This window comes from Quercus lobata, chromosome 9 (assembly GCF_001633185.2).
Source record: "Quercus lobata isolate SW786 chromosome 9, ValleyOak3.0 Primary Assembly, whole genome shotgun sequence".
NCBI classification, from domain to species: Eukaryota; Viridiplantae; Streptophyta; class Magnoliopsida; order Fagales; family Fagaceae; genus Quercus; species Quercus lobata.
In genome coordinates, this window is record NC_044912.1 from 14008256 (window position 1) to 14152434 (window position 144179).

Sequence of the window (144179 nt, forward strand, 5' to 3'; positions counted from 1 at the left end):
TTCCTAATGACCTTCATAGCCTTAGCCTTTTCTGGTATTTGGTCCGAGGATTGAGCGACTTAGAATTCTCCTTAAGTAGCTGACCTTTCCATAGGTTTGAGTCCGAGGACCATGCAATACCTTGGTTCTGTCAAAAACTTGATCTTTTAAGTAGTTGGTTTCCCCATAGGTTTGAGTTCGAGGACCATGCAAAACCTTGGTTTTGTCTAAAACTTGATTTTTTAAGTAGTTGGTTTCCCCATAGGTTTGAGTCCGAGGACCATGCAAGAACTTGATTCTATCCAAAACTTGATTTTTTAAGTAGTTGGTTTCTCCATAGGTTTGAGTCCGAAGACCATGCAATACCTTGGTTCTGTCCAAAACTTGATTTTTTAAGTAGTTGGTTTCTCCATAGGTTTGAGTTCGAGGACCATGCAATACCTTGGTTCTGTCCAAAACTTGATTTTTTAAGTAATTGGTAGAATTAACCCCTCGGCTATGGCGTGGGACCTTGGTTTAGGGGGATTAGCTCCTCGGCCAAGCTCCTAGAACCATCCATGCTGTTGACGCTACGAAGCACAGCCCTTAGTGAAGAAACGTAGCCCCTAGTGAAGAAACGTATATCCTAGTGGAACTTTACGCTAGAACACTACATCCGGCTGTTGAAAATGATGTGAGGGACTGTTTCAACCCACCACCTATGCCAAGACACAAGCCTTTCCCACAGACGACGCCAATTGTAGGGACTCGATTCGTAACGACCCCAAGATAATGTTGGGCCCGTACGTAAAGAGGGCCCAAACAATATCATTTGTAGAGAGTGGGTTTGAAAGGCTAGGTCTTGGTCACCGGACGGTAGTTCGGGTTAGCTCCGGTCAGCAAATCTTGTCCGAGGAGTCTGGGAAGCTCTATGCTTTTCTTATTCTCCTTGTTTCTAGGACACCATGGCTGGGAGGACGGGTCGTCCCCCCCTCCCCCTTCTCACCCTGCCTCTCTTATCTTTTTATACAGGCATTTATCCTCTTACCAGTGTCCACGTGTAAGCTCAATTTCCTAAGACTTAAGACTTGTCCTGTCAACCCATACCTAGAGTGGTTGGGTTAGTTGTAAAAACTGAAGAGCATGGCTCTGTCAGGTGCAGAGTATTGAATGGCAGTAATGACAGCTTTCCCTTTGTCCTTGGTCGTTATACTATCCAGCGTCTCCTTCTCTATTGACATATATATTTTATATTTTTTCCCAAACTGTTCCTATACCATTTTTGTCCTTTCTTCTAGGGGGATCTCGGATATGCCGAGGACAGAATCATCCTTGGCTATGTTTCAAGATTATTTGGACTTTTATTACACATCCTCAGCTATACTCTTTCTCGGCTCGGGCCTTGGGCCCCAATGTAAAAATGGTCCAGGGCCATAAATTATCGGACCCCACAAGTCCGATTCTTTATTCTATCGACATTATAAATTATAAAAAATTATGTATTCTTTTCACATAATTCTATAACTAATAACTTCATAATGCTATATATATATATAGTTAGTTAAAAGATTCTTAAAAAAAAAATACAAAAAACTATATATATATATATATATATTTTTATACAAGATAGAATTCTACTCTAACCTAATCTAAGTGTATATGTATGTGAAACTCCCTCCTGTAGCACATTGGCAATTCTTGACAAAAAACTATATTTAAAAGTTCAAATCTATGTCAAGAATTATATTAATAATACAACTAAAATAATGGTTAATAAATATCATGCATTAATATTCTGCGAAAAAAAGGGTAAGACAATTATTGGTGTCTTGATAAGGTTGAGATTTGTTCCTTTTAAAAATGAGAAATGATATGTCCATAACATTTTTACAACAAATCATAAGTAGTAGATTGTTACTGGTTGTTATTATTTGGGCAAAAAAGTAATCTTAGTGTTAGGTTCAAATTTGAACTAGTAATAACTAACCACCTATGATTTGTTGTGAAAAATGTTGTGGACGTAATAGCTCTTTTTAAAAATTGCAAGTTTGAAAAAATAGTAAAAAGAGATCTGTAAGGACACAATTTGTAACAACCCATAATGATATTGGGTTTGCACGTAAAAAGGCCCAAACAATATCACTTATAGAGCGTGGGTTTAAAAGGCTAGGCCTTGGTCACTGGGCGAGGGTTAGTCGCCTTGTTCGTACAGAATTAGGCAGTGTTCGCTCGAGGAGTCTTTCTCCTTGAGGCGGTCTGGGAGGCTTTGGTTCTTGGCCTTTTTTCCCCCCCTTTGGCGCATCAACCTTCACATTATATAGCCCTTCTTGGTTGATCTTAGCCCTCCACTTGTTGATCAGACAGGTGCCTACTTCACTACCCGTCCCATTAGCTGTCCCCCCTTACTTTTTGTTAGTTGCGATAATCGAAGTCACCCTATCCGGGCGTCTTTTCTCATTAATATGGTTAGGACGTTGGCGGATGCATTTAATGCGGAGGGGTCGTATTTACCCTGAACCAGTTTCACACCGTACCCCCACGTGGGTCCCATTCTACTCGCATCTCCTTCAGGAGGCTTTTTGGGGGCAGCCTTCAATGAGATGTTGCTCTTCCCTTTGAAGTCTTGGAGTGCCGAGGGCAGGGTCATCCTCGGTTGTGCCCCCGGCATTTTGGCCTTTCCCCGTTCGTCCTCGACAAATACCCTCCTCGGCACGGGCCCTGGGCCCTAGTAGAGCGTGGGCCGGATCATAAGTTCCCCGGCCCCACAATAGCCCTCAAAATCTTGCTATCTGGCTCCTCGAACGGATAGGAGGGTTTTGATGATATCAGACATCTGTCAATGCCTGTCAATCCTTATCACCTATCGGTTCCTGAGACACGTTCCTGGAGACTTTAGAAGGTGAAGCGTGGCCTCATTAAATGCGGGCGGCTCTGTATTTTTCACGTTCTACGGCATGATAGAGATCTAACGGTGGAGATTCCTTGGCCTTTATGGGCGGGAAAATTCGTGCAGTTACTCTCAATAGGAAGCATAAATGATTTTTTGAACGGATTTGTCTCTTCAGTTTTGCACTTAAGAGTTCTAGCACGTATACCCGAAGTTCATCTGAACTTTTGTCCAAACTCAAGTCTATCTCCAGCACAAAAAGTCTTTCCGAAGCGTCTTTCCTCTTTCCTTTTGGTTACTTGTTAGTTGCCCTCGTCGATATTTACTATTGTTTATGATTTTTGAACTAATTATCTTAACATGTATGAATGGTTGTGCATGCGATATATTTAGAATCATGTTTCGGAACGTTAGCTTACCCGCACCTACAGAGCCTTGAACTCATGTCTGAACCTAATTCAATGGAAATATAGGCATCATCTGAGATGTCACATGTACTGTTAGGTCCCACTTAGTATCCAGATTTCCTTGAAGTAGTTGGCTTCCCCATAGGTTTGAGTCCGAGGACCATGCAACATTTTGGCTCTGTCCAAAACTTGATTTTTTAAGTAGTTGGTTTCCCCATAGGTTTGAGTCTGAGGACCATGCAATATCTTGGTTCTGTCCAAAACTTGATTTTTAAGTAGTTGGTTTCCCCATAGGTTTAAGTCCGAGGACCATGCAACACCTTGGTTCTGTCCACAACTTGATTTTTTAAGTAGTTGGTTTCCCCATAAGTTTGAGTCCGAGGACCATGCAATACCTTGATTCTGTTCAAAACTTGATTTTTAAGTAATTGGGGGAATTAACCCCTTGGCTATGGTGTGGGACCTTGGTTTAGGGGGATTAGCTCCTTGGCCAAGCCCCTAGAACCATCCGTGCTGCTGACGCTACGAAGCGCAGTCCCTAGTGAAGAAACGTAGCTCCTAGTGAAAATTTACGCTAGAACACTACTTCCGGCTGTTGGAAATGATGTGAGGGACTATTTTAACCCACCACCTGTGCCAAGACACAAGCCTCCCCACAGACGGCGCCAATTGTAAGGACACAATTTGTAACGACCCATAATGATGTTGGGTTCGCACGTAAAAAGGCCCAAACAATATCACTTATAGAGCGTGGGTTTGAAAGGGTAGGCCTTGGTCACTGGGTGAGGGTTAGTCGCCTTGTTCGTACAGAATTAGACCGTGTTCGCTCGAGGAGTCTTTCTCCTTGAAGCGGTCTGGGAGGCTCTGATTCTTGGCCTTCTCCCCCCTTTGGCGCATCAACCTTCACATTATATAACCCTTCTTGGTTGATCTTAGCCCTCCACTTGTTGATCAAGTAGGTGCCTACTTCAGTACCCGTCCCATCAACTGTCCCCCCTTGCTTTTTGTTAGTTGCGATGATCGAAGTCACCCTGTCCGGACGTCTTTTCTCATTAATATGGTTAGGACGTTGACGGGTGCATTTAATGCGAAGGGGACGTATTTACCCTGAACCAGTTTCGCACCGTACCCCCACGTGTGTCTCATTCTACTCGCATCTCCTTCAGGGGGCTTTTTGGGGGCAGCCTTCAACGAGATGTTGCTCTTCCCTTTGAAGTCTTGGAGTGTCGAGGACAAGGTCATCCTCGGCTGTGCCCCCGGCATTTCGGCCTTTCCCCGTTCGTCCTCGACAGATACCCTCCTCAGCACGGGCCCTGGGCCCTAGTAGAGCGTGGGCCGGATCATAAGTTCCCCGACCCCACAAGATCTATTAAACAATCACGTGATAATGGATGGTAACTTTGATTGAGTCTTTAACTAAGTAAATAATAAAGTTTTTCCCGTCATTACATTAATTTAGTTAAGTTACAAAATTTATTACCAATAAACTAATCTCACACATACTTTGATGGCAGTTTAGGTAAGGCACAAAACAATAGATTGTTATTGCTTCACACATGTATTACCATTTATGCATGCATGCTAAGTGGGTCCCAAAGTTAATAAAACATTAAAAATTAAAAAAATTCTACCATTCAAAAAATAGATAATTTTTTTCCACTGGTTGAGTTAAAGATACCAATTGATCCAAGCTGTTGGTGATTAACTGGTATGTGGATGGAGCAATCAGCAGTATAAGAGTTGTCTCTGTGGCTATGAGTTTGAGTAATTTGAGAGGGGCATAGAGTTCTCAAATGAGAGAGAGAAATTGGGTAAAAGTTATTGGATTTTTGTGATTTGTTTTGCTAAAATTTATAATTGATTTGTTGTTATTGTTTTTGCTTAGACCAGATTTATGATTTGTCCAAAGATTTTTCTTATTATCCAGATATGTGTGTGTGTTTTTTTTTTTTTTTTTTTTTTTTTTTAAGATTTTTCTTTTTATCTATTTTTGAGATTTATGGGTCAACTTATCAATTTTCTGGGGGAAGGGGCTAAGTATATAAATTTTAGAACTAAAAAGTAATTTTGTGTGTGTGTGTGTGTGTGTGTATAAAGGCAGTTCTGTTAGTTCCATCCTTGGAACCAATAAGTTGTTTGGGTCAAAATATAATCTAACTTGTTGAATTAATCCAATTAAACTCATGCATATGTGATTTAGGGAAAATAAATAAATAAACTTTTCAATGTTAGAACATGTTCTAATTAAGATGATCATGTGTGTTTGATAAAAATTATTTTTGTCAATATATTTTACTATTCAACTTATTTTTTGCTACTATTAGTGGCCCCACTATACTTTTTGGTATTATTTATGGGTCTTATTGTACTATTTCAGCTAATTTTTACATTTATTTACAGTACTTTTAGTAAAAAAAAATTAGTTTCAGCAAAATAAGAGAATCCCAAACAAATCCAATATTTTTTTTTAGCTTTTTCACAAATTTGTATAATTTGTGTTGGACAAATTTTAGTTACAAAATTGGTTGTAACTTAAGCCTATAACCTTACTTAATTTTTTTTATTAGAGGTAAATTTTGACAAACCTACCATTAGATTACATCTTCTTCTTATATCTTTTATGCTTGCAATTTCTTAGAAATTAAAAATTAATAGTTATGTCATCAATAAATTATTTAAATTGCAAGTTTTTATAGTCTAAATTATGCATAAAATAGTAAAATACAAACTTATAGATCATATAATAAATAACATTCGATTAACCCAAAATTGACATGTGTATTAAGAGCGTAAAAAACATGTAATTCAACGGCTAAAATTTCAAAATATGTAATAATATTTATTGGGGTAAATTGCAAATTACACATCTAAAGTTTGGGGGTGATTAGATTTTACACCCTAAAGTTTTAGAATTTAGATTTTACCCTCTAAAATTTGTTGATGTTTGAATTTTACACCTTGATATTTCAAAATTTGGATTTTACCCTCTATATTTTAGGAGTGTTTGGATTTTACTCTCTAAAGTTTTGAAGAGTTTGAATTTTACACCCTAAAGTTTTAGAATTTGGGAGTGTAAAATCCAAACAACTCTAAACTTTAAGGGGTAAAATCCAAGTTCTGAAATATTATGGTGTAAAATCCAAACACCCTAAACTTTAGAGGGTAAAATCCAAATTCTGAAATTTCAGGGTGTAAAATCCAATTAATCCCAAACTTTATGGATATAATTTGCAATTTACCTATGTTTATTTTATTGAGTAAGGTTGTAATCTCAGACTATAATCAATTTTATAGTTAAAATTTGTCCATTTGTGTTTAGGATGTAGACCATACAATTTATTTAAAATTCAGCACACATGTGTTCACGTGTGTATACGCACACACACAACTCGTGTGTGTGGGGGCACTTAACCATGAATTCTAATATTTCATATTTTTAGAAAATAAAACTTAACAAGAAAAATTAATAGGGTAAATTGCAAATTATACCCCTAAAGTTTGGGGGTGATTGAATTTTACACTCTGAAATTTCAGAATTTGGATTTTACCCCATAACATTTGGGAGTGTTTAGATTTTATACTCTAATGTTTCAGAATTTGGATTTTACCCCTTATATTTTAGGGGCATTTGGATTTTACTCTCTAAAATTTGGGAGTGTTTGGATTTTATACCTTAAAGTTTTATAATTCGGGGGTGTAAAATCCAAGTACTCTTAAACTTTAGAGGGTAAAATCTAAAATTTTAAACACACAATACTTTAGGAGGTAAAATCCAAATTCTGAAATTTCAAATTGTAAAATCTCAACACCCTCAAACTTTAAGGGTGCAATTTACAATTTACCCAAAATTAATATTTTGAAGTAACAAAACTTATTGGTGATATAAGGCAATAACAAGAAAAAAAATAGTAGAGAAACCGTTTAAAGTATTTTTGAAAATAATCATAAAGCGAATCTAAAAATTAATTTTTGTAAATATACCCCTTCTGAAAATATCAAAGTTAAAACTAGTTTATCAATGAAAAATACATTTTAAAACATATAAATTTTATACAATTTAACGTTGTAGGGGCAATTTTTGGGGCCCAGGCCCAGCAGGTAAGTGATTCTAGCCCAAAGAGCTCTAGACAATGAATTTGTAGAGAGTGGGTTACAGAACTAGGCCTTAACGAAGTATATGTTAACTAATTTTGGGCCATGCAGCGATTTAAACGTAAGAATACCTCCTTTATATTCACTAGATGTTCGGTCCGAGGAGGCGTATGGGTGCACTTTTGTTCCTGATTAAAGGCTATAGTCTCTCTCTCTCTCTCTCCTTTCTTTCTCCTTTTTTCCGATCCCCTTTTCATGGGAATGCCCTTCTCTTATATAACCTCCTTAAAGTAATAAGAGTTTTACACTTGTTGATCATTTAGCTTAAAGTAATAAGAGCCTTACACTTGTTGATCATCTAGACCTTCACTTGAGTGCCTGTCCCATCAGACATCCACCCTACCTTTCTATGAGTTGCAGTAGTCAAGGTAACACTGTTCGCCTGTCTTCTCCACATTAATGCAGCCAGAAAAGTAGCTTCCTTACATTTAATGCGGCAGTTGTGGTCTCCCCTTGGACATCTTATACTCTCTTCCTTCTCCCGGCTCTGTGAGGCTCATCTTTACTACCAATATTCGTTTGGAGTGATTCCTCATTATGGATAGGGTGCATGTTGGGCCCATATTTGGTATGCCCGAGGAGACATTCCTCCTTGGACGTCTTTTTAAATAAGTTTGGACTTATCAGGATTGGGCTGGAAGTCTTTTTGGTACCCCATTTTCTTCTCGATTGTGGCTGGACTTTGTATGGGGCCTAAGACCCATTGTTTGACTTGAGAATTTTACCCTTACAAACGTAATATTTGAAAGGACCAAAACATTTCGTATTTTCATCATTAAATTTTAAAAAGCTATTTTTTGTGCTTTTATAAAGAATTTTATTTATTTATTTTATTTAAAATAGTCTAGGGATAAAAATAAAACCTTTTTAAAGTTGAATAAAATTTCTCAAAGAAATCCTTCAAACTTATCATATATTTTTATATTGAATGTGAAATTTGAAAATTTAACCGTTGGATTATATGTTCTTATTATATCCTTTATGCTTGCAAAATTTCAAGAAGATCAAAGATCAATTGCTATTTCATCAAATAAATGTTAAAATTTCAAGTTTTTGTAATCTAAAATTGTGTATAAAAAATAAGTTCATTGATTACATAGTAAATAAAATCTAATTTAAACGAAATTTGATATGCATGTTAAGAATATAAGGACATTGATCACATAGTAAATAAAATCTGATTTGAACGAAATTTGATATGCATGTTAAGAATATAAGGAATATAAAATTCAACGGTTAGATTTTCAAAATTCACACTTGAAAAAGAGATATATGATAAGTTTAAATGATTTTTCTTTAAACTAGTTTGAAGAGAAACTTTGTTCTTTAAAGTACAAGATAGAAAGTTTAACATTTATAACACCAAATATTTTTGACTTTGTCCTCTTCAGCCAATAAACCTTCAAAACCAAAGACTTACAATGATCCCGACCATAGCCGATTACTACTCCAGCTTAAACCCTTTCGTTCTATCACAAAATTCACAATTCACAGTCACAGCCTCCTCCCCCCAAAACCTCACCAAATCTTTGCTAAACCCTTCATACGAATACACAGTCTCATCCAAAAATGGTGAGCAAAAGACAGAGACTAGCTAAGAAGAGGTACAGAGAAGAACACCCAGACCAGTTCCCAAAGCCTGAGCCAACGCCCCCTAAAGACCCAGACAAGAAGAAGAAAACGATGAGCAAGTTCAAGCGCAAAAAGTCTGAATCCAGTGCTTCCAAAGACCCAAACAAACCCTTCAGAAAAGGGTTTACGAAACACCCACTAAGAGTCCCTGGGATGAAGCCTGGTGAAAGCTGTTATATTTGCAAAGCTAAAGAACATATTGCCAAGCACTGCCCTGAGAAAGCTCAATGGGAAAAGAACAAGGTCTGTTTTTTTTTTTGCACAATTCTGTTTCATTTTGAGGTTTCTTATTATGGGTGTTTAACTATTTGAAAAAAAAAAGGTGATTATTTTATGATTTCAAAGTTTAGTGGAAGTTATGGACAGGTTAAATTTATTGTGGGTTCTATTTTGTTTGAACTTCCAGGCAGTAAATTAGGAATGGTTACAGTGTTTGGATTTTATATGGGGTTTCAGTTTGGTGGCATTAAGGCATGGATTGTGTGATTGAATAATAAAAGATAAAAAAAAAAGTGGGTATGCTTTGTTCTTTGATAGGATCTATGGTGTAGAGTCAGCTTATGGTGGTTTTTCTGTGTTATATGATGCTTGTAGATATGCTTGCTTTGTCGGCATCGAGGGCATAGTGTCAAGAATTGCCCTAACAAGAATGATGAGACAATGGAGAAGAAGTTCTGCTATAATTGTGGGGAATCCGGGCATTCGCTTGTTCAGTGCTCCCAACCTCTTCAAGAAGGTGAACTACCTTTTGGGTTACTTTATACCGTTTCAAGTTAATCATGCTTTGGATTATGTGTTCACATTGCATTGTCTTAATGTACACAGAATTCAGTTCAAGTTAAAATGAAATTGTTTTTGTATGAATAAATATGGCAAGAGATGAGTTTATAACTTCATGAGGTGTAACTTAGTCAAATTGATAGCTTATCATTTGGCAATTATTGGTAACAGTAAAAATTGTCACTTTTAAATCTATTTATTCATCCTCTTATAAAAATAATAAGAATTGTTTGTGTTTTGGAATTGAGTAATTGACCATGCTATGGATGAAATTCCGTTTATGTTTGGACTTTGGAGTTGGTTGCATGTGGCTTTTTGGAAGAGATGTCATGAAGAAAGAGACTTTTTTAAATAAGTTTTTGGAATGAAAAGTTAACAGGCTGATGACGATTGCATCAGAAATCTTCATGCCAATTTTCACAGTATTTTCGTGATTCTTTGGGGTCAGTTCTTTGGGGTTCAGAAAGTATTACAACAGACTTTTCTACACAAACAATTAAAAATGCTACTTCTTCATATAATATTGGTGCTTTAGTGCAGTGCAGCTTGAGTAATGGACATCAATTGACAAAAAACCAAAACCAGTCCTTGTAATAATTTTTCATCTGTGTGTGGCCTGTCAACCATATAAATACTTTAATTAAAACAGTTGGATAGCATGCATGATTTAGATATTCATCAATTGGATATGTGAATCAAGTGATCGATTATGTATTTTGGGTGTGTGCTAGATGTTCAATAAATTGGCTGGTTTTCTGCTCCTCTGATGGCACAATCACATGTACAGTTGTGTCAATCTGATTGCCAAAAGTTGAAGCCCTCTGAGTCTGTACTTTCTGTCATTTGTTTTTTTATGAAACATAATTGCTTTCTTTGGCATTTCAGGAGGAACTAAGTTTGCCAACTGCTTTATATGTAATGAACGTGGACACTTGAGCAAGGATTGTCCTCAAAATACTCGTGGAATCTATCCAAAGGTTTACTAATTTACCATCCTTATGTTTGAGTTTTCAAAGCATAGAATACCATATTCATGTGAGGGGGACTAACTTTCAAAAATTAGATGTTTTCAAAAATTTAGATGATGTTTTGAGCTGGCCTTGCACTTCCCTTATATGTTTAATCTGACATTTCTCTATATATTTTCCTCCCCTAATTCCTCAGGGTGGTTGTTGTAAAATATGTGGTGGTGTAACACATTTGGCAAAAGATTGTCCTAACAAAGGATACAGAGGTTCTGTAGCTGCTGCTGGAGCTGGTTACACATGTAAGTTTTAAGATCACAAATTCCTACATTGTTTCTTTTCTTGGAGTTTTTAGTATTGGATTATAGAATTGTGTCGTTACTCATATCCAAAAGTAGATATGGTGGTCAACCATTTAATACTATCCACATTACTTCCATAACTCAATCTTACTTATTGTTATTAACTTATTATTATTGGATAAGTAAGAAACAAAATTAATGATTAATTTACTATAATTCTATCTTTGAAATCTTCCAAAAAAAAGAAAAAAGACCCATTACAACTCCTTGTACCAATATTGGCAATAAACAGCAACAATATAGAACTCAGATATTCAAGATAAAAGTGTAATGTGGATGATTCGTTCATTAGAGTAACAACCATGAAGCTTTATGCCACTGGGAGGACCTTAATATTTCTTGCCACTTCTGGCAATCAGAAGCGTTCTTCCTCCTTGGGAATGTGGGGTGTGACCAGATCAGGTAAGGGAGTTTTGGGGGCCGTCTTCCTGTTTGGATCCCAATCAAGCATTATCTTGGCCTTGATACCAAGAACACCCTGTCTTAGAAGAACGTGTCTAACACAAAGTCGATAAATTCATTGACTGGCTGACTGGAAGAAATCATATATCCATCCTTGAATTTCAGGGTCTTCTCATGTAGTGCCCTAAGTTATCCACTGACAATCACCTCACAATCACATCCCTTTGCCCCGCTTTCCATTACAAATCTCAGTACACCATAACAAGCCCTCCTAGAAGCTTGTATCAGAGAGACTTGGCTTGAGAAATAGGGCAAAGCACTTTGTTGTTGACCTTTTCAGCGTAAAGCTCCACACGCTTATCTGGAAATTTGAACCTTTTCTGTACCACTGAGGTAGGCTCTCTGATCCAATATAAAATAACAGGCACGTCTAATTGAATTGCTCATTCTGTGAGTATTCTCATTTCTCAATATTATGCCTTGAAGAGGACTTGAACCTCCATGCTTTTTAGCACGAGAGTTTGAGTCTTGCTTGTCTACCATTTCACCACCGAGGCATCTTGAAGGTGACTCCTGGTACATTGTTAACATTATACCTTCTTTAAAAAAAGAGATAAACTAAATTGAGGCACCCTGAGCTTTGTATGGCTAAGTACTTCTGCTAGGGAAACTGATTTAAAGTAGGGTGAAGAATTACTTAATGTAGATAATCAAGTTGGATCTGCAAAAGATGTTTGGATCTAAATCTAATACAGTTAAATGAATCAGGAAAGTTTGGGATTTTTTAAATACATTTCATAAAACTTACCAGTAGACATGCAAATACATACCCTCTTTTTCCTTTACTCTGTTTTATGTATCTGTTTTGAAATATATAATATTGAGACTTCAGAAATTTTATTTTTTATTATTACTATTATTTTCTTTTCTTTTTTGTTAAAAGCATTCTCTCTGTGTTCTGATATATTTATTTTGCTTTTATTTTTCTTGTGTTCAGCATATGTTAATGAAGAGAGGCCAAGAGGGCAAGTGATCAAATTTGCTAGCGGTGATGATCTTGAGGATGATTTCTTTACTGATGACAAACATGGTGGTAACAAAGATGGGTCCGAGTCAAAAGTTGGTTCGGCTTCTAATTCCAAAGAAAGTTGTGTAAAACCAAAGAAGAAACAGGGGCCCAGTATTGTGAATTTTGTGGATTGATAAATTTTGTTGTATCATGAAATTTTGGCAGGAAAATTGCAACATTCCAGATTATATTGGAGAGTCTTGCAAAAATTTCCCAATTCTTTTTTAGCTGAGGGTTTTTTTTTTGGGGGGTTTGGGGGGGTGGGGGGTGGTGACCCTTTATGATGACCTAACTTTTATCAACATAAATTCGAAGTTGTTTGTAACTCATTAGTTGTAAAATCCTGAGTTTTGTTTTATTTTCAGTATATTTCTGTCCACTCATAGACACGTGCTATACCACAACTAAAAAAAATTGTACTAGTTTTCTGTCTATTTATTTTCTTTGACTGATTATAAAGGAAGCAGCTTATTATTAGTTTCATTATATGTTTGAATATAATTAACATTAGAATTTAATGCAATACTGTCATTGTTGCCTGAACTTTAGATTAATTCATTATTGTACATGATATTTTGGAATTGCAAGAAATGAAATTAATTATGTTTTTATCTTTATATATTTTGTTGCTTGAAGAACATGATTGTAGTGGCAAATTTTTTGGTAAAAATTGTTTATTCATACACAAGTGCCAATGGTATTACACTTGGTTAGGATTTGTTGACGCCACTTAAGATTAGTTAATAGGGCAAGGGTATGGCGGTATGAGAAACTGCCAGCCTAAAAAAGAAAAAGATCATGGTTTAGTAATGACTCTAAACAAAATCATTAAAATCCTAAAGAAGTAAAAAGTTGAATTGTTTAAGAAGTTGAACTATTTAGTGCTCAACCTTTCACCTTTAAAATACTTTAGTTGCATACTTTCAAAATTGTTTCAAAAAGGATATTATTAAGGGTTTGCATGGTTCGGGTTTTGTAAGAAACTAGTCGCAGACCCGCGCATTGCGCGAGATAAATTTTTTTTAGGGTGATCTTATTAAATATATTTGGAGTAATAAGTAATAACACTCTCCCATTATGTTTATATTAATAACAAAATATTTTAACTTTATTTAAGAATCTGTTTATAAATGTTTAACCATGGTTAGTAAAGACATTACTCATAATTTTAGAATTAAAATACAAATTTATAAAATAACAAAACATTTGAAATGACAAATCTCTCCATAACTCATTGGGAAAAGAAAAGGAAAAAAAAAAAAGAAAAAGGAAAAGACATTACTTAATATTTTGAAATACACTTTAATTTAAAATTTTAAAATAAGAGAATTTAATTTTAAAATTAAGGTTAATTTTGGAACCTACCTTAAGCACATGCAAGTTAGTACACAATATTTTAATATTAATTTAACAAAGTTTGGTCAAACAAATGTAAAGGGTGAAAATATTTTTTCCTTTCAAGTTTGAGGTAAAGTGTCATTTCTTCAAACCTCAAGAAAGGGGAATCTAATTACCTCTATATTATTATTGTTGTTGTTGTTGTTGTTGTTACTGTTATTAATAATTGATTTTTCATTTTCTTCTAAGTTAATAAAAACCTTACATATACCTTTTTATTTATTTATAGAATATACATTTTTTTAACCTTTACATATCTTTTTTTTAATGTCAATCTTTACATATACCTTAAGTAAACTCTATATATTCCACTTCTTTAGATGTGCAAAATCATAGACTACTACTTCATAATGATAGTAGCTATTTAGTTTTATCACTTTTTTTTCATAATTTCATTTATAACTTTTTTTTTACTATTATCATAATTTCATTTCTTATGTAATTTCTATTATTACATGAGAACATCTCCTTTTAGTTATGAATTAGAGTTTGATTAGTTTTAAGTTTAAATATATTGCTATGATTGTGTTTAATTATTAATTATTGATTCAATTTTTTAAGTGAATGTAACAGTTGATTTTATTGCACTGTAAAGTTTTTAATGTTCTTCATATTGGTCATATTTATTTTTTATTTTTACTTCTCCTTACAACCTCTTTGTTTTCCAATTAATAGTTACTAATTGACATTTGATTTTTTTTTTCTTTACCATCTCTCTCTCTCTCTCTCTCTCTCTCTCTCCATAGGCAACCTATTGTTTTCCAAAACTTGATGATTATTTCATTGCATTAAATATGCATTGTAGTTTTTTTTTTTTTTTTCCATTTAATTTTGCTACCCTTAAGTTAGTATATCCATAACTATTAGTTTCTTTATATTATATTTGGTTTGATATCCTCATTATTATTATTATTATTAATTTAGTGTTTCCCAATTGGCATTTGTTTTGTATTATATTTTTTCTTTGATGTATTGGGTTTGAGAATGAGTGTGTCCCTAGTATTACTCCACTTTATGAGGACACTTTTATTTATTGAATTTAAGTAAAATTTTAAAATTTTAATTTTTTTAAATAAAAAAAGGAGAGAAATTAAAATATAAATAATTTAATGATATGGAAGATGTGGGGAGACAAATAGTGATATTAAGGTAGAAGGTAGTGGGGAGATGAAAAGATAAAGGTAAGGAAAAAGCTTGGACAAAGTGTAGATGAAAAAAAAAAAAGAAGTACAATTTTTTAAGGATAATTTTATTGATTTAAATTTAAATAAAATATTCCATGTTTAATTATTATTATTATTATATATATATATATATATATAGATGTGATTGAATTTAACTGTTGAATAACATAAGATGAGAAGGAAAAAAAAGTAAAAATAAAATATATAACAATAAATACCAATAAAGAGAACAATTGCACATAAAAGATTTTTATTCTTTCTTATAACTCTAATTAAGATTGATGGTTTTTTTTTTTAATATGTATTTTAGTATTGTGTTTTTTTAATTTCCCATTAGGAAGTATTTTCTTTCCCTTTTATAATTTTCATTGAATTTTGGTTTGGATTAATACTTAGTTGTTTTTGGAAATAGGAATTTGAATATGCCTACCAATTTTTTGACTAATAAATTATTATAAAATCTATTTTTTATTTCTTTAGTTTTATTTTAATTTTGGTTAAGTTAACCTTGTAATTTTGTGATGATTTTTTATTATTATGGTAATTTCCTTATTCCATAAGAGATGAGTTGTATATTAAGCAAATGTAACACACTACAACAAAGTTAGAAGAATATGGTTCACCTTAAAAAATATTAATGAAATACACAAAAAAAAAAAATTTTAAATGATATCCACCCCAAATGTTTTCCTATAATGACAAGCTTTATCTTTTAACCTCTAAGAAATGCAATGCAATGACCAAAGGATATGCCCCTTTAATATATTGTCTCTAATCAAATAAACAAAGGCTCTTGTCCCCTTTAGGTACAGGTTTATATGGAATTCAATTGTTTTCAATTTCTTCTTTCCTCTGTAAGAAAGAACCATCAACCTTAACTAACCAAAGAAAAAAAAAAACCATCAACGTTAATTAGAGTTATAAGAAAGAACAAAAATAGGATAACATTTAACAATTAAAGAGAAAAAAACAATTTAAAAAACAAATCTAAATGGCATTAACCAATGTGGAGTTTTAATGAACTCTTGGTCTACCTAGAATATAATAGAGAAAATAAAAATGAGACTAATACTAATTCTAGGAAACATATATAGAGAAATAGAAATAAGGATGCTAATTAAAGAACATTAGCAATACCATCAATCCCGTTTAAAGCTTAATCATAGCTCCACTAATTTGCTAACTTTCAACTTTTGGCTAGTATATATTTAGGCGTTCTCCAATGTCATAAAATTCCTTATAGTCTGGTTTTACTTGAATTCCGGCAAACTACCCAATCAAATTAAGGAGAAAATAAGAATAATGATTCTAGTGTAGAAAAAAAAATCCCAAAGATTAGTAATTTGGCATAAATAGAAGAATGTATAAAAAAAATTCATCGAAAAATTGAGAGAGAAAGAGAGAGAACCTTTTTTTGAATTCTGGCAAACTACCCGATTAAATTAAGTGAGAAAATGAGCATAATGATTCTAGTGTAGAGAAAAAAAAAAAAAGAAAAGAAAGGATTCCCAAAGATTAGTAATTTGGCATAAATAGAAGAATGTATAAAAAAATTCATCAAAAAATTGAGAGAGAGAGAGAGAACCTCTTTTTTGTGAGAGAAAACCATGCATAGAATGAAATAGATAGTTACAAATTTATAGTAAGAGAATGTGAATAAGAAGAGACAAAATAAAGGAAAATGAAGAGAAAGAAGAAGAAAATATTTATGTAGAGGGTAGTGGGGAGATGAAAAGAAAAAGAATATATTTATGTAGAAGGTAGTGGAGAGATGAAAAGGTAAGGATGGAGAAAGAGTGGAAAAAGTGTAAATATTAAAATAAAATAAAAAGTAAATGTTAAAAACAATTATAGAAAAATTGGAAAGAAAATGATAATGAGGTGGACGATGATGATGTGGCTCAACTGGAGCGTAGCAACAATAAATGCTACGCTTCAGCTTTTAGATATATATAGATATAGATTCATGTCATGTGGCTCTATTTTTAGTTCTCCTACTTTTTGTTTCAAAAAAATCATTATCGTCATTTAATGTATAGAAAATATTGATTTCATAAATGAAATTCATGTCAAGTCATAGGTTCCATGTAAACAAAATGACATTGACTTGAAGAATTCTGTTTACTATGTTTATATTTTTCATCAATCACATGCCGATAGTGAAAATTTTGAAACATTTTAAAATTTAAAGTATAAGGATGATTTTGAAATAAATGTGAAAAGCACTTGTAAGTCGTAACTAATAAATACTCCATCATTTAACCAAAAAAAAAAAAAACTTAGGGCCCCAACAAATATAAGTCCAAGAGCATTTGGGTTTTAATAACAAAAAAAAGAAACCAACTTCTTTTTTCTTTTAAGAGGAATGAAGAAACCATCTATGGTTTGCCCATGCAATCATATCGTGGCGATATGAACTGTTAGTTGTAGACATAATCAGCCATTGAAAGCATTGAAAATTCTCAGCCTCTGTTTTGTCCCTTAAATTTCTCTTCCTCCCGCATTTTTCTCACCTTTTATTTGTCTCACCAAAAAATAAGGATCTCTCTCTCTGTCCCTCTGCTTCCCATCTCTCTGTTTCTTTCTCCTCTTTTCTTCTTGTTTTTTTTCCTTTCTTCATTTCTGGCAAAGCTTTGTCTCTTATTGGAGGACAACATGGTACGTCCCTAATCTCTCTCACCAGAGTCTTCATTTTCAATGGCTTTTTATTTATTTATTTATTTATAATATGTGAGAATAAAATTAGAAAGTACTTAAACTATCAAAAGAAAAGCAAGAATGGTATAACAATTTTATTAACATTTAAACATTGGTTACATATGAATGGTTATATTCCATTACATTGATAGTAAGGCATCTTGAACTTTTGAATCAGATAATAAAAAAAATTTCCACTGTTATATCTTTACATTATTTTATTTTATATTTTTCTTTAATTTCAACACTATTATTTTTTCTTCTTCAATATATGCAACAGCAACAAAGTTTTAATCCAAAAACTTTGGAGTCAGTATAGATCCTCATGATGGATTACATGTATTTTTCTCTGTAATTTATCAATCCAAAAACATTCTCTCTTTTTTATCATGTATATATATGCCTGTCATCATTGTAGAGGTCACCGTTAGAAATTAGGCAAAGTAGATCTAGCACACTATTTATCATTATTGTAATGTACTCTAATTCTCCAAAATGAACATTGCTTGCTGCTTCCTGTTATTTTAATTTTGGACGTATTCTAGACATGTAAACTTTATTGATAGCATCCTGCACAAACTGCATGGGAGAATAAAATTATTTGCATTCCATGGTGCCAACATTTTTACAAAATGGACAGAAGGTAGCTATTTCTATCATCTCTTAATGCCACAATCAAAACAAGTCCACTTGTTTGTGATGCAATCTAGTAATGACAATATGCTATGTCCAATAAATTATGACACAGTATACTAAACCAAGTGCTGTTATGCATTTCTTGATATTTTTTTCATCTGAAACAAATAATTCCTATTATCTTTACCGTATAATATGCATGATGATTTCTGTTAGGCCTTTTGTCATTGATACATATCTTTCTTTCCTTCTTCCAAAATAAAATCTTTGGGTTAGGCGAATGCGGTATCTGGAATGGCTGTGCATGATGAATGCAAACTGAAGTTCGTGGAGTTAAAAGCGAAGAGGAATTACCGGTTCATTATTTTCAAGATTGAGGATCAAGAAGTGGTGGTGGAGAGACTGGGAAACCCAGATGAAACCTATGAGGAGTTTACTGAGTCTCTGCCTGCCAATGAGTGCCGCTATGCTGTCTATGATTTTGATTTCATCACTGATGAGAACTGCCAGAAAAGCAAGATTTTTTTCATTGCATGGTAATTCTACTTTTCCTCAAATAAGTCTATATGCATAAAGATTATTATTTCTCCTTTGGTGTACAGAGCAGCGTGTTGAAATAAAGAATAAGGGTACCATGTGTATTAAATCTTGATTAGCACTCAAAGAACACTCCAGGAAAATTTGCTTCCCATGTAATGAAAGTACTCAAAATGATAGTGACACAATGAAACTAGAAACTGGATTCCAATTTATATTTGGCTTGAGGCCATATCTTTGGAGGCATGCGATTATATTGAAGGCCAAAACAATAAACAATTTAGTATGTAATGGTGCCTAAGAAAGTTCACTTCTCTTGTTTTTCAGGTCACCTGATACATCAAAGGTGAGAAGTAAGATGGTCTATGCTAGCTCCAAGGATAGATTCAAGAGGGAACTGGATGGCATTCAAGTCGAGTTGCAAGCAACAGATCCTAGTGAAATGAGCCTTGACATTATAAAAGGGCGAGCACTTTAATTGTTTGTCATTTCACCCTTTTGATGTTTAGCCCTTCCTATCAACTACAAAAAACAATTACATTCTGTGAGCATTGTTTTTGTCCCTTGAACTGTTTATTCTGTAGTGTTGTATGGGGTTGTACTAAACCTGTAGTATGATGTCACACTATGTATTCACCTATACTGATTAGTACTTTTTAGGCTGTTTGTCAAAAAAGTCATGTTTGCTAGCACATCAACAACTTCACACCCCACACCCCCCTTACCAGGGATTTAGCCATCCCTTGATTGGAAAAAAGGGGAAAAAAGTAGCAGCCCATTTTGAGGAATAGACAAGTAAATCTAGTTGTTTCCAGACTTGCTTTAAATTGGAAAGATATAAACAAATAACCTAATGTTTTACTCTTTTTGGTGCAAAGTGAAATGACTTTCCCCTATGTATATAAATAGTTTGTACAGATCATATGTAGAAATAATAATCCTCAGCAATTTATTCATGCACAGTCTAGAACAAATTCAGGAGGTAATGAGACCTACTACAATTTTAAACTAATCTTTGTGGCCTCTTGGAAAGCATGAACTGGAGCTACCTTCCCAAAGCATGCACAACAAGGTCCTGCAATCATCAAAAGTATTGCCACAGCGTAAGCTTTTAGCTTGTTACATGTGCGTTATAGTACAAAATTGTATGATACAAATGTGAAGAATAACTCCTTATAGTACCTAGCTAGTCTGTTTCCTTCTAGAGCATAGTGTTCTCAAATCATTTTTAAATGAAGGTTGCATTTCAAAATGAACCATATTTCATATGGCAATGGTCAACAAAACTAGACTGAAAATTGAAAACGTTGCCCCCATTTTAGTTTCAGCATATATCTGAAATAAAAACCCACTAGGTAGAAAGTTAGATATGAATTCAATCACATTTTCAGTGCAGTGCCTACAACATCAACAACACCAAAAAATTGTTAAGGACATAATGTTTGGGAGTATATCTCATAGAAGATTTACTATCATTGAGGACAGATCTTTGAAGTCTAGTGTAGAAGATGATGACTTCCACTTAAATACTAGCTCACTCAAAATTTCAAGGAACCAGTTCACTTTTAATCAGGGAATTCCAACAATATCATGTTCTCAACTTTTTCTGGTATCTTTCCCATAAAATGACTTTGAGATGATTTCAAGAAACAAAATCCAGTAAGACCTCAGTAGAAACTAATACAAGAGTTACTTGAAAGGTATACCATATATGCTCCTTACAAACATTGAATAATAAAAGACTCTTAAAAAGTTCTAGAGAAAAGAAGTAAATGTAAGGTTCAAGTTCATTGGAACACCTTGGTAAATGTCTTGAATCTATAATTGGCAAAAATACAATACCAAAAGAGAAGCAAGTAGCCATATTTTTGGACAACTATCATTTCAACCATCCAGCATGGTATAATTCCCTGTGACCCTATTCCAGTCTAGATCAAGGAGCCCACAAGGTGTATTGCAATAAAAAAAATACAATTAAGAAGAAGCTATTGTTGTTAAAGCACAAGGGTTCAAGCTTATATAAGGCAGCCAATGATTCGTGATTGTGAATCACACCTGAAAGGTTATTGTTCCCAATTTAATCGGGTAAAAAATAGCCAATGCATTTGGCAATGATGAAGTTCTCTTGATAGAGATTTATTTGATATGTCAAGAACTATCAGGCAAATTTCTAATAATGTTTTGGCACAAAATGAGGATCTTGGTCTAGAAAAGCAATATTCAAAACTGTAACATTTGGTGATGATTGTTGTAGTTAACCTTTGAAACATTTGGAACTCAATCAACAAGTTTAGAATTTAGCAATACCTTGGATACATTGCCAATTTGCCATCAAGTTTGTTCTCAGGCAAATTGACCAATTTAATGTACATAGCCAAATTCTAGAACCAGTTTAGAACTGTCTGAAATTCCTATTTGGGAGATGTCTAGCTGCATAAGGTTTCTGTGTTGGTAACCATGCAGGAAGTGTGGACTCACTATGATGGCATTGAGTTCAAAAGTAGGAGCCCCATTGGGGCTTACATTCATGAGAATAGAGTGTGAAGATGTAATTTCCACAAGGTTAACAATTTTCCAAGATATTCAGGATGGGACCATAGAAGAACTTATCATATATAGAAAGAAAGATATACAAGATGCCTAAAATGGCCTAAGGAATCTGGGATTTTCTCAGACAGCTAATTGCTGGACAAAAAACGTGTTTAAGGTTGCAAAGATTTAGTTTGGTACTAGGCACTTGGCCTTGTAGATTACTGGAGTCTAAGGACAGGTATGAAAGTTTATTACTAATTGCTATTGTGCCACTAAAATGATTGGCCAAGAGTTTTGTAGCTTAATTGATACCTTATGGTGTTTCCAACGGAGACATTCAGGGTTCAAATCCTCCTCTCTCATTGTCATAACTATTAAGAAAAAAAAAAAAGCAGAAAGATTAAGCTCTTCAAGGGATAGAAAATTGAAATTTTCAGGGACCAATGCATGTTATGAATTTGGCATTGAGATGACCATAATATTAAAATAAAAGGGAGTTGATTTACCTGAAACATTTTTCTTTTTCCCTTTGAAAGTTGACACCACTTGCGTAAAAATAATGTAGGGAAGAAAGATGAGAAACCAAAACTAGAATATCATTTTCCTGTAGATTAATAAAGTAAAGCTGTGATAGATTTCTAAACTCCAAGTAAAAAAAATAGCTTGGAATGCCCTCACAAGTAGAATAATTAACTCAATTTATTTAGTAGTTCTAGCTCTTGTAAAAAAAGGATTAATCTTGCCACCCAATGGTAATCCATATTCATCATCAGAATATTAATTCCTAGGTAGAGTTCAACCCGATTTCCACCAACGTTGTCAAATTAGATTCCAATCCATCTTCAGCAATCTTGAACATACAAAGACTATACCTACTTGAAGGACTTGTAATAGCTTTGAAACTTAGAAGGGCTTGCTTTTTCTTTTTCATTGCAAGTTAGATTGGAGCTCCTTTGCATAGGCTTGAATTGTAGGCTATTACAGAGAAAACTATAGCAAGAGAAGCACAACAATTATGAAAGACACAGATTTGATGAAGCAATAAGGAAGAATTGAATTCAAAGGAACCTTTACATATTTAAAAGCAGGCAACAACACAAGCGTGTGTTTAAATAGGTTTTTAGCCAAAACTAGCCATTGATGGTTAGCTCACAAATAATGTTTATGTCTTTATTCATTTTCTTTAGTAATTAACCAAAGTGATCATTTAAATATCACCTTAAAGAGAAGTGGACTACTGTTTATGATTTGATTTTCTCGACACATGAGAATTTTCATGTATGCTACATTCTTGCAAGTGGGAGAAAAGATTCCACTAGACACTATTGAGCTTGACTTGCAAGTTGCAAGTTTCATGTACATCTTCAATATGATGTTTGAGAAATTTTCCACCTAAATAGAGAACCAAAAATGTGTAAAACTTCCATATGGCCAATCCCAATTAAGTTTTCAAATCCCCCTACAGTACCTTTCAGTATTGGTCCTTCGCAGACATAACCATGACTCTTAAAAAATGAACCATCCAGTTTTAAATATCATAAAACTCAAGGAAAGCACTGCTGAGAGACTTCTTATTGTTTAGGAGAAAGGTATAGTAAATTAACTATCATTTGGGAGACCTAAGTATATAGAAGCAAAGCACTAGACTTACTATTTTATCAAAATATTGTGTACATTTAATTAACATTTCAAGAAAAACAAAAAAGCTGAAAAACCTTAAAATTCGGATTCAAGGTAGTTTTTATCTATTTCTATGAGATTATTTGAAAAAAATCTCCTCTGACATCAAAGGCCAGATTTGGCAGGGGAACGGTAGACTTTACAGAGCCACTATTTTGTAGCCTAGGATTCTTTCTCTGAAACTATTTGGAAGGGATCCAATTGATACCCTTGGAATTTTTTATAAACATGATTAGGTTGTCCAGTTATGCACAATCTTGTTGAGACTTTATAAAGTGATCATTAGGAAATTCGAAAGAGAGTTATCGGGATAGCCGGATGAACACTTAGCTAGTAAGATATCAAAATCCCCCCTTAAAGTAACAGAAATAGTCCTCACCCAAAAAGAAAAAGAAAAAAAAGAGTAACAGTAACACAAACAGGGCATCATTTCAAGATATAGTATACTACATTGCTTTTAAAGAATCAATTGCTTTTACGGACTAAAATTTGATTTTACAAATTGGATTACACTGACATTCATTGGAAGAAACACCATATTCATATATGCTAATGGAGTGAATTAACTAATAACATAAGTACTAACTAGCACAAAGATGATCTAGAAATCATCAAATATTATTGATAAGAAGAAATCATCAAAATATTGATAAACATGACATTTACACAAAATATTAAGAATCTTACAACATTTTACTTACAACAAAACAAGACTCTTAAGCTTGTACCCCATGTGATCCAGGAATTGAAAATACATAATTCTCCATTGTTTGTTCAATAGTAAAGGGCCACATACACCCCAAAACCCAACCACAAAGCCGAGTGCCAAGCTTACAAAGAACCAATCCACTTCAAGTCCACCGTTATGTTTACTCCCTTTGTTTTCATTCTTAGGGTCTACATCATCTATAGTACATTTATTAGAAAGCGGTAGTCCACAAAGTTTGTTTCCAATAAAACCTGATGCATTGAAGCTCTGTAGTTGAGTGCCTAATGGGATTTTCCCAGTCAAATTGTTGTTTGATAAGTTCAAATGATTTAAAATGTCAAACTTGACATGCTTGAGGGAATTTGACTTGAAAGTTGGTTCACAGAGAAATCAATAGATTCTAGTGATCCCATAGTACCTATATTCTCTGGAATACTTCCAATCAAGAGATTATATGAAAAATTTAATGATTGTAATCCTTGGAGAGTGGTCACTTCTATGGGTATCTCTCCTGATAAACCGTTCATTGAAAGGTCTATACTTTTTACCAATCGGAGAATGGTACTATACTCAAGAATCTGCCCTTTTATCACAAGCAATGCACTTTCAAGAGGGAATGATTCACCATAATAAAACGTTGAGGGATAAAAAACCATGGCGTCATTTGAAGTATCTTTTGTGGCCATGGCACTAAAATTTTTAACAAATCTCGGTACGCTTCCAGATAGCTTATTACATGAAAGGTCCATGATTTGGAGTGAAGTTAAAGCACAAAGTTCTGCCGGTATGTGACCAAGAAAATTATTTGAGCGAAGGCTAAGAATCATCAAGTTTGAACATTTATGGCCTATCCATGAAGGTATGCTTCCAACAAACTCATTTTCAGCAACATCAATGGTCATCAAATTGTCACAATTTTGCAAAGATGATGGTAATTTTCCAGACAATTTGTTTTTGTGTAGGTGCAAAGAATTAAGAAGAGTCAAAGATCCAAGGGATGTTGGAATGTTGCCAGTGAAATTGTTGATTCCTAAATTTAGGAGCATCAAGTTGTTCCACTTCATCCAACAATTAGGTATTTTTCCAGATAAATGATTTTTTCCAAGATTGAGAAGTTGCATTTGTTTGGGCTCATTCATCTTGTAACACAAAAAGTGAGAAATAGATCTAGAAAATGAATTGTTAGAAAGATCTAGCACAGTCACATTAGAGGATACATAAGGTAACGAACCATTGAAATGGTTCGAACTCAGATCAATCACAGAATTAGAAGACAAATTCATGAGACTGTTTACTATCTCTCCATAGAGTAGATTTTGGGACAGATTTAGAAAGACAAATTGAGAAGACAAGTTTCAAAAAGGAGGAGGAACAACACCAAAAATCCTTGCATTGGATATGTCCAAACGCTGAAGATGTCTTTGTGAACAAAGCCATGCGGGAAAATTTGGTCCCAAATTCCATGATTGAAAGCTTAAAGACACAAGCTGAAAAGGAGGATTCCAATTGTAACTTACTTCTAAAGTCAGTTTGTTTCTAGATGCATAAAGATTGATCAAACTTGTTAAATTGGAAAAATGAACTTCGGACACAACACCTTCCAACATATTTGATTCAATAAGTAAAGTCTCTAGTTTGGAAAGCTGCCCAAAATTTTGAGGGAGAGTTTCATTAAATTGATTATACAAAAGATCCAGGTATGTCAAAGATGATAGGATTCCTAAAGAAACTGGAATTGGACCAGATATTGAATTAGACCCAGTAAAAAGTTCGACTAGATTTTTAAATACCCCAAGTTCATCCGTCAAATGACCATGAAGTTGAGAATGACTTAAGTCTAAGATCTCTAGTCCATCTGAAAGACACCCTGATAAACTTTCTAAGATTTCAAATATCTCTTGACTCCATTTGTTGTATGACAAACTGATTTCCCTTAAGTTATAGAGATTACCCAACGATCTTGACAACTTTCCTCCAAGTTCATTGGATGATAAGTCAATACTAATGGCAGATGTTAGGTTTCCAATGGCACTGGAGATTGTACCCTGCAAATTATTGTAGCCAAGGTTGAGAAACTCAAGACGACTAAAACTATACAACCAATTGGGAATTGAAGAGTTGAAATTGTTTCCAAATAGATCGAGGTGCCTAAGAGAAGTCATGTTGTGGACATCAACAAGAAGAGATGAAAAGTTAACAGTGGGTGTTGGTGGAATGAGAGGAAGCTGGCAATTATATGACAACCGCAACTCTAACAAAGAAGGGAGTGTGTATGTGAGTTGAAGCCAATCAGAGGCTTTGCTAAGATTAACAGAACTCTTATCGAGATGTTGTAGCAAAGGAAGACCAGAAAGCCATTCAAGGTTATTCACATGTAAATAATAGCCTTCAAGATTGAGATAGTGCAAATTGGAGAGATTTCCAAGTTGATGAGGAATGAGTCCCACAAATCTCGCATTAGAGAGATTAAGAGATGTTAAATTCTTCACTGAACCGAGAAAGGAGGGAATAGGAGAAGCAAAGAAATTATTGAAGCTAAGGTCAAAGTAATTCAAATGTTTCAAATCAAGCAGAGAAGGATTTAGCTTACCACCAAACATTGACCGCCGATAAGCGTCATATTGTTTGTTAGTTGCAAAACCACCTGAAGGATAAAAGGTTCCAAGATGGAGTTGGTGGACGTGAGCAGTGAGATTGTGGCAGACAACACCAAGCCAGTGATAGCAATCCCCATCAACAGTCCAAGAGGAGAGTCAATTTAATGGATCAATAAGGTCTTGCTTGAAGGTGAGAAGGGTGTGTCGCTTGGTATCGATGCAACGAAGCTGAGAGGGAGAGTGAGAGTGTCCGGTGCAGAAAATGAAGAAATTAGGAAAGCACTAGTTTTAAATATGCATAACCATGACTCTTAAAAAATGAATCATCTAGTTTTAAATATCCTAAAACTCAAGGAAAGCATTACTGAGAGACTTCTCGTTGTTTATAAGAAAGGTATAGTAAATTAACCGTCATTTGGAAGACCTGAGTAGATAGAAGCATAGCACTAGACTTACTACTTTATCAAAATATTGTGTACATTTAATTAACATTTCAAGAAAAACAAAAAAGCTGAAAACCTTAAAATCCATATTCAAGGTAGTTTTTATCTATTACTTTGAGATTATCAGGAAAAAATCTCCTCCGACATCAAAGGCCAGATTTCGCAGGGGAACGGTAGACTTTATAGAGCCACTATTTTGTAGCCTAGGATTCCTTCTCTGAAATTGTTTGGAAGGGATCCAACTGATACCCTTGGAATTTGTTATAAACATGATTAGGTTGTCTAGTTATGCACAATCTTGTTGAGACTTTACAAAGTGATCACTAGAAAATTCTAAAGAGAGTTATCAGGATAGCCAAATGAACACTTAGCTAGTAAGATACCAAAATTCCCCTTAAAGTAATAGAAATAATCCTCACCCAAAAAAAAAAAAAGAGTAACAGTAACACAAATAGGGCATCATTTCAAGATATAGTATACTACATTGCTTTTACAGACTAAAATTTGATTTTCCATATTGCATTACATTGACATTCATAGGAAGTAACACCATATTCATATATGCTAATGGAGTGAATTAACTAATAACATAAGTACTAACCAGCACAAAGATGCTCTAGAAATCATCAAAATATTGATAAACATGACATTTGCACAAAATATTAAGAATCTTACAACAAAACAAGACTCTTAAGCTTGTACCCCATGTGATCTAGGAATTTAAAATACATAATTCTCCATTGCTTGTTCAATAGTAAAGGGCCACATACACCCCAAAACCCAACCACAAAGCCGAGCGCCATGCTTACAAAGAACCAATCCACTTCAAGTCCACCATTATGTTTACTCCCTTTGTTTTCGTTGTCAGGGTTTACATCATCAATAGTACATTTATTAGAAAGTGGTAGTCCACAAAGTTTGTTTCCAATAAAACCTGATGCATTGAAGCTCTGTAGTTGAGTACTTAAAGGGATTTTCCCAGTCAAATTATTGTTTGACAAGTTTAAATGATTTAAAAATGTCAAACTTGACATGCTTGAGGGAATTTGACCAAAAAGTTGGTTCATAGAGAAATCAATTGATTCCAATGATCCCATAGCACCTATATTCTCAGGAATACTTCCAATCAAGAGATTATATGATAAATTCAATGATTGTAATCCTTGAAGACTGGTCATTTCTTTAGGGATCTCTCCTGATAAACTGTTCTTAGAAAAGTCTATACATTTTACTATGTGGAGAATGGTGCTATACTCTAGAGTTTTGCCCTTTATCACAAGCAATTCACTTTCAAGAGGGAAAGTTTCATCGTAATAATCATTTGAGTGATTAAAACTCATGTCAAGATTTGAATTATTTTTTGTGGCCATGGCACTAAAATTTTTTACACATCTAGGAATACCTCCAGATAGCTTATTATGAGAAAGGTCCAAGATCTGGAGTGAGGTAAGAGCACAAAGTTCCTTTGGTATGTGACCATGGAAATTATTTGAGCGAAGGTTGAGAATCATCAAGCTTGAAAATCTATGTCCTATCCATGAAGGTATGCTTCCAACAAACTCATTTTCAGCAACATCAATAGTCACCAAATTTTCACAATTTCTCAGAGATAATGGTAAGTTTCCTGAGAATTTATTGTTGTATAGGTGCAAAGACTTAAGACGTGTCAAAGATCCAATGGATGCTGGAAAGTTGCCACTAAAATTGTTGTTTGCCAAATTTAGGACTACCAAGCTATTCCACTTCATCCAACAATCAGGAATTTTTCCTGATAAATTATTTTTTTCAAGATTGAGATATCCTATGCTTTTGGAGTCATTTGACTTGAAACACAAAAATGATGAAATTGACTTGGAGAATGAATTGTGAGAAAGATCTAGCACAATCACACTAGAGGATATATAAGGCAATGAACCTTTGAATTGGTTTGAACTTAAATCAATCACTGAAGAAGTAGACAAAATTGAAGGATTGTTTGGAATCTCACCATTGATTTGATTGTGGGAAAGATTTAGATAATTGAATTGAGAGGGCAAGTTCCAAATTGAAGGAGGAATCACATCTGAAATCTGTGTGTTGGATATGTCCAAATACTGAAGATTCCTTTGTGAACAAAGCCATGGAGGAAATTTTGGCCCTAAATTCCATGATCGCAAGCTTAAATCCTCCAATTGAAAAGGAGGAATCCAATCGTGACTTACATTTAAAGTCAGCCGGTTTCCACATGCATGAAATGTTTTCAAACTTGTGAAATTGGAAAAATGAGATTTGGACACAATACCTTCCAACATATTTGAGTCAATATACAAACTATCTAGCTTGGAAAGTTGCCCAAAATTTTGAGGAACTGTCCCGTTGAATAGATTATTTGAAAGATCCAGGTCTGTTAGAGATGAAAGACTTCCTAAAGACAGTGGGAGTGGACCAGAGATTGAATTATTCCAAAAAGAAAGGCTGACTAGATTTTTTAATTGCCCAAAATTTTGAGAAAGAGTTCTGCTAAACAGATTCTGTGAAAAGTCCAGGTTTGTCAAAGATGAAAGATTTTCTAAAGACATTGGAATTGGACCTGAAATTGAATTAGACTGAAAATAAAGTATGACTAGATTTTTTAATTGTCCAAAATTTTGAGGGAGAGTTCCATTGAATTGGTTATATGAAAAATCCAGGTTTGTCAAAGATGAAAGATTTTCTAAAGACACCGGAAGTGGACCTGAAATTGAATTTTCCTTAAATGAAAGATGTACTAGGTTTTTAAATTGCCCAAGTACATCCGTCAAATGACCATGAAGTTGAGAATTGGTTAAGTCTAAGATCTCTAGTCTATCTGAAAGACACCTTGATAAACTTTCTAAGATTTCAGATATCTCTTGACTCCATTTGTTGGATGACAATCTGATTTCCCTTAAGTTACAGAGATTACCCAACGATCTTGGCAACTTTCCTCCAAGTTCATTGTATGACAAGTCAATACTAATGGCATATGTTAGGTTTCCAATGGCACTGGAGATCGTACCCTGCAAATTATTGTCGGCAAGGTTGAGAAACTCAAAACGGCTAAAACTATACAACCAATTGGGAATTGAAGAGTTGAATTGGTTTTCAAATAGATCGAGGTGACTAAGAGAAGTCATGTTTTGGAGATCAACAGGGATTGGACCTTGAAAGATATTGGAAGATAGATCAAGAGAAACAAGATTACGAAGACCAAAGATCCATGATGGGATCAAAGTGTTTTCAAAATAGTTCTGTGAAAGATCGAGGGTGAGGAGAGATGAAAAGTTAACACTGGGTGTCGGTGGAATGGAACGAAGTTGGCAATATGACAACCGCAACTCAAACAAGGAAGGGAGTGTGTTTGTGAGTTGAACCCAATCAGAGGCTTTGCTAAGATTAACATAACTCATATCGAGATGTTGTAGCAAAGGAAGACCAGAAAGCCATTCAAGGTTATTCACATATAAATCCTCAAGCCAATAATCATGGAGATTGAGATAGTGCAAATTGGAGAGATTTCCAAGTTGATGAGGAATGAGTCCCACAAATCTCGCATTAGAGAGATTAAGAGATGTTAAACTCTTCATTGAACCGAGAAATGAGGGAATAGGAGAAGCAGAGAAATTATTGAAGCTGAGGTCAAAATAATTCAAATGCTTCAAATCAAGCAGAGAAGGATTTAGCTTACCACCAAACATTGACCGCCGATAAGCGTCATATTGTTTGTTAGTTACAAAACCACCTGAAGGATAAAAGGTTCCAAGATGGAGTTGGTGGACGTGAGCAGTGAGGTTGTGGCAAACAACACCAAGCCAGTGACAGCAATCCCCATCAACAGTCCAAGAGGAGAGTCAATTTAATGGATCAATAAGGTCTTGCTTGAAGGTGAGAAGGGCGTGTCGCTCAGTATCGATGCAACGAAGCTGAGAGGGAGAGTGAGAGTGTCCGGTGCAGAAAATGAAGAAATTAGGAAGAGGAATAATTAGAAAAGCCAGGAAAAGGAATCCTAAGGAACCCTCCATTGTCAGATTATGAGAGGTAAGGGTTTTTTGTGAAGACGATACTAATTGGATGGTAATTTATAGGAGCACTTCTGTTTGATTTTGTTTTGTTTTACACTAAAAAATTCTACACTCTCTCTGCAACCGGTCTATGCTTTAAGCATTGACTGAAGTCTTGTAAGTAGGACCCTTCATTTTTTTTTCTTCAATAAAAAAAAAAAAAAAAAGTTACAATAAGAGGCTCTTGCTTAAAATAATGATATTCAATTTAATACCTTTTTTTTTTTAAAAAAAATTACAAATTCATATTCTAAAAGACTTTGAACTTCTAATGTCTTCAAAGAGAGTTACGGAAAGTTTGTTTTTCTTGCCAAAGTCTTTTAGAGTCGCTCTTGTATACACTAGGCACAACTTTCCCATTTAGAAAAATTGTTTGTTAGTACTTAAGTATCAGATTATTATTATGTAAATAGCAGTAAGGTTTTTAGTAACGAAAATGATACTAATTGGACGATAATTTATAGGAGACTAATGAGAGTCTTGTGCTTGATCAGTTTTTAATCTGAATGCTTTTTGTTTTACCCTTAAGATTCTACAACACATTATCTTCATTTTCTGGGCTTTTATATAATAACTTTAAAGGAAAATTTTTTGTTGGTGGGAACAATGGATTTTAATTGATTTTTTTAAGAAGAATTTTACTTGATTTATACTAGAAAATACATTGAGAAACCTATATTAATATACAATTCCTATAAATAAATAAAAAAAGCATTTTGAGTTTCTTATTAATAATAATAGAGTGAAGTTTAATTAGATTTTTGAAAAAAAAAGAAAAGAAAAGATGATAACAGTTCTAATGATATTTTATTTTTATGCAAATAATCCTTACTAGAATTACAAAAATTAGGTTGGATTGAATTAATTCTGGAGTTCTAAAGGAATATTAATACCAATTGATTTATAATTTTTTCTCAAATGTACATATCAATTGGTCCATTTTATTTGTTTTTTGTATTCTTAGCAAATAAAAGCTTGTCTCTTAGCATATAAAATTTGTCAAGTGAAAAACATTCAAATATTGCAATAAATTCCTGTTCCATGATATCGTAGAGTATACTTCATAAAATGCAATAAGCATTTTCTCCGCAACACATCAACCAAAGAGTAAGACTGATCTTTTGCGTGCTGTATGTCCCTCTCAGTTTCCACACACCTACCGTGAAGAGAATAGAGCCAAGGCTTAGTAGATGGCCAACAAGTTAACAAGTCAATGAAGTGGTATTTGTTCTGGGGAAAGAAAAAAAAAAGCTAGTCTCCTAGGTTTTCCACTATAAAAAGTTGTGTTTATTTGTTTATAGTTGAAAAAATGTTTAATACTTTTTTTTTGGGCCAAAAAAAAAAGTTTATTAATAACAAAAAAAGCTTGTACTTAAAAAGTTTTCTGCCATAAAAAAACAAGTCTTTCTTTTTTAGACCTAATAAATGCATGAGTAATATTACGAATATATCACAATAGTTGAATTGTTAATTATTATTTTTTTATCGATTTTTATCTAAACTTACTACTAATATCACATTTCTATCTATTAAATTGTTAATAACAATTTGTTTCCTTGATAGTTGTAATTTTTTTGTTTTAGTGTGTGACGCTAGACTTATTTTTAATTTTTAATTGTATTCTTCTTAAGTAACACAAGTGATTGAAGAGAATGCTTCATAAAACCAAAGTCATTAGTTTGAATTTCTTATTTTTCCTCCTTTTAAACCAAAACTCTTTAAATAGTAAAACAAAGCTTTCCTTCCCCCACTTCGCCCCGCCCCCACCACCCCCCCCCCCCCCCCCACACACACACACATTATAAACTCATTATTTTATATTAGAAGTTCTTTTACTAAACTGTTATGTAGTTTTTCTCTTCTCATTAATGAGTTTTCCATGTAAGAAAATTAGCACCTTATTTATGGATTTTTGTAGATATCTTCTAATTTATGTTTATTATTGAAGTGCTCATTATATTTGCACAACTAGGAAAAAAAATATGAGTGGGTTCTAGTTAACTCAACTGGTAAAGTCTTTGATGGTTGAATAAGAGATCTGGGGTTCAATTCCCGCCTTCACTTTAAACTGATTGGTGTCTTGTTCTAATGATAAAGAACTATCATTAGGAGTGGACACCATAAGTTGAAACTCTCAACAAAAAAAAAAAAAAAAAAGAAAAAAAATATGAGGCATATCATTGGTTGATGACATGTTTTCTATATTTCCATCTCAATGCTTTCTAAGAAATGTCCTTAAAAATAATTGGACAAAGAGCTTAAGGCTTTGAGCATTCTTTAATTGATTATTTATTTATTTATTTTAAACAAATTAATGGATAGTTTAGGAGTTAGGACTCATATATATATATCAAATTTATAATTATTGTTATGATTAATCAAAATTATTCCAAATGCAATTATTTGGAACCTTACAGTTGTTTGATGACTTGTTTCTATATTGCCATCTCCATGCTTTCTGGGAAATGTCCTTGAAAATAATTGAACAAAATTTTTGATTCTTTGAGCATTCTTTAATTGATAGTTTATTTATTTATTTATTTTGAATGGATTAATTGATGATTTAGAACTTGTATATATATAATTTTTTAAAGGAAGTCCTTCGGTTTGCATAATGTAACAGAGACAATTTGGTGTTATAGTAATATGAAAGGTAGTATGCATTTGCTGTCAAAGTCTTTCTTCTCTCTTGCCCCTAGTTCGGCACTACCAATGCCAAATTTTTGTGGAATTCAACATAACAAATTCTGTCCTACTTCTCAATTACCTAAACTAGTGTTTAACCTTATGCATATGCATAGGTACAATTAAAAACAATCACAACTATATGGTTTAAATTATATATATATTTTAGAAGATGTTCAAATTATAAATTTATAAATGGTATTAGCTTACACTTTTTTTAAACCATTTATTTTTAAAATATGTAATGGTTTCTCATTATATATATATGATTTAGGATTTAATTGGTTTTAAATTCTTCAGTTTTTGCACCTAATAATTCAATTGTCACAAAAATTAAAAACTTAGATGGACACATGGGCAAAAAAAAGTCTCATCACATGCCAAAGCCCGTGTGATGAGGCTAGTGTGTGTGTATATATATAAATAGATTATTTGACACAGTGGACGTAACTCCTATAAACTCAAATATTAATAATATTTAGTTAAAATAAAAGACTCATAAAATTTAAAGAAAAATAAGTAGAACTTTGAGTCTCTTATTTGAAAACCCAAATTAGATCAAATGCCTCTTAATCATAATGGGGTTGCTACACTGCCACCATTGTGATCAAAATCAAATTGCAATTATACCAAATGATAATTTTGAATTCATGATTGTTCAAATAATGCTAATTCAAATTATTACTTTTTTTAATAATAAAATTAAAAATTTATAATCCAAACACTTTCGACCTCTAGAGATTAAAAAGAAAGTATCTGAGACTTTGATTTTTTTTTTTTTTTTTTTGGGTCCAAAGTCTTTAGTCTCCCTTAAATAAGCTGGGCAGAACCTTCCGATTTTAAAAAAATGAAATTGTTTCTTATTACCAGTTTCTCCCTTCCACGTTAATGTCGGTGTGGCTCTAGAATCAATGTTTGTGTGAAGAAATCAACATTCATTTTTAATGGGAATACCGTATGCAGTGGGTTTTCTTTGCAGATGGGGTGAAGTTTCGGTTTTTTTTTTTTTTGGGTCCAAAGTCTTTAGTCTCCCTTAAATAAGCTGGGCAGAACCTTCCGATTTTAAAAAAATGAAATTGTTTCTTATTACCAGTTTCTCCCTTCCACGTTAATGTCGGTGTGGCTCTAGAATCAATGTTTGTGTGAAGAAATCAACATTCATTTTTAATGGGAATACCGTATGCAGTGGGTTTTCTTTGCAGATGGGGTGAAGTTTCGGTGGGGTAACTGAAAGACTAGAATGATATGTGGGTTCCCAAGTCAAAGAAATAAAAAAGTCTGTTAAAATGAACTTTAGCACAGTATAGAAAAAAAAAATTGTGTTCACATAGTGCGCACTGTTTCCACTTATAACATATAGTTCACATAGTGGGCAGAATTTGAAATTGCTTGGTGGGGCTCAACCCAACTTTCCACTTATATTGTCACATTAGACTCCAGAAATGTTCTTGAACAGACTAATAAGTCGACAACCCATTTGAAGGATTTTTAATAGCTTTATAAAGGGATTGTTTCTCTTTCTCATTGCAAGTTACATTGGAGCTCCTTTGCATAAGCAGGAATACTAGGGTATTAAAAAGAAAACAAAAGCAAGAGAAGCACAAGAAATTATGAAAGATATAGACATGATGAAACAATAATTAAGGAAGTATTTCGGTCAAAGGAAACTTGAAACGTTCATAGCAGGCCACAAAACAAGCATGTAGTTAAATAGGCTTTTCACCAAAACTAGTCATTGATGCTTAGGTCACAAATAATGTTTATGCCTTTGTTCATTTCTCCAGTAATTAACCATGGTGATTGTTTAAATATCACCTTAGAAGGAAATGCATACCACCAGCAGATAAACATCATAATTTTCATGTATGCTAGGGTCATGATTCTCTAAAGACTTGTAAATAGGATCTTCAAAGTTCACTAAATACAAAGTTTGTTTCAGGTGGGATAAGTATTCCATAGTACACTATTGAGCTCAACTTCCAAGTTGCAAGTTTCATGTTCTTTTTCATTGGTCCAAAATAGATTGTAAGACAAGCTTTCATATTACATAGGCCTTCAGCCCAAACAAATCTTACCAGCTTTCAGCTGAGTGCTTCTTGGTCATGTCCCCCTTCCTATAGATTTGAGATGCTTGCTCTGACTTCTGAATTAAGAAACTGCATACCAGTAGCAAATAAATGTATAGGAACATGGAAACATGGTATCAAATTTCATTTAGACCAAGGTGCAGTAGCTTTTGCAAAAATAATGAAGGAAGCAACATTGCCTAACCAGGGGATGGGCTCACTGTCACTGTCTTGATCAATTAAGCACAACCTTTGATTCCCTAAACATCATCTTTTTAGCCGAATGAGAACATAATCATCATTAAAAAAATAAAGCAATATTGATTAGCTAAGTATAACCTTTTGTTTCCTAAATAGCCTTTTTTAATTTATTTTTAAAGTTGAATGAGATTTATTCATTAGAAACAAATACATTGCAAACAAGACTAGCAGACTACCAAAAAAGAACCAAAATAATACAAAGAGCCCTATCAACAATAAGGATAAAACACTATAGATTACAGGACAACATATCATCAAAAGCAAACACAAGATAGAAAAATACAAAGGTTAAGAATTAGAATCAAATACAGTCATAGGGATATTTCAAAAAGAGCACAACCTTTGTTTCTGGCGGACTTCACAATATGCTTGCTTGATGCCAGTCCATCCAACCTTTACGACAATAATCTTGGATGTAGTTTTTTCATCTTTAAGTTGTTCTCATGCCATTGAGAGTTTTCTCCATCTAAGTTGGATATATAAGAGCAATCCAAGAAACTTCAAAAATGATAACAACAAAGCTTCTTTACCAAAAAAAAGAAGAAGAAGATAACAACAAAGCTTTTCTGCCTTTTAGGACACCTATTGCCCAAGCTAACTATGCAACACAAGTATCAGGTCTTCTAGGAATGGAACAAAGCCTATTAGTGAGAATACCTGGTAAGCTTGAACTGCTAAACTTTTGGTGTAGTAATTCTAATAGCATTTCAAGTTGTCCCCCACATTCAGATTTCCTGATTTTGTAGTTCTAAATTGACATTTTCTGCTACATTGTGATCGATGTTTGCCTCAAAAAACTTGCCCTGAATATGAATTATAGAGCCGCAAGATTTACTCATCTAGACCCATTTGATAGTTAATTTTGAAAGTTCTTATTCGAATTAACAGGAGAATTGTACAGAAAATTTTAAAACACATATAGAAAATTTTCACACAGACATGAATCTCTTTAACATTATGGACTATAGAGAGAGAGAAATCAAATTGGATTGCCTTTGGCAAGATATAGTCATATAGATTACCACTTTTAACAGATGAGTGCTTGTATGAGCTGAAATTGATTTTAAACTATCAAATTGGACTGCCTTGGACATTTATAGGAAGAAACATCGTATTCATATATTTATATATATATATATATATATGTATTCTATCTGTCATCAAAGTAAATGATTTCTTTTAGAAATTAGGTAAAGCAGATATAGAAAATAGTCCTAGGATTGTGCCACTTGTCCCAAAATCATTTCTGTTCCATGAGAACATTTTAACAAAATAAATAGCAGGTAGTATTTTCATCATCTCTTTGGGTAAGCTTGCAAGTCCACTTAGTTGTGATGCAATCTGGTGATGATAATATGCATTGTCCAATAACTATGACGCATAGTATACTAAAATAAATGCTGATATGCATTTCTTGATATTTTTTTCCTATCCTAACAAATAAATCCTATCATGTTTATTGTAAATCCATGATGATATCTATTAGGCAAATGCGGCATTTGGAATGGCTGTGTGATGAATGTAAATTGAAATTCTTGGAGCTAAAAGTAAAGAGGAACCAATAGTTCATTAGTTTCAAAATTGAGAATCAAGAAGAGGTGGTGGAGAAACTTGGAAGCCCAGATGAAACCTGAGGACTTTGTAGAGTCTCTGCCTGCCAATGGGTGCCGCCCATGATTTGTATTTCATCACTGATGAGAAATTCCAGAAAGCAAGATTTTTTTCATTGCATGGTAATTCTACTTTTCCTTAAGTAAGTCTATATGCATGCTTAAAGACTAATGTTTCTCCTTTGGAATACTGTGCACATAAATTCTGACGAAAAAATCATAGCAAATTTTGCTTCCCAAGTAATGTAATTACTCTCAAAATGTTAATGACACAATAGAACTAGAAATTGGATGCCAAACTAGATTTGGCTTCCAGGCTGAACGCTTCTTCTCTTTGGAGGCGTGCGATTATATTGAAGGCCAAAATAATAACAATTTGGGATGCAATGTTGCCTATGAAAGTTGAGTCTCTTGTTTTTCAGGTCAACTTGATACATCAAAAGTGAGAAGTAAGATGGTCTATGCCACCTCCAAAGATAGATTCAAGAGGGACCTAGATCTGGATGGCACTCAAGTCAAGTTGCGAGCAACAAATCCTAGTAAAATGAGCCTTGACATTGTAAAAGGGCAAGCACTTTGTCACTTCACCCTTTTGATGCTTAGCTCTTCCTAACAATAATATTCTATGAGCCTTTTTTTTTTTTTTTTCTTCTTATCCCTTGTCCTTTTTATTCGTAGTGTTGTATGGGCTCAAACTAAAACTGTAGAATAATGTCATACAATGAATTCATCTGTTTGCTAGCACAGAATTCAAACTTCAGCACCCCCAAATTTGTGTGGGTTTTAAAGTAGAGTACAGGCCACTTGGAAAAGCACCAAATCTGTGTTTTAATGTAAAGAACTAGGTACCAAGGATCCATACATCCATTGACTGGAAAAAAAAGGGGGAAAAAAAGAAGCAGCCCATATTAAGGAATAGATTAATAAATCTAGTTGTTTACAGACTTACTTAAATCTAGTGTTCTATTCTTTTTAGTGCAAAGTGAATTGACATACCACTCCGTACATAAATAGTTCATACAGATCATAGGCAGAAATCATAATCCCAAGCAATTCCAAACTAATATTTGTGGCCACTTGGGGCACAGAGCACATGAACCTGAGCTGCCTTCGGAAGCATACACAAGGACCTGCAATAATCAACTGTATTCCCACAGAGTAAGCTTTTAGCAAGTTACATGCGCATCGTAGTACAATACTTTATGATACAAATGTGTAAGAAATACTCATCACAGTGCCAACCCTGTTTCCTTCAGTAGCATTGTGTTCTCAAACAGTTTCAAAATGAAGTACGCATTTGAAAATGAACCATATTTCGTATGGCAATAATCAACAAAACTATTAAAACTGAAAACATTGGCACCACCTTAGTATGAGCATATTTCTGAAACCAAAATCCCACTAGGTAGAAGGTTAGCTACAAATTAAATCACACTTGGAACGCAGTAGCTACAACGTCACCATTAAACAAGACCACACAATTATTAAGGACATAATGTTTAAAGCATACCTTGTACAATACATAACCAGGAATTTTCAAAGACAAACCAAATATGCCCCAAAGCAATTTCGCAGAAGAGAACAAATGTATTTAAAAGATTTACTCAACCAGACCCATTTTAATTGTTAATTCGAAAGATTGTGTAGAATATGAAGATTTGATGGATCAATAAGGTCTTGCTTGAAGTTGAGAAGGACGTGTCGCTCGGTATCGATGCAACGAAGCTGAGAGTGAGAGTGAGAGTAAAATGAAGATATTAGGAAGAGGAATAATTAGAAGAGCCAGGAAAAGGAATAATTAGAAAATATATATATAATTTTTTTTTTTTTTTGAGAAGGACAATATTGTTTTAATTTAAAATGAATTGGGGAATTCTAAATATAAATAAAGTATACATTATGATGAAATCATGGCAAAGTGTTTAGCTCTAGAGTGAGGAAATGTTAAGGAAATCGATAGAAGCACAAAAGATTATCGGTAGTCTAAGTCTTTGTTACTTTTGCTTTCTTTTTGCTGACATTTTCTTCATGTCAAGATTATGAACTTGAATAATTGTAAGTTTTTGTTACACATGTTAGGTTACAGGGATGATTATTTTGTTCAATCTAATTAGATTCATGTGTATCAACTATCAAGATACTCACCAAAAATGCCAATAGCAGTATAACTCAAATAATACTTTTTTTTAAATTTTATTTTACGTTTTTTAACGGATACATACATAAATGATTCAAAATGTCCTTTTCCTAACTATAAAATATTTTTCTTTTAAAAAAATCACACAAAATTAAAGTTACATTATTTGTATCAATTTGCTTAAGAAAAATTTCATTTAAAAAAAAAAAATCAGCTAAATATTCAATAAAATTTACATAACAAATAAACATATTTACCGTATTGCTTGTGAGAATTAAAATTGAAACTTGAAAGTGTGCAGACATTAAAACTCTACTTAGTTAGAGGATGGAAAAGTAAGATAATATAAAAGTGTGAGAATAAAAAAAAATTATTTTATTTTTTCACTATATGTATTTGGTAATGAGAATGGAAAAGTAGAAAAGGAAAAACTAAATTACTACAATACCCTTATTATTAAAAATAGAATGATGAAAAAGTGGAGTAATTTGATACTTTTCTTATTAATCTTTTTTTTTTAAGGTAAATTACAAAGTTGGTCTCTATTTTTTGCACCATATTTCAATTTGGTCCCTAACTTTTTGATTTGGTCAATTTGGTCCTTAATGTTTTTAGTGTTATCTCAGTTTAGTCCATGTTGTTATTTCTTAAATGAAAAAAAGTTAATGTGTTAAACATAACAATAAAAATTTATTTTTCATGCCACATCAACTACTATCTAGATTGCCATATCACCATAACTTTAAAAAAAAAAAAAAAAAAATTGTGACTAACCTCATCCAAAATAAAATGATAATTAAAATTTTATTTAACATTTTAATATGTCACATCAATATTTAAATGAAAAAAATTCAAATAACCAAAAATTTTCATATTCTTTATACTTTCTTTTAATTTTTCCTGCACTCTCCTGATAATCAAACATATCTACGTTCAAAAAAATCCAAAAAAGAAAAACTACTTTGCTTTTTTTTTTTTTTTGATAATGTGTAGAACTTTTAATGAACTAGAGAACTTAAGAGGAGCCCATGTTAAAACCATGGCAAACCTCCTATAAGAAAATTTCAACCTTTGCTAGATCACCTAGCCAGTGGCCACACATGAGGAGGTTTATTAGCTTCCAATACAAACCCAATTGAAAATACATACATCGAAAGCCTTTGTTAGATTACAAACTATATAGCTCCAGCTTGAACTCCTCAGTGGATAGCTTGACCCAACCCCTGAATAGCCTCTGTGCAAGCTTTAGAAACACTTTCGATATATATATTTTTTTGAGAATCACTTTCAATAATTACTCTCTCTAAGTTCTGGGCTAGATCTCTAATCAAATGGATCCAAACCCAAATCTCTCTCTTTCTCTCTCACTCTCATATCGACCCAAACCCAGATTGGTTCCCACCACCTTCCGAGAAGCTTTTAGATCTCCCATGGCGGACTTGTTGGAGACCGACACATATGGAATGCTCGATTTTACCTTGGACTATGATTGAGTTGTAACTTGATTTAAAAGTATCTTAAGCTTCCTTGAAACTTGCTAGGTTTTGGGGTTTCAATTACCGTATGTGGTACACTGGTACTCCAAAATGGGTTGTAGTTGGCTTGAGGAGATTGAGTTGGCTATATAGATTTGATTGGGTTTCGACCACCTAAATTGATGTTTTCATTTCAAATCAATCTAAGATCTTTGTTTTTTTTTTGAGTTGTGGGTTTGATTATGAATTGGAATGTTTGAATATGTTTTCATTTCTGTATGTGAAGGTTACATTTACATCAACTCAAACCAAATTTGAAAGGGTTGATTTTTGTAAGATTTGATTTCAAACTGTGTTTGGATGCCAAGAGATTGAAAGGAAAAAAAAATGCAGATTAAGAATTGTTTTTAATTATTTTTTCTTTTTCTTTAAAAATTGAGAAAGAAAGATTAATATTTAATTTAATTATGATGCTGATATGGCAATCCAAATGGAAGTCTATACAGCAAAAAATCATTTTTTATTTTGGCTATTAGTCATATTAGTATTTTCCATCAATCACTTTACAGTAGAGACTATTTTGACACAATACCAAAAGGTTAGAGACCAAATTAACACAATTGAAATGTTAAGGAATAAATTAAAATATGGTGTAAAAGATAAGGACCAATTTTATAATTTATCCTTTTTAATTTTTATGCTAATTAGGAATTTACTCACATATTTGTATAAGTGGCATTATTTCATTGGGTGGGAGGACCACCTCAGCAATCCTCCTAGTAGGCCTAATAATTCCTCCTACATTGCCCCCAAAAATATTTATTTTCCCATTTAGGGTTTATTTCCTTGAATGAAAGATTTTGTTCATATAAGTATTAAGAATTACTCAATTACAACAAACATTAATGACTCATTTTCAATATAGCAATGAAACACATCAACATGAATTAATTTTTCTAAAATTGATTTTCATAAAACGATTTCCATCAAAGTAAAATAGAGTGCCAACTGCCAAAGTCTTTAAAGTCTCCCCCAAGCTGGGCAAAACTTCTCAATTTAGACCAGAAAATTTGTTTTCTAGTACCTATGATTTTTTTTCCTCCCTTCCACATTAATGTTTACACTTAATAGCATTTTTCCGTCTAGTTTTTTCAAGTGTCATTCAAATTCAATCAAGTTAAGCAAATCTCTTGGGAGCCGATAATCTTTGACAAACAAACTATATTTGTGCGAAGAATTCAATTTTCACTTATTGCACACCTCAAATTAAGACCGTATACACTAGATTTTCTTTGCTCATAATGGGATCATTTTATGGTGGGGTATTGAAAGTTTGGTTACGTGGAGTAGCTAGTATAGGACCATAGCCCATAGGTATCGATGTATTGTTGATGTTTATTTACGTCAGCTTTTTTGGTTTAAATTGATTTTATTTTGTTTAATCGATTTTTTTAATTTTTAATTTAATAGTTATAACAGAAAAGAAAATTGTAGATTTGAACTCTAAATGTTACATTAAAAGTAGAGGTGCCAAAAAATTGGGTTACAAACTTACAAAGCTCTTGGCAGGTAATCTCTTAAAACAAGAAGGGCTCGACTAAATCCAACAACAACTAATAAGTTTTTCTGAAAAATTAGGAGGATTTGGCAGCAAAATCATTAAACTAAATAATTGTATGAACAAAATTTTTATTAAATAAGACAAACTAGGAAAGGATTTCTATTTTGAGTAATTTAAGTGCCTTGAATTCGATAACATATTCTAATTAACAGTTAGGCAATGGCAAATCAACGGTCACATGTGGAGAGAGAGAGATAGAGCAAAGATAGTAGAGCTTACTTTAGGAGAGTTTTTATCGTGTGAAATTTATTTGTGATTTGTTGAGTATTTAACGTTTCAAGAAAACATTTTCATGAGCTCTTTAAAGTGGAAAATGTTTTTCACAATGTTGGACTTGTTTTCCATTACAAAACCATTTCTTTTAACTTTGTTTTCTAAGTACCAAACACTAGAAAACATTTTCTAGTGAAACGAGCATAAGGAAAAGAGAAAAACCAGTTTGTTTGGAATATTGAGTGTTGTTTCTCTAATTTAGTGGGATGAAATGCTTAGGTTAACTCTTCTTAATCCTAGAATTAGGAAGACTTGCTTTGAAAGTCTGTTGAAAAAAATTAAAAATTGTCTTTGAGGTGTTCTCACACAAGTCAGAACTTTTCAGTATAGAAACTAGTACCTATTTGAGAAATGTGAAACAAGTTTCAATAATATGTTGATTGTACAACACGCACAAAAAAGAGCCATTCAACAATTGCAACGGATTCAATGTTTGGGTGGGTGGTTGAGCTGTTATTCCTCAGAAGCAACTTAGTAAGCAATTTGCTCACCAACACTCGAACAAAGTCTTCTGCATCCAAAGTAAAATGTCAACCTTATCACTCATAACAAAAGCATATTTTCTTCAATTGTCCATTTAGTGTCTCTAAAAATAATTCCACTAGCAACACTACTTGCAAGTCAAGTGCAATCAAAAGCAATTGTTGATTTTTTTAGTAGTGGAAAAATGAATGCTGAAGGGTTATTTGACCGTTCTTGCCGTCCTACTCTACCTAGAATGGCAATGAACTGTGTCAAATCATAAAAGAATTGTGTCCATAAAATGAATATTTAGAGACCTCAAAACCATTAGAAATTTATCTAGGATGCTTGAGAATGATTTTTGAGATGCAGAGATCTGTAGGGAAATAAAACTAAAATTTGGTTAGATTCTTGAAACTGCCTACCTCTTGAGCCTTGAATTTTACTAACTCATATATTATGGTCCAATTCCAACATCATATTTGTATTTTGTTACTTTTCAATGGCTTAAAACAAAAAGATTTAAGTAACTCTTATCAAATAATCAATTTGAGTAATATTTAACATATATACAAAGCGTTCATACGGTTTTTGAATTGTTATCTCTTACAACAAGAATAGAGAATCAGAATATTTCCCAATCGTCAAGTCTTGGTTTCCAAAAGTATCCTTGCCATGCCCATTATATTGTTAAGTATGATAAGTCTGCAGAATCTTGCAGAATTCTCAGCTCAGTTCACACGAGAAAAGAAGAAGAAAATGAATAGTGAATACAAGTTGAGAATGAAATCTATATTTAACTGTATGTAAGTGAGAGTACTACTGTGGTAATTATACAGAGATATTGAGCTCAAGTAGCACATGTAATCAAGCTGAGTTTAGCATGTGGAAATACTAAATAACAGAATTCTGCATCAAGTTAATTAATTGAACTGATTGAATTTTACGTGCTAGTGTTTCCCTTAACAAAGCATGCAACTCAAAAGCTTAAACTAGTAAATGGAAATACCCAATTAATACACAAGCCTATAACCAAGCACGTACCCAATTGAAGCTATAAATGATAACCTATTTGCAGCTTACCATTGCTAGGTCAATTTCTTCCTAACCTTGAAATCTTATATTCATAATACACTTTGAACCAAACAACACAATAAGACTTGTCAAGATCATAAGAGGAGGTAAATCATGACTATCCTCAGTAATCAAATAATGATACATTTATTTTGTGGACTTCTGTAAACACCATCCAAAATTGGACATATATGAGTAAATAATTGAGTGTGACTTACTCCTAAATAAAATATACATTAATATACATAAGAATAGAAAAAGAAACCTTCTATATCTGCTCATTTTAATTTTCCCAAAAATTCTTCTCCTACAATTCCACTTGTTTTATTGAAATTTCCTCTCTCTGCAGAAATGCCTGAAGAGATGGAGGATCATATGGATGAGGCATAGTGCATGGGCTAGTGTACGTGGGACCATTTTCCATGGATTCCATAAAAAATTTCTTCTGCACTCCTTCTGCTGGACAAGCCATTGTCTCTGCACAGAGTTCAACAGCTTTTCTGGGTCTAATGAGCTTGAATGTTAAGACCTTAGCATACTCATTTAAAAGATGAAACATGTAATCATATACATATTCCATCTTCAAGTCTTTTGAATGAATTCACTTGCTCCCTTCCCCATTCCTTGTGCCTGAGTAATCAAATAAAAATAAGTAAACAAGAAAAGGGAAAGGGAAATATGAAAATCAAAGTCAATTCAAAACTGTGTTTGAAATTTTAGTTCTAATAATGTATCCTTCATATGTCCCATGAATTTTGTGTACTTGAGGTATGAATAGAAAGATAGCAACAAAACAAGCATGGGTTTCGCTTTAAAGAAATTAAACATTTCAAAAATACTGAAATGATCAGGTAGTTTGACATATGAAAGCCTTTAAGCTTTTAAGTAGTTGCTTATTGGCTTCTTATAAGTTATATCAGGCTTGTTTAAGTTTCAAAACTCATTGTCTGAAATCATCCCCCTATGAAAATTTTTGGCACTGACAATACTTAATTGGTCATCTACTTGTGGACATCAATGGTTTAATGTACATACACCAGACACCTAATCTCAACACTTTAAGAACCAACATTACACTTTTTACTTTTCAAAATTTTGATGAATAATGACAAAGTTGGGTGCAATTACACCAATGACATCCTCTCAACAAGCCTAAGTATGATATTACCTTTTGCTTATGGCTGTTGCCCCAGTCAACTGTGAACTTAATAGATTTGCACTTGTCATCATTCCTTACAAGCCAGCAGTGGTGCACTGGCATCAAACCTCTTGTGAAGAAATCATAGTAGTGGGGCTTCACAAGTGAGCTAACAGAATCACAAGCAAGAATGTATTTTTCACTGACAGACCAGGCAGAGCCTTCGATATAAATCTTATACCTGTGTTTGTTGTGAAAGGAAGAAACCATATTACTAATTGATAATGCACATTCAACAAAAAGAGATGATAAAATGAACATGGAATTAGTAAACAATAATTAAAAAAAAAATCATAAAAACTGAAAACTAAAGACAAGCATGTCATGCAAAAAAAGCATAAAGAGATTGAAATTTTTTCTCACCTATAATTGCATTGGCTAGCCAAGTCTGACCGTTTGTATCCTTCTTGTGATTCTCAGATCCAATCCTGCAAATGAACATCCATTATTGTACCAGTTGCTATTTTTTTTTTTTTACATGTTACATAACAAATTTGCTCATCTTCATATGCTCATGAAGCATCCATTACTCTATCAATCACCATTAAACTCCTATTAACATGTTACTGGCATGTGAGAAAAGATCTACTTTTTCTCTATGTAAATTGATAAAGAGAACCCTCATCTTCTTTAAAGTGTATACTTTCAGGTTTGGCTTAAAATTTTGGCTCCCACCTACACCATAAAGTAGCTAGTGGACTCCAAAGGCTTCACTGTGAGGTACGCCTAAAGAAGAGACAACATAGTTGCTTTCTATTCTTCAGCATGCATTTCTTCTTTCCAATTAGAACTTCATTTTGATTATACATTGGAGTATAAGGGACATATGGCCTAGTTATAGAAGTGGCTACCTTCATATGACAAAATATAACACTTCTAAGATTAAGCATCCAATAATGGAAGTTTTCAAATTGAAAACCAGCAACTAATCTCAAGAGCCATTTTTGAGTTCTCACCCCCCCCCCCCCCCTGCCCTGCCCCCGCTTTGGTGATATTCTAGGTGGTGCCATAGATTCCTCAATTAAATTCTTGTATTAGTCAATAAATCACATAGTTGAATTTAACTATCCTTGGAAAGGATAACTTTTTTTGTACTGATCAATGCAGCCATATGGTTGATATACAAATAAAAGAAATTTGAAAGAAAGAAATTCAGAATGTTACCTGAGCATACACACTAGCATTCCAGTCTTGATTGTCAGAGACATTACATTTCATGAGTTCTTGCTTGATTAGAGCAACCGATGGATTACCCTTCCAGTAAGCATAAGGTTCCCTTGCCATCCATCCCATCCTCTTGTTGCCTTCTTTTAGATCATTCAACAAATGTTTCCAAGGCTTTATATTGATCTCAGCCCTACGCAAGTACATGTCATTGTTAGGACTTAGGAGGGAAGTTATAGAAAAGAGAAATTGTTTATTAAGAAAAGATCCCTTCCTTGGATAATTAAGAACATCAATTAGTTGTGCACAAGCATGTGACAAACTCACACACACAACATATATCATATATGTGTATATGTACCTATGGTTTTATTTTTAAAACGTCATTGAAAAAAATGTGCTCTTTGAGAAAGGAATAAAGTATCACCACTTGAAATTTTTTTTTTTTTTTTTTTTGAGAATCACCACTAGAAAGTTTTTGATTCAATTTCTTTTTTAAACTTTTAATATTTTAGTTATAATAAGATATCATCTTTTATTAAAAAATGAATATTTTCGTTAAATTGCCTTTTGAATTTATGAGAAAAATTGTATTATTTCCATTTTGGTACAACAAAATTTATATTTATGATTTATGATTGGTTTCTATGTTACATTTATAATTGTTCTTATAACAAATAAAAATATGATTACGAAATACATTACTCATTATTAAATTAGTTTAAATTGTAAAAAAAAATTAATAAACATACCATAAAAATAATTATCACGCGTAACGCGCAGATTCGCGGCTAGTACGGAATAATAAAAGACTCATGGAAAGTACTAGAGAAAAATAAGTAACAGTAAGGTTCATGTTCATTTGAACACGGATTCTCAAAAAAAAAAAAAAAAAAGTTCATTTGAACACATTCGCAAATGTATTGCGGCTACTATTGGCAAAAATCCAAATACCAAAAGAGTAGCAAGTTTCCATAGCTTTGGAAGAGTATCTTCAACAAATTTGTTGAATTTTATGCTGAGAACCACTAGAGGTTTGATGCTGTCATTCACCCATCTAGCATGGTACAAATCTCTAATCCTTGCGAATCTATTCCAATCTGGAGTAAAGAGTCCACAATATGTACCATTCTGCAATGTAAAAGGGTTGTTCAGGCACAACGGTTCAAGCTTATATTAGGAAGCCAATGAGTTGGGAATTTCAGGGTTTTTGTTCCTAGTTTTATATGGGTCAAAGATAGTCAATATGCCCAATGATTAAATTCTCCTGATTGAGGTTTATCATATATGTCAAAATGAGGATATTGGTCTAGAAAAATGATTGGGTGCAATATTCAAAATTTTGGCATTTGGATATCATCATTATGGTAGCTGACCCTTGAAACAATTAAAGTTTAATCAACAACCTCAGAATTTAGCCAAACCTTGGATACATTGCTATCACATTTGTTGATCAATTTAATGTACATAGCCAATTTCCAAAACCGTCTGAAATTTCTATTTGTGAGAGGTCTTACTGTTTAAGATTTTTGTGTTTGTAACCAAGTAGGAAATTGTGGAGTGATCTAACAAGAACTCACTTTGACAAAATTAAGTTCAGAAGTTGCCCCATTGGAGCTGACAGTCATGACAATATTTGAAGACAAATCTAAATTCTTTCATTTTGGGACTTCAACAAAATGCATTTCAGAAACATTGTCCTCCAAGAAATTCTGTGCAATATTTTAACTCCTTCCAAGTATGAGAGTAGAACCCAGCTTTCTAGTGTGGTTCCCCTATTCAATTGATTCAATTTAAGATGTAATATCCACAAGGTTAACAATTTTCCCAAAGATTTTGAGATGGGACCATTGAAGAAGTTATTATATATACAAAGAAAGATATGCAAGATGCCTAAATTGGCCTAATAAATATGGATTTTCCCTGTAAGCTGACTGTTGGACAAAAACATGTTAAGGTTGTTAAGATTTAGTTTGGTAATCGGTGCTTGGCTTTGTAGATTACTGGAGCCTAAGGAAAGGTACGAAAGTTTATTACTAATTGCTATTGTGCCATTAAATGATTCATAAAAAGATTAAGTGGGATGTAAAATTGACATTTGCAGGGACCAACACATGTCATGAAGTTGGCATTGACGCAACCATAATGCAGAAAGAGAAGGGAACTAATTCATTACCCGAAGCATATTTTTGTTCCCCTTCCAAGGTTGATGCCACTTGTAAAAATACTGCATGGAAGAAAGATGAGAAACCCACCATAGAGCATTCATACAAAGATCATTTCCCTGCATATTAAGAAAATAAATCTCTAATAGATTTCTAAGCTGCTGGCGAATGAATACTCCAAATCCTGTAAAGGAGAGATCAAGATGTGTAAGTCTCTTCCAAGTAACCAAAATAGCTTGGAATACCCTTACCAGTAGAATTATTAAACTAAAGTATTTTAGTAGTTCTAGCTGGACTAATGAAGGATTAATCTTGCCACCCAATGGTAATCTATATCAGCAGAATTTCAAATTCCTTGGTGGAGCTGGACCCAACTTTCCACTTATATTGACTCCAGAAACAACCAAGAGAGGATTTCTATTTTGAGTAATTTAAGTGCCTTGAATTCGATAACATATTCCAATTAACAGTCAGGCAATGGCAAATCAACGGTCACATGTGGAGAGAGACAGAGAAAGAGCAAAGATAGTGCAGCTTACATTAGGAGAGTTTTTATCGTGTGAAATTTATTTGTGATAGTTTGTTGAGTACTTAACGTTTCAAGAAAACATTTTCATTAGCTCTTTAAAGGGGAAAATGTTTTTCGCTACAGAAACCATTTCTTTTAACTTTGTTTTCTGAAGTACTAAACACCAGAAAACATTTTTTGGTGAAACAAATGTAAGGAAAAGAGAAAAACCAGTTTGTTTGGAAAATGAGTGTTGTTTCTCTAAGATGAAATGCTTAGGTTAAATCTTCTTAATCCTAGAATTAGGAAGATTTACTTTGAAAGTCTATAAAAAAAAAAAATTAAATTGTCTTTGAGGTGTTCTCACACAAGTCAGAACTTTTCAATATAGAAACCAGTACCTATTTGAGAAATGTGAAACAAGTTTCAACAATCTGTTGGTTGTACAACACACAAAAAAGATCCATTCAACAATTGCTATGGATTCAATGTTTGGGTGGGTGGTTGAGCTGTTATCCCTCAGAAGCAACTTAGTAAGCAATTTGCTCACCAACATTCGAACATAGTCTTCTGCATCCAAAGTAAAATGTCAACCTTGTCACTCATGACAAAAGCTTATTTTCTTCCATTGTTCCTTCAGTGTCTCTAAAAATAATTCCACTAGCAGCACTACTTGCAAGTCAAGTGCAATCAAAAGCTATTGTTGATTTTTTTAGTAGTGGAAAAATGAATGCTGAGGGGTTATTTGACTGTTCTTGCCGTCCTACTCAAGCTAGAATGGCAATGAACTGTGTCAAATCATAAAAGAATTGTGTCCATAAAATGAATATTTAGAGACATCAAAACCATCATAAATTTATCTAGGATGCTTGAGAATGATTTTTGAGATGCAGAGATTTGTAGGGAAATAAAACTAAAATTTGGTTAGATGCTTGGAACTGCCAACCTCTTTAAGTCCTGAATTTTACTGACTCATATATTATGGTCCAATTCCAACATCATATTTGTGACTCTAGGCCTTTAAGAACAAAGAAATTTCTTACAATCAGTTTAATGATACTTCTCTGGAGTCTGGATAAAGAGATCAAGAAAAACACCTGTGAAACTGCGAGGTGAGATATTATGATTAAAAAAATACCAATTCGTGGAGATTGATAGGCTATATTGTATTTTGTTACTTTTCAATGGCTTAAAACAAAAAGATTTAAGTAACTCTTAACAAATAATCAATTTGAGTAATATTTAACATATATACAAAGTGTTCATACAATTTTTGAATAGTTATCTCTTACGACAAGAATAGAGAATCAGAATATTTCCCAATAGGCTATATTGTATTTTGTTACTTTTCAATGGCTTAAAACAAAAAGATTTAAGTAACTCTTAACAAATAATCAATTTGAGTAATATTTAACATATATACAAAGTGTTCATACAATTTTTGAATAGTTATCTCTTACGACAAGAATAGAGAATCAGAATATTTCCCAATAGTCAAGTCTTGGTTTCCAAAAGTATCCTTGCCATGCCCATTATGTTGTTAAGCATGAAAAGTCTGCAGAATCTTGCAGAATTCTCAGCACAGTTCACACAAGAAAAGAAGAAGAAAGTGAATAGTGAATACAAGTTGAGAATGAAATCTATATTTAACTGTATGTAAGTGAGAGTACTACTGTCTCAGCAAAAAGAAAAAGAAAAAGAGAGAGTACTACTGTGGTAATTATACAGAGATATTGAGCTCAAGTAGCACATGTAATCAAGCTGAGTTTAGCATGTGGAAATACTAAATAACAAAATTCTGCATGTAGTTAATTAATTGAACTGATTGAATTTTTCCCTTAACAAAGCATGCAACTCAAAAGCTTAAACTAGTAAATGGAAATACCCAATAAATACACAAGCCTATAACCAAGCACGTACCCAACTGAAGCTATAAATGATAACCTATTTGCAGCTTACCATTGCTAGATCAATTTCTTCCTAACCTTGAAATCTTATATTCATAATACACTTTGAACCAAACAACACAATAAGACTGTTATCAAGATCATAAGAGGAGGTAAATTATGACTTTCCTCAGTAATCAAATAGTGATACATTTATTTTGTGGATTTTTTTTTTTTTTTTCCTTCTGTAAACACCATCCAAAATGGGACATATATGAGTAAATAATTGAGCTGTGACTTACTCCTAAAAAAAATATACATTAATGTGTATAAATAAGAATAGAAAAAGAAACCTCCTATATCAGCTTATTTTGATTTTCCCAAAAATTCTTCTCCCACAATTCCACTTGTTTTATTGAATTTTCCTTTCTCTGCAGAAATGCATGAAGAGATGGAGGATCATATGGATGAGGCATAGTGCATGGGCTAGTGTACGTGGGACCATTTTCCATGGATTCCATAAAAAATTTCTTCTGCACTCCTGCTGCTGGACAAGCCATTGTCTCTGCACAGACTTCAACAGCTTTTCTGGGTCTAATGGGCTTGAATGTTAAGAGCTTAGCATACTCATTTAAAAGATGAAACATGTAATCATATACATATTCCATCTTCAAGTCTTCTTGAATGAATTCACTTGCTGCCTTTCCCATTCCTTGTGCCTGAGTAATCAAATAAAAATAAGTAAACAAGAAAAGGGAAAGGGAAATATGAAAATCAAAGTCAATTCAAAACTGTGTTTGAAATTTTAATTTTGGTAATGTATCCTTCATATGTCCCATGAATTTTGTGTACTTGAGGTATGAATAGAAAGATAGCAACAAAACAAGCATGGGTTTCGCTTTAAAGAAATTAAACATTGCAAAAAAACTGAAATGATCAGATAGTTTGACATATGAGAGCCTTTAAGCTTTTAAGTAGTTGCTTATTGGCTTCTTATAAGTTATATCAGGCCTGTTTAAGTTCAAAACTCATTGTCTAAAATCATCCCCCTATGAAAATTTTTGGCACTGACAATACTTATTTGGTCATCTACTTGTGGACACCAATGTACATACACCAGACACCTAATCTCAACACTTTAAGAACCAACATTACACTTTTTACTTTTCAAAATTTTGATGAATAATGACAAAGTTGGATGCAATTACACCAATGACATCTTCTCAACAAGCCTAAGTATGATATTACCTTTTGCTTATGGCTGTTGCCCCAGTCAACTGCGAACTTTATAGATTTGCATTTGTCATCATTCCTTACAGGCCAGTAGTGGTGCACTGGCATCAAACCTCTTGTGAAGAAATCATAGTAGTGGGGCTTCACAAGTAAGCTAACAGAATCACAAGCAAGAATGTATTTTTCACTGACAGACCAGGCAGAGCCTTCGATATAAATCTTATACCTGCGTTTGTTGTGAAAGGAAGAAAACATATTACTAATTGATAATGCACATAGTCAACAAAAAGAAATGATAGAGTGAACATGGAATTAGTAAACAAAAAAAAAAAATCATAAAAACTGAAAACTAAAGACAAGCATGTCATGGAAAAAAAGCAGAAAGAGATTGAAACTTTTTGTCTCACCTATAATTGCATTGGCTAGCCAAATCTGACTGTTTGTATCCTTCCTGTGATTCTCGGATCCAATCCTGCAAATGAACACTCACTATTGTACCAGTTGCAATACTTTTTTTACATGTGACATAACAAATTTGCTCATCTTCATATGCTCATGAAGCATCCATTACTCTATCATTCACCATTAAATCCCTATCAACATGTTACTGGCATGCAAGAAAATATCTACTTTTCTCTATGTAAATAGAAAAAGAGGACCCTCATCTTCTTTAAAGCGCATACTTTTAGGTTGGCTTAAAAGTTTGGCTCCCACATACACCAAAAGTTGCTAGTGGACTCCAAAAGCTTCACTATGGGGTACGCCTAAAGAAGAGACAGCTTAGTTGCTTTCTATTCTTCAGTATGTATTTCTTCTTTTCAATAAGAACTTCATTTTAATTATACATTGGAGTAGAAGGGACATATGGCCTAGTTATAGGAGTGGCTAGGATAACTGTTTTTGTTCATCAATGCAACCATATGGTTGAAATTAATTGGAGAACCTAAGGTAAAACACATAAGAAATTGTATCTAAATTTTATCTATTCAATGATATACAAATAAAAGAACTTTGAAAGAAAGAAATTCGGAATGTTACCTGAGCATATACACGAGCATTCCAGTCTTGATTGTCAGAGACATTACATTTCATGAGTTCTTGCCTGATTAGAGCAACCGATGGATTACCCTTCCAGTAAGCATAAGGTTCCCTTGCCATCCATCCCATCCTCTTGTTGCCTTCTTTTAGATCATTCAACAAATGTTTCCAAGGCTTTATATTGACCTCAGCCCTACACAAGTACATGTCATGTTAGGACTTAGGAGGGAAGTTATAGAAAAGAGATATTGTTTATTAAGAAACGATCCCTTCCTTGGGTAGTTAAGAACATCAAATAGTTGTGCACAAGCATGAACACAAACTCACACACACAACATATATGCATATATGTACCTATGGTTTTATTTTTAAAATGTCATTGAAAAAAAATGTGCTTTATGAGAAAGGAATAAAGTATTACCACTTGAATGTTCTTGATTCAATTTCTCTTTTGAACTTTTAATATTGTAGTTATAATAAGATATCATCTTTCATATAAGATTATATGGATCTCAATGAGAAATTGTCATTCAATATTGAGAATTTTAAATACTTGAATTTTATACCCAAAAAAAAGAAAGTAAGTTAAACAAGTGTACTTGCACATTTTAAGTAAAGGAGGGGGCATTCAAACATTAGACGTCTTTGTGGGAAATATCAAAAAATGGATCCTTAAAAGTTCAAACCTCTTATATATTTGAATTTAAAAGACCTTTTAATGTTTTGTTTTGTTTTTTTTTTTGAGTATGAGTTCATAATTTTAAGGGGGCAAAGTCTAAATTTTATTTTTTTTTAATTAATTTTTGTAAAGCATTTAATTAATTTATTTTTTTAAAAGTCATAACATCCCCAACCCAATAGATAGCTCCACTCCTGCTCAAATGCACTCTAGGGTGTATTCCAAGGTTTGTTTATAATTAAGGAAGTGATGACAAGCTTTATAGTTTAGAATAATTATTAACTATTGTGGGAGTAATTTTTTTTTATTTTTTATTTTTTTAATATGGGATCTTACTATGTGAGTTTATAGTAAAATCTATCATTCAAGCAAGAAGATAAAGTATTAATCCCATAATATTGAATAAAGAAATAGTTTTTCTCTAAACTAGTTTGAAGGAATCTCCTACAACCTTCTGTGTAGATATTAATAAGACCATTCACATATATTATTTAAATAATTCACATGACTTATTTAAAAATATCATGTGATTAAAAATACACATATATGACCCTTTTAACCACCCAATAGTGCATTAAAGCAAAATTTCTCAAAATAGTTTTTTTTTTTTTTTTTTTGAAAGACTCAAAATAGGTTTAGAGATAAACTTTTTTAAGTTGAGTAATAACTCCTTAATAGTTTTAGGGGGGGGGGGTTAGCAAGTATGACATAGATCAATTTATAATATTATAATAAGCTGTGATTTAAAAATACACGTATATAATCCCTTTAACCACCCAATAGTTCATTAGAGCAAAATTTCTCCAAACAAGTTTAGGGGTAAATTTTTTTAAGTTGAGTAATAACTTCTTAATAATTTGAGGTGGTAAAATGTAAGTATGACATAGATCGATTAATAATATTATAATAAATATTGGTTTAATTGTGCTAAATTGATTATTATTAAAATGAATAAAGTTACTGACACAATATTTCTATAACAAATCTTAAGTGACAAGTAGTAATGAAATTAAATGAGAAATAGTAACAAATTACTGCATAGAATTTGTTGTAAAATTGTTGTTATTTCACCAAAGCTATGGAGAAGAGTGAACCGTTGGATTGATTGCGACTGAAACAAGCACAAGTGGAAATTGTAAGTAAGAGAGTTAAAAAAAAAAGTCTTACCATCCCCAAAAGGACCAATCAGGGAAAACAATATCCAGTGTATCGTCATCCCCACAGTACCGAAACAGCGGAGGTGGGTTTGTGGAATTGGGCCCTTGATAGTCCTTCGTTTTGATGACTGGCCAGTCAACGCAATCAAACATCAGCTCCAAGTCAGGAATTTTCCCAGGGTACCTCCGCAGTAACTGTAGGATCCCCCACAGCGTAAAAACGTCTCTAGTCTGAAACGCCCTATGAAATCTCTCCACGTAAGCCTTGCCCTTCACTATCACCAGCCTGAAATTTGCTGTCGCTTTAGCCCTTTCCAACATGTCCCTCGTGATCCCAGTGTGGGCCCAGGGCCGTAGATCTTCGTGGATCCAACGGAAGTACTCGGGACACGTGGGTGGTAATGGACGGTCAGGATCTTCTTCTGTGTTGAACGTGGTTGGGTAGTTTGAAGGGCAGGTTCGTGTGAGGCTGTAAGCTGTACAGTTTAGTGGGATCGCAATTGGCTCTAAGGGCTTTTTAGGAATTTTGGGGATTCTTTGAGGGTATACGTGGGATGTTATAGTAGTTAGTTTTGATTTTGGTGCCGAATTGTCAGCTATACCCTGAGACACGTAGCACAATGCACAATAGTCAATAACACAAGAATAATTTAATTCTTACGCATGGTAAAAAAATACTTCTTTAATTTTCTCAAGAAAACCTATGGGTAAATAAAAATCAATTACCTCAATAAAATAATAAGATAGAACATAATCAATCATTATCTTATAGACTTCTTGAACTCATGCCTTAGTTTCACAATCCAAATGCAGTCGAATTTGACTTGGAGAAATGCCTAATTCGATAATAACTCCACATATTTTTTAATGTATTCATTGTTTTCAGAATTGTTTTTTTTCTAACAATGAAGCTAATTGTCAAAATTTGCATATACTTCCTTTGGTTTCGTTATTTTGCAAAAGTTGAACTTATAAACTCTAGCTAAACAGGTACTAAAGTCTAAATATAATCACTTAGAGTTCAAATGGCTTCGAAATAAGAAAAAAGTGCAGCAAAAATTAGTATATAAAAGAATCGTGCGCTTGATTTTACTTTTCTTCAATGGTAAGTACATAATTTACATGCTCATTCTTTAAATGTGTCATTAGAGGACTCTTTTAAAATAAATAATAAAAGTAAACTAAAAAACTCATTTCATAAACAAAAGAACAATCAACAAGATTATCATAGAATATAGGAATGCCCTAAGAGCATTCCCATTGGCAATTGCAAATGGGAAATGTAGGGAAAAATTACAATCAAGGCACAAAAAGGTGTTAGCAACTGGATTTGTAAAATATCAAAATTGCAAATTTTTTTGCAATTGTGCTACAATGCCATCTTAAATGTATGATGGCATGTAGCACAATTGTAAAAATTATAATATATTTTAATTGATAAAGTAGTAGAAAGAGAGAGAGAAGAGAGAGAGAGAGTTGTATTGAAATATATATATATTATTTTAGTAGGTAATATATATTATTTTAATGAGTAAAATAGAAAAATAAAAATTAGAATATTAGATATAATGTAAAATAATAGTATAATCGATAAAAATAACTTTTTGAGATGGTAAAATAAAATAGAATACAATTTTCTGAGCCCTTGTTAAAATAAGCCGTGAGAGTAATAAAATAATTTTGGCTAACTACAATTATTTAAAATGAGAGTGAAAAGAGAAAGCTGTCCACAACTACCGGAAATCTAGTAAATTACCATATTTTTTCAAACAGTATTCAACCTAGGAATGATTTTACTACCGACAAAGACAACGCGCAATTTGTCAGTTGTTAGTGATCAAAAACGGCACAACTTGTTTGATCGCTAAACCAACAGCTTCTAGACACGTTTTATGACTTCATTCACTTTGTTTGTACTTGACCCACCCAAAAGTTTTTTTTTTAAATACCCAAAAGCCAACTCAATATTTTTAATGGAGATGTTCAGCTCTTCAGAGTTCCCTTCTTCCCCCGTACGTTCTGTAACTATGGAAATTATCAAAAATAAATAAAAATAAATAATAAATAATGTTAAAGTGATAATTTTTTTTTTTCTACAAGCTATATATAACAATTTATTAATAAGATTTATATTTTTTTTTCTACAACCTTTATTACAATTTATTAAAATGATAAGTTAGTATCACTTCTATCTATTTATATTATTACAATTTTTTTTTTTACAGTTTTCATCAATCATAATATATTAAAATGATAAGTTATGATTAAAATAATACAACTTTCACATATATCTATTACTACTATTTTGATATATTATTACTATTTTATGATGAATAATACGGTAATACCTCTCTCACATATATCTATTGCTCCTATTTTTATTTCACAACACTAAAAGTTTTCCGCACGAAATTATGAAAAAAAAATTTGATCCTCTCTAGTTCTTGAAAACAAAATGATACTACTATACTAGAGGTACAACCTACAATAGTTGACATCACTACAAGTTCATAATCATAGTCGGCTCAATAACAAGTAACTTTATTGCCATAACTATTACCACACTTTACCTACATGACAAGTTGAAATTGTCTATTCACATATACTCATTATTTTTGTTTGACCATTTGCAACTCAACACTTCGGTGAATTGTGACTGAAATTGCGAAAATTATTAAGAGTAGACTTAATCGTCACTAATAGAGGTCCCACGTGGTGATGAGTGTCCCCCATTAATGACTACCTTCTTTGTGGAAGTCTAAGACCGAGTGAGATTGAGTGGTTTAACAGCCAAACTTAACCGACACTCAAGCCGCGAGTTTAGGCCTAAAAAATCTATCTTGCTCCATAATAACACCCCGCCACGTGTAGTGTATGCATTTACATACACCAAAGTGTCGTTTTATGAACTCTGAAAGTCGTCGTTTCCAGTGCGATACGGCTCAATATGGTGGTGGAACCTCACCACCTCAAGTGCCGTTTGAATCGCGGAAGATAACGACGTGTCGCATAAAATTTCTTTCACAAATAAAGTAAAACACACCATCATTGATAGTAGTAGAGTATTATTATAATAATACATTAATACTTACAGTGGTGTAGAGCACGCGCGTGAAGACAAACGCGCCGGCGATCAGGAAGAAGAGGAAGATGAAGAAAGCAGAGGATCGGGCAGGAGCCTTCGTAAATGGCCGCCAGATCATGTCTGCGAAGTGACGATAAAGCCCCGACCTTGGCAAGAAATAACACCACTCAAACCTCTGATGCATATTGTAATTGTAATTGTACTCTCTCATGCTACGTTTCGAATTTCAACTATACACTTTCTGACAACAACTTCACTCAAACTTTTGTTTTCTCAACTGGGTTTCTCGAACTTAGCTGATGGGAGATTTTGAGATGATGGGTTTTTGTTAAGTGACATGATATGATCTACCCAACATTTCAGTTACTGTTGTTGTTGTGCAGGAAAAATGGACCTGATATGTTGGGTTGTGTTTGGTAAGTGCAACTGAATTTGTTTAGATCAGAGATAAAAGCTTTGGGTACACTGACAAAACAAGGGAAAGGAAAATGCAAAGAGAGAGATATTTTGGGTGCACGAAAAAGTAAAGTATGGAAATGATGAAAGAAAGAGGTGGACGATGTGAGAAGTGAGAACTGAACTCACAGGAAGTGAGAGGGTTTATTTTATTTTAATAAGGAAACTTTTAGAGGTAGATAGAATCTCGTGAGCAAATGTGACTTTCTATCCCAAACTCTTTTTTTCATTCACTGGACAGAGTATAAAAAAGGACAACAGAGTTTCACTAATTTTAGATCTAGGATGTGAGTGACAAAGAGGCAATAGGGCCATATGTGTAAGCCCCCACTTTTATACAGAACAGCATGCGAGAATACAAGGAATATCTAATTTAGTTAGAGAAATATAAAAAAGTTGCTACCAAGAGTTCTCCTTATGATTTAAAAGAAATTTCTAAAAATTGATTCTAATTAAGATGTCAAAAAAAAAAAAAAAAAAAACTTAGATGTAATAAGGAAATGAAGAAGAATTCAATTTATAATTTGAGTTTATAAATCGAAAGAACAATATGATATTCAAAGCATTCACATGATCACATCTATTTTTGAACTTTGATATAAAAAAAATCACTTCTTTATATTTTAGCTACCTAATATTAAATTTTTAACACATGACTTTTCATTTTGGTATACATCCAATTAAAATATTTATCATAAATATTTTTTTTTTGGGGGGGGGGGGGGGGAATAGAGAAAAAGGAGAGAGGATTTGTTTGAATAAAAAAAGAGAACAAAGTTTTACAAAATATTCCATATGACACTGTCGCATTTTGCAAAAGATAAAATATTTGAATTGTGTAACAAAAACTGAAGATGTAACAATTTTTAGGTGGAGTTTGGATAGCGTTTGCGTTGCGCGTTTGTGATGTTTTTTTGTGGGTCTCATATATTGTTCACAGGACCTGCAAGTACTTTATTCAGTAAAAATAATTTTAAAACTATGTCCTACGATACTATTCACACATTTAAAAATTATTTTACTACAGTATTTTCAGTGTTTAATAATAAACGGTATCTATACAGACCTTTAGTGTTTCTTAATAGCATTCTTCTTTTTGCTTTTTTTGGAGTAAAGGATAAAAACTTTATTTGTTAGAAGAAAAGTGTACAGAAACAGAAGTATAACAAAGAGAGCATACATATTCACTTTTGTAAAGTTTGGACAACTTTTGCAATTAAAAGTCTTTCTTTTTTTTTTCTTTTTTCTTTTTTTTTTGATGAAGAACCAATTTTGTGAATAAAATTTGACTAAAATAGATGATATGAACTATGAAAAATGGGACATGAATGCTTTCAATTATGATGCTTTTCAATTTCAATTTCGGTTTGAGTATTAAAAAAAAAGGTTTTGAAGGGTCAGATCCTAAAAACAACCTTGCATCATAAGTAAATTAAGAGAGATTATTACCTTCATGGAACGACTTGTTCGCTTGCCCTCCCTATAACAATAGGGCCCAGCCTCATATGAAAGGAGGAGACCACCAAACTTTTAATCCACCGACTAATACTTTTTAGTATATTAAAGATCATATTTTATTTTACTAGGTGATGGAAGAATCTTAGGAGGTGATATATTAATAAGGGTGATATTTTCCGGTATCTTCCCCCACCTTTTTCACTGGCTCTCTCTTAAAAAGTCATTTAAGATCTACGTGCTTAGTTTTTATTTAATTTTATTATTTAAGTTTTTATTTTTGCTATTAGGAGTTGGTAATCAAATAATGAATAGGATAAATTGTTAGCTTAATATTTGAATAAATCTTATCTATTTATTGTAGATAAAAATTAGGTTTCTTTTGAATTTAAATGTTAGCTTCATCTTGTAAAATCATCTAAATAAATGACTTGATGTTAATTTATAAAGAAAGTTGAAAAATATTATTGATGTGATTTTAAGTTTTAATAATATAATTTGGATTGAAATAGATTCCAGTTAGATTAACGGGTAAAATTTTTTTTTTTTTTTATATAAAATAAAAGATCTGACATTTGAATTATGCCTACATAAAAAACCAGTTGATATTTTAACTTAATGATAAAGCCATAAAAAGTAATAATAATCATAGACTGGAGAGTGGACACCGGCACAAATTGATAACTAGGGTTGAAATATAAGAACTATTAGACACTTCAAAATTGTGGTGACGTTCTATATTTTAACATTAATGGTGAATTTGGTCATGAAGAAGGATATATTCTTTAATAAATATGGCTGGAAAAGTGGTAAATCTAGTTAAATTCTACTCACTTGAATTTCAAGCTTTTATACCATAACATTTATGCCCCGTGTTGAAGTGGATGTCTTTTGTACGAAATTTCTTTTGCATACCTGCGCTCTTTATGTTAGGCATGGGGTAGTTGTAACAATCAAATTAAATTTGCAAAGAAATTTTGCTTCTACTTGAAAGGTTCTCACTTCTCATTTAATTTTTCGATCAACTTTTTTCTCCATTATAGTATTGGACATTGAGTAATGGAAAATTCGGTGAAACTAGTAGAGAATACGGTAGAGAAATTCTTTATCATGATCTTTCAATTTATATTTACAGTGTGCTTTATATGACTTTTTTTTTTTATTGACTTATTTTATTTAAAAAATAATAACCTATAAAAAAAAAAGGTTATCTCAACAGAAAACAAAAATTTTATATACAAAATTACAATTACACCTGAAGAAAAAAAAAAAAGTAAAAACTTAAAAATTGTACACGTTACATAAACCGAACGTAGAAATAAACTTAAATTTAAGCTAAAATAAACATTTCCTAGGTCTAAAAGATAAAAGATCATCTCTGAAAAGCCTTTCCTCTATTGTTTTCTTTCCATCAAATTTTTCTCTTTTCTAGATATATAAAATTAGATTTTCTTTTGTTCAATTTGCATAATAATAGGAATTAAAGAAGTTAAACAAAAGGGGACTCTTTATGTTAATAAGAAATTTTCACAGAAGATTTTTCTTATAAGAGTTGAAATTCTCCATTTCCACTTAGGAGAAACAAAACAAAACCATGGACCATCCGAATTGGATTGATACACAATACTGGTAAATCTTATCAATCTCATCTTTATAAATATAGTATAATTGATGAACTAAACTTCTCTAAAAAAAAATGATCATGAACTAGAATTTCCAACAATTTGAGAGGAGTTAGGTTACATGTATATGGTATTCCATTAGTAATAATTCTTTATTAATTAAGTAGTAATATTGCTAACCTTTTTTTTTTTTTTTGAGAAAAATCCCCTCTGGGGTAGAGATCTTATTATTGCATCCGTAATAAATCGAGTTGATACACCTCAAAAACGTCTGATGGAATAAACTACATCCAAACCAAAAAAGGAACACTGGCAGCTTGTCTAGCAAGCTTGTGAGCCACACAATTTCCTTCTCTGTTAATATGCTGAATTGAAATAAAAGAAAAACAAGAAATTAAGCTTTTGATGTCTAACGGAACATGTCCCATAGCCGAAAGGTCCATTGCTAACCTTTTCAGCTTATTTTTCTCTTCTTTATTTTATTTTTTGGGGAGTACGCTGTACTGTCTGTACAGTACCAGGCCCATGCTTAGTGCAACAGCACATATATGGGCGATGCACAAGGGCACGACAGCCCCAAATTTATATATGTTGATTTCATTTTGTATTCTAGTCCTCCTGTGGACTTAATTCCTTGTTTAGAGGCTGATTGCTATGGCTTGTACAGCAGCAGGATTTGTTTTGATCCTGGGCTCTCTGTTTAGTGGGGAATGAAATCTTCCTTTTTACCAAAAAAAAAAAAAAAAAAAAAAGCAAGCTACTATGCTGGACTCTACCCTTTGAAATATATAATTTATTTATTGATTCGTTGAAATATATAAATTTAATATTGTATATATATCAGCCTGTATATATATCAGCCCACATGTCTAAATATGAAATATTAAACACATACTTAAATAAACCAATGTTAGTGCAAGTGCAACAACACATGTTCTGTGAGGTGCCTTTGTATCAAAAATCGTTTAGGTCAATCCGTTTGTAAAGGTTATAATTTATGGCACTCTTACAATGATGAGAACAACTATTTATCTATAATTAGAGAAGCATTATATTAGGCATGGAAGCACGGTTTCAAGAAGATAATCTTTTTTCTAAGATCAAATCAAGGGGTGAAGCTAATTTAGACACATCGCCTAACTAACTTGGAGATCGTTCTCATCATAGATGATATTGCAACATTAAAGAAGATGATTTAAGCACATTCATATCCAAGTTGATCCTCAACCGGTATTCCAAGAAGTTCAAGGACAACAAGTTTTACAAGTCTCTCCTAGATGTGATTTTATTTGGCGGTAACCAAAAAAAAACAACACGTGTCCTATTAATAGGTGAGCAATTGTTAACAAACCCTTTTAGGAAAATTTTGATACCATTTTCATAAGAAATGTAAAAAACTGTCAAATTTTTTTTTTTCTCATAAAAAGTTTTTTTAAAATATTTTCTAAATCATTATTCTTAGGGCATTCATTTACTTTTCTCTACAAATAAAAGGCAAATTTTCAAGCATTAGTCTCCTAAACCAGGTTTTCTTAAGAATGTAGAAATGCTCTAGCTCTAGAATTCACCTTTTGTGTTCTAAGAAAAGAACACCTTAAGACTATTGCAATAATCCAAGTTGAATGGGAGAAACCACCTGAGGGTTGGTTTAAACTTATTCTGATGGTTCATCACTTGGAAATCTAGGTCCTGCAAGGAGTGGAGGTCTTATTAGAAACACTTATGGAGATTGGATTAAGGGTTATTCTTGAAGAATAGGATGTACACCATTGTATCAGCTGAGTTTTGGGCTCTTAGAGATGTTTTTTTTTTTTTTTTTTTGAGGAAGTAGAGATGGATTAATTTTGGGTTTACAACCGAATATCCAAAACTTAGAAGTAAAACTTAATGCTAGTCTACTCTCTTTCATGCACATTAATGCAATAATTAACTTTAGATCATCCTCCATCTTTTGTACTACGTTTGAAGTTTTTAGATCATTACAATATTTTCATATTTTAAAGAGGCAAACTTTTTTTTTTTTTTTGATAGGTAAAGAGGCAAACTTGAGTGTGAATGTGTGATGGAAGAAGAGAGCGTGACCAGTTATGATATTTAGGTTATTTTGTATATGTCTTTATGATATTTTTTAATGGGTATTCTTTTTTTAATATGGAAATTTATAATGGGTTTTCTAAGTGATTCTCTTTGTCCTCTTTAAATATGGTTTTGGGGACAAGTTTGAAAATAACATAAAAGTAGTAAAAGAGGATGGCCAACATGTATGGGCAGTTTCCTCTCATTCGGCAATATATGGATTTGACAACCATTTTCTCAAAAAATAAAAATAAAAAAAGGATTTGACAACCCACCTACTCTTTGGATAAGAATGATATAGTGGTTCATCAAAAAAAAAAAAAAAAATGATATAGTGGGGGAAGTTTAATTCATTTCTTCAGGAAAAAAATCATTTGGTCTTCCTTTTCAAAGAGTATAAACTTTCTGATTGTTGAACAAGTGTATTCATACTCTGTTTGTTTAGCGGTAATACATTTTCAAATACAAAATAATTTTAGTAAAACATTATTAGGTGTTTGGTATGATATATAAAATATTTCCAGCACAAACTACTAAAATTAGTGCCTCAGTCATCAGAATCGTTAGTGCTAAAAGTCCAATGATCAGATCACTAGCGCTTAAGGTGGTTGTTTAAAGTAATCACTTTTAATCCCTAAAAAACTTTATTTTTTTTTTTGAAGAAATAATCCCTAAACAACTTAAAGCAATTAATTTTAGTCCCTAAAAACCTTGAAGTAATCGATTTTAATCCATAACAAACTTAAAGTTGTCACTTCTAGTCTTTATTGAATGATGACATACCAGTTTTTAGTTTGATCACGATATATAAAGGACTAAAAATAATTGTTTTATACTTTAGGGTAATGTTTGTTATACACACCTACACACCCTGCTACATACTATTATAGTTCAATATAGTTCAAAAATGTGTGTCACAGGGTTTTTTTTTTTTTTTTTTTTTTTTTTTTGCCCTTTTCCCTAAACTTTTGGGCCCAAAATGGCTCAGATACTAAACCCGAGGAACTAATGGGATAGTATTTGAGCCTTTCTTTATGTCTTGTGGAGGAGAGAGGGTTATTGGTGAGTTGGCAAGTCTGGTTTCTTTTTTACCTTGGGTCCCACGTGTTTGCATGAGTTGAGGCTTTTGTCTTATAATGAGTTGGGCTGCTCTTTGTTTCAAATAAAGCATTTTTACCTATAAAAGCTTCGGCTTTCAAAAAGTTTGTTTAGATTCCATGACTTTGTGATTTAATTAAGCCTAAATAATTTAGCCTAAGACCCACTCTTTTTATTTGTAAAACGTGCTAATATGGAAAGAGCTGCCCAATAAAATTGGGCCAAAAGATATGAGGAAAAGGTAAACTAAAAAATATATTTTCCAAAAACTTAGGTTGCATCATGCCAATTTTTATTTATTTAATTTTTATATAAATAGATCTTTTCTTAGAAACTTAGAATTTTTTTTTCTGCATAGAACTTAGGTTGCATGCCAATTCATTGATATAGGTTTTTATTATTTTATTATTTACATTTCAAGTAAATAAATGAGGATTTAAATTTTGTACGTTTCTGTTTAAAACATAAGAAGATGCAAATTATCCTAAAAGTTGGTTAATATGAATAAGTATTATATATAAAAAATTATATATATATATATATATATACATCTGGGTTGGGTTCAAACTACACCTGGTGTAATTTTAAGCAATATTATATCACTCAATATTTTTAACTTGAATGTGAATTTTGACAAATTCACCGTTAGATTACATTCTCTTCATATATTCTCCATGCTTACAAATTTTAAAGATAATTAAAGATCAATAGTCATGTCATCAATCAATTATTTAAATTCAAGTTTTTGTAGTTTAAAATAATGCATAAAAGATAAGTTTATGAATCGAATGGTAAATTATATCCGATTGGCATGAAAATTAGCATATATGTTAAGAACATATAATTCAACGGTTGAATTTTCAAAATATGAATTCAATAACAAGTTATTGGGTGCCATAATATTGCTTAGAGTTACATTAAGTGTAACTTGAATCCATCTCTCTCTCTCTCTCTCTCTCTCTCTCTCTCTCTCTCTCTCTCTCTCTCTCTCTCTCTCTCTCTCTCTCTCTCTCTCTCTATATATATATATATATATATATATATGAAACACTAAATGATGGCAAAGCAAGCCCGAAGGTTGGTGAGGGGACAAATTTTCGAGATTTATGTCAATGATGAAAGTTTTTTGAGATTGTGCTTTTCTTAAAAAAAATTATGCGGTTGAATTTCATATTTTATTTATACAATTAAGCGACAAAGACCTTTTAATTGTTTGATCAATTAGCACAAACCCTTCTCCATAATGTGCTGGAGTTAACCAAAACTTGGATGGGATCTTATGCTCAAACCCTATACAGTATTTTCATGCAAGAAAATCAATTCCTTCAAAAAATTAAAAGGAAAAAAAAATCAACTAGTTAAACTGAAGAAAGCCAGAAATTATTGAAGCCCATTAAGCAAAATTATATTTACAACTTGTTAGTTTAGAGATATTTGGAAAAGTTCCATCCAGCATAAAAGTACTGTGTGTCTTGACTCTTGAATCGCATTACACAGAAACTTTATTATAAAATGAATTCAAAACTAGGTGCAGCAAACAAAGCAATAGAAAACATCAAAAAATAGATGATGATATTTGTTTTACACAGTAATGTGGTGTAGAGTGTCATTGTATGCAACATGAAAACTTTCCCTCTAATAAAAAACCATTATTATAACTATGATCATTATGCTCCCCCAAGAAACATTTCTAATTATGACCATATTCCTTAACCCAAATTTCATAAAAAACAAGTATGATGATTACAGTTCTTAGCACCCATTTGTGTGTGACCATAGAAATTATTTGATTGAAGGTTGAGAACCATTAAGCTTGAACACCTATGTCCTATCCATGAAGGCATGCTTCCTTCAAACTTATTTTCAGCAACATCAATAATCACCAACTCTTCACAATTTTTCAAAAAAGATGGTAATTTTCTAGAGAACTTGTTGTATCGGTGCAAAGACCTAAGAAGAGTCAAGGATCCAATCGAAGCGGGAATGTTGCCAATGAAATTGTTGTTTTCCAAATTCAAGACCACCAAACTATTCCACTTCATCCAACAATCGGGTATTTTTCCTGATAAAAGATTTTTGCCTAGATTTAGAAGTTCTATTTGTTTGGACTCATTCATCTTGTAACACAAAAGGTGAGAAATTGATCCAACAAATAAATTATTAGAAAGATCTAGCATGGTCACGTTAGAAGATATATAAGGTAACGAAACTTTGAAATGGTTTGATCTTAAATCAATTACTGAAAAAGTAGACAAAATCATTTGACTGTTTGGGATCTCTCCATAGATTTGATTGTGGGAGAGATTGAGAAATTTGAAATTAGAAGACAAGTTCCAAAATGAAGATGGAACCATATCTGAAATCCCTATGTTGGATATGTCCAAAACCCAAAGATGACTTTGTGAACAAAGCCAAGAGGGAAATTTTGGCCCTAAATTCCATGATAGCAAGCTTAAATCCTGAATTTGAAAATGAAGAATCCAATTGTGACGTACATCTAAAGTCAGTTGGTTTTCAAATGCATAAAATATGTACAATCTTGTTAAATTGGAAAAATGAACTTCAGACACAACACCATTTAACATATTTGATTCAATAAATAAATTTGTTTGTTTGGAAAGCTGTCCAAAATTTTGAGGGAAAGTTCCGTTAAATCAATTATATGAAAGATTCAAAATCTCAAAGATGTAAGATTTCTTATAGACTCTAGAATTGGACCCAAAATTGAATTATTCCAAAAAGAAAGTATCAATAGATTTTTAAATTGCCCAAGTTCATTATTCAAATGACCAAAAATTTGAACATTACTCAATTTTAAGAACTCTAGGCTATACAAAAGACACCCTAATAAACTTTTCAAGATTTCAAATATCTCTTGACTCCAATGGTTGGATGACAATATGATTTCCCTTAAGTTACAGAAATTACCCAACGATCTTCGCAACTTTCCTCCAAGTTCATTGTATGATAGATCAATACTAATGATAGATGTTAAGTTTCCAACAGCATTAGAGATTGAACCCTGCAACTTATTGGAGCCAAGGTTGAGAGACTGAAGATGAATAAAGATAGACAACCAATAGGGAATTGAAGAGTTGAAATAGTTGCTAGATAGATCCAAATGTGTAAGAAAAGTCATGTTCTGGAGATCAACAGGGATTGGACCTTGAAAGTCATTGTCAGATAGATCAAGAGAAAGCATATTATGAAGACCAAAGATCCATGATGGAATTAGAGTATTTTCAAAATGGTTGGATGAAAGATCAAGGGTGGTGAGAGATGAAAAGTTAACACTTGGTGTTAATGGAATGTATGGAAGTGCACAATCTGACAACTACAACTCTAACAAGGAAGAAAGTTTGTTTATATCATGTAACCAATCAAAGGCTGTGCGGAGATTTGCATAACTCATATCAAGATGTTGTAGCAAAGGAAGACCAGAAAGCCCTTGAAGATTATTAACATATGAATCATTACCTTCAAGATTGAGATAATGCAAATTTGAGAGATTTCCAAGATGATAAGGTATCACTTCCCCATATCCCACATTAGAGAGATTAAGAAATCTTAAACTCCCTATTGAACTGAGGAATCTGGGAATTTGAGTACCATTGAATTGTTATATATAGCTCAGGTCCAAGTAATTCAAATGCTTCAAATCAAGAAGAGAAGGATTTATATTACCACCAAACTTTGACCGCTCATAAGCTTCAACTTCAGCATCATATATGTCAACGTCACCTGAATAATCATATGGAGGAGGAGGAAAGCTTCTGAGGGTCTGTTTGGATACTGCTTATTACTGAAAATTGAAAACTAAAGACACTATAGTAAAATAATTTTTAAATATATGAATAGTATTGTGGGACCCAATTTTAAAGTTGTTTTTGCTAAAAAAAGCACTTGCGAGTCCAATAAACAATACATGAGACCCATTTAAAAAAAGCACCCGTTGAGAAACGCACAAAATGCGCTTCCCAAACTCACACTAAGATGGAGTTCACGGACATGACTAGTAACGTCGTGGCAGGCAACTCCCACCCATTGGCAACAATCCTCATCACCAGCCCAAGAGGCAAGTTGGTTTAATGGATCATTAAGATGTTGCTTGAACTTGAGAAGGGCTTGTTGCTCGCTTTCAATGCAATGAACCTCTGACTCTCCGCTGCATAAGAAGTTGGCATGAATACTTGCAATAATGAGCAAGCCAAAGAAAAGGAATGTATTCATGATAATGCTATCTGATTATGCTTAAATAACAACAAGGATAGCTCAAGATAATGATACTAATTGCATGGTAATTTATAGGAGAGAGCAGAGTTTTTTTTTTTTTTTTGAAGCTTTCTTTCATATTTGGCAACCATTATAAATGGGTTTTGGATTTTGACTTTTGAGTTTGGACCTGATACAGACGCAAAACAACCCATCCAAAGTTCAGAGCATCACTCTTCAGCAAAAGTCAGCCTCAGCCGCAAAACAACCCCTCTAATTTTTCAAAGTGAATGGAGTTGGTGAGGTGAAAAAGAATTTGATGATGCATATTCAAGCTGAATTTTTCAACTAAAAAAAAAATTGAAGCTGAATTTTGGGAAATCTAAGTATAAATTCAAAATTTTCTGTGGGTGCCACGATTTGGTATTGATTTAGCATTTAAGCAATGTTACACTACCTAAGAATCTTTTATGATTTTACATTTCAAAAATCTATTTATTAAATTACATAGTTTTTATGCTTTTAGAACTCATGTCAATTTTGTACTATTATGATGTTATTTATTATTTGATTTATAAACTTATTTTTTATACATAATTTAAAATGGTTTATTAACAAATGCTCTTAGGGCATTTGTTAATAAACTATTACAATAAGTGAATCAATACTATTAAAAACTCTCTTTCAATAGTAATTTCTATCTTTTTGCCTCCTCTGCTCTCTACCTTGATACTTGAATGTTGTTAACTGTCCGTTGACCAACCATTGGCTAACAATTAATTTTTCCCAAATGACATTTTCTTTTTTGCTCAAATTAATTACTTTACAACTTAATTTTTTGTGTAAATTCCAAATTTGAGATCTATTTTCCAATTTGAGACTCTAAATTGCGAGAAATTATTAGGTCTACCAAGAGGATTGTTGAGGTGGTCCTCATGATCCTTCTAACCAATAAAACACTACCATTTATACAAATGTGACACCTAATGGTTTTTTATTTTTAATTTTTATGCTAATTAGGAATCTTACTCACATATTTGTATAAGTAGCATTATTTCATTGGTTTGGAGGACCACCTCAGCAATCCTCCTAGTGAATCTATTAATTCCTCCTAAATTGCCCCCAAAAAAAATTATTTTCCCATTTAGGGTTTATTTCCTTGAATGAAAGATTTTGTTCATATAAGTATTAAGAATTACTCAATTACAACAAACATTAATGACTCATTTTCAATATGGCAATGTAACACAGGAACATGAATTAATTTTTCTAAAATTGATTTTCATAAAACGATTTCCATCAAAGCAAAATAGAGTGCCAACTTCTCAAGCTAGGCAAAACTTCTCAATTTAGACAAAAAAAAAAATTGTTTTCTATTACCTATTTTTCTTCCTCCCTTTCCCATTAATGTTTACACTTAATAGCATTTTTCTCAGTCTAGTTTTTTCAAGTGTCATTCAAATTCAATCATGTTAAGCAAAGCTGTTGGGAGTCGATAATCTTTGACAAACAAACAATATTTGTGCGAAGAATTCAATTTTCATTTACCGCACACCTTGAATTAATACCGTATACACTAGGTTTTCTTTGCTCATAATGGGATCATTTTATGGTGGGGTACTGAAAGTTTAGTTACGTGAAGGAGTAGCTAGTATAGGACCATAGCCCAGAGGTATCGATGTATTGTTGGTGTTTATTTACATCAGCTTTTTTGGTTTAAATTGATTTTATTTTGTTTAATTGATTTCTTTAATTTATAATTTAATAGTTACAATAGAAAAGAAATTGGTAGATTTAAACTCTAAATGTTGCATTAAAAGTACCCAGAGGTGCCAAAGAATTGGGTTACAAAGCTTTTGGCACGTAATCTCTTAAAAGAAGAAGGGTTCCACTAAATCCAACAGCAACTAATAAGTTTTTCTGAAAAATTAGGAGGATTTGGCAGCAAAATCATTAAACTAAATAATTGTATGAACAAAGTTTTTATTAAATAAAACAAACTAGGAAAGGATTTCTATTTTGAGTAATTTAAGTCCCTTGAATTCGATGACATATTCTAATTAACAGTCGGAAAATTATAGTGTACTTCCGGAGTACCATAAATGCGTACTCCCTCCTCTCACATGAATGGTGGGTATCATTAATTAAATTCATGGTAGGACCCACCATTCATGTGAGACGGAGAAGTATGCATTTATGATCAAGCAATGGCAAATCAACGGTCACATATGGAGAGAGAGAGAGAGAGAGAGAGAGGAGCTTACTTTAGGAGAGTTTTTATTGTGTGAAATTTATTTGTGATAGTTTGTTGAGTAGCAAACGTTTCAAGAAAACATTTTCATGAGCTCTTTAAAGGGGAAAATGTTTTTCACTATGTTGGACTTGTTTTCCATTACAGAAACCACTTCTTTTAATTTTGTTTTCTGAAGTACCAAACACTAGAAAACATTTTCTAGTGAAACAAACGTAAGGAAAAGAGAAAAACCAGTTTGTTTGGAAAATGAGTGTTGTTTCTCTAATTTAGTAGGATGAAATGCTTAGGTTAAATCATCTTAATCCTAGAATTAGGAAGATTTACTTTGAAAGTCTTATTAGGAAAAAAAAATTGTCTTTGAGGTGTTCTCACACAGGTCAAAACTTTAAAATATAGAAACAAGTACCTATTTGAGAAATGTGAAATGAGTTTCAATAATATGTTGGTTGTACAACACACACAAAAAAGTGCCATTCAACAATTGCTACGGATCCAATGTTTGGGTGGGTGGTTGAGCTGTTATCCCTCAGAAGCAACTTAGTAAGCAATTTGCTCACCAACACTCGAACATAGTCTTCTACATCCAAAGTAAAATGTCAACCTTATCACTCATAACAAAAGCTTATTTTCTTCAATTGTTCCCTCAGTGTCTCTAAAAATAATTCCACTAGCAACACTACTTGCAAGTCAAATGCAATCAAAAGCAATTGTCGAATTTTTTTTAGTAGTAGAAAAATGTATGCTGAAGCCTAAAGGGTTACTTGACCGTTCTTGCAGTCCTCCTCAAGCTAGAAGCACAATGAACTGTGTCAAATCATAAAAGAATTGTGTGCATAAAATGAATATTGAGAGACCTCAAAACCATCAGAAATTTATCTAGGATGCTTGAGAATGATTTTTGAGATGCAGAGATCTGTAGGGAAATAAAACTAAAATTTGGATAGATGCTTGGAATTGCCTACCTCTTAAGTCCTGAATTTCACTAACTCATATATTATGGTCCAATTCCAACATCATATTTGTGACTCTAGGCCTTTAAGAACAAAGAAATTTCTTACTATCAGTTTAATGAGACTTCTCTGGAGTCTGGATAAAGAGATCAAGAAAAACACCTTTGAATCTGCGAGGTGAGATATTATGATTAAAAAAATACCAATAGGTGGAGATTGATAGGCTATATTGTATTTTGTTACTTTTCAATGGCTTAAAACAAAAAGATTTAAGTAACTCTTATCAAATAATCAATTTGAGTAATATTTAACATATATTCAACGTGTTCATACGGTTTTTGAATAGTTATCTCTTAAGACAAGAATAGAGAATCAGAATATTTCCCAATAGTCAAGTCTTGGATTCCAAAAGTATCCTTACCATGCCCATTATGTTGCTAAGTATGAAAAGTCTGCAGAATCTTGCAGAATTCTCAGCACAGTTCACACAAGAAAAGAAGAAGAAAGTGAATAGTGAATACAAGTTGAGAATGAAATCTATATTTAACTGTATGTAAGTGAGAGTACGACTGTCTCAGCAAAAATAAAGAAAAAAGTAAGAGTACTACCGTGGTAATTATACAAAGATATTGAGCTCAAGTAGCACATGTAATCAAGCTGAGTTTAGCATGTGGAAATACTAAATAACAGAATTCTGCATCTAGTTAATTAATTGAACTGGTTGAATTTTACGCACGAGTGTTTCCCTTAACAAAGCATGCAACTCAAAAGCTTAAACTAGTAAATCGAAATACCCAATAAATACACAAGCCTATAACCAAGTACGTACCCAATTGAAGCTATAAATGATAACCTATTTGCAGCTTACCATTGCTAGGTCAATTTTTTCCTAATCTTGAAATCTTATATTCATAATACACTTTGAACCAAACAACACAATAAAACTGTTATCAAGATCATAAGAGGAGGTAAATTATGACTATCCTCAGTAATCAAATAACGATACATTTATTTTGTGGACTTTTTTCCTTTTTTCCTGTAGACACCATCCAAAATGGGACATATATGAGTAAATAATTGAGCTATGACTTACTCCTAAATAAAATATACATTAATCTGTATACATAAGAATAGAATAGGAAAAAAAAAAAAAAAACCTTCTATATCTGCTTATTTTGATTTTCCCAAAAATTCTTCTCCCACAATTCCACTTGTTTTATTGAATTTTCCTTTCTCTGCAGAAGTGCATGAAGAGATGGAGGATCATATGGCTGAGGCATAGTGCATGGGCTAGTGTACGTGGGACCATTTTCCATGGATTCCATAAAAAATTTCTTCTGCACTCCTTCTGCTGGACAAGCCATTGTCTCTGCACAGAGTTCAACAGCTTCTCTGGGTCTAATGGGTTTGAATGTTAAGCGCTTAGCATACTCATTTAAAAGATGAAACATGTAATCATATACATATTCCATCTTCAAGTCTTCTTGAATGAATTCACTTGCTGCCTTCCCCATTCCTTGTGCCTGAGTAATCAAATAAAAATAAGTAATCAAGAAAAGGGAAAGGGAAATATGAAAATCAAAGTCAATTCAAAACTGTGCTTGAAATTTTAATTCTGGTAATGTATCCTTCATATGTCCCATGAATTTTGTGTACTTGAGGTTTGAATAGAAAGATAGCAACAAAACAAGCATGGGTTTTGCTCTAAAGAAATTAAACATTGCAAAAAAACTGAAATGATCAGATAGTATGACATATGAGAGCCTTTAAGCTTTTAAGTAGTTGCTTATTGGCTTCTTATAAGTTATATCAGGCCTGTTTAAGTTCAAAACTCATTGTTTGAAACCATCCCCCTATGAAAATTTTTGGCATTGACAATACTTATTTGGTCATCTACTTGTGGACACCAATGTACATACACCAGACACCTGATCTCAACACTTTAAGAACCAACATTACACTTTTTACTTTTCAAAATTTTGATGAATAATGACAAAGTTGGATACAATTACACGAATGACATCTTCTCAACAAGCCTAAGTATGATATTACCTTTTGCTTATGGTTGTTGCCCCAGTCAACTGCGAACTTAATAGATTTGCATTTGTCATCATTCCTTACAGGCCAGTAGTGGTGCACTGGCATCAAACCTCTTGTGAAGAAATCATAGTAGTGGGGCTTCACAAGTAAGCTAACAGAATCACAAGCAAGAATGTATTTTTCACTGACAGACCAGGCAGAGCCTTCGATATAAATCTTATACCTGCGTTTGTTGTGAAAGGAAGAAACCATATTACTAATTGATAATGCACATAGTCAACAAAAAGAGATGATAAAGTGAACATGGAATTAGTAAACCAAAAAAAAAAAAAAAAATCATAAAAACTGAAAACTAAAGACAAGCATGTCATGCAAAAAAAGCAGAAAGAGATTGAAACTTTTTGTCTCACCTATAATTGCAATGGCTAGCCAAGTTTGACTGTTTGTATCCTTCCTGTGATTCTCGGACCCAATCCTGCAAATGAACATCCACTATTGTACCAGTTGCGATACTTTTTTTACATGTGACATAACAAATTTGCTCATCTTCATTCCTCTATCATTCACCATTAAATCCCTATTAACATGTTACTGGCATGCGAGAAAAGATGTACTTTTCTCTATGTAAATAGAAAAAGAGGACCCTCATCTTCTTTACAGCGTATACGTTAAGGTTTGGCTTAAAAGTTTGGCTCCCACCGACACCATAAAGTTGCTAGTGGACTCCAAAAGCTTCACTGTGGGGTACGCCTAAAGAAGAGACAGCTTAGTTGCTTTCTATTCTTCAGTATGTATTTCTTCTTTTCAATAAGAACTTCATTTTAATTATAAATTGGAGTAGAAGGGACATATGGCCTAGTTATAAGAGTGGCTAGGATAATTGTTTTTGTTCATCAATGCAACCATATGGTTGAAATTAATTGGAGAACTTAAGGTATAGCACATAAGAAATTGTATCTAAATTTTATCTATTCAATGATATACAAATAAAAGAAATTTAGAATGTTACCAGAGCATATACACGAGCATTCCAGTCTTGATTGTCAGAGACATTACATTTCATGAGTTCTTGCCTGATTAGAGCAACCGATGGATTACCCTTCCAGTAAGCATAAGGTTCCCTTGCCATCCATCCCATCCTCTTGTTGCCTTCTTTTAGATCATTCAACAAATGTTTCCAAGGCTTTATATTGACCTCAGCCCTACACAAGTACATGTCATGTTAGGACTTAGGAGGGAAGTTATAGAAAAGAGAAATTGTTTATTAAGAAACGATCCCTTCCTTGGATAGTTAAGAACATCAAATAGTTGTGCACAAGCATGCACGCAAACTCACACACACAACATATATGCATATATGTACCTATGGTTTTATTTTTAAAATGTCATTGAAAACAAATGTGCCTTATGAGAAAGGAATAAATTGAATGTTCTTGATTCAATTTCTCTTTTGAACTTTTAGTATTTTAGTTATAATAAGATATCATCTTTCATATAAGATTATATGAATCTCAATAAGAAATTGTCATTCAATATTGAGAATTTTAAATACTTGAATTTTATACCCAAAAAAAAAGAAAGTAAGTTAAACATGTGTACTTGACACATTTTAAGTAAAGGAGGGGGCATTCAAACATTAGACATCTTTGTGGGAAATATCAAAAAATGGATCCTTAAAAGTTCAAACCTCTTATATATTTGAACTTAAAAGACCTTTTATTATATATTTTTTTCTTCTTTTGAGTATGAGCTCATAATTTTAAGGGGGCAAAGTCTAAAATTTTAGTTTTTTTTATTATTAATTTTTGTAAAGCAGTTAATTTATTAATTTTTTTCAAAGTCATAGCATCCCCAACCCAATAGATAGCTCCACTCCTGCTCAAATGGACTCTAGGGTGTATTCCAAGGTTTGTTTATAATTAAGGAAGTGATGACAAGCTTTATAGTTTAGAATAATTATTAACTATTGTGGGAGTAAATTTTTTATTTTTTATTTTATATGGGATCTTACTATGTGAGTTTATAGTAAAATCTATCATTCAAGCAAGGAGATAAAGTATTAATTCCATAATATTGAATAAAGACATAGTTTTTCTCTAAACTAGTTTGAAGAAATCTCTTACAACCTTCTATGTAGAGGTTTATAAGACTTTTTACACACACACATATATATATATATGTATATATATTGTTGAAAAATATTCATATATATTATTTAAACAATTCACATGACTCATTTAAAAATGTCATGTAATTAAAAATACACGTATATGATCCTTTTAACCACCAAATAGTGCATTAGAGCAAAATTTCTTGAAATAGGGTTAGAGATAAACTTTTTTAAGTTGAGTAATCAAAATTTCTCCAAACAAGTTTAGAGGTAAACTTTTTTAAGTTGAGTAATAACTTCTTAATAGTTTGAGGAATTAAAGTGCAAGTATGACATAGATCAATTTATAATATTATAATAAATAGTGGTTTAATTGTGCTAAACTGATTATTACTAAAATGAATAAAGTTACTAATACAATATTTTTATAACAAATTCTAAGTGACAAAAATAATGAAATTAGATGAGAAGAAGAAGCAAATTCCTGTATAGAATTTGTTGTAAAATTGTTATTTCACCAAAGCTATGGAGAGCAGTGAGCCGTTGGATTGTGAGTGAGTGAAACAAGCACAAGTGAAGATTGTAAGTAAGAGAGTAAAAAAAGTCTTACCATCCCCAAAAGGACCAATCAGGGAAAACAATATCCAGTGTATCATCATCCCCACAGTACCGAAACAGCGGAGGTGGGCCCGTGGAATTGGGCCCTTGATAGTCCTTTGTTTTGATGACCGGCCAGTCAACGCAATCAAACATCAGCTCCAAGTCAGGTATTTTCCCAGGGTACCTCCGCAATAACTGTAGGATCCCCCACAGCGTAAAAACGTCTCTTGTCTGAAACGCATTCTGAAATCTCTCCACGTAAGCCTTGCCCTTCACTATCACCAGCCTGAAATTCGCTGTCGCTTTAGCCCTTTCCAACATGTCCCTCGTGATCCCAGTGTGGGCCCAGGGCCGTAGATCTTCGTGGATCCAACGGAAGTACTCCGGACACGTGGGTAGTGACGGACGGTCAGGATCTTCTTCTGGGTTGAACGTGGTTGGGTAGTTTGAAGGGCAGGTTCGTGTGAGGTTGTAAGCTGTACAGTCTAGTGGGATCGCAATTGGCTCTAAGGGCTTTTTAGGAATTTTGGGGATTCCCTGAGACACGTAGCACAATGCTTAATAGTCAATAACACAAGAATAATTTAATTCTTACGCATGGTAAAAAATACTTCTTTAATTTTCTCAAGAAAACCTAGGGGTAAAAAAATCAATTATCTCAATAAAATAATAAGATAGAACATAATCAATCATTATCTTATAGACTTCTTGAACTTATGCCTTAGTTTCACAATCCAAATGCAGCCGAATTTGACTTGAGAAATGACAAATTCGATAATAACTCCACATATTTGGAATGTATTCATTATTTTTAGAATTGTTTTAATTCTAACAACAAAGCTAATTGTCTTTTTTTATTTTTGGTCAGAAAGGGGTATTTATATATTAGACGCAACAAGTCTATTACAAAATGTGTTAGCTTTGTCACTAGCTAACAGAAACTCCACCATAGGTGGTGGTTTTACAAAAACTACAAAAGAAAAATTACGTCTAACCCCTATTCTAGCTAAAGCATCTGCGCAATGATTTGCTTTGTAGTAGATGTGCTCAACCCGTTTGTTGGGGATGGCTTTCAGAAAGGTCCTGCAATAAGTTAAAAGAGACTCCATTAGCATATTGGAAGAATCACTATTCATTAGTTGAACAACACTCTTAGCATCTAATTCCACAATAAGGCTATTAAGATTGAGATCCTTGGCCAAAATAAGACCATCTCTTAAGGCCCACAACTCTACCATAAAGCTATTAGTGTATCCAAGACTTCTAGAAAAACCAACAACCCAATCTCCATTGTGATTCCTGATCAGTCCGCCTTCTCCAGCCTTACCAAGAGACCCCAGTGTCGAACCATCAGTGTTGAGTTTAGCCCAACCCACTTGTGGTTTCCTCCAAGTCACATGGATAATGGACTTAGTGTTGGGGCACCTTGGAGAGCTTCCTTGAGTAATTAATATAACATATAGAGACACACTTTAACCCAAAAGGCCTAAGCCCAATGAGTATGTGCTCAATTATGTTATACTAACCACTCATTCTTCTCATCTTTATTCAATGTGGGACTTCACTCACACGTGTAACCCAACAATCTCCCCCTCACGAGTGAGTCTGCCTCTCTATGGGTTTCAAGACCTCTCTCTGGGCCATGAACAAGTCCTACTTACTCCCCCTTGCCTAATGGGCTTTTCACTTCATCAGCATGTCATCCATGGGTCTCTCGTACGCCATCCATAGGAACCACGTGTCAACCCCGTATGCACATCCATGGGAACCCCGTACGTCCATGTCCATGGGAACCTCGCACCACACCATTATTTAGCACCATTAGCAATATTCCTTTGTTGGGCTTTTTCTTTTTTTCTTCTCCGGGATCTTTATGTGTTGGCCGTTTAGGCTTTCTCTGTCCCTGCTGGGTAGGGACCGTGAACATCTCACCACTTTCGCCGCACACCACCATGGGCTCTGATACCACTTCTTGGTAGGATAAACACCTTGGGGAGCTTTCTTGAATAATTAATATAACATATAGAGACACACTTTAACCCAAAAGGCCTAAGCCCAATGGATATGTGCTCAATTATGTTATATTAACCACTCATTCTTCTCATCTTTATTCAATGTGGGATTTCACTCACACGTGTAACCCAACACTTAGAGATAGAGATTTTAGCTCTCATTCCTATAGCAAAAATTCAGCAACACTTTGTTTGCATTTCTCAACAACCTTAACATCAAGAATACCAGTCCTAAACACACAAGCATTACGTTGCAACCAAAGGTGCCAGATTCCCATAGGAAATACAATACCCCACGGGATTCCCATACATTCAAAGACAATTTTTGTATTACAGTTAACTTCCAACCATTCCTTGATGGGTTTGTTGAATGATTCCCTGAGCATATGGGAGAAATTTGGCTTCAGCCAAAAATCTTATGCAAACTCACATGAACGCAACAAGTGATCAAGTGATTCAGTCTCTTTAAGGCACAGGGGCATGTAGTATTGAGGTTTAAACCTCTTGAACCTAGTACTTCACCAGTGGGAAGGCTATTATGCATGCACAACCATAGGAAAAACTGAACCCGAGGTGGTGTAGCAGTCTTCCAAACCCATGACATAGTTATAATATCCAAGTTCAAGGGGTTTAAGCCTCTTGCCAATAAATAAGCTGAAGAAAGAGAGAAAGAACCATTTTTGGAGTAGGCCCACATGAATGGGTCTTCAGCATTGGTGTCACATGAGAAAGGGGTTGCTTTCATGCTCTCCAGAATTTGATTAGGCAGTACAAAGGAGCTATTTTGCAAATTCCAACCAGTGCCAATGTCAAAGCATTGGTGTAACATCACTTTGTCTTCATCTCTTGAAAGTGGTCCTTCAATAAGACTTCGAAGGGTGCCATTGGGGAGCCAAAAGTGAAGATGGAGGCCATTTTTCACTACCCATCTTAGACCTTTGACATAAATAGCTCCTCCTTTCTTGCAAGCTATCTAAATTCTTGAGCATGGGAGATTTCTACCTTTCTCAGACAGCCTCTTAGGAGTGAGATATTTCTTAGCCAACATCTTTGCTCAAGGGGATTCATTTTCATTAGCTAATCTCCAGCATAATTTAGCTAAAATGGCTTGATTCCTGTATTGCATTTGGTATAGGCCGAGATCACCTCTGTCCTTAGGGAAAGTAACAGTGTTCCAGTTTACCATGTGCATTCTTCTATTCTCAACAGTTGAACCCCACAGAAAGTCTCTTAATAATTTTTCAATTGCTTCACACACTTTAATCGGCAAGGCTTGGCATTGCATGTAATACTCTACTACAGGGATAGCTGCTGCTTTGGCCAACACCATTTTCCCAGCTTTGGACAGGAACTTGGTTTTCCAACCACATAGTTTCTTTTGAACTTTGTCAATAACAAAGTTAAAAGCATCTCCACTCCTACATTTATAAATTAGAGGAAAGCCCAAGTAACGACCCAAATTTTGAGTAGCATTTATCCCCAGTTTTCTGCAAATGGATCTTTTACACCTTCTAGAAACATTTGAAGAAAACAGAACACGAGATTTAGCCAAATTCACCTTCTGTCCAACAAGCTTACAAAAAGTATCCAACACTTCTACAATTGCTTCACAATTCTTGGCATTGGCTTTAGCAAACAACATGAGGTTATCTGCAAAAAACACATGAGAAAAACTTGGACCATTCTTGGAAGCCTTAATTTTGTTCCATCTATTGTTTTCACACATGGAATTGATCTGGGCTCCCAGAAATTCTATGCACAGGAGGAAAATGTAAGGGGAGATGGGCTCTCCCTGTCTAATTCCTTTTGAAGGTTGGAATGAGTCTAATTTATTGCCATTAAAGAGAATAGCAGTTGAAGTATTGGAGATGCAACTCATAATAAGATTGATGATGTTGGAAGGGAAGCCAAAATGATTCAGCACCATCCTAACAAAACTCCATTCCAAACGATCATAGGCCCTTTCCAGGTCAATTTTAACCACCATGTACCCATCATTTCCTTTCCTCTTCTTAAGTGAGTAGATTAGCTCTTGGGCAATTATCACATTATCCGTACCCCTCCTACCAGCCAAAAAAGCACATTGCATTGGAGATATCAAGGAAAGCAACAAAGGTTTTAGTCTCTGAACCAAGATTTTTGTCACAATCTTATACACAGTGTTACATAGACTAATAGGTCTATAGTGACTAACCAATTCTGGCCCACTAAGTTTTGGAATTAAAGCAATCAGAGTTTGATTTAGGTAGTCCGGAACTTGTTGGCATGAGAAAATATTCTTGACCTCCTTTTTGATTGAATCTCCAACTAGCAATCAGAACCTTTGGAAAAATCCAGCATGCAATCCATCTATCCCAGGAGCTTTGAAAGGCTTCGTGGCCTTTAGGGCACCCCAAATTTCCTCATCAGAAGGGCAATGTGCCATGGAGTTGGCTTCTTCCATAGAAAGGGTAGCACACCAATCATTGTCCCATTTAGGATTGATGGGGCTGTGGGATTGCTCTGTCTGATAAAGCTTCTTGAAGTAGGTGACAAAGATGTCTTTCACCTCCTCAATGTTGTGTACCCATTCACCATTTTCATTTAAAATGCTTGAAATTATGTTCCTGCTTCTTCTCACTAGAGTGGACATATGGAAGTAGGCTGTGTTGTGTTCACCATGGATGATCCAATCAGTTCTTGCCTTCATAGCCCACAGCTCTTCTTCAAGCTAGAGAATGAGATTGTAATCATCATTAATTTTATTTAAAAGGTTAAGCAGGAAAGTATTAGGGCAATTAGACAGGGCTTTTTGAATTCCAAGCAGCCTGGACATGACAATCCTCTTCCTAATAAACACATTACTAAAGACTTCCTTATTCCAGCATTGGGCTTTGGTGGTAAAAACAGATATGGCATCAGGTAGATTGACTTCTTGCCCATTCCAAGCTTCTCTGACTATCAAGGGGAACTCATAATGGCTGAGCCAAAAATGTTGGAAACGGAAGGGTCTATTATTTATCTCTCCCAAGGACGGGTTAAGATTCAGGAGAAGTGGGCAATGGTCAGAATTAGCTCTGGCAAGACGTGTAACATTAGCTTCTGCAAAATGAGCTTTCCATTCTAGATTTGCCCAGCACCTGTCCAGCCTACATTGTATTAAATCATCAATGCCCCTCTTGTTAGACCATGTGAACTTTAGCCCTGAAAGCCCAAGGTCAATCATCTGACAAGCATCCATACACTCTTGAATTGCCCAGACTCTCCTTTTGCTAATAGTATTACTTCCTAATTTCTAATCCTTAGAAAAAACTTCATTAAAATCACCCATAAGAGACCAAGGAAGATTATGAAGAGAAGCAAGCATTTTAAGATTATCCTAAAGCAAACATCTCTCAGCAAATCTAGGACCAGCATAAGTTGCACTAAGAATCCAGGTAAAGTTAAGAAATCTTACTCGAATAAGCGCGTGGATTTCCTGCTTAGTAGTAGCCAGCACATCAACCTGGACGAGATCCAAGCGCCAAAGCAACCAGATACCACCAGCAAAACCAATCGTGTCCGCAACCATAGCTCTATCAAACGGAAGAGTTTCAATAATCTCATTAGCTTTTGCTCCACTCATCCTTGTCTCTGTAATTACCATTATAAGAGGCCTATGCCAATCAACGAGGTCCATAATTGTTTTCCTAAACTGAGGCTTTATTACTCTTCTACAATTCCAAATTAAGATATTCATGATTTTAAAGGGTGTGGTGGCAGAATCAAAGTGAGACAGTGAAGACTTATCCTCAGTGTCCCTCAATCTCCATGCCTCCATCATCTCCCTCCTCGACTCCATTCTGCCTTGAAATAGAGTCATTGAGTGCTTGATGATCCCTAACATTTCCTAGGTGGCTTTGATAAGGATGGTTCCCAAAATCATTGGCTCCGAAAACTGTATCGATTTCACCTAGTGTAGATGCCCCATCATTAGGCACTCCACAGGCCTGTCTTGCAAAATTTTCCTCACCACAATCACTGGTTTTGTCAACTTCGCCTCTGCTTCCATCATATTTTTTCTAAAGGCAGCCTCCCTAATGTTGGTTCTGATCTCTTTGAGTTGTTCATCAGAGGCAATGGTACCGTTGGTCGGTCTGAGAGGAACCTCCACCATGGATTTGGAGTTAGTGACCATGCCTTGTCGTGTAGTAGTGGTACACTCATGCTTGCGCCAAGTGTTTATAAGGCATGAGTGGGACGCTTCTCTTACCGATGTGGGACTGCACCCCAAGTCTTCCCATACTCGTCCTTGAGAACAAAACTGTGCAATGGAGTGTAGTAGTGGTACATTCATGCTTGCGCTAAGTGCTTATAAGGCATGAGTGGGGCACTTCTTTTGCCGATGTGGGATTGCACCCAGAGTCTTCCCATACTCGTCCTTGAGAACAAAGCCATGCGGACAAAACAGCTTGTGCAGAAAATTACCCCACAAAAAGGCGTCTTTGAAGGCAGTGTCCATCAAGAGTATTATCCGCTTTGGGGTGGGATGGGATTGGCTTGGCCATGTCTTGGACCCGACACCCGCACGGTTTTGTTACCCCTTTGCAGGGCACGTCTCTACCACTACTACAATGTGTAGTAGTGGTTCACTCATGCTTGCGCCAAGCGTTTATAACCGACACCCGCACGATTTTGTTTTGCAGGGCACGTCTCTACCACTACTACCATGTGTAGTAGTGGTACATTCATGCTTGCGCTAAGCGCTTATAAGGCATGAGTGAGGTGCTTCTCTTGCCAATGTGGGACTGCACCTAGAATCTTCCCATACTCGTTCTTGAGAACAAAACCGTGCGCTTGTGCAGGAAATTACCCCACAGTTTTCAACCTAGGAATAATTTTACTACCGACAAAGACAACGCGCAATTTGTCGGTTGTCACTGATCAAAAACAGCACAAGCTGTTTGATCGCTAAACCAACAGCTTCTAGACACATTTTATGACTTCATTCACTTTGTTTGTACTTTATAGTTTATACACACAATTAGACTCACCCAAAAGTTCTTTTTTTTTTTTTTTTTTTTAATATCCAAAAGCCAACTCAATATTTTTAATGGAGATGTTTAGCTCTTCAGGGTTCTCTTCTTCCCCAGTTTGTTGTGTAACTAAGGAAATTATCACCAAAAAAATAAAATGTTAAAGAGATAATTTTTTTTCCTACAAGCTATATCATAATTTATTAATGAGATTTTTTTTTTCTACAACATTTATCACAATTTATTAAAATGATAAGTTAGTATCACTTCTATCTATTTATATTATTACAATTTTTTTTTACAATTTTTATCAATCATAATATAGTAAAATGATAAAGTGTTTAGTTTACTTCTAGTAATTTTTTAACTGGAATCTTCTTTTATTGTAATAAGAAACTGCCACATTACCTACTAACTAAATAAAATGTGGAGATTAAAACACACTACCATTTGCTATTATGTATTTAAAACAAAAGGACACCTCCTGTTAAAAAAGTATTGGAAGTAAGCTAAATCTAATGATAAAAATATTATGAGAGTATAATTAATCGTGGCCAAAGTTGCGAAAATTATTATGGGAGTAGACTTAATCGTCCCTAATAGTGGTCCTCACGTGGTGATGAGTGTCCCCCATTAATAACTACCTCCTTTGTGGAAGTCTAAGGGTGTGTTTGGTTGAGATGAAAACAAGGAGGATGAAAAATAGGGTGGAAAACGCTGTTTTTCATTGTTTGGTTGAGTTGAGGAAAGAGGCAGAAAATAGGGAAGAAAGTTTTCTCTCTGGGCTCACTTTTTTTATCCTCCCAAATTTGGAGGAAAATGAGGAGGGAAAAGTGATGAGAAATGTATTTTACACAAATACCCCCACTTTATTACACTCACCTACCCCTCTCATTTTCCCAGTTCCCATTATTATATAACGACGACATAATAGTCAATTTATATAAACTACATTTTCTATCCGTCCATTTTTCTCTCCAACCAAATAAAAAAATTTTCCAAACTCCCACCTTTCCACCCCATCTATGAGAAAAAACCAAATCTTATTACACTCACCTACCCCTCTCATTTTTCTAGTTCCCCCTATTATATAACAAAGACATAATAATCAATTTATATAAATTATATTTTCTATTCGCTCATTTTTCTCTTCAATCAAACAAAAAAGTTTTCCACCCCTTCAACCAAACACATATGAAAAAAAAAACCAAATCTTTTCTATCTTCCCACTATTTTTTCACTCTTCCAACCAAACCAAACCAAACGGACGTAAGACCGAGTGAGGTTGAATAGTTTAACAGCCAAACTTAACCGACACTCAAACCGCGTGTTTAGGCCTAGAAAAACTATCTTGCTCCACAATAACTCCCGGCACGTGTAGTGTATGCATTTACAGACACCAACGTGTCGGTTTATGAACTCTGAAACTCGTCGTTTCCACAGCTCCATACGGTGGTGGAACCTCACCACCTCAAGTGCCGTTTCAATCGCGGAAGACAACGACGTGTCGTATAAAATTTCTTTCACGAATAAAGTAAAACACAACATCATTGATAGTAGTAGAGTATTATTATAATAATAATAAATTAATACTTACAGTGGTGTAGAGCACGCGCGTGAAGACAAACGCGCCGGCGATGAGGAAGATGAAGAAAGCAGAGGATCGGGCAGGAGCCTTCATAAATGGCCGCCAGATCATGTCTGCGAAGTGACGATAAAGCCCCGACCTTGACAAGAAATAACTCCACTCAAACCTCTGATGCATATTGTAATTGTAATTGTACTCTCTCATACTATGTTTTGAGTTTCAACTCTACATTTTCTGACAACAATTTCACTCAAACTTTTATTTTCTCAAATGGGTTTTGTTGGATTTATTTGCTATGTTTTGGGAAAGCCTAAGTTAAGTTTCTCACCTGGGTTTCTCAGACTTGGCTGATTGGAGCTTTTGATATGATCGGTTTTTGTTAAGTGACGTGATATGATCTACCCAACATTTCAGTTACTGTTGTTGTTGTGCAGGAAAAATGGAACTGATTGAAAAAAAACTGTGTTGTAGGGTTGTGTTTGGAGGTGTAACTGAATTTGTTTAGATCAGAGATAAAAGCTTTGGGTACACTTGGGAAATGCAAAGAGAGAGATATTTTGGGTACACGAAAAATTAAAGTATGGAAATGATGAAAGAAAGAGGTGGTAAATGTGAAAGTGAGAACTGAACTCACAGGAAGTGAGAGGGTTTATTTTATTTTAACGAAGAAACTTTTAGAGGTAGATAGAATCTCGTGAACAAATGTGACTTTCTCTCCCAAACTCTTTTTTTCATTCACTGGAACAGAGTTTAAAAAAGGACAACAGAGTTTCACTAATTTTAGATCTCTTTGACAGAGTATAAAACAGTACAACAGAGTTTCACTAATTTTAGATCTCTTTTTTTCATTCACTGGAACAGAGTATAAAAAAGGACAATAGAGTTTCACTAATTTTGGCATGTTTAATATTGTTGTTCTAGTAACATTATTTGTATTTTTTAGAAAGATTTTGTTAATGTGTGCTCTAAAGACGAACAATAATAAACCATTTTTGGAAAAAAATTTCTTGGGAATTGAAAAAATATTGACAATTTTTTCAATTTCCGAGAAAATGTTTCTAAAAATAGATAGCTTAATACGTGTTCTTATGGAGAAATTATAAAGTTTTCTGGTGGACCACATCATTTGTCTATCATTCCACTACAAAACTTCCACTTGTTTAAAATTGCTGAGTTAGTAATTAATTTTTGTTTAAAAAAATTTTCTAACTAACAATTTTAAACAAGTGGAAATTTTTAAATGAAATTGTGGAACACATCACTTGTCCACCATGTGGACCTTATAATTTCTCGCTCTTATGGCACACATTAATCGGATCATTTTTAAAAATACATGTGGATGAAAAAATATGTGAAAATACATATAATATTGTTTAAAAACTGAAAACAATTTTTTAAATGCATGTACCAAACGCCCGAGATATAGGATGTGAGTGACAAAGAGGGAATAGGGCCAAATGTGTAAGCCCACGCTTTTTCACTGTTCAGCTGCTTCTTATATGTGACACTATTTATCAATTATGCTTCACAAATTTTTGGGTGCCTAGATTTAAGAATCCAGTTGAATTGGGCTAGTTTGATAGAAACGAATATACAGAACAGCATACGAGGATACGAGAAAGTTGTTCTCATATTAGTACCAAGAGTTCTCCTTATGATTTTTTAAAAAAAAAAAATACTAGAAATTGATTCTAATTAGGATGTCAAAAAAAAAATAAAAAATGAGAACAATGTGATAAATTGAAATGTAAAACAATAGGATTCTAATTTTAAGTCTATAAATCGAAATTGATTCTAATGAAGAACAATGTGATAAGAAAAATATGGTATTCAATTTATGATAAATCGAAATGAAGAATAATGTGAGAAATTGATTCTAATAAGGAAATGAAGAAGAATTCAATTTATAATTTTAAGTCTATAAATCAAAAGAACAATATGATATTCAAAGCATTCACATGATCACATCTAGTTTTAAACTTTGAAGTAAAAAAAAATCACTTCTTTATATTTTAGCTACCTAATATTAAATTTTTGATACACTATATATCACTTTTCATTTTCGTATACATCCAATTAAATATTTATCATAAATGATTTTTTTTTTTTTTTTGGGAATAGAGATAAAGGAGAGAGGATTTGTTTGAATAAAAAAAAAAAGAGAAGAAAGTTTTACAAAATATTCCATGTGACACTGTAGCATTTTGCAAAAGATAAAATCGGAGAAATTGCACATTACCCACCTGTGATTTAACTCGTTTTAATAGTACATACATGTGGTTTAAAAGTTATCACTTAACCCACATGAGCTTCAATCTGTTAGTAGCCGTTATTTGCCTCTCCCTTTCCACCATTAAAAATAGGGATAAATGTATCTTTTTTATTACATTTTATGTCTCTCTCCTCTTTTCTCTTCTTCTTCTTCTTCTTCTCCACATAAAATAAAATAAATAAATAAAACCCAATTATCCTAAAATTTTCTAGATTAAAATTTCACAAATCTCATATCCCATCTCCAACAAAAGAAATAGAGAAACAAGTCAACAACAATAGATAACGTACAAAATGGATTCGTAAGCAAGGTAAGTGGAGTTAATGTTATTGTAAATCATCTTCTTCTTCCTCTTCATGTTCTTCTTCAAGTTCTTCTTTTTCCTAAGGTTTAAGGTTAGGGCTATGATTACAACAAGAAAGGGCTTGAGTGGGATTCCATTTCCACTAAGGAAGTAAAAACACAAAACCCAATTTCATTTGGAGGAGAAATGGTTGAAAGAGCTGAAGAAACTGAAGTACGTTTAATTTTCTGGGTTTAATGGATTTGTGGATTCAAATTTTTTTGGGTTGGTTTGAATTTCTTCTTGGTTTGATGATTTTTGAATTTGCTTCAATGAGAAAGTCTAGGCCAAGTAATTTCTTTTTAGGTCATTTTTAAAACCCAAGTGTTTGAATTTTCTTTGATGGGAAAGCCTAGGCCAAGAAATCTGGGGTTGGGGCCATCTAATTATTTTATTTATGATTTTTAAATTGCAACAAAAAACTCTAGGTCTCTGGAAATTTTAGGAGAGAAAAAATTGAAGTTTCAAATAATGGGCCATCATGTAACCAAGAGGCTCTCAATATCTTTGTGGGTCTTCATCATTCAAGTTTAAATGTTGATGGGTCGACCATGTTGTGTGTGTTGAAGATCTGTGGATGTTTGTTTGATCAAAATGTGGGCAGGCAGGTGCATTGTCAATGTATAAAATATGGGTTTGTGGATGATGTTAGTGTTGGGACTACTCTTGTTGATATATACATGAAAATTGAGAATGTTGGAGATGGAAGGAGAGTTTTTGATGAGATGGGTGAGAGAAATGTGGTGTCTTGGACTTCATTGCTCTCTTGTTATGCACGGAACGGGTTGAACGGTTTGGCCTTAGAATTGTTTTTTTTAGAGGTGTTTGATCCAATTTCTTTTATGTTTTTGAGATAAAATGTGTTTTTCTATAGGCAATGGGAGAGGTGGCTAATGGTTGCTAACAAATTAAAGCTTAGGTGAGTTAAGTGACAACTTTTAAATCACAAGTAAGTACTGTTAAATCGGGCCAAATCACAAATGGGTTAAGTGCAATTTTCCCGATAAAATATTTGAATTGTGTAACAAAAAAAAAAACTGGACTTGTAACCTTTTTTAGTGTTTCTTAAGAGCATTCTTCTTTTTGATTTTTGGAGTAAAGGAACTTTATTTGTTGGAAGAAAGTGAACATAAACAAAAGTATAACAAAGAGAGCATACATATTCAGTTTTGTAAAGTTTGGACAACTTTTGCAATTAAAAGTCATTTTTTTCTATTTAATAAAGAGTGGATGTAGAACCAATTTTGTGAATAAAATTTGACTAAAATAGATGATATGAACTATGAAGAATGGGACATGAATCCTATCAAAAAAAGAAAAAGAAAAAAGAATGGGACATGAATGCTCTCAATTATGATGCTTTTCAATTTCAATTTGAGTAATAAAAAAAAAAGGTTTTCAGATACTAAAAACGACCTTGCATCGTAAGTAAATTAAGAGAGATTATTACCTTCATGGAACGACTTGTCTGATAGCCCTCCCTATAACAATAGGGCCCAGCCTCATGTGAAAGGAGGAGACCACCAAAATTTTAATCCACCCACTAATACTTTTTAGTATATTAAACAAAATATTTTATTTTACTAGGTGATGGAAGAATTTCAGGAGGTGATGTATTAATGAGGGTGATATTTTCCGGCGTCTTCTCCCACCTTTTTCATTAGCTCTCTCTTTTTGGCTACCAACAAAAAGTCATTTAAGTGCCCTCCTCTTAGGTGCTTAGTTTTTATTTAATTTAATTATTTACAGTAAGATTTTTTTTTTTTTTTTGGCTATTAGGAGTTTTATAATAATATAACTTCTTCTTTTTTAGAATGTTATAATAATATAACTTGAGTTGAAATAGATTCTAATTAAATTAAACAATAAAGTTTACTTTCATGTATAGAATAAAAGATCTGACATTCAAATTATGCCTATATAAAAAACCAGTTGATATTTTAATCTAATAATAAAACCATAAAAGATAATAATAATCATAGAGTGGATGGTAGATACCGGCATAGATTGATAACTTGGGTTGAAAGATAAAAATTATTAGACACTTCAAAATACTGTAAATAATTATTAGACACTTCAAAACTGTGGTGACGTTCTATATTTTAACATTAATGGTGATTTTTTTTTTTTTTGAGAAACAAACACACACATTAAGGATATATTCTTTAATAAATATGGCTGGAAAAGTGGTAAGTCTAATTAAATTCTACTCACTTGAATTTCAAGCTTTTATACCATAACATTTATGCCCCGTGTTGAAGTGGATGTCTTTTGTACGAAATTTCTTTTGCATAGCTCTACATGATACATAAATTAACAAAATAGGGCTGCCTCAGTCGCCCTCTGCTACCTGGGCTCTTTATGTTAGGCATGGGGTAGTTGTGACAATCAAATTAAATTTGCAAAGAAATTAGTTGTACTAGGGAGAGATTTTCTCCACTTCTACTTGAAAGGTTTTCACTTCTCATTTAATTTTTCGATCAGCTTTTTTCTCCATTATAGTATTGGACATTGAGTAATGGAAAATTCGGTGAAACTAGTAGAGAATACGGTTTATTACTAAACGCACCAAGAGAAATTCTTTATCATGATCTTTCAATTTATATTTACATTGTGCTTTATATGACCTCTTTTTTTATTGATTTATTTTGTTTAAAAAATAATAACCTATAAAAAAAAAAGTTATCTCAACAAAAAACGAATATGTTATATACAAAATTACAATTACACCTGAAGAAAAAAAAAGTAAAAATTTAAAAATTGTACACGTTACATAAACCGAACGTAGAAATAAACTTAAATTTAAAGCTAAAATAAACATTTCCTAGGTCTAAAAGATAAAAGATCATCTCTGAAAAGCCTCTCTTTTATTGTTTTCTTTCCATCAATTTTTTCTCTTTTCTAGATATATAAAATTAGATTTTCTTTTGTTCAATTTGCATAATAATAGGAATCAATGAAGTTAAACAAAAGGGGACTCTTCAATAAGAAATTTTCACAGATTCAGATTTTGTTGTTTGGTTACGGATAGACCAATTAATTATCTAAAGATTTTTCTTATAAGATTAAGTTGAAATTCTCCATTTCCACTTATTATAGGAAAAACAAAACAAAACCATGGACCATCCGAATTGGATTGATACACAATACTGGTAAATCTTATCAATCTCATCTTTATAAGTGTAGTATAATTGATGAACTAAACTTCTCAAAAAAAAAAAAAAAATTGATCATGAACTAGAATTTCCAGCAATTTGAGAGGAGTTAGGTTACATGTATATGGTATACCATTAGTAATAATTCCTTATTAATTAAGTAGTAATATCACTCTCAAAAAAAAAAAAAGTAGTAATATTACTCTCAAAAAAAAAAAAAATAGTAATATTGCCAACCTTTTCAGCTTATTTTTCTCTTCTTTATATTATTTTTGGGGGAGTACACTGTACTGTCTGTACAGTACCAGGCCCATGCTTAGTGCAACAACACATGGGCGATGCACATGGGCCCGGGAGCCCCAAAGCAAGCTACCATGCTGGACTCTACCCTTTGAAATATATAAATTGGGGAATGTTAACAAGCACCGCTTGCTACTTGTTAAGTGCAAAAAAGTCAAAAAATTTTGTAAGAAAAAGTAAAAAAAAAGACACCAAATAGTACCTACAAAACTAAAAAAATTGACATAACCCATATAAATTTACAAATTGACAAGGTGTCCGTTAATACAACCCATATAAATTTAATATTGTATATCAGCCCATATGTCTAAGTATGAAATATTAAACACATACTTAAATAAACCAACGAGTTACTGCAAGTGCAACAACACAGGTTCTGTGAGGTGCGTTTGTAATCAAAAATTGTTTAGGTTAGTTCGTTCGTAAAGGTTGTTATTTATGGCACTCTTACAGTGATGAGAACAACCATTTATCCACAATAAAAAAAGCATTATATGAGGCATGGAAGCAAGGTTTCAGTGAGATAAAATTTTTTTTTTTCTAAGATCAAATCAAGGGGTGAAGCTAATTTAGACACATCGCCTAACTAACTTGGAGAATGTTCTCATCATAGATGATATTGCAACATTAAAGAAAATGATTAAGCACATTCATATCCAAGTTGCTCCTTAACCGATATTCCAAGAAGTTCAAGGACCAGCAAACATGGTGACAACAAGTTTTACAAGTCTCTCCTAGATGTGATTTTATTTGGCGGTAACCAAAAAAAAACAACACGTGTCCTATTAATGGGTGAGCAATTGTTAATAAACAATTTTAGAAAAGTTTTGACACCATTTTCATAAGAAATATAAAAAAAAAAACTATTAAATTTTTTTTTTCTCATAAAAAGTTTTTTAAAAATATTTTCTAAATCAATACTCTTAGGGCATTTGTTTACTTTTCCCTACAAATAAAAGGCAAATTTTGCAAGCATTAGTCTCATAAACCAGGTTTTCTTAAGAATGTAGAAATGCTCTATCTCCAGAATTCACCTTTTGTGTTCTAAGAAAAGAACACTTAAAGACTATTGCAATCCAAGTTGAATGGAAGAAACCACATGAGGGTTGGTTTAAACTTATTCTAATGGTTCATCACTTGGAAATCTAGGTCCTACAAGGAGTGGAGGTCTTATTAGAAACACTTATGGAGATTGGATTAAGGGTTATTCTTGAAGAATAGGATGTACACCATTGTATCAGCTGAGTTTTGGGCTCTTAGAGATGGTTTTTTTTTTTTTTTTTGAGAAAGTAGAGATGGGTTAATTTTGGGTGTACAACTGAATATCCAAAACTTACAAGTAAAACTTAATGCTAGTCTAGCCTCTTTCATGCACATTAATGCAATAATTAACTTTAGATCATCCTCCATCTTTTGTACTACCTTTGAAGTTTTTAGATCATCACTAGCACTTAAGGTGGTTGTTTAAACTAATCACTTTTAATCCCTAAAAAACTTTTTTTTTTTTGAAGAAATAATCCCTAAAAAACTTAAAGCAAGTAATTTTAGTCCCTAAAAACCTTGAAAACCTTGAAGTAATCGATTTTAGTCCATAACAAACTTAAAGTGGTTGCTTCCAGTCTTTATTGAATGATGACGTACCAGTTTTTAGTTTGGCCACGATATACAAAGAACTAAAAATAATTATTTTATACTTTAAGGTAGTATTTGTTATACACAGCCTGCTACATACTATTATAGTTCAATATGGTTCAAAAATGTGTGTAACAATTTTTTTTTTTTTTCCTTTTCCGTAAACTTTTGGGCCCAAAATGGCTCAGATACTAAGGGTTTGTTTTGATTAAACTTATTGTTGCTGAAACTGAAAATTGAAAACACTGTAGCAAAATAATTTTTTAATGTGTGAATAGTACCGTGAGACCTATTTTTAATATTTTTTTAATCTGTGAACAGTGCTAAACAGTGTATGAACAGTGCTCAACAGTTCTGTTGAGCCCTAAAGCAGTAACGCCTGCAGGGGGGAAAAAAAAAAGTTAAAACACAAAACGCAGAACGTGAGTTTCAGCCAAATCCAAACACAGACTGAACTAATGGGATATTATTTGAGCCTTTCTTTATGTCTTGTGGAGGAGAGAGGGTTATTGGTGAGTTGGCAAGTCTGGTTTATTTTTTACCTTGGGTCCCACGCGTTTGCATGAGTTGAGGCTTTTGTCTTATAATGAGTTGGGCTGCTCTTTGTTTCAAATAGAGCATTTTTACCTATAAAAGCTTGGGCTTTCAAAAAGTTTGTTTAGACTCCATGACTTTGTGATTTAATTAAGCCCAAATAATTTAGCCGAAGACCCACTCTTTTTATTTGTAAAACGTGCTAATATGGAATGAGCTGCCCAATAAAATTGGGCCAAATGATATGAGAAAAAGGTAAACTAAAAAAAAATATTTTTTAAAAATTTAGACCTGTTTGGTATATATGTTTAAATAACAGTTTTTAGTTTTTTTAAAAATACGTGTATATGAAAAAATGTGTAAAAATACGTGTAATATTGTTTAAAAATTAAAAACATGTGTTTAAACATATGTACCAAACAGACCCTTAAGTTGCATTATGCCAATTTTTATTTATTTAGTTTTTATATAGGTAGATCTTTTATTAGAAACTTAGGTGTGTTTTTTTTTTTTTTGCATCGAAACTTAGGTTGCATGCCAATTTATTGATATAGGTTTTATTTATTTATTATTATTTACATTTCAAGTAAATAAATGAGGATTTAAATTTTGTACGTTTCCGTTTGAAAACATAAGAAGATGCAAATCAACCTAAAAGTTGGTTAATATGAGTAGGATATACATTAAATTTTATATATATATATATATATGGGTTTGGTTCAAGTTATATCTGGTGTAACTTTAAAATATTTTTAAATTGAATGTGAATTTTGACAAATTTACTGTTAGATTACATTATCTTCGTATATTCTTCATACTTACAAATTTTAAAGATAATCAAAGATCAATAGCCATGTCATCAATCAATTATTTAAATTCAAGTTTTTGTAGTTTAAAATAATGCATAAAAAATGAGTTTATAGATCGAATGGTAAATTATATCCGATTGGCATGTGTGGGGCCCAAGTAAATTATGGGCCAGGCCTATTTACCCGTGGAGAATCCAAAGGTCTAAGCCGAGGAGGGCTATGGCCCAAGCCCGATAATATGAATCACAAGACAGCCTTGGGAAACAGCCGAGGACAGTTCAGTCCTCGGCAGAACCCAAAGTCCCATCGGACAGAGGGACAAAAACGGTATAGGACTAAAATTGAAAGAAAATCCAAAATATCAAGGGAAAGCTGACCTTACTGCCATTCAATACTCTGCACCTGACAGAGCCGCATTCTTTGGCTTATACAACCACCCCCAACGACTTTGGGTATAGGCTGATGGGACAATTATCAGTCCTGGAAAGGTTGACCCTACACGTGGACGAAGGACAGTGAACGAAGGCTAGTATAAAAGGAAAAGTAAGTAATCTAGAGAAGAGGCTGGGAAAAATAGCCAGAAGAAAGAGCCTCCCAGCCCACCTTCAGGAAAAAGATTCCAGAGGTGAAGAAAACTTAACCATGTATGAACACCACGGAAAACCTACCGCCTGGTGACCAAGGTCTAGCCTTTCAAACCCACGCTCTACAAATGATATTGTTTGGGTCTTGTTACGTACGAGCCCAACACCGCTACGGTTCGTCACGAATCAAGTCCTTACAATTGGCGCTGTCTGTGGGAAGGCTTGTGTGTTGGTATAGACGGTGGGTTGAGAGAGTTCCTTTGCCATTTTTAACAACTGGTTATAGAGTTTTAGTGTAAAGCTCCGCTAAGGTTTATGATTCTTGACTAGGGGCTACATTTATTAGCATCAATCGCTTAGATAACCCTAGGGGCTTGGCTGAGGAGCTACCTCCCCTAAAGCCAAGGTCCCATGCAAAGAGAAAACTAGGTTTTGGACAGAACCAAGGCATTGCATGGTCCTCGGACTCAAGCCTATGGGGAAACCAACTACTTGGATGTGGAAAACTAGGTTTTGGACAGAATCAAGGCATTGCATGGTCCTCGGACTCAAGCCTATGGGGAAACCAACTACTTGGATGTGGAAAACTAGGTTTTGGACAGAACCAAGGCATTGCATGGTCCTCGGACTCAAGCCTATGGGGAAACCAACTACCTGGATGAGGAAAACTAGGTTTTGGACAGAACCAAGGCATTGCATGGTCCTCGGACTCAAGCCTATGGGGAAACCAACTACTTGGATGTGGAAAACTAGGTTTTGGACAGAACCAAGGCATTGCATAGTCCTCGGACTCAAGCCTATGGGGAAACCAACTACTTGGATGTGGAAAACTAGGTTTTGGACAGAACCAATGCATTGCATGGTCCTCGGACTCAAGCCTATGGGGAAACCAACTACTGATTGGATGAGAAAAAGTTTGGGCTTCGTAAGATTGGCTACTTGATAAAAATGCTAAGCTACTTAATCCTCGGCTTAAATACCGTAAAAGGTTAAGGCCAACAAAAGCGTAAGGAAGGTGGTGGAATGCCCCAGTATTCAATAGCCTAAAGGGGCTGTTCATTTGGCGGGAGATATGTCTTCAGATGGTTATTTCTTACCCGGCATCAAGCCTTCGGTTCTCACCTCGGCTAGTTTGGGGTAAGTATTATTTTTCACGGGTCGGCCTTGTTGTGCCAAGCAATTCTAATAAAGTTATGGTGATATCTTTTTCTTAGCGAATATTTCGGCCATGGTTGTTATTGATTCAAATACTATATTATTGTGCCGAACAACACTTGCAAATTCGTAAATACGCCTTTTTCTTTGATAAGGGGGTAGGACCCCATGTATTGTGCTCTAAGATCGGCGGTATTATGCCCGGCCGACTCATTAAGCTCATTATAATGCCTTCTCTTTTCCTGTCTCATAAGTGTTTCAGCTTTGAATATTATTTGTTTAAGTCAGAATTATTAAGTCGGATTATTTTTGTAAGTACAGAGCAGGGTAGTATTTAACTGAATTATGTGTCTACGCATTGTGTCATCATTTCGGAAATAAAGAGATAGAACATGCGAAGTAAAGTAATAGCCATTTTTATTAATATGAAGATGTATTACAACGTACAAAAAGGGGCTTAAACAAGCCTATACAAAAGGTAAACTGTCGAAATAATAAAAAAAAAAAAAAAAAAAAAAACCTCGCAATACAGGTAAGTAAACAAACAGGTGTCTTGTTAAACTTGTCTCCGAAGTCCTTCCAAATTCTACCTCAGTATCGCCCATATTGAGAGGGGAACCTTCTTCAGAAGAAGGTGGAAGAGATGGAGGAAGAAGATGGAGGAGATGAATGAAGAAGATGGAGGACATGAGTAAGGAAGGAGGAGAAGAAGAGAGAAGAGATGAAAAGGAAGAAAGGGAGGCAGAGGGGGCACCAGTGAACGAAGAGAGGAAGAAGCAGGGGCACTCAGTCCCTGCCTCGGTCCTGACTCCTAACACACTGGTGTCATGTTAGATATGCTTGTGAGAAGCCGGTTGGTACTGATAAGGGGTGTCCTCGGTTCAATCACGCCAAAAGGTTGACGTGACGAGCCCCTGCTTCGGATTTTGGCTGAAAGGAAAGTGAGACAAATCTTAAGTCTCCGCCATCCTTGCCCTGACCGGGCCATTTCGAGCTTTGTTAGAACATGGTGTTTTTGGGAGGGGTATGATTCCTTCATTGATTACTACTATAGCGAAGGTATTACAACTTAAGGAATAACCAAAGGGCAAAATTAAAACTTTGAGAAGAGTTTAAGGGTTTCAGATTTTGGGGGGATTAAAGTGGTTCAGGTACGAGTGAAACAACTCTCGCCTTTTCTTTTTATATGAGGGGCTAAATGGAGGGTACTTAATACGTTCAGATCTCCAAGGAAATCTGTAAACAAGAGTACGCCCGTTCCGTCTCCCCACGCCATCAGTAACCGTGAAAATCTGGAAAGATCTCGTAAAAGGAAACTATTAAAGACCCGCTTGGGGTAGTCAAACGGCTTGAGCGCGTCCTTAATGAATTAGGAGGAACGTCTCGTAGACCGGTACGTCTCTTGGGTAGGTGGAAAACCGCTAGTATTGATGAAAGGCAGAATTAAATGAGCTGTAATAAAGGCTCGGTATTGCCAAAACCCTCCTCTCCAACTAGGAGGTCGGATAACAGGATTTTGAGGGGCTATTGTGAGGTCCAAGTAAATTATGGGCCAGACCCATTTACCCGTGGAGAATCCAAAGGTCCAAGCCGAGGAGGGCTATAGCCCAAGCCCGATAATATGAATCACAAGACAGCCTTGGGAAACAGCCGAGGACAGTTCAGTCCTCGGCAGAACCCAAAGTCCCATCGGACAGAGGGACAAAAACAGTATAGGACTAAGATTGAAAGAAAATCCAAAATATCAAGGGAAAGCTGACCTTACTGCCATTCAATACTCTGCACCTGACAGAGCCGCATTCTTTGGCTTTTACAACCACCCCCAACGACTTTGGGTATAGGCTGATGGGACAATTATCAGTCCTGGAAAGGTTGACCCTACACGTGGACGAAGGACAGTGAACGAAGGCTAGTATAAAAGGAAAAGTAAGTAATCTAGAGAAGAGGCTGAGAAAAATAGCCAGAAGAAAGAGCCTCCCAGCCCACCTCCAGGAAAAAGATTCCAGGGGTGAAGAAAACTTAACCATGCATGAACACCACGGAAAACCTACCGCCTGGTGACCAAGGTCTAGCCTTTCAAACCCACGTTCTACAAATGATATTGTTTGGGCCTTGTTACGTACGAGCCCAACACCGCTACGGTTTGTCACAAATCAAATCCTTACAGCATGAAAATTAGCATACAAGTTAAGAACATATAGAACATTTAATTTAACGGTTGAATTTTCAAAATATGAATTCAATAACAAGTTGTTGGGTGATGTAATATTGCTTAGAGTTACACCAAGTATAACTTGAACCCAACTTAAAAAAAAAAAATATATATATATATATATATATATATGAAACATTAAATGATGGCAAAGTAGGGCCGAAGGTTGGTGAGGGGATAATTTTTCGAAATTTATGTCAATGATGAAAGTTTTTTAAGATTGTGCTTTTCTTTAAAAAAATTATGCGGCTGAATTTCATATTTTATTTATACAATTAAGCGACAAAGACCATTTAATTGTTTGATCAATTAGCACAAACCCTTCTCCAGAATGTGCTGGAGTTAACCAAAACTTGGATGGGATCTTATGCTCAAGCCCTGTACAGTATTTTCATGCAAGAAAATCAATTCCTTCAAAAAATTAAAAGGAAAGAAAAAAAAAAAATCAACTAGTTAAACTGAAGAAAGCCAGAAATTATTGAAGCCCATTAAGCAAAATTATATTTACAACTTGTTAGTTTAGGGATATTTGGAAAAGTTCCATCCAACATAAAAGTACCGTGTGTCTTGACTCTTGAATCGCATTGCACAGAAACTTTATTATAAAATAAATTCAAAACTAGGTGCAGCAAACAAAGCAACAGAAAACATCAAAAAATAGATGATGATATTTGTTTTACACAGTAATGTGGTGTAGAGACTAGAGTGTCACTATGTGCAGCATGAAAACTTTCCCTCAAATAAAAAACCATTATTATAACTATGATCATTATGCTCCCCCAAGAAGCATTTCGAATTATGACCATATTCCTTAACCCAAATTTCATAAAAAAAACAAGTATGATGATGACAATTCTTAGCACCCATTTGTGTGTGGTCCCTTTTTGTCTTTCTGTTATCATTATTCGAGGCATTGAAATTGTTAAAATACGGTCAAAATAGTCACAAATTTACCTATATTAATCTTCAATTCAAATACCAATATGTTGACCTCTCTCAGGTTATTTTAAAAGGAATCGTTGACAGAAAAGTGTTGTTGTACTTGAACATACAAAGCTATCGATTGCCAGCTTATATCAACAACAAATATCTCTGTTCATCGAATTCTTTACAGAAATAAAGCAGGTTCCAGTAAAGTTGATTCAGTTCTTTGTTCTTAAAATCCTTTACAACGCTAAAGCTGATACAGTTCTGTTTCGTTAAAACTGTAAGAGCATTAAGTATCAGCATCACAAGGACTACTCTCCATCGTAGCGCGTATGAGACATAATGCATTTCCCAATTTCTCATTGTCATACACTTCACTTCAACATGGTTTCGTAATTTTTTTTTTCCCCATAAATTATTGTAGCAAGGAAGATAAAATATGTTGAAAAGTTGAAGAATCTGAAATAAAAAAAAATAAAAATAAAAAGTTTATGTTTTCCTCCAACTGATAACATACATAATTTTAAAATTTTCGTACGGATATATTTTTGTAGAAGAATATTTTCTTTTCATCCAATTTTTTTGTTAACTCATGTATCTCAATGTTTTGGTTTAAAATTTTTAAGGAGTTTATCTGTTTATGCATAACTTTTTAAATCCCCATATACAACTCTACCCTAGGCCTAGGGTCCCCCAACTAGACAAAGATTAAATGTGGGGTAATAAGTGATTTGTTTTTAATATTAAAAAATAAAAATAAAAAACATTGGAATTGTGCATTTTTTTTCTCCATTTCTAAAGAAACCTAAAAAATTATGAGTTGATAGAAAACCAACTCATTTGCCACTAAGTAAATTAGTTATATAAAAAATTCATAATAACAAATTTTAAATAATAAAAAAGTTCATAATATAAAATGTAAACTAATTATTATATAATAAGTAATTTTTGAATTAAAAAATGTCTATTTAAAGTTGTCACTTTAGGCCTAAGTATGTCACAATTGTACCTTTATCCATTTTCAACAAACAAAATCAGAAAATCAAGAAATTAATAAACCAATCCAAACTCACAACAATTAACACAATGTATGTGAATATATATGTGATAAATCAATCTCATAGCATATGAAACTAACCGGATAATGGATTACTTATCCAAGTGCATGATAACATTCTAAGGGAAGCCAACACTAAAACCTTTGGAAATTTGGTCATCAAATAAATAAACAAAAACCTTTGGAAATTAATTTTGACTTAGGACATGCATAATGAGTACGAGGTCCTACATAAACAAATAGGTCATTATATTTATACCTTTGCCGGAGTGTCCTCCTTCATTATTCGACAAAGAGCGTGGCATAAGACATTGGGGGGCATTTTCTAATTAAAACGTTACAGAAAAGAGGACCAGGCTTTGGAGTGGGCAAAAATATGTCAAAAGTCACACTTTTCCATTCCACGCGTGAATGCTCTTTGCATTGTTTTCCATTTTCAAAACCCAAGGCTCTCTCCTCTCTCTTTATTAGCTATAGACAGTTTCAATAAGCACTTCAATTAAGCCAGAGTCTCAAGTTATAACCCGGCATAACATAAAGACTTCAGAGACTTCTCAGCTCTAATTGTTTCCTTCACTAAAAATAGAACAATCTTGAGATTCCTAACAAATTTTACATCACAGTTTCTTTGCATTCTGAAGCTAAGAAAACTATGTCTGCAGTGAGTCTCTCTCTCTCTCTCTCTCTCTCTCTCTCTCTCTCTCTCTCTCTCTCTCTCTCTCTCTCAATGTGGAAGTGACAATTTGGCAATGTTGGTTTTGCAGATGGTGGAGGTGAGAGTTCCGAACCTTGACTGTGAGGGATGTGCTACTAAGTTGAAGAAAGCTCTCTTCAAGCTCAAAGGTACCTTTATACCATTAATAGGAGTGTCAAAGTAAATTAGTTAAGGTTGAGTTTTTTATTGTAATCGACTAGCTTTTTTTAAGGTAGTCGAGCAACTTTCAATTAAAGGGATATTTATTTGTTAACTTTTATTACTTTTCAATATAACAGGCTCTATTTAATTTATTTTTAACGAGTGCAATCGAGCTCCCGCTAACATATTCCTTGAATAAAGTATTAAGGATACAATTTTTCTTACAACCTTTTTAAGTTGACTAATTGGACCACCACTTTTATGGGTTTTATTACAAAGAGTGTTTTGAGGGCACAATTTAAGAAATAATAAGTGTTCAATTATAAGGCAAAGCTTTCAAAGTTAACTTTCATGTAATTTTAACTTTGATTCATGGCTCTCAGGAGTAGAAGATGTAGAAGTAGAAATGGAGACACAAAAGATTACAGTGAGAGGATATGCCTTGGAGGAAAAAAAGGTTCTTAAAGCAATCAAGAGAGCTGGAAAAGCAGTGGAGCCATGGCCATTCCCTGGATACTCTCATTTTGCCTCATTTTACAAATACCCAACTTACATTGTTAACCATTATTATGACACATACAAAAATGAAGCTACCACAGGCGTACACACTTTCTTCCAAACCCCTGCTGTTTATTCAGTCGCCGTCGCATCCGATGAAGCCATTGCTTCACTCTTTAGCGATGACAATGCGCATGCTTGTACAATCATGTGAACATGCTTCTCTTTTTTTTTTTTTTTTCCTTTTTTCTCTCCCTCCTTTTTTGGTCTTATCTAATTGATGTTTTATTATTTTTTGAGAGATGGAGAGGTTTAATGCTGTCTTTTTGTTTGGCTCGAAGCTTGTCATTGTAATAGTATGTCATTTATATTATTTTTCATCTTCTATTTGTGTTCTTGGATGGCCAAAGAAAAACCGATCCTTTTCTTTTTGTCATGCTTTAATTTCCCTAGAATCCTACAAGAATTGAGAATATCAAGCATGAACAGTACGAAAAATGTTATGTCCACAACATTTTCATAACACTTTTACAACAAATTTTAAATGGTAGGTTGTTATTGGCTGTTATAGGTGGGAAAAAAAAAATTTTAAGTAGTAAATTCAAATTAAAATTAATAACAACTTACCACCTATGATTTGTTATGAAAGTATTATGAAAATATTATGAACGTAATACTTCTCAAAAGATATATGGTGTAATGGTGGGCATATGTAACACCTCTCTCATGGAGGAGTGGATGTATGCTCTCTCTCTATATATAAATATAATTCTTTTAGGAATAAATTAAGATTTGCAAGGCTTATATTATCTTTGGCTTGAGAAAAGTGAAAAGAAGAGAAGTGATGTGGGTAAAATTTTTAATCTTGGATTTATAATGAGGAGAGAAGTGAAGAGAAATAAAAGAAAATGAGCACTTTTTATACTTTAGATATAAGCATCATTTTTCTTATAACGTATGAGTCTCACGTATTTATTAGATTACACATTATGAAAAAGAGGATGAACCGATGCATATATCTGATTCATCGGACAATTACTATAAACTATGAATCTAAAATACAATTATTTCCCCCAAAAACTTTATTGAATAGGTTTTAATTTGATACTCCCAATAATGGGGTTTAAATTTAAAATATAATTTCCACAAATATAATTTCCACAAAATCTGAAAAGCATAGGCCGGGCCACCGGGGCTTATTAACTGCTTTAGAAAATCCTTGGGCACTAACCAGTCAGCAAAAACTATACTATGATAAAGCCCATTTAGCTATCCAGTGAGCTACATTACTTGCAGTTTCTTTGAACCCAATAGAAAAACAAACCAAGGCCTTTCAAGTCTCATATCCTTCAAGACCCTGCAGACTGTCCATGTTTGATTTTAGTATTCTATAGAAGAGAATGATGACACTCAAGCAAGGATAATTGTTCCATTTATTTATTTATTTATTTTTATGGATATACCATACCCACAACCACAACCACAACCACAACAAACATGTTTGCACTTTCATATTTTGCATATGGGCCCAACCAAATATCATAGCTCATTTCTTTTTCATTTTTTTTTTTTTTTTGACCTTCTGGGTGTGAAAATTTTGTGAAAAATGTTGAGGATTTTGGTGAAGAAGTGTTAAAGATTGAGATGGCAAAGTTATTAGTGAAGAAGTGCGAAAGCTTGAGGACTGAGGAGGTCAGTTGGATTCTATTGGGAATTTCATTAAATTATTGAGGACTTTTTCGTCAATAAATTAGTTGAATGACATGTCTTTCTTCTTATATTTCCAATATATATACTACTTACATTTTGCTCAAAATATATATATATATATATATATATATATTTATATACACACACAAGTATAAGTCAAAATTTTAGGTAAATAAAGTTATTTAGTGTGCTTTTAGCATTGACATAAAAATCCAGCTTTTTTTACTATTTAGCTTATTTTTGTTACTATTTATGGGTCTCATTGCATTTTTTGTTACTATTTATGGGTCCTATTATACTATTTCAGCTACATTTTAGCTTTATCTACAGTACTTTTAATAAAAAGTTTTCAATTTCAACTAAATAAGCTGTTACCAAACAGACTCTTTGTTTTAGAATGAATTTCAAGCCATGCCGGAAAAATTGTATTATGTTACCCAACTGAATTTAACCATGTATTTCATTGGCTAAAATAGGTTCAACAGAATTGTATTTAAGGATACAACTTTTTCCCAAACATTTTTCACAACTTGCTAACTAAGGTTGCAGTAAGCTAATATTAACAGTGATGGCTCTAGGAATTTTTCTTAGGGTATTCCTTAAGAAGCATAAATTATACAATCTAATAAAAAGAGAAATTCATATATTGACAATAACAACAATAAAAAAAAAACATGTAAATACATAAAATTTACAATTATCTTCAACAAGTTTTCATATTTTGAAATCGTTGCATGATAATCTCATTATCAATGCTACAAGCTACATCTTTTTTAATGTACATAATCAAGCAATCATTCATCCACTAAATGTAGAACAAATTACGGAGCAAAATTTAATTTTATTGGTATAAAAAAATGAGGGTGTTCCCAATTTTTTTTTTAAGGGTAGACAAATAAAAAATTTTAAATTATTATATATATATATATATATATATATATAGATATATACATATTTATATATATAAATTTCAAGTCAGGTGGTCCTGGGACAACTTTGACCTTAAGGTGGCGCCGCCCCTGAATATTAAAACAAGGCCCTTGAATTGAATGGAAGATCACATTTGATTGGAAAAATCTAGATCTAGATAGTGACATGCATAAAACTGAAGAAAGAAGATGACAAAATGTAGGAATTTATTTCCACGGACCAAATTTTCAAAGACACCAGCTGTGGATATAATTTTATTTTGTTGACTAATTAGTGATTACTATAAATTTTTAAGAGAGAAAAAAGACTTAGAGTGCGTTTGGATTGAGCGTTTTCGCCCAATCCTGCGTCTGCGTTTTTCATTTTTTTTTTTTTTTTTTTTTTTTTTTTTCACTCGTTTTGGGTTTGCTGCTACTGTTCATGCACTGTTCAATGAACAGTAGCCGCAAACTTTGACTTTTCAAATTTTTTTGGACCAATCACAGCACATCGTGTACTGTTTACGGACCCACAAATTTCACTTTTCAGCAACTTTTTCATTAAAAATGGGTCCCACGATACTATTCACACATTTAAAAATTATTTCGCTACAGTGTTTTTCAGTTTTCAGTTTTCAGCTGTATCCAAACGGACCCTTAGAAGTAATAGAATTTGGACAATTCCATGGGCTGATCAAGGAAAATAATACTACGTAGTCAACAAGTGACAGATAAAAAAAAAAAAAAAAAAAAATCTGTGTATGTAGCCATGCAGAAAAGTTAAGTGAAGCCTATATTATCTATCATGAGCATGTGGCTCAGGCTCAACCTGCTAAGAACTTTCACTCTTGTCTTTGAACCCTTCTCTTCCCTTGTTATTGCTTTTATCATGGATAACTCTTCTGCAACTCGTGTGTTTTTCTTAATATGGTTCTTTGCAGCAACGTTCAGCTTCTGCAAAGTAAACTCAAATATCTCTTGCAATAAAAAAGAGAAACAAGCACTTCTGAACCTCAAACGAGGTCTCACTGATCCTTGGAACGCACTCTCATCCTGGTCTGACCAAGAAGATTGCTGTAAATGGGCAGGAGTTCACTGCGACAACAAAACTGCTCGAGTCACAAAGCTACAGCTCGGTAATCTCAACTTAAATGGTGAGATTAGTCCTTCATTGCTTGAATTGGAACATTTGAATTACCTGGACTTGAGCATTAGTAACTTTAATTGTACCCGTATTCCAAGTTTCCTTAGTTCAATGGGCAGCATGAGACATCTGAACCTTGCTTCCGCTGGATTTTGTGGACTGATTCCACACCAGCTTGGAAATATTTCAGATCTTCGTTATCTGAATCTAGGATATAATTTGGGCCTTTATGTGCATAGCCTTCATTGGATGTCTAGTCTCTCTTCCATGAAATTCCTTGACATGTCCTCTGTCAACCTTTCTTCAGCACTAGATTGGCTTCAAATAATGAGTAGGCTCTCATCTCTTTCGGAGCTATACTTGCAAAATTGTCATCTTGATAGCCTAAATCCATCTCTTGGATTTCTCAATTTTACATCTCTTCTAGTCCTTGATCTTTCCGTAAATCTTTTCATTCATGAGATACCTAGTTGGTTTTCTAATATTAGTTCAACCCTCTTAGAGCTTGACTTGAGCAGCAATGTACTGAAGGGCGAGATACCGTGCGGTGTTTCGAATTTTCAAAACTTAGAACATCTTGTCTTGGGGCTAAATTATCTAACTGGAAAAATTCCAGAGTCATTTGGGCAACTTAAGCATCTAACAGTACTTGATCTCGAACTTAATTATTTTAGTGGTCCTATTCCTCATCCCTTGGGAATTTATCTTATATGTGGAAGTTAATCCTTGAAGGTAATCGGTTGAATGGTACTCTCCCAAAAAGTCTTGGGCTTCTCTCAAATTTAAAGCACTTGTTTATCGGAAAAAATTCCTTAACAGGCACAGTAGATGAAGTGTTTTTTACCAAACTGTCGAAATTAAAGTACCTAGACCTGTCTCGAACACCTTTGTTCTTCAATGTGAATTCCAATTGGGTTCCACCTTTTCAACTTATATATGCCCACATGAGCTCTTGCAAGATAGGACCTAGCTTTCCTGCATGGCTACAAACACAAAGATCTCTCAAGGTTTTATTAATGTCCATGTCAGGAATTTTGGACAAGGCTCCGAGTTGGTTTTGGAATTGGACTTCAAACGTTGACTTCGTCAATCTCTCTGCCAATAACATAGAAGGTGACGTACCAAACCTTTTGGTGAATTCTACTGTCTTAGATCTAAGTTCTAATCACTTGAAAGGTCAGCTGCCACGTTTGTCTGCAAATGTCAGAGTACTTAATGTAGCTAACAACTTATTTTCTGGACCCATTTCCACTTTCCTGTGCCAAAAGACTAATAGAAAAAATAAGTTACAAGTTTTAGATGCATCAAACAATCTTTTGTCAGGAGAATTTTCTCATTGTTGGAGGTATTGGCAGTCTTTGATCCATTTAAACTTGGGGAGCAATCGTTTGTCAGGTAGAATTCCTAACTCGATGGGGTCTTTAGTTGCACTCAAAGCATTGCGATTACCCAACAATAGCATTTATGGGGATATTCCTTCCTCATTACAAAAGTGCTCAAATTTGGGACTTCTTGATATAGGTGAAAATAATTTGTCAATGACCATACCACTCTGGATTGGAGAAATGAAAAGTCTTACTATTCTCCGTCTAAGATCTAGTGGGTTTAGAGGGCATATACCTCTACAGACATGCCAACTTTCTTCTCTTAGAATATTGGATCTTGCAAATAATAGCCTATCAGGACCCATACCAAAGTGTTTGAATTTTATTAATTCCATGGCAATGCCCCATATTGAAAACTATGAAACTATGGAGTATTTTGAAGATGCAGGCACCTACTTCGAGAGTCTCATGTTAGTTCCCAAGGGGAGGGAATTAAGGTATGAAGAGAACCTTATATTTGTTAGTATCATTGACCTTTCAAGTAATAACTTGTCAGGATCAATCCCTAATGAAATTTCAGTTCTCTTCCAATTGCATTTTTTGAACTTATCTCGAAACCATTTGACGGGGAAGATACCAGAAAAAATTGGGACCATGAAAGAGTTAGAGTCTATTGATCTCTCAAGAAATCATCTATCAGGTGAAATTCCTCCAAGCATGTCTAATTTGACATTTCTTAGTTACTTGGACTTGTCATACAACAACTTCTCAGGTAGAATTCCTTTAAGCACCCAACTTCAGAGCTTTGATGCACTTCGCTACACTGGAAATCCTGAACTTTGTGGAGCTCCTCTTAGAAAAAACTGCACAAAAGAGCAAAAATCTGATGGTGATACTCCACTGGGAAATGCTGAAGACGAGTCTGAAACATCATGGTTTTACATTGGATTAGGGGTTGGATTTGCACTAGGCTTTTGGGGAGTTTGTGGTGCTCTTTTCTTCAAGAGGACTTGGAGGCATGCTTATTTCCGGTTTGTCTATGACATGAAAGATCAGGCCTATGTGACTACAGTGCTGAAAGTGAACTGGATTTGCAAAAAGTTTAAGAAGCTGACGTTTTGGTAGCAAAAGGCATCGATTCTTCAATCAGGTATTAAATTGGAAATTATGTTGTCTAGAATATTTTGCTCTTGTTCATGTTGTAGCTGCAGTTGGAATGATGTGCATTTGATGATATAGCAAACTATCAAGAAATGTGTTAATATGTAAAGGGTCTTGAAGTAATTGTATAATATCCTGTAATGATCATTGATGTGAAGAAAACTCCACAAGTAGTAAGAGTTTTATTAAGATTTCCTTACTAAATAAAGTAACAACTGGGTTGTCACACTGCATGAATTACACAGGAGCACTTTGGTACATTTGCACAAGCACACTGACACTGCACGTATTATAGATATGTATGATGCTTCATGGCTTCACCTAGTGTAAGGACCTATTTGGCATGGAGAAGTGGTTGGAAAACTTAACAATTTTATGCCCTTTTGGTATAATTTTCATATATTGATATGGAAATATTTGAAGCGAAGAATCATGGCCCAATACCAAGTACCATATTAAATATTTGCAACTTGAACATATTCCTCTTGTCCAGCAATCAGCTTACTTGAATATATCAAATTCCTTTGGCCAATTTAGGCATCTTGCATATCTATGTTGCACGGACACGGCTAAAATGGCCAAGTACCCATACTTATGTCGTACCCTCACCCATGTGGGGTACCTGTGCAACTTAGGTGTTAAGTTTATTTTATTTTAGACAAAATTTATAGGTGTCATTGTACTTCTTTGCTATTTATTATTTCCTTTAAATGAATTTTAGATATGTTTTCAAGTATTTTATTGTTGTTGCTTAACTTTAAAACCTAAAATAAACATATTATGTCCAAAAATATTTATTAATTAAATATTTATCGTACCTAAGATGTGTTGTACCATAATTTTTCAAGAAAAGCTATACCACGTACCCTTTTGCATATCTTTCTATATAATGACAATTCCTTCTATATATGTTCCCCCCATCTCTAAGTATTTTGGGAAGTTATCTGCCTTAAGGAAATTACATCTTGAATTGAAATAGTTGAATGGTACCTCACCAGAGTGGTTGGGGCTTCTCTTAGAGTTGGAAGAGTTCAAACTTCGCAAAAAAGTTCCTTGGGAAGGAAAGTGTCCAAAGCGCGTTTCGCCAGTGTTTCAAAATTAAAATATTTTAAATTTGTCTTCAAACTCTATTGTCAGGACCTCTGGAAGGCTTTATGGAGTTCTAAACTTCATCAACGGCTGAAGATATTCCTTTGGAGAGTTGATAAGGATGTTGGTGCAGGGAGGGAGCAAAGCACAACCAAAATTATTTCTGAATTTTTCATTTCAGATTTTTCTTATTTGAAATTTCAGATTTCATTTTTCAATTATAGCACTTTTGATTTTTGAATTTCAAACTTAATGTTGTGGATTTTGTGGAATGACTGTGGTTTGATTGTACTCCTTGAAGCCTATTAAATAGAGGCTCCAAGAATGATGCGAAGCACTGCACTTGGAATAAGAATTTTTAGATTAAGAGTCCATTTGAGATCCACTTATTTTATTGAAATTGAAAACTTTTTATTGAAAGTACTGTAGATAAAGATAAAAGTTCGTCGAAATAGTACAGTGGAACTCATAAATAGGATCAAAAAGTGTAATGAAACCTATAAATAGTAGAAAAATAAACTAAATAGTAAAATAAGTTAGTAAAAATAATATTTGCCAAACGGATACAAAAATTGTTTCTATAAGCTTGGTGGTGAATCAAGCACATGTAGGTAGTGAAGCCTAGGATTTTCGGCTTATTCTAGGTGGTGAAGCCTAGGGATTTGTCCTGTTCTTTTTTCTTTTCCCTTGTTACTATTTCCCAACCCATTCTGTCCTGCTGCAAGGCAAATGTGATTTGACTCATAGCTAACCTCCTATTCAATATTTCAATTGCTGTTTGTATTACAAAGATGCTGATACCCAAATGGAGCCCACTTTTTCAATTTCTAGTCATGATTTACAGACTGTTGCCATATGAAACATGGTTCATTTTGAAATGCAAACTTCATTCTAAAAAGAAATGAGAACAAAATGCTACTGAACGAAACAGAGTAGGGACTAATGACAAGTTATTTCTTGTACACATTGTATCATACAAGTTTTGTACCATGGCGCACACAGTAACTTGCTAAAAGCTTTTACTCCACTGGGATAATTTACTAGTACAAAGAATAGAATTGTGTAGGTGGTCATGTCATACATACTTCAAATTCCAACTTACATACCCATGGCAATGATATTCATGATTGCAGGTAGCGCTGGTCCATGCTCTCGAAGAGGCCACAAAGATTAGTTGGCAGAGCAATTGTGATTTTGTTCTAAAATGTACTTGAATAAAATGCTAAGGATTATGATTCCAGCCTATGACTGTTCGAACTATTTATTTATGTAGTGGAAGTCATTTCACTTTGCACCAGAAAGATTAAAACTTAAGGTTTGTTGTTTAATTCTTGTCCTGTTATAAGCAAGCCTGGAAAAAACTAGATTGAATCATCTATACCTTAAAATGGATGAATTTTCTCCAAATTCACTGTCCTCTACATTAAAGCATACCGAGTTATGTGCTATCAAGCGACATTGGCATTTGGACAAGCAGCCTAAGAAGTACTAATCATGACAGATAAATTCATAGTATAACATTAACTGCAGGTTTAGTATAAAATCTGTGCAACAAGAGAACGAGGAACGGAAAAAAAAATGCTCACGTAATGTAATTTTTAGGAAGGGCTAAGCATCCAAAGTAAAAATGCCAAGACTGAGTCAAGGAAACAGAGCCGAAGCACAAAGGCAGAAGGAAAACGGCACCGTATAAAGGAAGCAAAGGATGAAACGAAGTCGTTTAATTTGAAGTGTTAAGTCTGTTAGTGAGTGGAACACGTGGCCTAAAATTATTGGATGTAATTGAACTTTCTGTTATTACTGTAGCTGTAATTCTGTTAGAGTTGTTAGCTTTTCCCGCTCATTTTCAGGCGAGTGCACTGGTTCATCTTGTAGTATAAATAGTGAGACGCTTTGTATTTTTTAGTTAGTTCATTTGAGTGAATAAAATTTCTTTCTAGAGAGTTCTTTTCCTTGCTTCTTCAATCTCCAGAAAACTCCATTCTCTGTTTTCAACTTGATGAATTCCATCCAGTTGACTCTTGAATCTATCCTTGGAGCTGGCACAGACCACCTTAAATAAAATATTAAGGATACAATTTTTCTTACGACCTTTTAAAGTTGACTAATTGGACCCATCACTTTTATGAGTTTTGTTAAACTGTTAAAGAGTGTGTTTTGAGGGCGCAATTTTAAGAAATAACTAGATCGTTTAGGCTTTGGTTGAAAGACGGAGATATTAGTCCGGTTGTTGTTGTTGTTGTTTTTTTTTTTTTTTTTTTTTGGATCAAACCTAAATAAATAGTTAATACTAGTGATATGTAAAATTGTGGAGCTTCCAAAACATAAGTGGTTCAATATAAGAAAGTTAACAAAAAGCCAAAAGTTTTGGTTATTTAATATTTATAGGTAAGTGTTCAATTATAATTAATAGTGAACATTTATTAAAAAGAAAATACACTTATAAAAAACAGTTATTGATTTGCAATAGTCTTACTTTATTTTATTTAAAAATATGTATTGAATTATTAAATCCACTTAAGGTTATTAGGAAGTTATGCACTTCAACATATAAATAATGCAAATGGCATTATTTTCACAGGCAAAGATTTCAAAGTTAGCTTTCATGTAATAATTTTAACTTTGATTCATAGCTCTCAGGAGTAGAAGAGTTAGAAGTAGAAATGGAGACACAAAAGATTACAGTGAGAGGATATGCCTTGGAGGAAAAGAAGGTTCTTAAAGCAATCAAGAGAGCTGGAAAAGCAGTGGAGCCATGGCCATTCCCTGGATACTCTCATTTTGCTTCATTTTACAAATACCCAACTTACATTGTTAACCATTATTATGACACATACAAAAATGAAGCTACCACAGGCGTACACACTTTCTTCCAAACCCCTGCTGTTTATTCAGTCGCTGTCGCGTCCAATTATGAAGCCATTGCTTCACTCTTTTGCGATGACAATCCGCATGCTTGTACAATCATGTGAACATGCTTCTCTTTTTCTTTTCTTTTTTCTCTCCCTCCTTTTTTTGGTCTTATCTAATTGATGTTTTATTATTTTTTGAGAGATGGAGAGGTTTAATGCTGTCTTTTTGTTTGGCTTGAAGCTTATCATTGTAATAGTATGTCATTTATATTATTTTTCATCTTATATTTGTGTTCTTGGATGGCCAAAGAAAAACCGATCCTTTTCTTTTTTTCATGCTTTAATTTCCCTAGAATCCTGCAAGAATTGAGAATATCAAGCATGAACGGTACGAGAAATGTTATATTCACAACATTTTCATAACACTTTCACAACAAATTTTAAATGGTAGGTTGTTATTGGCTGTTATAAGTGGGGGAAAAATCATTTAAGTAGTAAATTCAAATTCAAATTAATAATGACTTACTACCTATGATTTGTTGTGAAAGTATTATGAAAATGTTGAGAACATAGTACTTCTCAAAAGATATATGGTGTAATGGTGGGCATATGTAACACCTCTCTCACGGAGGAGTGGATGTATGCTCTATATATATGTGTGTGTGTGTGTCTATATATATATATATATATATATATATAATTCTTTTAGGAATAAATTGAGATTTGCAAGGCTTATATTATCTTTGGCTTGAGAAAAGTGAAAAGAAGAGAAGTGATGTGGGTAAAATTTTTAATCTTGGATTTATAATGAGGAGAGAAGTGAAGAGAAATAAAAGAAAATAAGCGCTTTTTATACTTCTATGGGGTGCTAGATTAATTTAATTTAGGGTGCAGCTCCCTTAAATTGGTTTAGCTTGTAACATATTAAACTATAAAGTTTACTTTGAAACTGTCATTCAATTATAGGGTTTAAATAGTATATTATAAAAGTATAGAATTTAATTTGAAACTATGGTGAAAATATAACATGCAACAAATAAACATTATTTTTCTTATAACGAATGAGTCTCACGTATTTATTAGGTTACACATTATGAAAGAGAGGATGAACCGATGTATATATTTAATCGACCGGACAATTACTATAAACTATGGATCTAAAATACAATTATTTCCCCCCAAAACTTTATTGAATAGGTTTTAATTTGATACTCCCAATAATGGGATTTAAATTTAAAATATAATTTCCACAAATATTTTATTGAAACAGAATAGGTACAAAATCCGAAAAGCTGGCCGTGCCACCGGGGCTTATTAACTGCTTGGGAAAATCCTTGGGCAGTAACCAGTCAGCAAAAACTATATTATGATAAAGGCCATTTAGCCATGCAGTGAGCTACATTATTATTGCAGTTTCCTTGAACCCAATAGAAAAACAAACCAAGGTCTTTCAAGTCTCATATCCTTCAAGGCCCTGCAGCCTGTCCATGTTTGTTTTTAGTATTCTATAGAAGAGAATGATGACACTCAAGCAAGGATAATTGTTCCCCTTTTTTTTTTCTTTTTTTTTTTTAATTTTTTTTTATGGATATACCATACCCACAACCACAACCACAACAAACATGTTTGCACTTTCATATTTTGCATATGGGCCCAACCAAATATCATAGCTCTTTTCTTTTCTTTTTTCTTTTTTTTTTTTGGGACTTCTGGGTGTAGAAATTTTGTGAAAAATGTTGAGGATTTTGGTGAAGAAGTGTTAAAGATTGAGATGGCAAAGTTATTAGTGAAGAAGTGCGAAAGCTTGAGGACTGAGGAGGGTCAGTTGGATTCTGTTGGGAATTTCATTAAATTATTGAGGACTTTTTCATCAATACATCAATTGAATGGCATGTCTTTCTTTTTATATTTCCAATATATATACTACTTACATTTTGCTCAAAAAAAAAAAATATATATATATATATATACACACACACACAAAAGTATAATTCAAAAATTTAGGTAAATAAAGTTACTTAGTGTGCTTTTAGCATTGATTTAAAAAGGCAATTCTTTTTACTATTTAGATTATTTTTGCTACTATTTATGGGTTCTATTGTACTTTTTGTTACTATTCATAGGTCTTACTATACTATTTCAGCTACATTTTAACTTTATCTGCAGTACTTTTAATAAAAAGTTTTCAATTTCAGCTAAATAAGCTATCACCAAACGAACTCTTTGTTTTAGAATGAATTTCAAGCCATGCCGGAAGAATTGTATTTTCTTACCTAACTAAATTTAACCATGTATTTCATTGGCTAAAATAGGTTCAACAGAATTGTATTTTAGGACACAACTTTTTCCCAAACATTTTTCACAACTTGCTAACTAAGGTTGCAGTAAGCTAATATTATTCGCAACTCTAGGAATTTTTCTTAGGGTGTTCCTTAAAAAGTATAAATTATACAATCTAATAAAAAGAGAAATTCATATATTGACAACAACAACAATTAAAAAACACGTAAATACATAAAGTTTATAATTGCCTTTTACGAGTTTTCATATTTTGAAATCGTTGCATGATAATCTTATTATTAATACTACAAGCTACATCTCTTTCAATGTACACAAACAAGCAATCATTCATCCACTAAATGTAGAACAAATTATGGAGCAAAATTTAATTTTATTGGCATAAAAAAACTGGGGGTGTTCCCAAATTTTTTTTGAAGGGTAGACAAATAAAAACTTTTAAATTATTATATATATATATATAATAATAATAATAATAATAATAAAAAATTTCAAGTGGCGCCGCCCCAAGGTCCTTGAATTGAATGGAAGATCACATTTGATTGGAAAAATCTAGATCTAGACGGTGACATGGATGAAAATGAAGAAAGAAGATGACAAAATGTAGGAATTTATTTCCACGGACCAAATTTTCAAAGATACCTGCTGTGATATAATTTTATTTTGTTGACTAATTAGTGATTACTATAATTTTTTAAGAGAGAAAAAAGACTTCGAAGTAATAGAATTTGGACAATTCTATGCGCTGATCAAGGAAAATAATACTACGCAGTCAACAAGTGACAGATAAAAAGGAAAATTTTTTTTTGAAAAGTCCAATTCTGTGTATGTAGCCATGCAGAAAAGTGAAGTGAAGCCTATATAATCCTTTTTTGGTGAAAAACAGAAAAAGCCTATATTATCTATCATGAGCATGTGGCTCAGGCTCAACCTGCTAAGAACTTTTACTCGTCTTTGAACCCTTCTCTTCCCTTGTTATTGCTTTTATCATGGATAACTCTTCTGCAACTCGTGTGTTTTTCTTAATATGGTTCTTTGCAGCAACGTTCAGCTTCTGCAAAGTAAAGTCAAATATCTCTTGCAATGAAAAAGAGAAACAAGCACTTCTGAGCCTCAAACGAGGTCTCACTGATCCTTGGAACGCACTCTCATCCTGGTCTGACCAAGAAGATTGCTGTAAATGGGCAGGAGTTCACTGCGACAACAAAACTGCTCGAGTCACAAAGCTACAGCTCGGTAATCTCAACTTAAATGGTGAGATTAGTCCTTCATTGCTTGAATTGGAACATTTGAATTACCTGGACTTGAGCATTAGTAACTTTAATTGTACCCGTATTCCAAGTTTCCTTAGTTCAATGGGCAGCATGAGACATCTGAACCTTGCTTCCGCTGGATTTTGTGGACTGATTCCACACCAGCTTGGAAATCTTTCAGATCTTCGTTATCTGAATCTAGGATATAATTTTGGCCTTTATGTGCATAACCTTCATTGGATGTCTAGTCTCTCTTCCATGAAATACCTTGACATGTCCTCTGTCAACCTTTCTTCAGCACTAAATTGGCTTCAAATAATGAATAGGCTCTCATCTCTTTCGGAGCTATACTTGCCAAGTTGTCATCTTGATAGCCTAAATCCATCTCTTGGATCTGTCAATTTTACATCTCTTCTAGTCCTTGATCTTTCCGTAAATCTTTTCATACATGAGATACCTAATTGGTTTTCTAATATTAGTTCAACCCTCTTAGAGCTTGACTTGAGCAGTAATGCACTGAAGGGCGAGATACCGTGCGGTGTTTCGAATTTTCAAAACTTAGAACATCTTGTCTTGGGGGTCAATTATCTAACTGGAAAAATTCCAGAGTCATTTGGGCAACTTAAGCATCTAACAGTACTTGATCTCGAACTTAATTATTTTGCTGGTCCTATTCCTTCATCCCTTGGGAATTTATCTTATATGTGGAAGTTAATCCTTGAAGGTAATCGGTTGAATGGTACTCCCCCAAAAAGTCTTGGGCTTCTCTCAAATTTAAAGCACTTGTTTATTGGAGATAATTTCTTAACAGGCACAGTAGATGAAGTGTTTTTTACCAAACTGTCGAAATTAAAGTACCTAGACCTGTCTCGAACACCTTTGTTCTTCAATGTGAATTCCGATTGGGTTCCACCTTTTCAACTTATATATGCCCACATGAGCTCTTGCAAGGTAGGACCTAACTTTCCTGCATGGCTACAAACACAAAGATCTCTCAAGGTTTTATTAATGTCCATGTCAGGAATTTTGGGCAAGGCTCCAAGTTGGTTTTGGAATTGGACTTCAAACATTGACTTCGTCAATCTCTCTGCCAATAACATAGAAGGCGACGTACCAAATTTTTTGGTGAATTCTACCGTCTTAGATTTAAGTTCTAATCACTTGAAAGGTCAGCTGCCTCGTTTGTCTGCAAATGTCAGAGTGCTTGATGTAGCTAACAACTTATTTTCTGGACCCATTTCCACTTTCCTGTGTCAAAAGACTAACAGAAAAAATAAGTTACAAGTTTTAGATGCATCAAACAATCTTTTGTCAGGAGAACTTTCTCATTGCTGGAGGTATTGGCAGTATTTGATCCATTTAAACTTGGGGAGCAATCGTTTGTCAAGTAGAATTCCTAACTCGATGGGGTCTTTAGTTGCACTCAAAGCATTGCGATTACCCAACAATAGCATTTATGGGAATATTCCTTCATCATTACAAAAGTGCTCAAATTTGGGACTTCTTGATATGGGTGAAAATAATTTGTCAATGACCATACCACTTTGGATTGGAGAAATGAAAAGTCTTACCATTCTCCGTCTAAGATCTTGTGGGTTGAAAGGGCATATACCTCTACAGACATGCCAACTTTCTTCTCTTAGAGTATTGGATTTTGCAAATAATAGCCTATCAGGACCCATACCAAAGTGTTTGAATTCTATCAATTCCATGGCAATGCCCCATGTTGAAAACTATGAAACTATGGAGTATTTGGAAAATGCAGGCACCTACTTCGAGAGTCTCATGTTAGTTCCCAAGGGGGAGGAATTAAGGTATGAAGAGAACCTTATATTTGTTAGCATCATTGACCTTTCAAGTAATAGCTTGTCAGGATCAATCCCTAATGAAATTTCAGTTCTTTTCCAATTGCATTTTTTGAACTTATCTCGAAACCATTTGACGGGGAAGATACCAGAAAAAATTGGGACCATGAAAGAGTTAGAGTCTATTGATCTCTCAAGAAATTATCTATCGGGTGAAATTCCTCCAAGCATGTCTAATTTGACATTTCTTAGTTACTTGGACTTGTCATACAACAACTTCTCAGGTAGAATTCCTTCAAGCACCCAACTTCAGAGCTTTGATGCACTTCGCTACACTGGAAATCCTGAACTTTGTGGTGCTCCTCTTAAAACAAACTGCAGAAAAGAGCAAGAATCTGATGGTGATACTCCTGTGGGCAAAGCTGGTGTGACTCCTGTGGGCAAAGCTGAAGATGACTCTGAAACATCATGGTTTTACAGTGGCTTGGGGGTTGGATTTGCTGTAGGTTTTTGGGGAGTTTGTGCTGCTCCTTTCTTCAAAAATACTTGGACTTCTTTCTGGTCTGTCAATGACATGAATGATCAGCCTATGTAACTATAGTGTTGAAGGTGAACTAGGTCTGCAAAAATTTTAAGAGGCTAACATTTTGGTAAGCTAAAGGCATTATCTTCTGTCAAGTATAAAATTGGAAACTATGTTGTCTAGGATATTTTGCTCTTGTTGAAGTTGTAGCTACTGTTGGAATAATGTGCATATGATGATACATTAAACTGTAAAGAAATGTGCTATCATGTAGAGGCTCTTCTAAGTATTTTGTTTAATATCCTTTGATGAGCATTCTAATGTGAAGAAAATTCTATATGTAGTAAGATTTTTATTAAGATTTTCTTACTAAAAAAGTGGCAACTGGGTTTTTTGTGCTCCATGAATTACATAGAACACCGTCGTACCCATGCGCAAACACATTGCACCTATTATAGAAATGTTTGTTGCTTCATGGCTTCACCTCAGTGGACCTGTTTGGCAAGGAGAAGCGGTTGGAAAAGTTGACAGTTTTATGGCCTTTTTGGTACGTATTGTTAATATATTTAGATGGAAATATTTGAAGAGAAGGATCATGGTCCAATACCACATACCATATTAAATATTTACAACTTGAACATGTTCTTCTCCAGCAATTATCTTGCCAGGGAAATCCCAGATTCCTTTGGCCAATTTAGGCATCTTGCATATCATTCATTCTATGTAATGACTATTCTTTCTATGCTTGAGTGTCTTGCAAACTTCTCAAACTTGAGGAGCACTACACTAGAGTGGTTGGAGCAACTCTCAGATTTGGATGAGTTAAACATTGTAAAAAGTTCTTTGAAGTCCTAAACTTCATGAATGGACGAAGATAATTGCAGACGTTCCTTGTCTTCAAACTCCATTGTCATCGAGGTAACTCCAAAGTTAATTCTGCATATTGGCTGTCTCAACATCACAGATTCAGTAATAAAAACAGGACCTCTGGAAGGCTCTATGGAGTTTTAAACTTCATGAAAGCCCGAAGATTCCCTGTGGGGAGTTGTTAAGGATATTGATGCAGGAAGCAAAGCAAAACCAAAATTATATCAAAATTTATTTACTTGAAATCTCATATTTCATTTTTAAAATTTAGAATTTTTTTGGGATTTCACTTTTGAATTTCAAATTTAATGTTGTTCAGGATTTTGTGGAATGAGATTATGGCTCGATGTACTCCTTGAAGCCTATTAAAAAGAGGCTCCAAGAATGGTTTGAAGCTGTGCACTTTGAATCAAAATTTTCTAATAAAAGATGTGAATCAGACTTTTCTGATTAGAGATGTTTCTCTAAGCTTGGTGGTGATTCAAGTACCCATAGGTGGTGAATAGGAATGGCAAAAAATCCCTGCCCCACTTGGCCCGTCCTACCTAGTGCAGGATTTCCCCACCCCGAACCCGAAGAGATGACAAGGCAGGGACGGGTTTTGCTCACCCTGCCCTGAATGTGTATATATGTTTTTTTAATTCATATATATTTAAATTAGGGATAATTACAAATTACCCACCTGTAGTTTACCTCGAATTCTAAGTGCCTACCCGTGGTTTGAACTTTGACACTTTACCCACCTGTGATTATCTCCGTCTATGTGCCGTGTGCCCACCTCTCCCTCACCGTTACTCTAACATAGGAAATAGATCAAAGGTCACTCCCATCCAGATCAAAACACTCACTTTTCCAAAAACTATTCAGTCACTCTCATCCCGCTTACTCACTAGAAATCACTTAGTGTCACTCTCAAAAATCACTCAAAATCACTCACTCACTCCCCCTTCACCGTTAACGTAAGAAATAGTTGAAAAGTCACTCCCATTCCCATTCGGTCACTCTTGCTCACCAAAAATCACTGAGTGTCACTCCCAAGAATCACTCAAAATCACTCACTCACTCACTCACTCCCATCGTTCATGCAAACCGAACCGACGAAGACGGCTTCTCCGTTCAGCTGTGGCAGGAAGACTTGGTTACTGGGTATCGCGCTTCGCTTCACTTGACTGGGATTTGAAAGCTTGAGGTCGTGCATGCAAACCAATTTGAGGAGGATCAAGATTATTGCCTCTGTTCTGTTCAGCCGTTGTAGGTAGATTAGAATTTTGCGTTTTAATCTTTGAAATCTAGGGTTCTAAATTGGGTCTTAAAATGCCAGTGGATTTTAAAATGCCGGTGGTGGGTTTTAAAATACCAGTGTTGGTGGTGGGTTTTAAAACCCCATTTTTTAATTTTTTTACAGAGTCGAAGAAATTTCCAGCTGAAACCCAATTTTGTTTTTACAGTTGCTCCTCATTTTTTTATGTTGAAGGCTTTGATGATTGTTCTATTTAGTATTACCCGCCTCTCCCTCACCCGATCATGCTCATGATTGTTCTGTTGTAGGCTTTCTCTCTGCCGTGATTTGTATTGTTTAATTGTTTTTGTGGAATGTTACCAAATTGAAATCAGTTTGATCATTGGTTACTGCTTCTGTCAATTTGAAATCAGTTTGATTTACTGCTTCTGTTACCAAATTGATCATTGGTTCTGATTTTCAGATTAATTAGAATGTTACTAGTTGAGTCTGTTGTGGACAGCATGTTATAGTTAGTGTCTAATGGACCAGTGAACTAATTATGAATTTGACCAATGAACTAATGGACCAGTGAACTAAAAACCCTCCATTCCCTTTAAAAGTTGAATAATGCTCATGATTTTATTGAAATAATTATTCAGTCAATTATGATATAAGTTGGATGGTTATATATGCATTTTAAAATAAGTCCAACTGCATTCTGAGTTCTCTTGTTTGCTCAATTCTGTTTTGAAATAAGTTTGTGATAATAATCGACCAGTTAACTAATGGTGCTGCTCTTATTACTACTCTTATCCATTTAGGTATTGAGTCTTTACTAACAATAGAACTAGATGCCTCATTTTTATATGTATGCTTTAAGGCTTTGATCATCTTTCATTTATAAGTTTTATCATCTTCATTTATTCTGTTGTGTTTTACATGCAGATGGCTGACTTAGTATTCAATTTTGAGATTCATCATGGTGGGCAGTTTGTGTGGAACCCAGATTTGGTATATTTAGGAGGTAGTTCTTCTTTTGTTGATAATGTTGACCCAGATAGACTTAGTTATTTTGAAATACAAGATATTTGTTGTGATGTGGGGGCACTTAGTACAAGTAGATATCATTATCTTATTCCTGGAGGTAATTTGGAGTAAGGGTTAAGGCTTATAAATGAAGATGATGATGTTGTTTATATGTGTGAGATCCATGCTGCATGGCCTACAGATAAGATAACACTATATGTTGAGGGTGGTGAGGAGCCACTTGCTGTTGAACAACCATTTGGTAATGAGGAAGTAGCAAATGATGATAATGATGTGCATGAGGTGGGTGAGAGTGATGATGATGTGCATGAGGTGCATGAGGGAGGTAATGTGGATGCTGAAGGAGGTGATTCTGATTGGTTAGAGGAAGGGTTTGAGGGGCCAGATTTTGATGATGATGTTTTTGGAAATGTAGACGATGGGCCATCTACACGTGCAGCCCCACATAGGCCCTTTGAAGGAGATGATGGGCCATCTACACTTGCAGCCCCACATAGGCCCTCTGAAGGAGATGATGGGCCATCTACCCATGAGGATGCAGCCCCACATAGGAATACTGCAGCTAACAATGACCCACCTCTTGAAGAGGGTGAATGGATTGACCCACCTCTTGAAGATGACCAGGAAAGTCTAGTAGGGTCTGATGATGATCAGCCAGCACCAGCTGCAAAAGAACCTAAGTTTAATGTCCAAACTGACATGAGAAAACCAGAGTTAAGGAAAGGAATGAAGTTTCCAAACTCTAAAGTATTTAGGGAGGCATTGAGGGAATATGCGATAAAGAAGCCAGTAAATATCAAGTTCAAGCTGAATGAGAAGAAGAAGATATCAGTTTATTGTATCAATGAATGTGGATGGAGGTGTTATGCATCTCAACTACCTGAAGAGTTGACATTCCAAATAAAAACATTCAATCCGGAGTGCACTTGCCCTAGATCCTTCAAACACAGCCAAGTGACTTCAACTTATGTTGCAAAGAAGTTTATGCAGGAGTTTGACAAAAACCCCAATTGGAAAGTGGCTGGTGTTCAACATCATGTGAAGCAAGCACTTGAAGTTGACATAAGTTACAGTCAAGTGTATAGGGCAAAAAGGAAAGCTACTGACTTGGTTACTGGGGATGAACAGCTGCAATATGGGAAACTTAGGGATTATGCAGAGATGATAAGATTGACTGATAAAGGAAGTAGGGTTATTTTGCAAACTGAAATGGAAGATGAAAATGCACAACCGAAATTTAAGAGAATGTATATTAGGTATAATGCACAAAAAATTGGGTTTTTGGGAGGTTGTAGACCAATTATTGGTTTAGATGGGTGCCACTTGAAAGGCAGATTTGGGGGGCAAATACTTTCTGCCGTAGCTAGAGGTGCAAATGACAATATTTTCCCAGTTGCATTTGCTGTTGTTGAGCAAGAAAATAAAGATTCATGGGTATGGTTTCTGCAGCAGTTTTCAGATGACATTGGGGATCCAGAGCAACTTAATCTGGTCTTCATGAGTGATAGACAAAAGGTATGACCTACAATTGTACTAACATATTTAGTAGACATTTTTAAAGTTCAATAATTTCTGAGATGCTGTTTTGTAACATTGTACTAACATATTTACTTGTTCTGTTTTGTAACTTGTATAAGGGCCTTATACCTGCAATTGAGATGCTGTTCCCAACTTGTGAGCATAGATATTGTGTGAAGCATATCTATAATAATTTCAAAGTGGATCATAAGGGCTTGGAGTTGAAGGATGCACTGTGGAGATGTGCTGGAGCCACAACAGTCAGGGAGTTTGAGAGAAGAATGCAGGAAATGAAGGATTTGGATGTCAAGGCATGGGAGTATCTTGCTGACATCAACCCTGCACAATGGTCTAAGTCTCATTTTAGTAGTAGAGCTTTGTGTGATTGTTTAGCTAATAACTTGAGTGAGTCTTTTAATGCCATGATTTTAGAAGCTAGGGATAAGCCAATTTTAGCAATGTTGGAGTGGATTAGAGTTAGGCTCATGACCAAACAATACAAAAAGATGAGAGGTATAGCAAAATACACTGGAAAAGTTTGTCCTAATATTCAAGACAAATTAGAGAGGTTAAAACATGAATCTATACCTTTCAGTGCTACTCCAGCAGGCAGCTTCATGTATGAGGTTGATAATGGTCGTGAGAGACATGTGGTTGACTTGGCTAAGAAAGCATGCAGCTGTAGGATTTGGGATTTGACAGGACTTCCCTGCAAACATGGGATCTCTGCTATTGTTAAGAACCTGGAGAAAGTGGAGGACTATGTGCATCCTTGTTACTTAAAAGAGACATTTGCTGAAACATACAAAGAGATAATACAGCCAATGCCTGGCCAGTCTGAGTGGGTTGAGACTAACCAACCTGCTCCTGTTGCTCCTCATGTGTATAAACCACCTGGCAGACCACCAAAGCAAAAAAAAAAAGATCCTGAAGAGCCAAGGAACCCTTATAGAGTTTCTAGGATGAACAAGACAATCAAGTGTGGGAAGTGCAAGAAAGAAGGACATAATACAAGAGGGTGCAAGGCAGGCATCACTGGTGAAACTCCATGGCAGAGAAGAGATAGACTTGCTAAATCAGCAGCTGTAAGTATTTCCATGCTTTGAACTATATTCATTTCCTTAAGTATTTCGTGTGTATGTAACTTGTACTACCCTCTTTGTAGGCACAATGCAGTAAATCTACAAAAACAAAGCAGACTGCAACACCTCAAACTGCATCTCAGCCACCAAGTACTAGATCTCAGAGTTCATACAGTGCTTTTGGTCAAACTGCATCTCAACCTGCACCAAACAATAGATCTGAGGCTGCAACTCAACCTGCAACTAGATCTAAGGCTAACTGGTTCTCTTCATCCTCACAACCAAGCTTCCATACCCCTAGAGAGACATGGGATTCTTTACCATCTCAGGCACCTCTGGCTTGTTCTATTTTGTTTATTTTTTTCCTCTTACTTGCTATTGTTGGATCATCTTGCTAACTGTTGGATTTTGGTTATGCAGCCAAGTGCATCTGCTAGGGGGTTTAAAGACAGAAAGTTTCAACCAGTTGGTGGAAAGGGCAAGAATGCAGCTGGCAAGGGCAAGAATGCAGCTGGCAATGGCACCTAAAGTAGTAAATGACAACTTGGAAGATGTTAAAGTTTCAACAACTTTTTTGTTATAGTTTACTTGTTTAATGTATATGTCAAGTGTCAAAAACAATATTGGCAATTTCGGTTGGAAATGTGTATGTCTGAGCACTAGTGGACTAGTTGGTGGGTTTTAATTGGAAGATGTGTAAAGTCACAAGATGTGCCAAAAACAATGTTGGCAATTTTGTATGCATGTGACATAAAACTTTGTTAATGTCTCCACTTTTATTTTGTAAAGTCACTGAATAGGTTGCTCTTCTTTTATTTTGTGAAGTCACAGGATGTGCTCAATGACTCTTCACTTTTATTAATGTTAATGTGCATTGAAATAGGATAAAGTATTTTCTTGTGTTGTGCTTGTCTTGTGCTTTTAGTGGACTCTGTTTTTCTTGTCTTGTTCTTTTGGTGGATTTACACAGGTGTATGTATTCACACAACAAATCCTGTGTTTGTGTAAAACATGTTCCATTTATAGGCAGGTGTGCAACAAATCATGTATATGTGTAAAACATGTTCCATTTATAGGCAGCTGTGCATTGACACAGGTGTATATATTGAACCAACATGTTCCATTCAAGTTATTATGTTATTAACATTTCCACATAACACAATGTGCCAATATATATCAATCACAGGATGAAGTAAAAAGGAATAAAAAAATTATACTAAACAATATTTGCACAAAAACAACACTTTCCATTTCAATTACCCAATAACATTTCAACATCCCACCAAGCATCATGGCAGATTAAGGTTCCTCGCTCTTACATTATTGTTCACTGAGACAAAACACAACAACAACATTACAAAAATGAAAAATAACCATGACAAAACTAATGCCATCTTGTACAATCTCTCACTCTCTCTAACTCTCTTAAGTTTCTCTCTAATTTCTACATAAAGCTCATGAGTTTCTCTTTCCCTCCGGTTACATCTTTCTTCCATTTCCTTAGTTGTCATTTCTCTCTGATTTGCAAGCTGCAATTCATTCTCAAGCATACTTATCCTTTCACGGTCACTCTTACAAGTTTCGTTATCCACCCACTGAAAGAAGCCACATTTAGGACCAACCTGAGCATTACAATTATAACAATTAATTTCACAGTTCACAATTAATCACAACTAATAATTCAATTCAACTCAATTCAAATACAACAATGTAATTGCTACTTACATTAAATTGACTTCAACCAACGAATCTTCTTCCATAGTTACCAGCTTTTCGACTTGTTCTTAGGGCACAATTCTCAAGGGTACATAAATGACCATCTCCGGCACGGTAGAAACCACTAGTTGTAGAGCCATTGCTAGTTGATGAAGACATAGCAAAAATTTGTTACAAGCTGATAGACCAACAAATCTGTTACGAGTGGCAAGAATCAACTCATCTAAATTTAGTAACAACTACTCATGCTACAACCACATTGTTAAAAACGTTGATGGGCCACAGACCTGTATTTTAAAGTAATAAGAAAATGCAGATATATATTCATAATTGTTAAGCCAGTAATAAGAAAATGCAGATATAAACCAGTTCCATGGTTAAGCAAGAACCGAATTTGGAAGAAAGAATTTGGAAGAAAGACTACCCAATTTTAAAACCCACAGGAATTTTAACAAAGTGACCGTGCATATTAAGTGAGGAAGAAAGAAATACAATTATCACCGAGCATTTTAAAACCCACCACTAGGAAAAATGGATTTTTAAAACCCACCACCGGCACCGGTATTTTAAAACCCACCACCGGCACCGCATTTTAAGACCCAATTCAGAACCCTAGATTTCAAAGATTAAAACGCAAAATCCGAATCTACCTGCAACGGCTGAACAGAACAGCAATAATCTTAATCTTCCTCAAATCGGTTTGCATGCACGACCTCAAGCTTTCAACTCCCAGTCAAGTGAAGCGAAGCGCGATACCCATGAGCGAGTCTTCCTGCCACAGCTGAACGGAGAAGCTGTCTATCTCGGTTTGGTTTGCATGAACGATGGGAGTGAGTGAGTGAGTGATTTTGAGTGATTTTTGGGAGTGACACTGAGTGATTTTTGGTGAGCAAGTCGGATGAGAGTGACTGAGTGGTTTTTGGAAAAGTGAGTGTTTTGATTTGGATGGGAGTGACTTTGATCTATTTCCTATGTTAGAGTAACGGTGAGGGAGAGGTGGGCACACGGCACAAAGACGGAGATAATCACAGGTGGGTAAAGTGTCAAAGTTCAAACCACGGGTAGGCACTTAGAATTCGAGGTAAACCACAGGTGGGTAATTTGTAATTATCCCTTTAAATTATTTATGTCTATAATTTAATATCTTTTGCACAAACCAATATATACCTTTTTCTTTTACAAACTCTATAACCATCCTTCAAAACACTATGCGGCATTTGGTACGAGAGAATCCACATTACTCTCTACATCCAGATTCTTAGGAATGTGATTTCTTACAATCTAGATGCCTAGAAATGTAGCTATTCTTATGTTTAGTTTTATTGGGAATCTCTTAAGATTTCTAAGAATATGAGATGATAATATTTGGTTTATTTCCAAGAATCTTAAATGAATTATTTATTTTTTCCATTTTATCCTTAGATTTGAATGTGAACTACCAAGTCCTTTAAAAAAAAAAAAAATCTTCCTCAAATAAATAATGAAAAACAAAGTATAAACTATTAATAATTTATTAAGTAACACACACAACAGCAAAAGTGAATATTTGGCAATAATGGAGAGTTTCTTCAAACCCTTTTTTTTTTTTCACACATGAAATCTAAATAGAACTTTGTTAAAGAATATATCAACAAAGTTGTCTATCCTGTTTATGTTATTTTGACAAGAAAAGATAAAGACAAAGAAAAAAGATATTGATGATTTGTTTTATATTTTATCTTAATTGCTTAAATGATAAGGAAAAAAGATTAAAATTGTCAATTTATAAAAAATATAATTTCCTTTAAACTTGGGAATCTGGATGCTTACCTGTTTTAAAGGAAATCCACATTCCTACTAAGAAGGGTTTAAAAGGGAAATCCAAATTCCCCTGACATCTGATTCCTTGGCGTGATTTGCAACTAGACATAAGAATCTTTAAACATTCCTCGGAATTCTAAAACATTATCCCGTACAAAACGCCACATTACTTTCTCTTCCTTTTAGCACTCTTGTAACTTCCTATTCCCTCTCTCTCTCTCATCTTTACCTTTTTAATGTCGAAGCCACCTCATTAGGAATGGTAAAATACATTCAGCCCACCCTGTCCTACTCCTGTCCTAAATAGGGGTTGAGGCACCCCTAATCCAACCCTGCCCTCTCCCATTGCCATCCATAATGGTGAAGCCTGGGGTTTCAGGCTTATTTTGCGGGGTGAAGCATAGGGATTTGTCCTGTTCTTCTTTCTTTTCCCTTCATTCTATTTCCCAACCCATTCTGTCCAGCATCAGATGCCTTTCCCATTTCCAAAGTTAAAGTAAACAGCATCTCAAATTTGGAGGAAGTTTCTTGCTCACTGTGTGGTTTAGCAAAAGAAAATAGTTTGCATTTGTTTTGTCAGTGTGACTCCACCAAGGTTGTGTGATTCAGGTTTGGTTGAGTTCTCAACATTGCTTCCCTGAATATGTACTCCAATTTTAAGCTGGTCAAGTTGATAGTTAAGCCGCCTCCAGATATTTTAGGAGATCAAATTATGAAGGAGAACTTCACCTTGTTTGCTGCTACAGTTTCTGATCTGATATGGAAAGTAAGGCACATAGCATGGTGTAATGGTGATTCTGTCTTAACTGTTGAGATGGTCTTCATGACTTTTAAGAGCTTTGACAGCTTTCTATCAACTTTGCAGGAATGGAACAGGGAGATAAAGCAAAATGAGCAAGGCAAATGACAAAGACCTCTTGTTGATTATTTAAGTTCAACTGTGATGCTGCCATCAATCAACAAAAATACTAGCATTGGTGCTGCTTTAAGAAATTGGGAAGGCCAGGTGGTTAAAGCATGGTCAGTCATCAATTCTTTGTGCAAGACTAAGGTGGCTGAAACAAAGGCTGTCCTATGAGCTATGTTAAAGCCAAGGATTTGGGGGGTACAAAGCTGATTGTGTAAGGAGATTCTAAGATCTGAATTGGCTCTCGAACCAAGGTGAACAATTGCCCAAGTCTTGGAATTGTGTGTGCTGATTAAAGATATTTTAGCAGTAAAAGAGCATTTTGATGTCTGTAATTTTGCTTGGTTTTCTGGAATGTAAATGGCATTGCTCATGCCTTAGCCAGATGTGCTTTTATGTTATGCCTTAAGGGAGGATGGCTGTATGTAGTTCTTTTGTCTAATAAACCCCTCTTAGCAAAAAAAAATCTCTCAGTGAGATCTTGTAAGTTGTAAGATTGGTTGCCAGTTTCTTGCATAGTTACAAACACAAAAATCTCTTAAGTAGTTAGACATCTAAACGTTCGGAATTTCAGACAGTATCAGACTAGTTCAGGAATATGGCTACGCACATTACATTACATTGCAAAACTATATAGTACATTACTATATTTAAGCCTAGACTACATTTCATTAATTAACCTCTCTGAGAAACAAATTAATGGTGATGCATCCAACACATCGCTAAACTCTGAAGTTGTAATTGAGCTCTAATTGCTTCAAAGGTCCACTACCATGATTATCTCCCAATGTTAGAATGCTGAATACTACTGCACAATTAATTTTCCACACCACTATCACCATTACAGTGCCATAACATGAATAAAGGGAGCCCTGGTAATTCCTTATTGCTGGATACATTGGCTATTCTAAACCATGTTTATTTTTGGGAACGATAAACTTTCAGGTGGAACTCCGAACTCATTGGCTTCTTTATATAAGCTTGAATCCTTATGCTTGAACACAATAGCTTCTTCAGAAATATAACTTTTTCATCACAAACTGCACACATTTTGGGCTCCTTGATCTAGGCCAGAATAGACTTACAGGGATTGTACCAAGCTTGAGTAGGGAAATGAAAACTCTCGTAGCTCTCAGCTTAAAATCCAACAATTGTTGGAAAAACTTTCGGCAACTTGCTTTGGTTTTGGATCTTGCCCTTAATAGCCTGTCAAGACATATACCAAGGTGTTCAAATGGACTTGAGCTATAACCTCACAACTACATCTTATTATTCTCTAGCACTTTCCAGGAGTCTTATTATTCCGTATTTTTACGGAGTACAGACCTTTCAAGTAACAAATTTTCTGGATCAGTTTTACTGAGGTCTTACTTGATTCTGTTGCTTAAACTTGTCTAAAATTCATTTGATGGGAAAGGTACCAAAAAAATCCAAGGACATGACATTGTTGGAATCCCCTGATGTCTTAATAAGCAATCTTTGGGCAAAATTCTTCATGGCATATCTAATTTTCCTGTTCTTAGTTACTTGAACCTGCCATACAACAATTTGTCAAGAACAACTCGATTAGGCATCCAGCTTCTGAGTTTTTATGCATTTAGCTACATTGGAAACCTGAACTTGATTGAGCTCTTCTTGCCAAAACTTGCACAAAGCATTTGGCAAGATGAAGATGACTGAAAATTTCTGGTTCTGAATAGGTATGAGAGTTGGATTTTCTGTTGGCTATTGGGGAGTTTGTGGAGTAATCTTCTTCAAAAGGACTTAAGAGGCATGCGTATTTCAGGTTTATCAATGGCATGAAAGATCCATGTGACTACAATGTTAATAGTGCACTGATTCCTTTAGAAGTTGAGTAAGCATAGATGTAAGTGATAGGCATCATCTTCTAGCATATTATGGTTGCGTTTGGATAGATTATATTAGGCGACTTAGGGTCCGTTTAATACCACAACTTAAACAACTGTTTTCAGTTTTTAAATAATATTACATGTATTTTCACACACTTTTTCACCCACATGTATTTCCAAAAAAGTTGAAAACTGTTGCTTAAGTGCGTGTACCAAACACCCCCTTATTTTTGCTACTATTCATGAGTCTCATTGCACTTTTTGATACTATTCATAGGTCTCACTGTACTATCTCAACTAACTTTTATCTTTATTTACAGTACTTTTAGCTTTAGTTACAGTACTTTTAGTTTTATCTACAGTACTTTCAGAAAAAAAATTTCAGTTTCAGCTAAATAAGCTGTTTCCAAACGGACCTTATGTCCTAGATGGTTTTTTGCTCATGTTGTAATTTGATTCATAGCTTACCTTTTAATTTCACTGTTGCCATATGAAATATGATTCATTTTGAAATGCAGACTTCATTTAAATAAATAATAAAATAAAATAAAATAAAAAAAGAGTAGGCACTATGACGAGTTATTTCTCAAACATATCTGCATCATATAGTTTTTTACTACACCACACACATGACATGCTAAAAGCTTTTACTCTATTGGGGGATATACTAGTATTAAGAATAGAATTGTGTTGGTCGTCATGCAGCTCATAAGAACTTCAAATTCCTAACTTACATGCGCATGGCAATGCCATTGATCACTGCAAGTTGTTTATGCTTTAGAAGGTGGCTCTAGCTCATGCTTTCGAAGAGGCCACAAAGATTAGTCGGCAAAGTAATTCTAACAGGTATCATTACTTCCTGATTTTGTTTTATATTGTACATGGATAAATGCTAGGGATTCTACCAATGACTATTTGAACTAATTATGTATGTCAGTATGTAGTGGATGTCATTTCACTTTGCACCAAAAAGAATAGAACATAAGGTTTGTTGTTGTTTAATTCTTTCTTGTTATAACTTATAAGCAAGCCTGCAAACAACTAGATTCACTCATCTATTCCTTAAAATGGGCGACTACAAATGGATACTTGGAATTAGATTTTTCTGATAAAAGACAGATGCAGTGCTTTTCCAAGTGCACTGTCCTCTACATTAAAACACACCGAGACAGAAAAGACGAGTTATGTGCTATCAAGTGACTTCGGAGTTTGGACAAATAACCTAACAAGTACTAATCATGACAGATAAATTCATGGTATGACATTTGTTAGTTTTTAGACCCCTTAAAACACAATTGGATTAACCTAGGTAATTAGCCAAGTTGTTACTTAGTCCAATTAAACAAGTCTAGGTTATTATAATATAAAAGATCAAATCAAGCAAAGCAGCGGAAAATAAATAACACAAGATATGATCACCCAGGAAATCAAACCGGTAAAAACATGAGGAGGATTTGACCTAGCTATCCTCAAGGTAAACTTGAATCCACTATCTTGAAAGAATCGAAGTTCATACAATAAGACTTACAAGCCCCCACGCTCAACTTCTTATTGCTACCAACCAGTAGAACTTACTGACACAACCACGTGCAAGCTCCGAATCCACGGACTCCTTCTTTCTTGGATTCCCACCAGCTACAAGCACACCCGCTTGTATATTCTTTAAGCTTTAATGGCAGCAACTGAATTGATCATCAAGGTGTAGAAAATATCTCCTCCTTGAAAACCCTAAGTTTGTGTAAAGGAAAACTTCTCTAAATCTCACAAGAGATTTACACAAACCGCAAATATGAGCAACACTAAAACATGGCTAGGGTTTGCCTTTTATACTTAGGACAAATAAGAAACCCTAAAAACGTTTTAAAACAAATAGGGCTGAGTTGGATGAATCTACAGAAAAGCATTCTGCTCGAGCTTCGATCGATCGAGCCTGTCCTTCAATCAATCGAGCCAGGCCGAAAGGCACAATGCTTCCTGCTTTAACTCGATTCCAACTTTACATAAAATCACAACTTCGAGCTAGATTTAAACACTTCTAAACACATTGTTTTGATCATGGTTTGCCAACAATACACATTAGAGTTCTAAATACATAAACTCCTAAACTTTAGAACCTAACAAACTCCCCCTTTGGCAATCCGTGACAAAACACAACTTAGAAGCTCAAAGTTTACAAAATGAAAAGCCCTTTACAAAATAATGCTCATAAACCAAATTCAATCCTAACTACTATCCATCAGTTGCAAGTGTAGACAGCAACTCAATTGAATCAACCTGTATATTTCCTGAAACACTAAACAAAATGCATAACCGCATGTGTGACAGAAAAACAAAAACAGTAAACCAACAAATATGCAATCTAATTCTCCCCCTAAATTAGATACATAAAAAACAATGTTAACTCCCCCTAAACAGAACATTCTTGTATTTTCCACACATTTCATCTAAATCTCTCCCCCTTTTTATCACGCATTGACAAAGATAATTCAAACAAAGAGTTGACAGAAAACATACGCAACAGAGTGAGAGAAAATAGAGAAAGAAGGGAACACAAAACAATTCAACTCTATAAGAAATAGAGACAACTCCCCCTATGAACAACAAAGGTTAAAAACAATCTTCTTCCCCTATAAAAATAAGAAAAACAAAACAAGCTTTGGGAAAAACAATTTTGGGGAAAAATAAAGGGGTTGGGGATAAATAAAAAGACACAAACCAAGTTTTTTTTTTAAAAAAAAAAACTAAGTTGAGGATACACAAGAAGAAAAAATATTCTCTCTTTCAATAAATGCAAACATGGCATTATGTGACCCATAAATAGTTGCATGAGTAGAGAAAATATTTGCACATTGATTATCCATCATATCTCTTAAGAAAAATATTTTCTATAGTTCACACATAAAAAAGCATATACTAGAAAGTACATAGATCAAAAATTAATCAATCAATTTTTTGATCAAGTTGAGTACCCAATGTAGTAATGTGTATGCATATTATGTGTGAAAACAATGAGAGATGTGACTGCAAAACTGCAAGGTGGATACAAAAAATCAATGCAATACATGTGAATCTTAAACATAAATGATGCATGGAAAAATCAAATTTTTGAAAAACAGAGCAATTTAATGCAAAAATTCTTCAAAGCACAATATTTTATGAATAAAATGCATGAGTATGAGATTAAAAGTTTTTCAAAAAACACTTGAATTCAACCTAGATCTTCCAAAAACAAGATTTTCAATCAATTTGTTCTCAAAAATTCAAACATTAAGCACATTTTGCATCAAAATCAAGGAACTTTAATCTTGGATAGCCACAACAAGATCACACACAATATAATGTACCAAGTTTAGCAAAGAGTAACTTGTGTAGTGTGTGCAACTAGTAAAAGCTTGAGATACATGTGAGGTGATATGTGAATAGCAATCAATCACAAAGTCTACAAAATTCATCACAAAGAATTTAAAAGAGACTATCACCTAAAGAGTTACATCATATAACTCCCACATCTCCTAGATCATAAGCTTGCAATTATGTAAGTTTCTTGAATTTATGCCTCATAATATACATATCAATTTTAAGTCATGTGAGTTTGGCATCAAGCCTAATAGTACACACCAATTTTGATTTTAAGTATTAAGCAATTTAAACCGAGGCTTCACCTTATGTTCTTTTTGTGCATATGCTATACTTTCTCGAGCACAAAATCTTATGATATGCACTAAGGTGTTCATGATTGGCTAGTGAATAATAGTGAGATGGTTATTTATGCCTTTCTCAAAAGGTTCAAGTCCGACAGTCAAAGACATGTGACTTCAAGATCAAGACAAAGTGATCAAAAACTATAAACATCTCCCACACAACATGCACTACAAAACTTCAACTGGTAAAGTGCAATAAGTAAGCTCATCAAAGCTAAACAAGATACATAAACTTGTTATGTAAAGATAATATGGCCAATCCTTGATTAAAAATCCAAGATGTGAAATACAAAACACAAAAATCTTTTTGGTTTTAAAAAAAAATTTATGACCGAAAACAAAAAGCACACATTATGCTAAATGAACAATGCATGACAGTGCTTAACTAAGCTATAGAGGGTACAAAAACAAGAAATATTAATTTCTTAATTAACCCTTGAGTACATGTACAAACTAGTACATACTCACATAAAATCAAAAATAGCTTTCAAGTTTCTCCACAATGTCAAGCAACTTCTAAATCAAGAGAGATATCATAATTCATGTAATCCTCAAAACAAATAAAACAAGACACAAAATAAAATATTTTTGTCTTTTTGAAATTTTTTCAATGTTTTTGGATTTTTTTTTAATAAAAAATAACCAAAAAAACGACCAAAAACAGAAACAAAACATGTCCACAATTAATTGAAAGAATTAAATCAGGGACAAGTTAGCAACACTCACCTTGGAGAATCTTTTCTCACCTATATAGCACGAGTCTTCGGCTTTGTAAGTGAAAATCCATGAGAAGCAGAGTGTATTTGAGGAATTACACCAATCTTCTGAGAAAGACTAAAACCCTGCAAATTCCTTTCACAAGCCAACAAGCTCAAATTTTTCAAAAAAATATGAAACAATTTATATGGACTTATGGCAGGAGAAATAACATCATAAATCCTAGACTGAAACATAGAATGCTTAAATTTCAGTTTATGACTATTAGGACGAACGTGACCGAAGACACCACAAAAGTGACAAACAGGAACAAATTTAGGAACATCAGTATTCCTAACAACAAGTCTAGTCTCAGATTTTGGTTTTTGCCTCAATAAAGAACAATTTGGTCTAATATGACCAACAACACCACAAAGGTGACAAGTAGGCACAAAAACAGATTTATTATACTCTCCAACAGTAGGTTTAGACTTAGGTTTAGAAACTTCAGCGTCAACATCAGAACTTTTACCTTTGTCTAACCTAGCAAAATAAGTCTTTTCTTTATTATTCCTCTTGAAAGGAGGGATATAAACTTTCTCAGTTTTAGGCTTAAGAGAAACAAAAACACTTCTGTTATCAACAACAGACTTGGTACAAGTCAAATTTTCAATTTTAGTTTTAGATTCAACTAACTCTTGTTCCAAGCTTTTCATCTTCTCATCTTGAGAGGAAATTTGATTTCTCAAAAATTCATTCTTTTTATTAGATTCATCTAATCTAACAACCAATTCCTCTTTTTCAAGATTAGCCAATTTTAACTCTTCCTTGAATTTCTTAGCAATTTTCATAGATTTCAATAATTCCTTACGAAGAGTTTCACAGGCATCAATAAAATCAACAGAAGCATGAGCAGAAACATGATCAGAAAGACACTTCAAATTATCCATGATAACAGGGGTCAAGGATCAGCTCTTAGATCAAAAGATCTAAAACAGAAGAGCTACCCGCTCTGATACCACTTGACAGTTTTTAGACCCCTTAAAACACAATTGGATTAACCTAGGTAATTAGCCAAGTTGTTATTAAGTCCAATTAAACAAGTCTAGGTTATCACAATATAAAAGATCAAATCATGCAAAGCAACGAAAAATAAATAACACAAGATATGATCACCCAAGAAACCAAACCGGTAAAAACTTGGGAAGGATTTGACCTAGCTATCCTCAAGGTAAACTTGAATCCACTATCTTGAAAGAATCGAAATTCATAAAATAAGACTTACAAGCCCCCACGCTCGACTTCTTATTGCTACCAACCAGTAGAACTTACTAACATGACTACGTGCAAACTCCGAATCCACGGACTCCTTCTTTCTTGGATTCCCACCAACTACAAGCACACCCGCTTTTGTATTCTTTAAGCTTTAATGGCAGCAACTGAATTGATCATCAAGGTGTAGAAAATATTTCCTCCTTGAAAACCCTAAGTTTGTGTAAAGGAAAGCTCCTCTAGATCTCAGAAGAGATTTACACAAACTGCAAATATGAGCAACACTAAAACATGGCTAGGGTTTGCCTTTTATACTTAGGACAAATAAAAAACCCTAAAAACGTTTTAAAACAAATAGGGCTGAGTTGGATGAATCTACAGAAAAGCATTCTGCCCGAGCTTCGATCGATCGAGCCTGTCTTTCGATCAATCGAGCCAGGCCGAAAGGCACAATGCTTCCTGCTTTAACTCGATTCCAACTTTACATAAAATCACAACTTTGAGCTAGACTTAAACACTTCTAAATACATTGTTTTGATCATGGTTTGCCAACAATACACATTAGAGTTCTAAATACATAAACTCCTAAACTTTAGAACCTAAACTACAGGTTTAGTATAAAACACATACAACAAGAAAAAACAATTGACGAGGAACAGAAAAGCAATGCTCACATAATGTAATTGTTAGGAATGGCTAAACATCAAAGTGAAAAAATGACAACATTTACAGTGTTCGTCCTTTTACAATGTCAAGGCTCATTTCACTAGAGTCTGTTGCTTGCAACTCAACTTGAATTCCATCCAGTTGACTCTTGAATCTATCCTCGGAGCTGGCATAGACCACCTTATTTCTCCCTTTGAAGAAAAGTGACCTGAAAACAAGAGAGTTAACTTTCACAAACACCATTGTGTATCAAATTGTTATTTTGGCCTTCAATATATGATCAATTGCCTCCAAAGAGGAGCAATGTTAGCCTGGAAGCCAAATATTATTTGGCATCCATTTTCTAGTTCCATTGTGTCATTACTTATTAGAATTTTGTGAGAATTTCCATTACTCCTAGAAGCAAAAATTTTCGTACTTTTTTTTCTCAAAAAAGCAGAAAATTTGTTCTTTGAATGTTAATCGAAAGATTTACTCATTACTATACATTTTGCTTTTTTTCTCTATTTCAATATGCCACTAGTATATACACTAAAGGACTAGTCTTTAAGCATTCATATAGACTGTTGGAGAAAATCTAAATTACCATGCACTGAAAAGAAAATTTTGCTTTTCTGGAAATTCTGATCAGTGGTGAAATCAAAATTAAAGATAGTAATGCGGCACTCACTGGCAGGCTGAGATGCGGTGAAGTCCACATAGGCTTCATCTGGGATTCCAAGTTTCTCTACCACCACTTCTTGATTCTCAATCTTGAAAATAATAAACCTGCAGTTACTCTTTGCTATATGCTCCAAGAACTTCTGTTTACATTCATCACTCACATCCATACAAAACACCACATTTGCCTAACCCAAAGATTTTATTTTGGAAGGAAAAAAAACATGTACACATCACAAACATATTTACATATATAAATAAATTATTAAAGTTAATAGGATCTATTTGTTTCAGAAGAAAAAAATATCAAGAAATAATGAATGGTGAGTTGATTTAAGTTAAGGGAACAAAAAAGGTAAAAGAAAACCAAAAATAGCATTAGTACAAGTAGTTAAAAAGGACACGTTAATTGATTCTATAAAGAAAAAGAAAAAAATCATCTTGACTAAGAAAGTGATAGAGGCTATAACTTCAAATAGAATATAATATAGGAAAAGAATACATGTGACCAATCCTAATTAATCTTGTTGAGAATCTACAATTGACCCCAAAAAATTTAAGACTAAAATTTTTGTTTTTATTGCATATTTGCAATTCATTTTCATATGCTGTCATAAATCATAATTTTAGACAAAGCATATCGTCATTACTTTTTTTTTTTGAGAAACATCATATTGCTATAATGTTATGGCATAACAAACATGTGGACTTCGAGACATGACCAAAACGCACTTTGAAATGGCCCTCCTTTTCTGATTGTGGGGCACAAAGTGTAAGAGATGATGGTAGTAGGCTAATAGCTACCTGCTGTGTATTTTGTCAAAATGCACTAGTCGAATCCCTCCCTACAAAGTATTACCATATTGTGGTGATTATTACTGTGGTCATGTGATTTTGTAGGCTGTTAATTTTGGGCATAAGTGATACTTAATTTGTTAGGGTCTATTCATAGTTCTCAATTGATATTAAAGTCTACTCTCACTAAAATATGAATTAATTTCATGAGTATGATCCTTGAATATGTTGTCAAAGGATACGTTTTACAATTTGTTTCTTCGTGAACAATAAGGACGTCTTACATTCCTCTTGTAGGACTCTTTATCATTTACAGATTAACCTAAGAGTTCTCATGTGCCAGCTTAATTTAATTTAAGGGTCAAAATCCCTTAAATTATAGGGTTTAGCTTTTAACTTATAAAATTGTAAAGTTTACTTTGAAAAATTCATTAAATTATAGTGGGTTTTTTTTTTAATTTTTTTTATAGAGACTGTATTCAACCAATTTGGTGGCAAATTATAGGGTGCAATTAGTATATTATAAAACTTAAACTATAGCATTTAATTTGAAATTACCCAAAACTATGGAGAAATTTTTTTTTTTTTTTTTTAAATAAGAGTTTCAATCTATGGCGTTCGCTCCTGATGATAGTTATTTATCATCAGACCAAGATACCAGTCAATTTTTTATGTAGGTGGAGATTGAACTTTAAATCTCTTATACAACTATTAGAGACTTTACTAATTGAACTAACTGAAACTCATCTATAGAAAATTTATAAGCTTAAAAAAGCCCCTTTCTCAACCAAAAAAAAAAAAAAGTTAAAAAAAGCCCATTTAGCTCCGTAGTGGGCTACATTGTTGCAGTTTCTGTGAACCCAGCAGAAAAACAACCCTTTTCCGAGTTGAAGAAGGAAACCAAGGCCTCAATTCTTGTGCTACGAGTCTATATGACTTCCGAATCTGATCCCAGCCCATTGATTCAGTATTCACCACCACGGCACCACCTCTGTTTCCAAAGCAATTTTACCCAAAACAGTCCTAAACTCCTCACTCTTATTGACACTGCCGCACAACCCAAAGCTGAAATATGTTGGATATGGCCCATAGCCGCAACCACAACAAACATGTTTTGCACATGGGCCAAACCAAATATCATAGGTCAATTCTTTTTCTTTTTCTTTTTGGGCCTTCTGGGTGTGGGAATTTTGTGAAAAATATTGAGGATTTTGTTGAAGAAATGTGAAAGATTGAGAATGGCCAATTTGGTAGGGAAGAATTGCAGAAGCTCAGTCGGATTCTATAAAAGCAAATAAGTGCAGGATAATGATTGAATTTTCCAGCCTTACCGAAACAGTGTTGGCTGTGCTGCATATATATAATATGTGTTTGAGTTACAAATTACAAGAGGATAAAGTTACAGACAGAAGGAGTTTAAAATACAAAAAAAAGTCTATCTTGAAATACAAAAGAAGTCTATCTTTAACATCTATTCTTATCACTAGCTTGATTGTTATCTGCACAACTCTTTTGAATTTTGGAATTCAAAGACTCCTCTTTATCACAACTAGCTTGGATTTGTTGCTGATCTTATCCTTAACAGATTCTGTAGGGAATTTCTTCTAATTAGTGAGGACTTGTCAATACATTAGTTGAATGACATGCCTTTCTCCTTATATTTCCAAAATAGTATATATACGTATATGTCAAAAACTTAGGCAGAGTATCTTACTTTTGTAATTGAATTCAAGCAATGCAGGAAAAGTTGTGTAGTGTTACCTAAATTGAATAACCTAATATTTCCTTGGTTATAAAAAAAAAAAAAAAAAAGTTCAACACCTAAGAAATTATAATTAAGGACATTAAAACTTTTTCACAATTTACTAAGATTGCAAGTTGTGAATAAAACATCACTTTCACATGGAATTACAATTGACACTCACTTTATTATGTCTCAATCACAATGGACTATATTAGCTTAATTGTGAAAAATTCCTAACACGTGTCTTGCATAGAGCTCTCTAGCCATTTGCCATCGGACCATATCTTCACTGTGCTTCTACCAGTTGAAACTATTTTACCTAGTTTAAAACAAGGCCCTTGAATTGAATGGAAGATAACATTTGATTGGAAAATTCTAGATCTTACTCAATGTTAAGATGATTAATGAAACGAAATGAAAAAAAGAAGATTACAAAATATAGAATTTTTGCATGGACCAAATTTTGAAAGATGCTAGTGATTCAATTTTATTGTTAATGGTTTTTTTTTTTTTAAAAAAAAAAAAAATTAAAGAGGGAGTATCAGATTTGATTGAATGAATATTCTGATTAATCTGAATAACTTGATGTTACAAAGATATTTATTTTATATACAACCAATAGAAGAGGGAAAACACTAACTAACTTAACTAACAACTAATCCTAACAAACTCTATAGTTGTACATTTAAGTGATCACGTGTTTATCATGTGCTAACTAAAACTAACAAAACTACAAGTAGCTTTATACAAAGAAAACAATAGCAAGCTAGGCTACAGTCGTTTTAGCAGATTTATTCTTTTCTGCAGATTCAATGTTCTTTTCTGCCGACTCAGTTTCTCCTCGACCTTCCTCATTCTGCAGCTTTGATCATTGACAGGGAGAAAAGACTTAGAAGCAACAGAATTTGGAAAATCCTAATTCCTTGGTGTGCTGATCAAAGGAAAATAATACTTACGTAGTCAACAAGTCCCCAACAAAAAGGCAAAAAAGAAGTCAAAAAGTCAAATTTTGTGTATGCAGCCAACTAGCCATGCAGGGAAGTTGGTGAAGTAGCCTATATTATATTATCATGGAACTTCAACCTGCTAAGAACCTTCACAGTTGGCTTTTGAACCCGTCTCTTCCCTTTTTACTGCTTCATCATGGATAATTCTTCTGCAAGTCATCTACTTTTCTTACTATGGTTCTTTGCAGCAACGTTCAGCTTCTGCAAAGGAAACTCAAATGTCTCTTGCAATGAAAAAGAGAAACAAGCACTTCTAATCTTCAAAAGAGGTCTCACTAATTCTGGGAACACACTCTCATCCTGGTCTGACCAAGAAGACTGTTGTAGATGGGAAGGAGTTCTTTGTGACAACAAAACCGGTAGAGTTAGAGAGCTCCACGTTGGTGATCTCAACTTACAAGGTGAGATCAGTCATTTTTTGCTTGAATTAGAATATTTGCATTACTTGGACTTGAGTTTTATTAATTTTAATTGTACTCGTATTCCAAGTTTCCTTGGTTCAATGGTGAGTCTGAAACATCTCGCTATATCTGGATTCTGTGTGCAGGACTGATTCCTCATCAGCTTGGAAATCTTTCAGGCCTTCACTATTTGGATTTTGGATTTAACCCTGGCCTTTATGTGGATAGTCTTCATTGGATGTCTAGTCTCTCTTCCATGAAACACCTTCACATGTCCTTTGTTGACCTTCACGCAGCATCTGATTGGCTTCAAATAATGAGTAGGCTTCCATCTCTTTCGGAGCTACACTTGGAATTTTGTAATCTTGATAGCCTAAATCCATCTCTTGGATTTGTCAATTTCACGTCTCTTCTAGTCCTTGATCTTTCCTATAATCTTTTCAATCATGAGATTCCTAATTGGTTGATCTCTAATATCAGTGCAACCCTCTTACAGCTTGATCTGAGCAGCAATTCACTGAAAGGCGAGATACCGCATGGCATCTCGAATTTTCAAAAGTTAGAAATTCTAGCATTGGGGGAAAATCATCTAACTGGAAATATTCCTGAGTCAATTGGGCAACTTAAGCATCTAACAGTGCTTGATCTCCAAATTAATTCTTTTAGTGGTCCTATTCCTTCATCCCTTGGGAATTTATCTTTCATGTGGGAATTAATCCTCTCTGATAATCAGTTAAATGGCACTTTCCCAAAGAGTCTTGCACTACTCTCAAATTTAAAGTTCTTAGTTATTGGAAACAATTCCTTAACAGGCAGTCTAGATGAAGTGCTTTTTACCAAATTTTCAAAATTAAAGGATCTAGATGTGTCTCAAACATCCTTGTTCTTCAATGTCAATTCCAATTGGGTTCCTCCTTTCCAACTTGAAAATGCTTTCATGAGCTTTTGCAAGATTGGACCTAACTTTCCAGAATGGCTAAAAACACAAAGGTCTCTTGAGATTTTACTAATGTCCATGTCAGGAATTTTGGGCAAGGCTCCTAGTTGGTTTTGGAATTGGACTTCAAATGTTGATCTCATCGATCTCTCTGGCAACCACATAGAAGGCGATGTATCTGACATCTTGCTGAATTCTAGGATCTTAAATCTAAAATCTAATCACTTGAAAGGTCAGCTGCCACATTTGTCTGCAAATGTCAAAGTACTCAATATAGCTAACAACTCATTTTCTGGATCTATTTCCACTTTACTATGCCACGAGGTGAATAGAATGAATAAATTAGAGGTTTTAGATGCATCAAACAATCTCCTATCAGGAGAACTTTCTGATTGCTGGAGGTATTGGCAGTCTTTGATCCATTTAAATTTAGGGAGCAATAATCTAACAGGTAGAATTCCTTACTCGATGGAGTCTTTAGTTGTGCTCGAAGCATTGCGTTTAAATAACAATAGCATCTCTGGGGACATTCCCTCCTCATTACAAAAGTGCTCAAACTTGACGCTCATTGATATAGGTGAGAATCATTTTCCAATGACCATACCACTTTGGATTGGAAAAATGCCAAGTCTTCAAATTCTCCGTCTAAGGTCGAGTGGGTTCACAGGGCATATACCTCTACAAATATGCCAACTTTCGTCTCTTAGAATATTGGATCTTGCTAAGAATAACCTATCAGGACCCATACCAAAGTGTTTGAATTTGATCAGTGCCATGGCAATGCAGCCCAATCCTGCATACGGTACCTTTCTTGAGTATTTTGATGATGTTAGCCCCTACTTTGACAGTCTTATGTTGGTCCCCAAAGGAGTGGCATTAGAATATGAAGGGAACGGGAACCTTGGAATTGTTAGCATAATAGACCTTTCAAGTAACAACTTGTTTGGATCAATCCCCGTTGAAATCTCATTTCTTTCCAAATTGCGTCTTTTGAACTTGTCTCAAAACCATTTGATGGGAAAGATACCAGAAAAAATTGGGACCATGGAAGAGTTAGAGTCTATTGATCTCTCAAGAAATCATCTATCAGGTGAAATTCCTCCAAGCATGTCTAATTTGACATTTCTTAGTTACTTGGACTTGTCATACAACAACTTCTCAGGTAGAATTCCTTTAAGCACCCAACTTCAGAGCTTTGATGCACTTCGCTACACTGGAAATCCTGAACTTTGTGGAGCTCCTCTTAGAAAAAACTGCACAAAAGAGCAAAAATCTGATGGTGATACTCCACTGGGAAAAGCTGAAGACGAGTCTGAAACATCATGGTTTTACATTGGGTTAGGGGTTGGATTTGCACTAGGCTTTTGGGGAGTTTGTGGTGCTCTTTTCTTCAAGAGGACTTGGAGGCATGCTTATTTCCGGTTTGTCTATGACATGAAAGGTCAGGCCTATGTGACTACAGTGCTGAAGGTGAACTGGATTTGCAAAAAGTTTAAGAAGCTGACGCTTTGGTAGCAAAAGGCATCGATTCTTCAATCAGGTATTGAATTGTAAATTATG

At 34.0% G+C, this 144179-nt stretch overlaps 13 protein-coding genes and 1 pseudogene across 17 annotated transcripts in view; 7 read left to right on the forward strand and 7 right to left on the reverse strand.

Moving 5' to 3' along the window:
- The first annotated feature begins 8864 nt into the window (after positions 1–8864).
- LOC115962324 (DNA-binding protein HEXBP) lies at positions 8865–12799 on the forward strand. Its single transcript, XM_031081236.1, has 5 exons — positions 8865–9279; positions 9631–9772; positions 10702–10793; positions 10981–11083; positions 12543–12799. Exons 1-5 carry the CDS (start codon positions 8974–8976, stop codon positions 12746–12748), a joined length of 849 nt encoding a protein of 282 aa, XP_030937096.1. The 5' UTR covers positions 8865–8973; the 3' UTR covers positions 12749–12799.
- A 4784-nt stretch (positions 12800–17583) lies between these two features.
- LOC115962325 (actin-depolymerizing factor 7) lies at positions 17584–19758 on the forward strand. The gene is made up of 3 exons (XM_031081237.1): positions 17584–17854; positions 18806–19065; positions 19394–19758. Exons 1-3 carry the CDS (start codon positions 17852–17854, stop codon positions 19542–19544), a joined length of 414 nt encoding a protein of 137 aa, XP_030937097.1. The 5' UTR covers positions 17584–17851; the 3' UTR covers positions 19545–19758.
- A 4558-nt stretch (positions 19759–24316) lies between these two features.
- On the reverse strand, positions 24317–25270 carry LOC115961263 (receptor-like protein EIX2). The gene has a single exon (XM_031080268.1). It carries the CDS (start codon positions 25268–25270, stop codon positions 24317–24319), a length of 954 nt encoding a protein of 317 aa, XP_030936128.1.
- Positions 25271–25342: 72 nt separating this feature from the next.
- On the reverse strand, positions 25343–26587 carry LOC115961264 (receptor-like protein EIX1). The gene has a single exon (XM_031080269.1). It carries the CDS (start codon positions 26585–26587, stop codon positions 25343–25345), a length of 1245 nt encoding a protein of 414 aa, XP_030936129.1.
- Positions 26588–27698: 1111 nt separating this feature from the next.
- On the reverse strand, positions 27699–30754 carry LOC115961265 (receptor-like protein EIX2). Its single transcript, XM_031080270.1, has 2 exons — positions 29813–30754; positions 27699–29596 (listed from the first exon to the last, which is right to left on the reverse strand). The coding sequence occupies exons 1-2, from the start codon at positions 30720–30722 to the stop codon at positions 27699–27701; spliced, it is 2808 nt and encodes a 935-aa protein (XP_030936130.1). The 5' UTR covers positions 30723–30754.
- Positions 30755–45032: 14278 nt separating this feature from the next.
- On the reverse strand, positions 45033–48109 carry LOC115962268 (annotated as a pseudogene).
- A 3600-nt stretch (positions 48110–51709) lies between these two features.
- Positions 51710–87106, reverse strand: LOC115959786 (O-glucosyltransferase rumi homolog). 3 transcript variants are annotated; one of them, XM_031078367.1, is made up of 8 exons: positions 86658–87106; positions 86339–86468; positions 77746–78272; positions 76035–76227; positions 75436–75581; positions 75038–75248; positions 74143–74508; positions 51710–52023 (listed from the first exon to the last, which is right to left on the reverse strand). In XM_031078367.1, the coding sequence occupies exons 2-7, from the start codon at positions 86438–86440 to the stop codon at positions 74146–74148; spliced, it is 1542 nt and encodes a 513-aa protein (XP_030934227.1). In that variant the 5' UTR covers positions 86441–86468; positions 86658–87106; the 3' UTR covers positions 51710–52023; positions 74143–74145. The 3 variants fall into 3 exon arrangements, with proteins under 3 accessions (XP_030934227.1, XP_030934225.1, XP_030934226.1); XM_031078365.1 differs by having other exon boundaries at positions 86339–87106; XM_031078366.1 differs by having other exon boundaries at positions 75436–75500; positions 86339–87105.
- Positions 51873–59594, reverse strand: LOC115959788 (O-glucosyltransferase rumi homolog). The gene is made up of 6 exons (XM_031078368.1): positions 58870–59594; positions 55788–56380; positions 53942–54134; positions 53311–53375; positions 52919–53129; positions 51873–52389 (listed from the first exon to the last, which is right to left on the reverse strand). Exons 1-6 carry the CDS (start codon positions 59071–59073, stop codon positions 52027–52029), a joined length of 1629 nt encoding a protein of 542 aa, XP_030934228.1. The 5' UTR covers positions 59074–59594; the 3' UTR covers positions 51873–52026.
- A 14594-nt stretch (positions 87107–101700) lies between the features above and the next one.
- On the forward strand, positions 101701–103078 carry LOC115962267 (heavy metal-associated isoprenylated plant protein 31). Its single transcript, XM_031081173.1, has 3 exons — positions 101701–101970; positions 102074–102152; positions 102549–103078. The coding sequence occupies exons 1-3, from the start codon at positions 101962–101964 to the stop codon at positions 102875–102877; spliced, it is 417 nt and encodes a 138-aa protein (XP_030937033.1). The 5' UTR covers positions 101701–101961; the 3' UTR covers positions 102878–103078.
- Positions 103079–106099: 3021 nt separating this feature from the next.
- On the forward strand, positions 106100–111328 carry LOC115959677 (receptor-like protein EIX2). 3 transcript variants are annotated; one of them, XM_031078175.1, is made up of 3 exons: positions 106100–106435; positions 107455–108900; positions 110049–110383. In XM_031078175.1, the coding sequence occupies exons 1-2, from the start codon at positions 106171–106173 to the stop codon at positions 108873–108875; spliced, it is 1686 nt and encodes a 561-aa protein (XP_030934035.1). In that variant the 5' UTR covers positions 106100–106170; the 3' UTR covers positions 108876–108900; positions 110049–110383. The 3 variants fall into 3 exon arrangements, with proteins under 3 accessions (XP_030934035.1, XP_030934034.1, XP_030934033.1); XM_031078174.1 differs by lacking the exon at positions 110049–110383 and adding an exon at positions 111134–111328 and having other exon boundaries at positions 106100–108900; XM_031078173.1 differs by having other exon boundaries at positions 106100–108900.
- Positions 111329–112663: 1335 nt separating this feature from the next.
- Positions 112664–112972, forward strand: LOC115961266 (heavy metal-associated isoprenylated plant protein 31-like). Its single transcript, XM_031080271.1, has one exon. It carries the CDS (start codon positions 112664–112666, stop codon positions 112970–112972), a length of 309 nt encoding a protein of 102 aa, XP_030936131.1.
- Positions 112973–116034: 3062 nt separating this feature from the next.
- LOC115959676 (receptor-like protein EIX2) lies at positions 116035–119070 on the forward strand. The gene has a single exon (XM_031078172.1). The coding sequence runs from the start codon at positions 116140–116142 to the stop codon at positions 118801–118803; it is 2664 nt and encodes an 887-aa protein (XP_030934032.1). The 5' UTR covers positions 116035–116139; the 3' UTR covers positions 118804–119070.
- An 18065-nt stretch (positions 119071–137135) lies between these two features.
- LOC115959678 (actin-depolymerizing factor 7-like) lies at positions 137136–137905 on the reverse strand. The gene is made up of 2 exons (XM_031078176.1): positions 137662–137905; positions 137136–137266 (listed from the first exon to the last, which is right to left on the reverse strand). The coding sequence occupies exons 1-2, from the start codon at positions 137903–137905 to the stop codon at positions 137136–137138; spliced, it is 375 nt and encodes a 124-aa protein (XP_030934036.1).
- Positions 137906–141417: 3512 nt separating this feature from the next.
- The window catches only part of LOC115961267 (receptor-like protein EIX2), a 4930-nt gene continuing 2168 nt past the window's right edge, over positions 141418–144179 (forward strand). The window contains exons 1-2 of the mRNA XM_031080272.1: positions 141418–141682; positions 141829–144159. Coding sequence (XP_030936132.1) covers positions 141418–141682; positions 141829–144134 — 2571 coding nt within the window. The 3' untranslated portion in view covers positions 144135–144159. The remainder of the gene's footprint in view (positions 141683–141828; positions 144160–144179) is intronic.

Coding starts and splice junctions, on each gene's coding strand:
- LOC115962324 (XM_031081236.1), top strand. CDS start 8,974: ATGGTGAGCAAAAGACAGAGACTAGCTAAGAAGAGGTACAGAGAAGAA. Junction 9,773..10,701: donor CTCCCAACCTCTTCAAGAAG/GTGAACTACCTT, acceptor TTGGCATTTCAG/GAGGAACTAAGTTTGCCAAC. Junction 10,794..10,980: donor CTCGTGGAATCTATCCAAAG/GTTTACTAATTT, acceptor CTAATTCCTCAG/GGTGGTTGTTGTAAAATATG.
- LOC115959678 (XM_031078176.1), bottom strand. CDS start 137,905: ATGGATGTGAGTGATGAATGTAAACAGAAGTTCTTGGAGCATATAGCA. Junction 137,267..137,661: donor AATTTTCTTTTCAGTGCATG/GTAATTTAGATT, acceptor TTTTCTTCAAAG/GGAGAAATAAGGTGGTCTAT.
- LOC115961266 (XM_031080271.1), top strand. CDS start 112,664: ATGGAGACACAAAAGATTACAGTGAGAGGATATGCCTTGGAGGAAAAG.
- LOC115962267 (XM_031081173.1), top strand. Junction 102,153..102,548: donor AGCTCTCTTCAAGCTCAAAG/GTACCTTTATAC, acceptor CATGGCTCTCAG/GAGTAGAAGATGTAGAAGTA.
- LOC115959677 (XM_031078174.1), top strand. CDS start 107,136: ATGTGGAAGTTAATCCTTGAAGGTAATCGGTTGAATGGTACTCTCCCA.
- LOC115959676 (XM_031078172.1), top strand. CDS start 116,140: ATGGATAACTCTTCTGCAACTCGTGTGTTTTTCTTAATATGGTTCTTT.
- LOC115961264 (XM_031080269.1), bottom strand. CDS start 26,587: ATGTTTGGTGGTAAGCTAAATCCTTCTCTGCTTGATTTGAAACATTTG.
- LOC115961263 (XM_031080268.1), bottom strand. CDS start 25,270: ATGAATTTGTCTTCTAATTCTGTGATTGATCTGAGTTCGAACCATTTC.
- LOC115962325 (XM_031081237.1), top strand. Junction 19,066..19,393: donor AAGATTTTTTTCATTGCATG/GTAATTCTACTT, acceptor CTTGTTTTTCAG/GTCACCTGATACATCAAAGG.
- LOC115959786 (XM_031078365.1), bottom strand. CDS start 86,533: ATGAGAGAGTACAATTACAATTACAATATGCATCAGAGGTTTGAGTGG. Junction 78,273..86,338: donor CGCGCGTGCTCTACACCACT/GTAAGTATTAAT, acceptor TACGTGTCTCAG/GGAATCCCCAAAATTCCTAA. Junction 75,249..75,435: donor GCTAGCCATTGCAATTATAG/GTGAGACAAAAA, acceptor CAACAAACGCAG/GTATAAGATTTATATCGAAG.
- LOC115959788 (XM_031078368.1), bottom strand. CDS start 59,073: ATGAGAGAGTACAATTACAATTACAATATGCATCAGAGGTTTGAGTGG. Junction 56,381..58,869: donor CGCGCGTGCTCTACACCACT/GTAAGTATTAAT, acceptor TACGTGTCTCAG/GGTATAGCTGACAATTCGGC. Junction 54,135..55,787: donor GATTGGTCCTTTTGGGGATG/GTAAGACTTTTT, acceptor GTACTTGTGTAG/GGCTGAGGTCAATATAAAGC.
- LOC115961265 (XM_031080270.1), bottom strand. CDS start 30,722: ATGTTTGGTGGTAAGCTAAATCCTTCTCTGCTTGATTTGAAGCATTTG. Junction 29,597..29,812: donor AACCAATTCTCAACTTCATG/GTCATTTGACGG, acceptor ATTCAATTTCAG/GTCCAATTCCAATGTCTTTA.